This window comes from Rhinolophus sinicus, linkage group LG02, assembly GCF_036562045.2.
Source record: "Rhinolophus sinicus isolate RSC01 linkage group LG02, ASM3656204v1, whole genome shotgun sequence".
Taxonomy (NCBI): domain Eukaryota; kingdom Metazoa; phylum Chordata; class Mammalia; order Chiroptera; family Rhinolophidae; genus Rhinolophus; species Rhinolophus sinicus.
Window position 1 is genome coordinate 145,667,630 of NC_133752.1, and position 111,075 is coordinate 145,778,704.

Genomic DNA, 111,075 nt, shown 5'->3' on the forward strand with positions numbered 1-111,075 from the left:
AGAGCCCAGCGGCCCATGTGGGAATCGAACCAGCAGCCTTCAGAGTTAGGAGCATGGAGCTCAAACCGCCTGAGCCACCAGGCTGGCCCAGCAAAATTCTTAATTTCTCTGAATGTAAACTCTGTAAACTCTTAAGTCCTATGCTAATGTTATTATTAACGAGGTTTTGAAATAGAGAACTGATCATAAGATCATGGAATAACTAGGAGAGACCAGATATATACCTCCCAAGAGACCTACAAGGTATTTATTTTCTTGGTTTGCTTGCCATGGCCAGGATCTTGCAAATAGCCCTACAGGTACATATATCTGATTTTGTCAACACAGAGAGTAGATCCTGGGGCCAGACTCATATCATTCAACCTCACGGTTGATAAATAAATCAAAGTATATAAACTAGAATGTCAGCTTACCAATTTACACATACTATACCTGCCATGAAGGACAGAATAATTGGGTCAGCAAACCAGCACTCTAACTTTCCACAAATATTGTTCCTAATTTGGTTCACCAAGTTATGTCCAGCAGGTTGCCTGGTGAGCATGCATGTTTCCATGACTGCTGTAACAAAGTATCACCAACATCACTGCTTAAAACAGTAGAAATGTATTCCTTGTTCTGAACTCCAGAAGTCCAAAATCACTGGATCAAAATCAAGGTGTCAGCAAAGGTGCACCCCCCTCAGAGGCTCTAAGGAAGAATTTATTTCTGGCCTTTTCCAGCTTCTGGTAGTTGCCAGCATTTCTTAGCTTGTGACAGTATCAAGCTGATCTCTGCCTCCATCTTCACATTGTATTCTCTGTGGGTGTGAAACTCACTCTCCCTCTGCTTTATAAGGATACATGTGACTGCATTTAGGGTCCACCCAGATAATCCAAAATAATCTTCTCATCTCAAAATCCTTAATTTAATCATATCTGCAAAGATTCCCCCCATGCTTTTTTTTTTTTTTTTGCCATATAAGGTAATATTTATAGGTTCCAGGGAATAAACGGTGGATATCTTTTTTGGGAAGGCACATTTTTCAGTTTACCACAGGATGGAAATTGGGACTAGAGAGTAAATTATACTACTAGACAGATTGAAAGCATAAGGCTACATTGTGTGATGCATTTCCTTTCACAGTGGGGACGGCCTTGTCAAATGGCCTGAATACTTAAGCTCATTGCCAAGATTCATTCTCTCAATGCAGGGATTGAATGGTCATTGCCAGTGTTTACTTCTATGACTGCTTTTTGATGCTTCCATAGCTAACAAAACTCCTTTTGATTGGCCTGGTTTTCTCTCTCTCTCTCTCTCTCTCTCTCTCTCTCTCTCCCCCTCACTCCCTTCCCTTCCTCCCTCCCTTTCTTCCTTCTTTCATCTTTCTCTAGCCTGGAAGCTGTTCTATTTCTTTAATTAATGGCTTTGCATAGCTCTGTTATAATTCACTCTATATTGATGTTTATATCTCAATTCTTAATGGACAATTTTTTGACTGATAAAATAACATGGTCTAGGGGCTTCTTCTCCCAGAATAGTGAAGTAAAGTTCTAAGAGTCCTACATTTCTGCAGATAACAACTGTAAGCTCAGGACACCATACCAAAAACATCTACCTGAATGCTCTGGAGAATGAACCAAAGCAGGCATGTATTAGAGGAGAGCCAAAACTTGGAAGAAGGGATTGGCGAAGAGTGAGTTCCCCATTTTTGCAATGTTACCTGAGGGCAGACCACATTCACAGTGAGGCACGGGACAGCTAACACTTTGACAGAAAACCCACCATCTATCTGGCCTGAAGAACCTGAGTTCACTGCCCAGGGCACTCACAGCCATGGGAAAGTGAGAAGACAATCCGAGAAAAGAAAAAGGCAGAAAATTGGGCCCCCAAATCCATTTATAAACACTGTCCAAGTCTCTGGACAATCTCTGCTTGTGGCAGACTCAAAGCAGCTTGCAGTTAAGGCTGAAATAATTTAACTGAGATCTGTGCTACTACCCACTACAAGTGAGATAGAATTTACAGTTTGATTCCAACCCAGTTAATCAGCTACTCAGAAACAATTATACATTTCAGAGGAATATAACAGAAAACAATCTCCACAACATAACATTCATAATGTCTAGGATACAATCCAAAAGTCTTCAATGTACACACACACACACACACACACACACACACACAAAAGTGTGACTAATTCTCAAGGGAAAAGACAATCAATAGAAATTAGCCCCAAGAAGACATTGCTAGTTATTGAGTTATTGCCTCTCTGCTCCAGATTCATCCTTTTTGCCTGCTCTATACAAATTGATGGGGCCCTTTGAATATTTTTTTCTTTTGCCAGTGGGCACTGAAGTTTTATCAGTAGAAGGTGCTAGAAAGACAGTACAGGAGAAAAGCCTTTTGCTTCCAGGTTCTGATGTGTTCACTTAGCCGGCTCCTGCATTACACATGGCTTCACCCAGGGCATGGTAGCCAGCGGCATCCAGAGGCCAACAGCTTTCCATCGTAAGCAGCCCTTAAGAAGTTTTGTATTGAAAGGTCAGACATCTTCCTCTGCACAGCCTTCCCTGACACCCTAGAGGTCAGACTTCAGCAAATCCTGTGGGCGTGGCCCTGCAGCTTCTTGTCTGCCATTCAGCATATTAAACTTTCCTTGTTTAAATTACTGTGTGACTTCTCTTTCCTGGTTGGTCCCAGACTAATACAATGACTCATCAGAAAAGTTTAAGAAATACCGGTAGATTTAATTAGTGAAGCAATGAATGACGGATGAATACAACTTTTGCCAATATTTATTCCTTACATTTGCAAGGGTACACTCTGTCCAGTCATAAAAAGAAATAGATTTGCCTTCAATACACGACCTTAATTCAAGCTGGGTTTGGTTTCCCGTGCTCCTTCAGCTCCCCAACCTGACTGCCTTTTTCACTTCTTTTTTTGCCGCTGGCCACTGCCATTGGCCTCGTAGGAGAGGGTTAACACCCTTGTTTATCAGTTCTTTCTGATTTTATTGATCACCCTGGCTACTCTGGTCAGTGGTCAGCCTTGCTTTTTGGCCAGTGATCAACTATTCCACCTGTTCCCGCTGTTGATTTTCAAAGATCTCTCAAATCTTTTCCAGCATGCTCCTATTTCATCAATATCTGGTTTCCTTTTTGAAAGCAGGCAAACCGTTATATATCATCTCAATTTTTTATAACACACACACACACCCACACACACACATTAATGGGTCTTACAAAAATGGGCAAGAGGCAAGCACACACATCCTTAGCAATAGCTAGCTTCTGGATAAAAATATCTGAGAATATGAGAATACAGTCTTCCTTAGGATTAATGGTCTTCTCCTCAGCGATCTTCTGTTTTCCATTTCAAAAACTCCTTTCATAGCTGAGTGACAGCTTTTTGCCAAAGCTGCAAGCAGATCAAACTCAAACTGGAATTGTGCCCTGCTGGCACTTTAAAATCCTTGAGCTCTTTCTTCCTCACTATGTGCTGGATGTACTGTACACAATGTCAGCGCTTCCCCATTGTCAAACTAATGAATTCACTAAAAAACAAAACCACACTGATGAACACCCACTATCCTTCTTAAGTAAGTTAAAGGCTAACCAGGGGGTACAGAGGTGAACACTCTCCCTATACAGCTTCCCCTTTCAAGGGCAGCCTTCTCACCCAAACAGCTTTCTCTCTGCATTGCTGGCCTGGCAGAAACAGAACTGGGTCTTTTCCAGGTCTCCCTCCCCCATCTAGTTACTACCCTCTTCAAAAGGGGAAGTCAGTGCTGAATGCCCTCGCTTGCCAACCCCCTATCAAAGCTTTTTGCCAACAAAAAAGTAGCCAAAGATGGAACTTTCCAGGTCCGTGACAGTCCCCAAACATTAGGACAGATCTGTTTCCTGGGGTCACAGAGTGAGAACAGGAGGCCAAAGTGCTCCCCCACATTCTACTTCCCTTGGGAAAAACAATAAAGATCAATTCAGTTTTCGTGAAGGAAAGGGCAGGCTGCTATTCCCAGAAGGAGCAAAACTCCTTTGTGCTACACCGTTTCCCTATCATCCCAGATGCTAAAAGACACTGAAGCTCTGATTCTTTTACTCCCATCCTTGTTCCAGAGGCGAGCATTTACCCCTTCACGCATTCCTTTGGCACTCTGCCGGCTTATGGGACCACCCGCAGAAGCCTCCAGCAATCTCTAGGGGAGTCCTAGGGATAACATCTTTTTCTGTGAATTGGAGAAGGGAAGCAGATCTTGGTCTCCCTCATACTTTGACAGGAACTGATGGAACTTAAAAATTTGGGTCTGATGTCCTCCCTTGCCAAGCCCATTCAGGCCAAGGTCTGAGTAGGTGAGTGTTTGAGGGGCAGTGGGTGGGTAGGGGGGATGCCAGGAAGTGGTCTTAATGGGGGTTGAGGAAGTTGGGGCATCCTGGGAACAGAATGTGCTGGCCCAGGCCCTGAGCCATCCCCACATCCCCACACCCCTCCCACTTCCCTGGTCACTAACCAGTTCCAGCTGTGGACAATTCTGGCCATCACTCCCCATCTGGCTTCTAGGAACTCATGACTAATTAAACGAGTGTGTGTGTGTGTGTGTGTGTGTGTGTGTGTGTGTGTGTGTGTGTGTGTAGGGGGGTTCCTCTTAAAAACAGAAGTTTCCAGAGTAACAGCTTGGAGAGAACCCAATTCCATTCAGCCAGGGAAAGTTCCCGTTCTCCTGACCCCCTCAGGGCTCAGAGGGAAAAACCAGTCAGAGGCTAACACCAGGTTTCTCCTACATGTCTCTAGATCACCACAGCAGTGTCTGGGCTAGCACTGACTTGGTTACAACTTATGTTTTTTTTAAATCACCTCCTGTTTCCAGTTTTGGGCTCCACGCTTGCCCTTTATATACTAGGATGTCCAACACTTTAGGCCACCCTTTAAGGGTGGCTGTCACAGAGGCTGGGTGATGGTTTAGAAATTGGCTTCTCCTGCACTTAGAGACCTCTATAAACCTTTGCCCTCCACCCATAGCCCCATAGCCTCTGATCATTAGAAAATACTCTCAGGGTCTAACCGTATCACTCCTGCCACAGTATAACATATTTTAATTAAAAATATTTATATACAAACTCTTTGCCTCAGTCTATGGGCAGAGAGGGAAACCAGGTTGCAGGAAGGTAGCAAGCCAGCCAAAGAACTCAGGAGTTCTTTCTCTCAGAATCAAGTTCTCTTTGAGAGGCAGACAGACCACATACCCTAACCCTTCACACACATTCCCACAATTTCCACGTTAAGACATGACAAATTCAAAGGGAAAAAGAGCTGGGTCAGCCTGGCTCAGAGGGTGGGGGCGGGTGGAAGGGGAGGTTATGACACCATTATGGGAACAGTGAGTCATGCGGTCCTTGCACTGATGCCCTGCCTGCAGCTTCTGGCTCTAGGGAATTTTGTTTGGGTGCCTGTGGAAACTCTTGGGAGGCTGCAAAGATCATAGCTTAAGCCTGAGGTTCTGCTGCTTATAGCTGTGTGACTGGAAGCAACCTTTTGGAGCCTCAGTTTAGTTTCCTCTTCTGTAAAAAGGTGATAACACCTGCCCTCTGAGTTGCTGAGATTTAAATGAGGTAAACTATTTGGCAGTTTTTACTGTTTTACTCTATTCTGTCCTGGCTCCTTAGTATCTAGACTGTGGTTCCATTACCCAGGGTACCCATTCTGTCACCTTTCATGGTAACCACCATCTCTCTCAATAACACACACTCTTAAGCATTCCCACTGTCCCCCCTTTTATTTCTTTTATGAGGTGCCTAAGGGGAGGCAGTAATCTGCTATCACATTAATTTTACTTTACTCCTTTTCCACATATCCTCCTCTCCCGGCACTATCCTCAGCTCCTGTCCCTCCCCTGTCATCCTTACTGCTTCTCGTTGCTGCTTCTTCCATCCCAGCCAGTATCCAAGGGCTGAGGCTGGGCAGGCAAAGCTGGAGCTGAACTCAGAGCCACAGACAGTTGCAAGTAAATGCATCAAAATGTTACTAGTGGTTCTCTTCTGGGTAGAATTTACTGGTGGTTTTCATTCTCTTCCTTGTTTATTTTGGTATTTTCCAAATTTACTACAAGGAGTAATGAATAACTTTTATTAAAAAAAAAGAAAACTTTAATCATAAAATATATAATTTTCAATTGGCCCATGTCCTCTTCTCAAAAGAAGAGGGACTAAGGGATGGGGTATGGAAAGAAGGAGAAAGGAACAGGGTGGAGAAAAAAAAAGCCCTGCAGGGGGCTGAGCATGAGCTGGTTCCCCAACTCCATCATTTCCTGGGGACATCAGCCTTGTGGTGACCTCAGTCAGAGCCTCTGTCACTCATCCGTCAGAGGCTCTCTGTCCTTCCTTGCCAGTCACTGGCCATTTGGGACTTAGTCACCTGATTGTTACCCAGTTGAGTGCAGGGTGGGTCATGGGACCAGCACGATTAAGGGCAACAATATGAACAATATGAGTCAGGAATATCCCCCACCTCACTCCTGGGCTGTGAAAGGCTCCCCTGGAGCCTATCAGCCTTTCAGCCTGGGGTGTGGAGAAGGTCTCAAAATTGGAGTCCTACTGAGAACATGAGTTCAGTAACCCTTTCCCCCATTTATACTGCTACTTCCCTGTGATTTGAACGGTATGCAAATGTTGTGTAGTGCATAAATGGTAGTGGAACCTTCTGTGGCTCCTAACCATCTAAAGAACAAAGCGCTGAGAATCAATGTGCATGTAAAGAGCTTGGGTTATGGAGTCAGCTGAAGGATTTGAATATAGGCCAGACCAATCAGGAGCTCCATGTTCTTAGTCAAATTTCCCTCTCTGGGTCTCCATTTCCTCTTATGAAAAATGACCAGACTATTTCTTTCCTCATAAGAGGGTTGTGAGAATTAAATGAGATAATATATACATCACCTAACACAAAGTAGGTTTTTAAAATTTAAGTTTTTCTCCTTTTCCTTAAACAGCATTCAAGACCCTCTACACTCTGGTTCCCATCGGCTTTCCTACCCTGGTCATGTATTTGACAAAGGGTTGGTAAACGCTGCCTGAAGCATTGAGTTAGCCTTGGGTAGGTGCTAGGGACTCAGGGCTGAATGAGACAGCCCAGACCCTCAGCAGTTACTGAGCACAGCTGGCTTTTCTCAACTCTGCACTTTTACTCAAGATCCGCGCTGTCCCTGTCCCTCAGCACTCTTTTATCTCATCCAGCTCCTAGCCAGCCTCCAAAGCCCAGCTCAGTTTGCCTTCTCAGCGAACTGCCCCACAGTCCCCTGACCTGTAGGATGGGTATCTCCTGCCTGGATCCTGGTTTCCCTCGTTTCAGGTACTAGGGTTGGCCTCACTCTATCTGTAAGCTTCCTGCAGGCAGGCTTCAGCCTTTTACTTCTTTGTGCCCTTGTTAACCCTGACCCCTATGCCAGGCTCATTAACACTTGAAATCATGACTTTTTATTAAAGCAGACACAAGTAGGTTTCAAGAGCATTTAAATTCCCAACTTGATCTTGGGTGCAAAAAAACCAAGATCTCATCCTTTCTTCCTTCAGCTGAAACCCAAACATCTAAGCTGCTTCCTATCTCTGAGCTTTTATAATTTGTTTCTTATTCCAGAGTAGGCAGGGAGACATAAAGGTTGAAGATGAGTTTGTTGCCCACGGATCCCTGGGGCACAGGAATGTCCATCTAGAGGGCATGGCCATGGTCCTTATCTTTAGTGTGCCAAGATTCTGCTTCTCACCCTTCTAGGGTGCCCACCCCTAGGACAGTATGGCACATCTTCCTATCTCCAGCAGAGGATTCTGGGGCATGGGTTGGGGGCTCTTCTTGACTTCTCCACTCTGGCAGGGCAGGGGTTAATGGTGAATTACAACATATCTCTGGGTTGAGTCATCTCCCACTGCCACTCCCCCCAATTTCCCTCCCCTGAAGTTTTATAAAGAGGACCAGAGACAGAGAGAGAAAAGAACTGGAGGTAAGAGCCCCCCCATCCATCCCACCTAGCCCTACTCCTCCAGGCTCCCAGAAATCTCCGGGCAGAGGCCACAGACAGCCTCTGGAAGTCCTGCCTGGTGGGACCATGAACTGGCAGCCGCTGTGGCTGGGCTTCCTACTTCCCATGACAGTCTCAGGCCGGGCCCTGGGGCCTGCAGAGAAGGAGGCAGCAGTGGTGAGTCTCCTGGGTAAGAGGGACCCAGGCCGGGGGTGGGGTGGGATGGGGTGCTGCTCCACAGTCCCATCCAAGCCTCCCTCCTGACCTTCAACCTGTCTGCCTTTCCCTTCCTTCCTCTACTCCATGATCTCCCTCTGCCTGTCTCCCACTCCTTCCCCTTGATCTACCTGAGACCATTCACTCAGGTGCCTTTCCTTTAGTCCTTCTGTGTCTGTCCCCTCCCGTCCTCACGTCCCTGTTAAGTGACTTAGAAGCTTTAACCCCTATCCCCACTATAGGATTACCTTTTGCAATATGGGTACCTACAGAAGCCTCTGGAAGGACCTGATGACTTCAGGCCAGAAGATATCACAGAGGCTCTGAGGTGAGAAGTCATAAGGCACACGCCTTCAGGGTCAAGATCGCAAGGTCTTCTTTCCCTCTTCTCATCATTTCCTCTCCCCAGGCCCACCTCTGCCTGACCCAAATCCATGTTTGGGTCTTTGGAATTGGCAGCTATCACTGTTCGGGTGGTGGGCATGGGGTGGGATGGGGCTTCAAAGAGGAGGAGCACAGCGATGGGACCTTCCAAGGCTTTAAGCACTCCTTTGCAGGCTATCGCATTCAAATACTAATATTGAGTCACTTCCCACATGAAGTATAATTTATAAGTAAAACTGGGAGTTGAGTTGAGGTTGAGTTGTTGACATGATGTTGCATTTTGTAGACATTTAATTCATCATTTATTTATTTCTATTTTGAAGTTTTCTTTTTATAATATGGATCATTTTTCTTTTTGCTCTCACATACATTCACAGTCCCTTGAAAAGCCACAGTGCCTGCACTGCCTGATGGATGAAGTTGCTTCCAAGCAGGCTGGGCTGGGTGGGAGGCCCAGGCCGGAGAGCAGAAAGCTGAGGGAGGACAGGCCCTCGGGTAGGAGAGTCTCCAGAGCAGGGGGCAGGATACTTCCCAGAGCAGAAGGTTAGATTACAGTGGGGGCACCTGAGGGAAATCTTACTCGAATAAGACTGAAGATGGGGAGGTGAAATTGGAATATGGCCATTTCTGCAGAACAGAAGAGAAAGTCCCAATTATGAGGGCTGGGTACTGAAGTAACTCCATCAGCTTCAGAGATTCTGTGCCTTCTCAGCTATCGCCTTGGGCAGCAGGGAGCCAAAGAGCCATCCCTAGTTCCCTGTCATTCCAGATTCTCCTGCCTTGCTGAAACTATCCTTCTCCCTCTTTTCAGAGCTTTTCAGGAAGCATCTGAGTTGCCAGTCTCAGGTCAACTGGATGATGCCACAAGGGCCCGCATGAGGCAGCCCCGTTGTGGCCTGGAGGATCCCTTCAACCAGAAGACCTTTAAATACCTACTCCTGGGTAAGGACTGAGCCAGGGAGAGGAAGGGATAGGCATGGGTGGCATGGAATCGGGACAGTCTGGATGAGCACATTGCTGAACGATCCCCTAGTGATTACCTGATCATCCCTTGGCTGCGGGGTTGTTACATAGCTTTGCTGGGTGAATGCACAAACTCAGGGGAGCTCTCTGGGGTTGGCAGAAGGATCTGTATTTCTAACCTACTTTCTGGTCCAATAACCAGGCCGCTGGAGAAAGAAGCACCTGACCTTCCGCATCTTGAACATGCCCTCCACCCTTCCACCTCACACAGCCCGGGCAGCCCTGCTTCAAGCCTTCCAGTACTGGAGCAAAGTGGCCCCCCTGACCTTCCGGGAGGTGCAGGCTGGCTGGGCTGACATTCGCCTTTCCTTCCATGGTCGCCAAAGCCTGTACTGCTCCAAAAACTTTGATGGGCCTGGTAGGCACCAGCTCCTCGCTCCTACCAAACAGACCTCTGAGATTATCCGTCCCCTTGAGCCAGGGGCTCTGTAACCTTAGTGTTCAGGCTGTCCCCTATGCCCAACTCCACCCTACACTCTCAACCATCTTCTAACATTCCCTTGGGGAGCAGTTGGTCAACTCCCTGGGAATTTACCAGTCTTCCTCTTTGAAGGTTATGCCTTCTTCCTTGGCTTAAGTTCCCCTGCTCAGTGCATACTCCAGAGAGGGCTGGGCCCGAGCAGAGAGAGTGATTGGGAGGTCCAAGTGACAGAGTAATGGGCATCCCTGGGAGAACTGGGTGATGACAGGGGAATCTGAAAGGAAAAAGAGAGGCATCCAAGAGACAGTGACTATAGATGGGGTATTTTAAGGGAATGGAGTAATTGGAATTTATAACAGGCAGGAGAGCTCCAGACTAGGAGACCCTGACCTCCTTCCTGTCTGTCTACCTTTGCTTTTGTCCAGGGAGAGTCCTGGCACATGCCGACATTCCAGAGCTGGGCAGCGTGCACTTTGATGAAGATGAGCTTTGGACTGAGGGAACCTACCAGGGGGTAAACCTGCGCATCATTGCAGCCCATGAACTGGGCCACGCCCTGGGGCTTGGCCACTCCCGATATACCCGGGCCCTCATGGCCCCTGTCTACACTGGCTACCGACCCCACTTCAAGCTGCACCCGGATGATGTGGCTGGGATCCAGGCTCTCTATGGTCAGTCCTTCCCCCTAGTGATCGTGAGGGGCAGTCTGACCAGCATCTCTTCAGGCTGAAAGAGGCAGGTCTAACCTCTGTGGAGGGAAATGGCATGGCTATTTTCTCTTCCTCCTGCCGACTTATTCTGGCTTCTACATTCAGGAGCTATTTTTCTGACACTTCCACGTCTAATTTTCCTTCAGGGCATCTCTCCCTTCACACCCATTCTTGGGGATAAGAATGGAGATTCCAGCAAACCTCCTTCCCCATTTCTGGTGCTTCTCAAGACTAAAACATGTCTCCTGCTGATATCAACATGATCGTGCCTCCCACCAAGGAAAACTCTATGGGATTCCCTTTTCCCCTCTCTATGGGACCTCTGAGCCAAACTTACAGAGGAGTGGAGAGATCAGGTGCTATGAGTGTTCTCTTTTCTTGCAGGCAAGAAGATCCCAGAAATAAATGATGAGGAAGAGGAGACAGAACTCCCCACTATACCCCAAATGCCCAGAGAACCCGGTCCCATGCCCGATCCCTGCAGTGCTGAACTGGATGCCATGATGCTGGGTGAGGCCCTTCCCCTCCACGCTGTAGGCAAGCAGTGGGAGCAGCCTGTTAACCTTGAGACTTGGAAAATGGGAATGACATAGGACTTCAGCATGAGCAATGGAGGTTAGACACTAAGCAGGAGTTAGTATTATGGAAGGAGGCGTGTGGCATGGGGAGGGGAGGGTTCAGAGCCAAATTAAAGATGGGCCAGGCAGGCATTGACCTTTGTTGCTACCCTATAAGGGCCACTAAAACACATCTGAAAATACATCAAGATGGAGAAAACTGTATTAACTGGAATGTCTATTCGAGAGGGACATTGCATGGAAGGACAACTTGGAAGCCACTTGGAGTGGAAAGTGAGGTCCTCAAAGGGGAAGCAGTTATCAGCAGGGCTTTTGTTTTGTTGAGTATACCAGTGCTGAATTAACCTGAACAACAAAGGAGAGGCTGAACACTAGTCCTCCTTCTCTGCGCCCTTAATTTTCTTGACCGAATTTTTGAGGAATCAGCCTGTGAGAGGAGGGCAAATTATCAGCCTGCCTGAGATACCTACAAGTCTTTATTTGACCCCTGTCTTTTGAACTTGTTGACATACTTTTGCTCTCAGGACCCCGTGGGAAGACCTATGCCTTCAAGGGGAGCTATGTGTGGACTGTGACAGATTCAGGGCTGGGTCCCTTGTTCCAAGTGTCTGCTCTTTGGGAGGGGCTCCCAGGAAACCTGGATGCTGCCGTCTACTCTCCTCGAACACAATGGATTCACTTCTTTAAGGGTAAGGGGACTAGTGTACAGTGTCTAACCTGAGGAGGACCTACCATCAAAGAAGCTATAAAAGTGAAGAAGAGATGAGAAGTTTCTGAAGGGGTGGAATGGAGGAATCAAAAGCTATCACCTGAGGGCAGAGGTGACTTGTTCTTTCTTTACATGTTCTCAGGAGATAAGGTGTGGCGCTACACTAATTTCAAGATGTCTCCTGGCTTCCCCAAGAAGCTGAAGAGGGTAGAACCCAACCTGGATGCAGCTCTCTATTGGCCTGTCAACCAAAAGGTGTTCCTCTTTAAGGTATAAAGTTCAAAGCAAGGGCAAATCCCTTCTTAGAGGGGGCAGGCTACCTCACACCAAAAAGCCAAGACTTGCTCTTGAAGGGAGATTTGCAGCTGTAGTGGGCTGAGGGTAGGTTCCTGTGGTCCCTAAACTTTCTCCTCACGCTCTTCTCCCTCCCTATCTATCCCTCACCTAGGGCTCCGGGTACTGGCAGTGGGATGAGCTGGCCCGAACTGACTTCAGCCACTACCCCAAACCAATCAAGAAGTTATTTACAGGAGTGCCAGAGCAGCCCTCAGCTGCTATGAGTTGGCAGGATGGCCGCGTCTACTTCTTCAAGGGCAAACAGTACTGGCGTCTCAATCGGCAGCTTCTAGTAGAGAAAGGCTATCCCAGAGATACAGCCCACAACTGGATGCACTGTAATCCTCAGACCCCAGATACCACCCCATCAGGTGGGAACACCACTCCCTCAGCTACAGGCACTGACTATTCACCCACAGGAACAACCTTGGATACCACCTCCTCAGCCTTAGATAGCACCTTAAACATTAACCAGTCACCCAGAGACACAATTTTAGACATGGCCCCCTCAGACTTTCATTCCTTGCTAATGTCACCCTCCAAGAGGCCTAAGACCTGAACCAAATGTCGGCTCACTAGACTGCAGGTGCTACAGCAGAGGCATGGACTATAGACCTTAGGCCTCTAAATGTCCCATCTCTAGCCACCACTCCCTTGTGCTGTTTCCTTCCTTGGGCAATGACTCCCTAACTCTGGGTCAGCCCCCATCCATTTCTTTCCTGTCCTAGGTAGCTCTTCCAACTGTGTTATCTACTCTCTGGAGGACAGAGAGATCTCAATCAGGCCTTTAGCTGACAGGTGGCAGCAGCTGGGAAGCTGAACGCCTGAGTCCCATTCTTCCCAAATAAAGTACAAGAACACAGCATGGCCAGTAAAACCAAGCGCTTTGGAATCCTTGAGAATCACATTTGCTTGTTTATGACCTGAGCAAGTTAATTAACCTTGTTGAGTGTCAGAGTTCCCATCTACAAAATAAGGTTAATACCACTCCTGTAGGGTTGTTGCATTAAATGAAATACTGTATGTGAACTGCCTGGCACAGCGTCTGGAACACTTGTGCTTAATAAAGGGTTAACTCCACGTTCATGAAGGAAGACTGAACAGCTCTTACTCTGGCTATGTGTGTATAGCTCCTACAGTAGCCCAGTCTGCTAAGGGAACCCTTATCAGATCTTTAGTGGACAGACGACTTGTCAGTATGGCTACTTCTTTGTTTTGGGGTGTAAAAGAAAAGAGCAGCAACAATAGATGCCAGACTCCCTGATTCAGTGTTCAATGCCATTTTATTCACATGCTCCCATGTTCTTCCTCCCACCCATCATAGCCTTGCTGCCCAGGGGAGGGATATATCTTCCTTCATGCTGTCTGGGGAACCAGGGAACCGACTTTGGGCAGGAGAATCAGAGTGGGGAGAGTTAGAATGGGTTAGCGGCTGAGACAAAGTTCTGGTTAAGGAGGAGATTAGCATCACCTACAATGAGAGTCAGAGAAGGCACTTGATCCCACTCAGCCCGAAAGACCAGGCTCTTTTGGGCAACAGGCAAGTCTCTGGCAGGTGGGCCAATGCTCTCCTTGGAGCAAGAAGCCAACATCTGGGGGAGGTGGGGGCTGAGCCAGGCACTACGCCAGGGTCTTCCCCACATCAAGGAGGGAACGGGAAGCACCATGGAGGATAGTACCCCCAACTGAGGTAGGAAAAGGGAGCTTGAGTCTATGGGGTCAGGGAGGTAAGGCTAATCAGGAACCCAACTACCCCCTAATAAGGAGTCTGGGGATTGGGGGAATCCTGGAGCACCTCTGTGCCCTTCTCGCCATCAAAAAGCTATCAAGTGATTTAGGAGGCTTCCTGATTTTTCTATAGCTCCTATAAAAACAAGACCCTTATTTTACAATTGTGAGGCACACTGAGATGGGAATATAAAAGGCTATTTGGGTAAGGGCCCCCTTGGTTTGGAGGGAATTAGGGAATTAGTTACTTTAGGGACCGAGGCACCTCTATTATTAGGCAGAGGTAGCTAGTAGCTACTCATACTTACATTTATCTCCCCTTCCCACAAGATTCCTCTCTATCTGTCCCTGAAACCTATTCCTACAGGGCCAGTCTAGGTTGGAACACAGATTCTATCCCCAAGTCCAAGAGGTGGGGAAGTTTGTGTGTTGGTCCTGTGGGCTCAGGCCCTGCCCACCTCGTGTTCTCAGACCTTGTGTTGCTAGGGGTGGGGGCATCAGTGGAGGTTTAGGCTCAGGTCTGGGTGGAACCAGAAGGTGTGGTGAGGGGTACAGTGGAACCACAGTCAGAATCCAGGTCCAGGACGGTGTGGGGGGCTGTGGCTTGGCTGACTGGTCCCAGTTGGTGTTCTCGAAGGCTCTGGAGATAACTCTGGGGGGACACAGGGCAGAAGGGGCAAGGAAGGGCCTGGGTCAGAGTTCCCCTCCCATTCCGACCACCCCCATGTGCCCTCTGCCCCACCCCCCAGAGTGTGCCCCCCCCACCACCACTCACTGGAGCCAGACCATCAGCAGGGTTCCGGGTGTTGGGGGAAAGCTGGCGCCGGTAGCTGCCCTCGCAGAGCCCCACCCCAGGAGAGGTCCGATGCCACTTGGCCTCTTGCTGACGGATCCGAAGGAGTTGGAGATGCCTTCGCTGGTGGCTCAAGACCACTACTTGGGAGGAGGCAACACAGACTCAGGGAGGCCTCTTTAGAGCTCAAATCCCACCCCTAAACACACTCACTCTAGAGAAACCCATTTGATTTCCCTGTTTTGGCTCTATCAAACCTCATCTTCCCTCCAGTTCTTCTAAAAAAAGACCCTCTTTGGAATCTTCCTAGTCTCTCTTCCTGGAGTTCCCTGCGATCTTCTTCTTCTTCCATAACAGTTCCCAATAACTCTTCTCTGCTCCTCCTGACAATTTCTCCTCTCATTCTTACCCAGACCTTTGGCTCCTCCAACTCTAACTTCCTTTCAATACTGTGCCCCAGTCACCTTAGACACCTCTGCCTTCTTCCCTCAAGTATGTTTTCTCCCTTCCCCTCCTCAAGTCTGGGAACCAGGGACACGACAAGGCACAGGCTAGCTGCTTCTGTACCATGGCACTAACTCACCATTGGCGTGGCCTCCATGTTCCTCATCCATGAGCTTCCACTGGGCCAGAGCCCCAAGGGCCCCCAGGGCTGGCCAGGTCCCCAGCAAGACCCAGCTATACCAGCAGAGAGGAGGCAAGGCTGGAAGTGCCTGCAAACGTTGGCCCAACCGACTGCCCAGTGCCAGCCCTTCCAGGAAGTAGTCAGCACAGGCCACCAGCACCGCAGCACCCAGCAGCGCTGTGCCCAGAACTGTGAATGGACGTGGCCACCGAAGCGTGAGCAGAGCTCCCAGCAGTGCCAGCCCCACCAGTCCCCCAGCCGGCACCCAGGCTGAAGGAGGTTGGTAGATGGGCTCGGTGCTCAGCAGGGCCCCGGCGCCCAGGGTTAGGCCTAACAGGAGACCAGTCAGGAAGAGCCCAACACTGCGAACCAGCATGGTGACCAGGCCGCAGAGGAGTCCAATGCCTAGCGCAATGCCCGCGCTCACCTCCAGGCTCAGCTGTGTCTCTAGCACTCGCTCCTTGTGGCATAGCAGGAAGATCACCAGAGCTCCTGATAGTAGGCCCGAGAGAAACATCACTGCCTTGAAGCAGCGGTAGCCTGGGAAGGGAGGCAGGAGGCACTGAGAGACAGAAGAGGGGGTGGGTCTATAGGGATGGCGCTGATGAATTAGAAAGGAGAGGAATGGCTAAGCAGAGCAGCAGCACACTCAGGGACCTTAAGGCTAGGTGCAGAAAGTGATCATCTCAGGGAGGGCAGACTTTTCAGGAACGTGAGGGGACAGGGAGGAAAATCAGGAGGTAAGATGGATGCATTAAGGGAAGTAAGTATAGAAAGAAGGTCTAGTCCTTCCAGGGATGGAAGATGGGAAGAAATCAGCGTACGCTGCTTTAGGTTATTGGGGAACGGTGAAGAAGCCCGAAGCATAGATGATAATTTGGTAATAGAATTTTGAGGTAGGATGGAAGGGGAAGGCAAGTGAAAGTGCCAGGGGTCAGAGCTGGAGGGCAGAGGCGTGGATGGACAAGACGAACTGGCAGGAGCAGCATGGGCCATACTGAAGGTAGGCATCCCCTGATAGAGGAGTAGAAGTGGCCCAAGAGCAAAGGAGAAAGTGAACATCCTCCTTGAGGGTGACAGTCTTGGGCAGCTGCCCCCCAACACCCTGGCCCTGCCCTCACCGAAGCAGCAGTAGATGATTCCAAAGCAGCAGCAAAGAGCACACACCAGGGCAGGTGCCAATTCAGGATTGTCCTGGGGTTCCAAGACACATCTTGGGTCTGGAGGCTCTGGGAGTTGTTGATTAAAGGGTCTGGGGTCAGAGGTCATGGCCAGGGGCAGCAAGGATTCCTCCATGGCCGATGAGAAGGTGGTCACAGAGGGGAAGGTCAGTGTCAGCTCCTCTCATCCATCCACGAATGTCTTGAGGGGGTTGGGAAACCTGCAAGGGGGTAGGGGGCAGGAACTTAGGTGCCCATGAATCTTGGGGACTCTGTACCACTAATTTTTTTTTTTTTTTTTTTTTTGAAGAAAAGCCAATTTCAAGAGAGAGCATGGCCTTGCTGGGGTAACTGAAGAAATCTATGGGATTGGGTGAAGGGGAGTCAGCTGTCTCTTTACTACTCTCTGAAACAAGGACACTAAGTAAAACTTAAATGAAAATCTTAAAAGGTAAGGCGACTTTGTCTGTCCCCTAGCTTTCCAGGGTGGGGTGGGAGGAGTAGGAAATCCTAGGTCTGTGGAGGGAGTGGTGCAGGGCACTAGTGGGACTGGGGTGTAAGGGCCCAGCAGCCTGTTTCAGCTGAAAAGAAAGCTTGCCCTACCTGCAGCTGGGACCCAATACTACCCAATGGACCAGGAAGGGTGGGGTTAATAGAGGGGGGCGAAGGAGGAGAAAGAGAAGAGAATGAGGAGAACAAGTCATGGTGGGGTCTCCCGACAGCTGCTCCATCCCCAGGGAAGGAAAGGGGGAAAGAAGACACCAAAAGAGTTTGAGGCAAGGAATCAAGCAGGCACAGTCACCCACATTTGTCAGAGTTTTGAAGCCTCAGTTTCACGCCGGGATGGAGTTGTTGGGGGAAGGGGCATCCAGCCACAGACCTACTCCATTGACCCCTCATAATAAGCAGGCACCTTGCCCACAGACATCTCCTATCCTGGTAGTCTCTTGCTCCTCCCCTCAGGACACTGGTAGGACTTTTTCTACCCCGCCCTTTTCCCAGGGGTGTCAGGGCTGCCAGTGGGATTTGAATTCAGTTCCTGAAAGGAGGAGAACACCAAAGAAGGGCTGGCATTGAGGGCACTGTGGGAGTGGGGTAGGGCGGATGCAAGCACTTTCTTTCAGCTGTCTTCTTTTGGACATCGAGGTCCTAACAGGCTGGAAGGTTGGCTTGGAGAATCCCTGGGGATCCTCTCCTCAATCCTCTTGGAAGTCTGGGGATCCTAAACAAGGGAAGGTTGGGGAGGGGGTGTTAACTACTCACCACCCTGCCAGGGCTGAGGAGAGGAAGGGGGTAGAAGTGCTTCCCTAGACCCCCAGCTGCATCCCTGCCCGGAGGTCCTAGGAGTCGGGGTGGCTCTCCAGCGTGGGTACCCCCAGGGCCACTCTGTACGTTGCCCCTAAACTCTTGCAAGTCGTAGCCCAAGCCCCGTGAGCTAAATGCAACCAGCTTGGGGGGTGGAGGAAGGGGACAGGGTGTGTGTGTGTGGGGGTGACATCACGGGGCGGGCCCCTCCAACTCTTTCCCCTGTATGTGGGGGACCCAGTTCGCCTACTGCTCTAAGCTGGGACCAGAGACCCCCTAACCATAGGAGGGAAGGGTCCTGGAGGCACCGCAAGAGGTTTGGAGAAAGCCTCTGAATACTTAGGCGATGATTCGACAACTGGGAGGGAGCTCGCAAAGCTCCAACTGGGGTTCCAACGCCCCCCTAGGTCCGGCTTGGTTTCTTCCACTTCCCAGAGAATTGGAGTATTGTCTTCTGGAGAACCTGATGGTCGGAACTGGGGATTCGGGGAAGGGGCTCTTACTGCTCTGGGGGCGCCGGCGAGGGGTTCATGGGTGGACAAACTTGCGGAGCAAGACGGAATCTGGAAGGGGGACTAACGAGAGAGGCGTGTGCAGAGGAAGGCACCGACAGAGAGGGGGACCCGAGCCGGGTCTGCTTGGGGGCGGGGGCGCGTGTCGACGTTGACCGAACAGCTCGGTATGCAAATGAGATGTAAAGCAGCATGCAGATGAGTTCAGTGTGTGTGTTTTTTCGGCACACTGCTCAGGTCCTGAGCCTAGTGGAGCTACGCTCCCAAATCCCGGGCCCGGCTAGGTGACCGGGCCTGGGAGCTGAGTCCAGAGGGGCGGATCCGGGCCGTGGGAGCTGCAGTTAGTTAGTCCTACGGGCAGTTCGCCAGCTGGGTCAGGAGCTGGGGAGGCTGAGGGTTGCCGGGAAAGAAGGGTCTGCGTTAGGGGGGCCAGGGTGGGGGCTAGCCCGGGGCGTGCTCCCCTCGCTCCACCTCCGCATGATACAAAAGGGCCTCTGTTCTTGCTACAGCCAGCAGGAAAGGGATCAGGGAGGTGGCCCTTCTACGCTCCCTGGTTTTGTCTGCAAGGAAAACAGACTGTGGCTCGGTGGCTGTCCTCCCAGTCTCGGCAAAGCCCAAGAATCCAGCCAGAGGAACCCTGAGAATCTGTCCCCAGTCCGCAGGCACTGGTGCAGTTCCCGCTTGCTTCACTTCCAGCGATGCAAGAATCCCACTCCAGCAAACAGTGGGCGGCAGCAGAGGACCCTTTAAGGGGCGGGGCCAGTGCTCTCCAGGACCGCCTCCTCTGATTTGACTCAGCGCTCGCTACACTGGCTCGCGCCTCCGCCAACCGCTTATTTTTCCTTCCTGTCTCCTCCCTGGTGACCCCGGAAGTGGAAGTGGGCGCAGGTCGGCGGCCGCAGCGGGGACGGAAGGCGGAAGCAGAGCGTGAGCGGGAGGCGGAGCCGGGGGAGCTGCTCTCGTAGCTCCCCCTGGCCCTGGGCCGAGCTGCTCTAGGGGGAGGAGTTACCGCCGCTCTTCGGTACGTTACCTTCACCCCTTGTATCCAGCCCTGGGTGTCTGTCTCAGGGGCAACCCCAAGCTCCGCACCAGGTTTTCCTTGAGGGCCGCACGGTCCCCACCCTTATATGGCAGCGTGTGGCCCCCGTTTCCTGACGTTTCTCCGTATTTCCAAGAGTGACCCCAGGACCACACCCTTTGCCGTACCTCCCTCTTTTCCTGATTCAGGGTTGTATCTTTCTGGGGAAGAAAACCTAAGGGGATTTGGAGGAGGGGGTAGGGAGCAATGTTGTGGTTAGTGTAGTATTGGCTTATTGCTAGGGATAATAAATGCCCCCAAAGAACTTGGGAAAACAAGGGTGGATGCATTAAATATATCCCTAATTTAAGATTATTTAACCCCTTTCTTGGTCCCATCCTTGATCATCCCCACCTTGATATCTTTATTACAGGCATCTGAACTTACCATGATGGCTGTGACCTAAAATCCTCAGGAAGATCCGGGGTCATGGCCCAGAAGCACCCCGGAGAAAGAGGGTTGTGTGGAGCCCACCACAGTGGTGGTTCCTCCCTCAGGACTTTAGGACCTTCTGTGGACCCTGAAATACTTTCATTCTCAGGACTCAGGGACTCAGCGGGGCCTGCTCCTAATGGAACCCGCTGCCTCACAGATCACTCAAGTCCTAAGTACACACAACCCCCAAACCCAGCCCACTGGTCGGATCCAAGCCATGGTCCCCCAAGGGGTCCAGGACCCCCTAGAGTTGGAGAGGACCCTGATCAGAGTGAGGCATCTTCAGAAGAAGAGTCAGGAGTGGACCAAGAACTCTTAAGAGAGAATGAGGCTGGGTACCAGGAGGATGGGAACCCTTCTTTTCTTTCCATTCCATCTGCTTGCAACTGCCAGGGAACCCCTGGAATCCCTGAAGGGCCTTACTCTGAGGGAGGTGATAGCTCTTCTAGCAACTTTTGCCACCATTGTACCTCTCCAGCTTTGGGGGAAGACGAGGAGTTGGAAGAGGAATATGATGATGAGGAACCCAAATTCCCCAGTGATTTTTCACGTGTGCCCAGTGGAAAGAAACCTCCACCCCGGAGACAGCGGCACCGCATTCCAGCCAAGGAGGAAACTCGGGAGGGTGGACGCAGAGATCCCAGGTCCCCTGGTCGACATCGGCTGGGCCGGAAACGAAGTCAGGCAGATAAGCGCAAAGGCCTAGGATTGTGGGGCGCCGAAGAACTGTGTCAGCTTGGACAGGCAGGCTTCTGGTGGTTGATTGAACTGCTGGTATTGGTGGGAGAGTACGTGGAAACTTGTGGCCATCTCATCTATGCATGCAGGCAGCTGAAAGGCAGTGATCTGGACCTTTTTCGAGTCTGGGTGGGAATCTGGGCAGGGCGGCTGGGGGGCTGGGCTCAGGTGGTGTTCCAATTTCTGAGCGAGCGATTTTGCTATGGGGCAGGGCTGTTCACCCGTTTTCTTAGGCTACTGGGTGCTTTGCTGCTCCTGGCTCTGGCCCTCTTGTTGGGCTGTCTGCAGTTGGGCTGGCGGTTTCTGGTGGGACTGGGCAACCGGTTAGGCTGGAGGGGTAAAGCTACCTGGCTCTTTTCTTGGCTGGATTCTCCCTCCTTGCAGCGTTGCCTGATTCTGCTGAGAGATAGTAGGCCATGGCAGCAGCTGGTAAGAATGGTCCAGTGGGGTTGGCTGGAGTTGCCTTGGGTCAAACAGAGGACTAACAGGCAGGGTAATGCACCTGTAGCTAGTGGTCGCTACTGCCAGCCTGAAGAAGAAGTGGCTCGACTCTTGACCATGGCTGGGGTTCCTGAAGATGAGCTAAACCCTTTCCATGTGTTGGGGGTTGAAGCCACAGCATCAGATGTTGAACTGAAGAAGGCATATAGGCAGCTGGCAGTGATGGTGAGTATCCTTGCCCTCTGTCCTGTCCCTCTTTTGTTCCCATATTTTATATTTTAATTTTTAGGGCAGTAGAATAAAGAGAAGGCAGAGAAGAAAGTCAACTTGAAGCTGAAGAGAACTTTAATTCTTAGGAAAAAGTGATAAAGACTTTCCCTTCATTTTAAGTTGTCATGAGATTCTTTTTCTTAATGAAAAGAAATGAACCTGATATACCAGGCAGTGTTGGACTTACCCCAAAATATCCTGATGAAGTCCCTCTGACTAGGGTGGAGAAGAGGCCTAGTCAGAAAACCTGTCAGTTGCTCTCCCTGAACAAATGAGGGTTGTTTGAACACGGGGAAATACGACTATCTGTCTCAGAAAGGCAAGTGTGGACCTAGTGTGGGAAGGTTCAGGTAGTGCATGAGAGTAATTATTCCAGGACAAGGTGAAAGAAAATAAGCTATTTCAAGACCAGAAACCTAGAGTGGGAAAGGGAAGGAGAGTGGAACATAAATCACAGGGAGACAAGTGCATATGTTAGTCATATATGAAAATATGGTTGCTTTTATTGATAAAAAGGGAGTTACAGGTAGGAGTTGTAACATATCACATGCTTGAGGGAAATGATTTAATACAAGCATGCAATCAAATTGCTATTAGTTGATATTAGGTTGCCATTTGTAGATAATTGTTAACTGCTATTTCTGTACACATAAAACTACATTATGAATGTAAGTAATGTGTGTAAATTGCACCGGAGGCCTGTTTGACTGAATATATGGAACTGGACTGGTAAACTGTCAGTGTGCAAATTACCTCAATGGTTGTATGACACCAAAGAGGAATGGGCAACCACGGTTCCCATTAACCATTCAAGGCACAATGAAGTACCAGGCCTGTAACTTTACCAGGGGACTAAATTACTTTGGTGGGAAATGCATGCCCCTTAGTAGATAGTGTGGGATATTCTTAGAGTGGGGAACAACTGCTTACACTCAAAATTGTTACAGATAGAGCTCTTTTCTCACCTTCATGTCTATTAGCAGACATCCTCTCTTGGGGAATGTCATTCTTACAAAAATTCTCATTTTCAACTTACTTAGAATAGAGATGATACGAAGTTCCCTGATGCTCAACACACCTGCCGCATACTCTGAAGTTCAAAATTCTCTCTTGTTCTGGGCCAGACTGTGGACTGCTTTTATAGAACCTCTCATTGTCCTTATTAGGCCCCAGAGAGACCATGACTAAGAGGCTGTTCTACAAGCTTGGGAATATGCGCGATTTAGCATCATTCTGCTTATTTGGCATCAGACTAGCTTTATCTCTGTATTTTGGGGGCATGAGGATGGGAACAGTCAGGAAGCTGTAGGAAGAGAGAGTATTACTTGTCTTGGAAAGTGCTGAGTCCTAGCCACTAGACTACCAGGGAGCTATTTGTCTTGGAGAAAAGGCAGAAAAATGGATAAAAAACCTGTGAGGATTATGATATGCTATTTAATTTCTGGATCAGAAAGGCAAACTATTGTAGAAAGTTTTGAGTAGATATGAGCATTTTCTAGTTAGAAAAGAATGAATTTGAGGGTGTAGTATCTTTGGAACTCTTACTTTATGACTGACAATAAACGTGAGGGCTTAGTATGCATGTGCCAGATAGGGTGACCAACCACCTCAGTGTGCCTGCGATTGAGGGGTATCCTGACACAGGAACGTCAGTGCTAAAACTGGGACAATCCGAGGTACACTGTGGTACCAGATGCTGTGCTAAATACTTCCTATGTATTCTCATTTAATACTCCTGACAAACCTTGATAAAATACTCTAGGTCATGTACCTAATAGTGACAGAACTGGGACTTCAACTGAGATCTGTCTGCAGAGCCAGAGCAAATTAATCATTAAGCTACATTCAATCTCCAAAAGGGCGGTGAAAGAGAACCCTTTGATAGCAGGTTATTTTGACCCAAGATAGGGATAGGGTTGGAATGGATTTGTAATGAAATCTTTGTCTTGGTAGGTTCATCCTGACAAAAATCATCATCCCAGGGCTGAGGAGGCCTTCAAGGTTTTGCGGGCCGCTTGGGACATTGTCAGCAACCCTGAAAGGCGGAAGGAATATGAGATGTAAGTTGGAAATGGGAATTTGTCAGGTGGGGTCCGTGAATAATCTCCAATAGCAGAGGTTCCTGGACTTGTGTCTGGAGGCTTTCTGAGGTGAAGAGACCTGAGGTTGCTTGTCTTTGTAGCTACTAGTGGCCTCAAGAGGCCAATACATCTGTCTCCCTTTGTCCCTTGCTCAATACCCTCTGATTTACAAAGCCTTTTTTCTCTTAGGAAACGAATGGCAGAGAATGAGCTGAGCCGGTCGGTGAATGAGTTTCTGTCCAAGCTGCAGGATGACCTCAAAGAGGCAATGAATACCATGATGTGCAGCCGATGCCAGGGAAAGCATAGGTATGAAATAGGACAGGAGTGGGATAGCTGCAGCGTAGGGATCGGGTAACCAAAGCCCTTTACTGTGAGTATTGCTGGTAGTTGTGGGATTCAGATGGTGAGAGAAAAGAGCCTTTGGTTTCCAATTGTGCTATATGGTCAAGAGATTGGGGATTTGAATTAGCATAAAAAGATATTTTTAGCTTTAAGATAGAAGGTTGAGGTCAGGGTGTATGTAGGCATATATAAGAACTGAATGATTATTTTAGATGCTTCAGCCACATTTGTAATGATGCGACTACAGCAGTGCCATGGGCTTGACAAATTATTAAGGAATTGTCCTTTTGTTGGGTTGTAGGAGGTTTGAAATGGACCGGGAACCTAAGAGTGCCAGATACTGTGCTGAGTGTAATAGGCTGCATCCTGCTGAAGAAGGAGACTTTTGGGCAGAGTCTAGCATGTTGGGCCTGAAAATCACCTATTTTGCGCTGATGGATGGAAAGGTGTATGACATCACAGGTACACTTCTGTCCTCTAGAATTCCAGACTCATGTATGCTCAAAACTGTGATGTATTGGCTAATTATTTCTCGTGCTTGCAGAGTGGGCTGGATGCCAGCGTGTGGGAATCTCCCCAGATACTCATAGAGTCCCCTATCACATCTCATTTGGTTCTCGGATCCCAGGCACCAGTGGGCGACAGAGGTGGGTGATATTTTCCAATAATCTATCCACTATTCTAGTTCTGAATATGGTTTCAGATGACGTGCTTTCGGACACGCAGATGTCTCACCCTTTAAGAAGTTTGCTGACTGACTTCTGTATATCTTTAACTGACTCAGTATATCTTTAACTTAGGTATAACTAGGTAATATAGGCAACCATTTGACTCTTAATTTCTTTTGCCTCATTATTCTTTTGTTTTCCACCCAGAGCCACCCCAGATGCCCCTCCTGCTGACCTTCAGGATTTCTTGAGCCGGATCTTTCAAGTACCCCCAGGACAGATGTCCAATGGGAACTTCTTTGCAGCTCCTCAGCCTGGCCCTGGGGGCACCGCAGCCTCCAAGCCTAACAGCACAGTACCCAAGGGAGAAGCCAAACCGAAGAGGCGGAAGAAAGTGAGGAGGCCCTTCCAACGTTGACACCCCTTCTCTTCTCTCCTCAAATCAATGTCAGGGAGTCAAAAGGGCTGTGTACAGCACAGGATGGAGTTTGATTTGTTTATTTTTAAATATTTAAAAAGGAAAATTTTAAGCTCAAATTGTTCACTCAGTACTTGTAGGAAGCCCCGGAACCACTCTCCCTCCTCCACCAGCACCCAGGAACTGAATCTTGTCTTCTGACAATACCAAAGAAATAGGGGGTGGCTAGAGCAAAGAACCCAGGGCATGGACCTGGGCTGGACAATAGCTCCCATAATAGTGTGGGAACTGAGTATTTCCTTGGGGTCTGTATGCCTTTGTTGTCTGTTGCTTCTACAGCAGATGACACTTTTCCCTCTTTTTAAACTATGAGTCTCTTATTTGTTGACCCATTGAAGGAGGGAGCCCCCTCCTTTACCCCAATATACTAGTTAAAAGACAGAACAAGAAAGCATGTAGCCCTAATTATAGGCGATACAGAGTTCAGAGAGTGGGAACTCTGAAATTTCCCTCTGACTTTCACCTTGTGGGTAATTGCCCAACTTCATGCTTGTTGTTGCAGGGATGGCCAAAACTAATAATTTTTAAAAAGCAGACTCGTGCCCTTTGCCCTTGAGTGAGGGGGAAGGATAAGGGGCTCCTGGCAGCCCCCTTATGATCCAAGGGTTTGTATTTTTTTAAGTTTGTTCATATTTGTATGTACATATCTATTTAAAGCCAGGAGATTATCTTTCTATAAATATATAACTGGCAACCTGTATCTTCCCTCTCTTCTTTGCCCATATAGCTGGAATTCTTTTTCTCATTTGAGAATCTTTCTCTACTAAGTGTTAGCTGAGAGTGAAGGGAACCTCCTAATGGACTGAGGGAGAGGGGATAAAAAACATCTTAAAGTCACTATTCCATCTTTTTCCCTAGTCTTATGAGGACATCTCCCTACCCTTCCTGCTGACCAAATCATAGCCATATCTGGAAAAAAAAATGTCTTTATTATAAGGAAAACACACAGCAAAACAGAACTGGAAAGTGGTGGGGGTGGAAGATATGGAAAAACGTAATCACCAAACAAGCTTCCCAAACATGGCTTCTTGCTGTGGAGGAGAGTGATTTGTCCTTTACCTCACTGACTTCCTTGATTCAAAGAAGCCTGCTCGTAGAAGGGCTGGGCCCAGGGAGCCCCATTTCCCAACCTGTTCTTTTCCTGGGAGTTTGGGAAAAGTTGTATAGTTCTCAGGCCTTCAAGATATAGAAGACGGTATGGAGAAGGGAAGGATGTTACAGCCTTTTGTTCCACCGTCATCCCCAGCCCCATCCCTCAGTATTTATTGATGCCAAAGAGACGAACCCCATGGAATTGGGGCAACTTAGGCAACAGTACGCTGAGCAGTGAGACTGTGTTGATAAGGAAGTGAGCAGCATCATACTTGGTGTAGAAGCTGGCTAGGAGGTAGCTGGGGAGAGAAGACATAGGTAGAGTGAAGTTGGTTTTCCCAGTCCATATTCATGCCTTTCCAGTGACTTCTATTTTAAATGACCAGTTTTATTGCATGTAGTTCTAGGATATCTGAAAATACTCCAGCTATATCAACAGTATTTACTTTGGGGTTGGGGAGATAATCAGTTAGTGTGTTTTTTAATTGTTAATGACATGCAGCAAATGACAACTGAAGCAGTTTCAGCCTGTATGACTGTTAAACGAGTCCTTTTTGCTTCTGCCCCCCGGTCAGTTTTCAGAGATTTACATCAGTTCTGGCTTGATTTGTTCACTTCTTTTGAAGTGTAAAGTCATTTGGTTTTACTTGGCTTTCTCAGTTCCTTCTCCATTCTCCAACCACCAAGGAGGAAGCAAGGAATGCCTGATTACTGCCTTTTACTTTTTACTGTACTCCCTAGATTTAGACCTACTATGCCATATATTCAAAGGGTCTAAATGAGTAGTCTGCTTTTTTAAAGCTTCCCCATGGGCCTTTGTACCTGACTCTTGGAGTATTTCCCATATCTACCCCTGGACTCACAGTACAATAGGAGAGATGCTGAGGAATTTGCGGGAAGAGGTAAATTGGAGCCCATAGTCCATCTGTTCCCAGTGTGTCAGTAGCCGAGCCTTTCCTTGGTCAGGGGTCTCAAAGGGTGTACCTTTCACCGTATGTAGGAAGACATACATAGCCTGGGAGGAAGGAAGGGGGCAGTGTGAAGGGGCAGAATATAGTCCTTTAGCCCAAGAATTATGCTAAGAACCCAAAAGGAAGACATATGGCAAATAATTGGGGATTTTCTTTTGTTTTTGGTTGGGAAAGGCCTGGGGTGGGTATAAGATGTGGTTTAGTGCTCACCAGGTTATGGATGACGTTGGTCAGGGTCCAGACAACGGGAATGCTGAAGAAGGGGATGCTGAGTAGAACCACATGCAGCAGTCCTACCAAGATGATGTAGGCCAGCCAGATGCCCCTGCTATTCATCACTCGAGTGTTGGGGTTTACTTCGCTGTGTGCCACCCCCACATTCATCCTAACATAGTGAGGGATCAGGCAGGAGTCCACCTCAATTTCCTCTTAAGCCTCTTTGAGTTTGTTCCCCCATGCTGTCTCCTGAATAGCCCAAATCCCCTGAACTATATTGGGAATGAAAGAACATCCCCATCACCCACAAAGGGAAAACTGAAGACTTGCGGGGGAAAACCTTAAAAGGCAAGAAGAGGACTCTACATCTTAAAGACATATTATGCTAATCTTTATTCTGATCCTTACACTCAACTGTAACTTGAAGGAGTAAGCCTAGGCTTGGGTTACCTGCTTCAAGGAACAAGAGCAACAGAAGTATCTCACTTTACTTTCCTGAAGAAGTTAGTAAGGAATCAAGAGGTTACATACACCCAGAATTCCAGAAGAGGGTCTTGAGAAACAATCAAGGAATCACTAAGGAGGGGTGAGGGGTAAAGCTACTTCTAATGCCCACTTTTTCTCTGGGGCTTCCCTGTCCTGTCTCTCATCCCCTTGGCACGTAAGCTGCCAGCATCCTAATTCCTTCTCTGAAGCACCGGGCCATGCAAGAATTTGTCCAGGGTTTTTGGATTGAGCTAGGAAGGGATCTGCGTTGAGCGCCTGGAGAGATGGAGCCTAGCTCTGAGTCCAAGGGCAGCTCTGATTGTCTGAACTTGGCTCTATAAAATCGTGCTAGCTCTAACGTTGATGATGCCTCATTAGGAAGCAGCTTTTGCCCACCCTTTCCTCAAATTCATTAAATCTTAATATTGAACCTGCCCCATGCTCCTCCCAGCTTCCCTCTCGTTCATCGGCTCTCCACAGCGCTCCTCTCGGTATTTAACTCGCCGCCGCTCCACCCCGTCTCCCCCTTTACCTCCCACCATTTTTCCTCAGCACCCTTTTCAGTCTCTAAGCAGCCCCTACCTGCCAGCTTCAGAAGCCCGTCGGCTAAGGGGGCTGGCGCTCGCTTCTACACCCGCGGTCTCCAGGAAGCAGCCGCCCTCGCCTACCTGCACTCTTCCTATTTGTGAAGCAATTAGCGCTGCCGCCACGCATTGGTTGGCGGTCTGCAATGGGGACGCACAATTGGTCGTCGTTTCTGTCGTTCAGAAGGTGCAGAACCCGCCCCTCCCACTGCCCCACCTTTTCAGAGAGGTGGGGAAAGCTGCCTAGAGGAGTGAGAAAGACGCCAGCTATTGACTAATGGGAATAGTTGATGGTATGAGATGGTAGTAAGAGTGGCAGTGATTGGTCAGCCCTGGTTGTCTGCGCCGAGGCGGGAGCTACCGGAGGCGGAGGCAGCGGGTGGGGGCCTACTGGAGTGTAGGGGTAGCAAGATGGCGGCGGAGACGGTGGAGCTCCATAAGCTGAAGGTACCGTGAAGGGGGGAAAGGGCTGACTTGGACTGTTCTAGGGGCTGAATTCTGCCGCGTGTCCTGTGCTTTTTCTTACGTGTCCTCCTTTCAGGATTTTCCACTTTTTTTCCGGCTTCCGGCGTAGTTCTTTTCTTTTGTGTCTCCCTTCTTCCCTACTACGCCTTCCCTAATTTCCCATGCTTCTCACAGCTTTGCTGTATCTGTACTTGTTATTTCGGCTCCCTTCTTCATTGTTGTGTGGTTCGTCACTTCTTCACTGGGTTGTGTAGGAGCCTTCAACCTGCTTTCCCTCCTCGTTTCTCGTCAAACCTGCATTACGTCAGTGGTCCCCTCCTCTTTCCCCATGCCGGACCCAGGACCCCTTTTTATTCCCTGGATTGATGCTTTCCTAGCTATTGTCCCAAGCTGAGATTCCCGTTAGCAGATGTTGGCACATTTATGTATTTCTATCTAGGTCTCAAACATCATCCAGAAAATACTTTCACTCCCTTTCTTTAGCTGGGGTTAATCCCCCTGGGAGAGGGGGGGCTTTGAAAGCTGAGGAGAGGCCTCAGAAGATAGGCTTCCCCATAGGAACTTGGGGTTTGGGATACCTTGAGAGTTAGTAAAGGCACGGATAGCTCAGATGTAAGTTTTTCGAGTTCTCTCACGCGGTTCTCCGCCGACCAGCATCTACCCCCTCCTCCCAACGCCAGAGAGACAACTCATTTGTAACTAGCAGTATTTTGGAAAAACATTTATAAGGTTTTTCTAGGGTTATCTTTTCTAGGGTTACATTTCTAGGGTTATCTCCGCCCCATTTCCTATCGCGGATGGACCCTGCATCTCTTGGTATCACCACTGGGTGACGCCTTCAATCACAAGCTGTTTTGTGTCTTTTGGGAATCTTGGTAGCTTTGAAAACCATTTAGATTATTATTTTCCTGGAAGGAAAGAGTAATTTATTTTAGGGTGAATTAGGGGAATATCTTGATTAGTTGTCCATTTGTGGTTTCACAAGTAGTTTTCCATGAAATGTTTTGGTCATGTCATCCTGGGAACCTTGGACAAACCAGGCTGATTTAAGTAGCTGAAGCTGAAACTGATTCTTTAAAGCTTCTTGAATTTAAAAACAAACAAACAAACAAACAAGAAAAGTAAGGAGAGTAAGGGTAGGGAGAGGTCCTTTTAGTCACTTACTAGTTGACATCAATTAGCTTTTTTGTGAAAACTGATAGGTTTCTTACTCCTGGATTCTAAACTGTACTTGCGGGTTTTTGTGTTATCCTGGAGTTACTGTTAACTTGACGGTACTAAAATGCGTAGGTTTTATTAGTAGTCTCCTAATATCACACGTAAAAAAATTAACCACCTCCATTGTATGTACGCTTATACAAATTATGTACTACCATACTGTTGTGTAGGTTATAAAACATACACGGAAAAGGAATTTTTGAATGAATTGAGGTAAAAAAGAAATATGAATAGAGGATCAAATATTTTCTTTTCTATTAGTCCCATTTTTGAAACCCCTGGAGTAAGGCACCAGCCTTGTGATTTGCCTTTATGGATTTTGTATTGGTTTATGGAGTTCCATGTTCCATAAAATCTGTATTTGTTAGGTCTATATTAAATTTTATTTTGACTGGATAACGTACCCTGACCTGATAGTCTAAGAGAACATGAGGCACTCCTGACAGCCTAAAAAGGATTCAGTCTTTTAATCATATTTGCTTGTCTTTGCTTTTTCTCTAGAGCACTTAACCTTTTGGAGGTCACAGATATCTTTGAAACTCTGATGAAAGGTATGGACCCTCTCCCCAGAAAAAGGCATGTACACGAACTTTGCATGCGATTTGAGGGGCTTCATAAAGCTACCTTGTAGCCCTGAGGAGTCCGTGGACCTCTGGTTAAAAACCATTGCCTTTAATTCTGACTTCCAGGACAGTTAATGTTTGGTTCCACTGTTGATCTTGATGGAGTGATCCTGACTTTTGGGTTGACTTAGGGTTTTATCCTTTTTTAAAACCATCTTTCCATTTTTATAAAGAGATTTTGGACTTTTAGAATGGAATCTCAGCGGAAAGGAGCAAGCTTTGAAGTAGGAAGGAAAAATATTACCTGAATTGATACGTAAGTCCACACCAACTGCAAATTTCTCAAGATTTTGTAGAAGTACCGTTATTCTAACACAGTTGTAAAGAGAGATGAAATTGTGGGTGAAAATGCTTTGAACTGTCGTGGTACCAGATTTCTAATCAATGATGAGAAAAGGAGAGGAGAGAATGAGAAGGGGGTACTAGTGCCACAGTGTTGAAAAGCAGTGAGACGTATGTAGTATTGAAGCATAAAGTACCTATACGTTGGTGGCTGAAGATGGTTTGTAAAGGTAACTGGGTGAATTGTGTGACTATAAAGATAGAGAGTGATTTTGAAAAGGACCTTTAAGTTGTGTAAGTAAGGCATTTGTCATGAAGACAGAAAGTGGGGAGCCTTTGGAAATTTGAAAGGAGCTGATGTGATCCGTGTGTGTTCCCTTGGATGGGATCTGGAGAGGGAGAGATTTTGCCAGTTACGTTTTTATTACAGTAGTCACTCACCTGGTTCAAACCTTTTAATCTTATACTTGCCAATCTCTCCAGCTTAACGTTTCACCCACTCCAACCACAGAGTGAAGGCTCATTAATTGCTAACAACTTAAATACTATTTAGCATTTACTATGTGGCAAGCACTGGTCGAAGCTATTTATATACATTAACTGCTTTGATTCTCACAATCACCCTGTAAAGTATAATAAATGCCTCTGTTATCCCCATTTCAAAATGAGAAAAACGGAAGCTCAGAGAGATGAACTGAATAACTTGCCCTGTGTACCATTGCTAATAACTGGTAGATCAAGTCCAGGCAGTCTGTCCAAAACTCAAGTTCTTAATCGCTGTGCACTACTTCCTCGCCTTACCTCAGAACCCAGAACCTTTACCCATGCTTTGGCTGTAGTGCCCTCCCGTCGTCCACATCTTCATCTGATTAACTACTAGTTGCCCTTCAGATATCATTTACCCAAGAAATCCTTAGGTAGGATAGGTTCTCCCTATCCACATACATGGTCAGACAACTTTTTAAATGCTTTCATAGGACACTGTACCTTTTTTTTTATTAGCTAAGGATTATGTATATGATCTTTGATTGCCTTGTTTCCCTACTAGATTGTAAGCTTCATGTGAGCAAGAACTCCTGTTTCACTTATAATTACTTCCTTATATCTAAGTTAATGCTTGACATGCAGGGACTACGCAATAACTTTGTGAAGTGAATAAACCTAGTAAGAGCTGAAATAAGAGATGGCTGTTAGAAAGGGAATGAGTTTGAAAGAAATTTGGGATGTAGAATTGTAAGTATTTACCGCTCAGTTATATGTAGGAGGAATGAAAGATGACTCCAATATTTGAGTAGTGATACCTTTAGTCTTGGTTGGGAAGAGAAGAAGCCAGTTTTGTGCAGGGGAGAAGATAAGTTCTGTTTTGGTAGTCAGTTGGAAATGTGGGTCTCCTGCTCAAGAGTTTAGAGATGATAATAAAGGTGTGGGAGTTATTAAAAAATACATTTATGGAGTGCCTACCGTGTGCCAGCTACCATAGGTGCTTTCCGCGAAAATAAGATCTAGCCGGACAGTCAGCTCTAATGTGTCTTTTGGAGCAAAAATTAATATAAGACCTGGTCTTATATAAGACCCAGTATTATATTATACTATACTATTACTATAATTATACTATATTATACCGGGTCTTACATTAATTTTTGCTCCAAAAGACACATTAGAGCTGATTGTCCGGCTAGGTCTTATTTTCGGGGAAACAGTAGGAAAGCAGGATAGGGAGTGGGAAGAGGGTATTGTAATTTAAAATAGTGACTAGGGAAGGCCTAATTGAGAAGGTGATACTTAAGGCAGAGATTTGAAGGAGGTGAAGTCGTGAGCCTTGTGCAGAGTGTTACAAGAGGATTTTATAATGATCGTTAGGACTCTGATTTTTACCCTTAAAGAGATAGGAAACCAGTAGAGAATTTTTGATTAGAGGAATGACATATTCTGACTTAAATTTTCAAAAGATCACTGACTACCAGGTTGAGAATAAACTATAATAAGGCATGAGGGCTGCAGAGTTTTTACAATATGTACGAAAGAAAGACCAGAAAGGATTAGATTCTGGATCTATTTTGAAGGTATTGCTGACAGGATTTGTCAGTGATTTGATTCTGGGAAGTGAAAAAGCCTTTGATACAGTGGAATGAGAAGGCCAAAGGTGGAATCTTAGTGAATATAGTATTTATAGGGTTGAGTGGAAGAAGAGCTAGCAAAAATGTTGAGGAAGGAGAGGTAAGAAGAAAACGGAAAGAGAAAGAGAGGGAGATAGAGCATGCACATGAGAGCAGTGTCAGTATCTTGGTAGTTAAGATTAGGCTTAAATCAGAGAGACCTGAGTAGGTACACTGGCTCCACTATTTTCTAGCTGTATGATTTTTAAGCAAATTATTAAATCTCTTTAAGCCTCATTCTCTTAATTTATAAAATGAGATCATAATACCAACTACATAGGTTTGTTGTAAGGATTAAGTGAGGAAATCATATTCAAAGTCCTTTTCCTGGCATTAATTAGTACTTGAAAATAAATTTGCGTTCCTATTGTATGAGATATTATAAATTATATGAAAAGTCTCTCCCTTCAGTTTACAAGCCAAATCACGAGATAACAGATGAGAAAGATTTGAATCAAAATTCAAGATTGGTAATCAGAAGAAATCACAGGGCAATAAATGATTAATGTTAAATGTATTGTGTGGTCCCTTGATTGGTCCTTTCTCTGTAGGTTGAATAAATAGAATGGAAAATGCCTTATTGATACTGAAAAATAAAATTTTTAGAAACCAATTTACAAGTTCACAATTCTAAAGGTACAAAAGGATATATGGTAAAAAGCTTCCTTCCTTATACTTATCCTCAATAAGTTTCTTCCCAGATTTAACTAATGTTAACTTCTCTGTTTCCTGTCCAGGCATCTTCTGTATTTACATCATTTGTATTGTGGGTGTGTGTATGCTGGTGAACTAGTTTTTACATTAATATTAAAGTTAGTATCCTGTATACAATGTTTTATACATTGGTTTTTAAAAATAGCGTTATTGAGATAGTCACATACCATACGATTCACTCAATATATCTTGCTCTTTAAGTATGTTCTTTTAAAATATTTGAACGTCAAATGCATATAAAAATGGTAAGATTTGATATTATAAGTTGTTATTATTTGAGGGTTTCAAAGGTTTTTGTTCTACTCACATAATTGTACTAAAATGAAATGTGCTAAAAGAAATGACTTTTTTCAGCTTGTATGTTTTTACTTATTTATATCCCTTTTGAAATAATGTCCTGGTATATGAGCCTGAGACCTGGGGTCAGGGACTGGGAGGGGTGGGGGCTGAGATTTCAGTGACCAAAGGCAGTGGCGAGGTCAGTGATCAGCAGTGATGGATGCTATCCCTGTAAACAACCAGTTGTACCAACCTTTCAGCTCCAAGTCTAGATCAGACCATATCAGATCAGCATCCTGTGCAAAAACCATTGCTGACTGTTGGTTTCCCTGTCATCTGGAAGTTTTTGTAAACTGTTGCCTGTATCTAGGCACAATTTTAGCAAAGAAGTAGAAGGTGGGAACAACTCTATTAGAAAGCTGAACTTGGAGTTGCCTGAATATGTAACCAAAAAATGTTATTTAAACCAGGAGGGGAAGGAATTGAGGCTTCTGAGGAAGATTAGGAGTTACAGGAAATAAAGAAGCTGTATTGCTTTGTAGGCAACCAACATCCTCTACACACACAGACATACACACACACGCACACACACACACACACAGAGACACAATGATATATTTAAAAAGTTAGGTGATCTCTAAGTACTGAGGTTATGTAAGATTTATTTTCCTCTGTACTTTTCAGAATTTTCAAACATTAACGATATTTTCATATCATTTATAGCATTTCATACAATAGGATCTCAAATTTATTTTCAAGTACTATTCATGGTGAGCATCATACTTTTATAACAAACCAAAAATCTTTTAAAAGTATAACTAAATTCAAAAGACTTGTTCTCCAGGACGCTGAAAGAAAATAAAGAAATAAAGATTTCTTGCTTAGGAAATGGACTTTAGAGATCATTAGAGTCTAGATTCTAGATGTGATACTATTCAAGGTATGGCCCACAGGTCAGTACTTGTCCGTGAACTGTTTTTTACTGGTCAGTGATGAGACAAGTTAAAAAAAAAAAAATGAGTAAGGTTTTAGAAATTTTTATAGCACTGACATCACTGCTACTACATCCAAGTGTATGATCATTTTTCTAGTAATTGATTTCATTGTTTTTTACAAAAGTATCTGTCCACGACCTGGTTGGAATATTATAAAATGTTGGCAGCCCTTTCAGTCTACCTATTTAAAAATACATTGATCTGTGAAAGTCAGAAATCTGAGGAGCAATGATTCTGTCTAATATTATCTATTAATAACACTTATAAAGTGCTTACTAGCTGCCAAGCACTATTCTGAATGTTTCACGAATTTTTTTTTTTAACACACAAATTTTTTTTTTTAATTGGGGAAGATGAACAGGACTTTATTGGGGAACCGTGTGTACTTCCAGGACTTTTTCCAAGTCAAGTTGTTGTCCTTTCAATCTTAGTTGTGGAGGGCGCAGCTCAGCTCCAGGTCCAGTTGCCATTGCTAGTTGCAGGGGGCGCAGCCCACCATCCCTTGTGGGAGTCGAGGAATCGAACCGGCAGCTTTGTGGTTGAGAGCCCACTGGCCCATGTGGGAATTGAACCGGCACCCTTTGGTGTTAGGAACACAGAGCTCCAACCGCCTGAGCCACTGGACTGGCCCTGCAAATCTTTACTGGTTTAATCTTCATAACCTTTCGGTATAGGTACTGTTGCATTTATCCCCATTTCACTGGACACAGGCACAGAGAGGTGAAGTTATTCACCCAAGTTTACACAGCTGTGAGTGGTAAAGCTGGAATTTGAACCCAGGTAATCTGACTACAGAGGCCACATTAGACTCTGCAGCCACTGCAAACTTTTAATAGGTGACTGTCTACCATGTTTCTCAATAGAGGGTGCTATTGGCTTGTTGCGTAGGACAGTTCTCCACATATTATCCCTGCCTGCCTGCCCCACTCAATTGAATGTTCCATCTGCCCAGTTAACTGTGAGGGAGAGAGAGCTTCCATTCTCCGTTTCCAAATGCTCCCTTGGTTGGAAACCTAGAGATGCCCGGCATACTGCCTTAGTTGTAAAGTTCTTTATTCTGGTGGAATCTGCTTTTAACTTCTGGTTGGTATTAAATCTGTACTTCAAAACAAGTAAAGTCTTCTTTCAGGCCAAGTGTCTCTTTGTGCACTGATCTGCGTATAGGATTTCTGGAGCCTTCCTTTTCTTGCTGTTCTCCTTGGATCAGTATATCATTATGCTTCTTAAAATAAGAATCTAGAGCCCAGTAAGGCTGTTGCATCATGTAATACAGTCTGTTTTTCCGTTACCCATAACCTAGAATTACTTTGGTAGCAAATCATACTGTTAACCCTCTCTGCACTTTATCCTTTGAGTTACTGTTGAACTAAATCTTGCTCATCTGGTTTTTGAACAATTTATGTTTTAAATAGATGTGTAGTACTTTATAGGTAAATCTTATTCTTTCTAAATCGAATCTTCATTTTGGCTCATTGTTCTCCCTGAAGAGTCCCTGTTCCCCCAGCTTAATTCTGTTTGTAATGCATCAATCCTTTCTTCTTCTATTGTCTGCAGAATTGACAAGCATACCTGTTATATGTGTAGTCAAGTTACCGATTTTAAAAATCTTCAACAGAACTCTGTGGCATGCCATTAGATATATTTTCCCCCCATTTTAACATAGATCTTGTAATTGATTCATTGTTGACATTAAGCTGGCTAACACATTTATCTAATTCTGCAGTAGTTAGATTTGTGTGCTTATATATGGTAGATTGTAGTAAGGATCTGGGATAATAGTACGAAGAATCTACTTACATATATTTAGATTTTCTAGTTAAAGATTAATTCCGTGCTATCTGATACAGTAATTTTGGGGGAGGGAAAAGAATTTTTTTCCCCTCAGAAATGGCTAAAGATTTATAATGATACGTAGTTGCACGGGTAGATCAGAATTTTATTAAAGTAGGATGTTTATTCTTCATCATCTGTTAGAAAAGTCCTCTTGCATATTGAATATTGTTAGAGGGAAGTGGACCATCTTTGTGGACTTAGAGGCTCGGTGGGATTAAGGGCAATCATTTGAGATCGAACTTTCTTTTTCTTGTGAGAACTGCAGTTGACCCTTGAACAATGTGGGTTTAAACTGTGCAGGTTCACTTTTATTTGGATGTTTTTTAGTATATACATACAATACTGTAAATGTATTTTCCTTAATGATTTTCTTAATAACCTTTTCTTTATTGTAAAGAGTATAGCATATAATAGTGTAACATACAAGTGTTAATCACCTGTTTATGTTATTGGTAAGGCTTCCAGTCAACAGTAGTTTATTAGTAGTTAAGTTTTTGGGGAGTCAAAAGTTAGATGCGGATTTTTCACTGCATGGGGGGTTGGCACGCCTAACCCCCATGTTGTTCAAGAGTTAACTATACCTCTTTTTTCTCCCATCAGGTTCATTTTGTTAACTAAGAAAAAGCTTTATTCTTTTTCCCCAGCTTGCTGAACTAAAGCAGGAATGTCTTGCTCGTGGTTTGGAGACCAAGGGAATCAAACAAGATCTCATCAACAGGCTCCAGGCATATCTTGAAGAGCATGGTGAGTGCTTTGTGGAGGCAAAGCGTGATATGATTGAGGGGGTTAATTTTTAGTTTCTGCCATGTGGAAGATTTCTTTTTCTTTAGGTTGTTGGTGATGTAAGCTCTTAATTAACTATATCAAGAAAACTCTTGGTCATTCAGAACAGTGATTATAATGCAAAGAAATGCTCTGCCCCTTTTTTTAAGATGCAATTTTATTTCAGAAAAGTATTTTAAAGGAAGTATGGTAAATCAAGTCTCATTAGACTGAGAATTGGAATATTTGAATTCTAATTCCTCTTGTGCCAGAAATTTGCTAGGTAACTTTGGACAGTCACTATTTATATGGCTTACTGTTTACACTTGTCTGTTCTGATCTGTGAAATGAGACAAGTGTCTCCACCCTTGAAATCCATAAACCTAGATAATCTCTGGTTTCCACTATCTCTGACATTCTTCAATTCTGCCTTTTTAAAAACAAATAAAAAGAACTTCATGGAAGGCATAGTATCATCCCAGATTGTATGAGTTCCATCTTTAATTTTTATTTATTTATTACCCTTTATTCCCATTCCTTTCATCTCAACTCCCTTTGTCCTTGTAAATCATGAAGTGTTGTTTGGTGTACAATTTTTTTATGTAATTGGCAATGAAGTCATAGCCTTGCTTTATTTCTCACTTTTTTCTCTAAGTACTGTGTGTTTTTAAAGATGTATTCGTGTGACCTGTGGCTGTGGGTTCATCTAGTCTATTGATTACGATTCCTTCTTAGTGGACTGTGATGTATGGAATCCACCACACTTGAATTCACCCAGTGACAGACACCCATATTGCCTCCTGAACTATTTTCATGTTCCCTTATGTTCCTGTGTGATCTTTCTGAGATATATACCCAGGAATAGGTTGCTAATTAATATCTATTCATAAATGTATACTTAATATATAGGAGGACTAAACACTGCCAAATTGCTTTCCAGATTTGCTATATAAATCTATACTCTCCTCAGTGCACAAGGGATCTTGTATCTTTTCTACAAACCTAAACTTGACATTATCCTATCAAGTGGCCTGATTTTTGCTAGTCTGCTGGTTGTTTCAATTTGCATTCCTCTAATTATTAAAAAGCTGAAACATTTCTTGTGCTCATGGTTCTCCGGGTTTCTCCTTTGCTCATTTTTCTTTTGAGGTTCCCATCATTCACTTATTAGTTTGCAGGCATTTCTTTTCTATTCTAGTAACTATTCCCTTGTTGGTTTTAGACACAAATATCTTCTTTATCATTTGTTTCTGTTTCCGTGGTGTCCTTCCTTGGTTTTGAAAAATCTGCAATTTTTCTTATATTACTTTTGCTTCTGGGTTTTTTAAAGAAATCCTTCCCCACCACTAAATCTTAAATTTTTATTAATGTTATAGTTACTTTTTATTAATGTTACAGTATGACCTCATCACATTTAGTTCTTCAGTCGAGCTGGAGTTCAACTTTGTATTAATGTTAGGTGGAAAAAACAGTTTAATCTTCTCCATGGGGAGCAAAATTTATGAGCATCAGTTCTGCCTTCATTATTGTATTTTATTTTGGGAAAGCAAAATGATTACAATTTTAGCCTAAGTACAGTGATCAAGATGGTTTCGTAGCAGGGCTTGACCTGAATATTTTAATATTCTTTAGCTGAAGAGGAGGCAAATGAAGAAGATGTACTGGGAGATGAAACAGAGGTGAGTTGGAGAGAGTAAGGTTATCACTGGTCTGGCAGTGGGCCACTCACTACCTTGGCCACATTGCTTAATCTCAATCATTAGAGAACTTAAATACTAACTGATCAGGGGAGCATAGGGGGGAATGAAGATTCTGAAAGACTGGTTCATTTTGGAGTTCTTAATATTCTTCTGTTGACGGGTATTTCTCTTGATTTATGTTAACCATCTTGTTTCGTTTGGTTTTAGGAAGAAGAACCAAAGCCCATAGAACTGCCTGTCAAAGAGGAAGAACCCCCTGAAAAAACTGTTGATGTGTAAGTATCCCTTTTTTTATAATCTGAATACAGAGCAGATAGTTCTGGGTTTTGGGGGATTTAATGTTTCACTCTGTTTACCTTTTATGTGTTCCCATTGGCTTTTTCATTTCTCATTAGATCATACATTTTCAGAAGAGTCTACTGCATTTCATGTACATGGTCTCAGTGAAGCAAAATAGTGTGTCTCTGGGTTTTGTAATAAATAATTAGGCCAGGAGACTTCAAGCCCAAAGTTTAGGTCTTTTAGCCTTTGTTGTATCACTATAATAGATGATTGTCTTTTTTAAACTATTTTATTCTGTTATTAGTTTCTCAGTCTAGTTGTGTAGGACCAGCTCCTTGGCCCACGCTGGTGTTATGAGCCTTGCGCTCCCCCCAGCTGAGGCGGTTGATCACTGGTCGCTGGTCGACTGCTCACAGCAGCTCACGGCAGCTCTTGCCAGCTGCCAGCCACTCACGCTGGTTGCTGGCCACTCACGATGGCCATCGGCTGCTCCTAGCAGCACACGGTAGCACACAGCAGCCCGCAGCAGCATACTGCAGCCCACGGCAGCTCACGCCGACCTCTGGCTGCTCGCAGCCCAGCTCCCGGGAGAGCTGTTGTTCACAATCTTAGCTGTAGAGGGTGCAGCTCACTGGCCCATGTGGGAATCGAACCGGTGACCTCCTTGTTAGGCACACGGCACTCTGAGCCACCGGGCCGGCCCTGATTGTCTTTCTATATACTGTGTTTCCCCTAAAATAAGACCTAGCTGAACAATCAGCTCTAATGCATCTTTTGGAGTAAAAATTAATATAAAACCTGGTCTTATTTTACTATAAGACCAGGTATAATATAATATAATAATATAATATATATGTAATTAGTATAATTAATATAATACTGGATCTTATATTAATTTTTGCTCCAAAAGATACATTAGAGCTGATTGCCTGGCTAGGTTTTATTTTCGGGGAAATATGGTAGAGAATCAAAAAGCTTCTCTGCATATAAGGAATTTTGTAAGGGAGGAGGGTACTGAGCAGAGATTATGTCTCTCAAATAACACTATTCTCTATCCCTTTTTGATTTTACAGTGGAGAAAAGGAGAACAAAGTACTAAAGTGAAAAGTAGATCTTGATTTATTTAAACTGTCCCACAGAGTTATTAAAACATCTTTTATTTGGATCTCTTTCCATAAATGTCTCGCCATCTTATATTCTAGCACATTAAAAACAGTTGAATCTGTTTTAACATTTTTGTTCCTTATAGCTCTATTAATGCATTTAATTATAAAAGGCAATATATGGACTAGTAAAAAGTCAAACAGTACATACTAGAGTATATAAATTGAAAATTAAATACCCCTTGCTTTCATCCCATCTGGTTTCCTAGAAGTTTTCAGTATATTCTTTTGGAATATTTCATATGACACATGTACATGTGTACATACAGATACATATATACACACACTATGCATATTCTCAATTTTTTGATTTTCACTTCTGGAGATCTTTCTGTATCATATGATAATGTCTTTATTTAAATGTTAGTTACATATTAGGTAAGATTCTAAGTGTTATATATCCATTCAGTCCTCATATCAACCTATAAAATAGGGATAATTATCCTAGTAAGTGGTAGGTCTCTTTTTTAGCTTATTATGGGAAATTGTAAATATATATAAAAGTTATGAGAATAGTATAATAGACCCCCATGTGGCCATTACCCAGATTTAGATATTTAGTAGTTATCACCTTAGAACCTTTATTAGTAACAGCTAATAGTACTCCATTCTGTGGATGAACAGTAATTTCACTAGTTTCCTGTTGATGGACATTTAGGTTTTTTATAATAGCCAAAAATGTAGTGCTACATGTCCTTATGCAACTATTTTTATACTTAGGCAGTATATCCATAGGATAAATTCCTAGCAAGGGATTTGCTGCATTACAGGGGATGTGCATTTAATGTTTTATAAGATTTTGTTAAATATTACTGCTTTCTAAAGCCTTTTAGTAATCTTCCATCATAGGAGGTTTGTGTTTGGATATAATGCCTTGAGAAAATGGTTTGTGAGATAACTTTAAAAAAGAGATATTTTGGGGACTTCTGGGGCAAGATGGAAGATCAGGTAAATACAGTGATAATTGTGTGGATTAAAAATAATGAAGTTTGAAACTTGGTAGAAGTTCTTATCCTTAGAATATATGTAAAATGTGTAATTCTTTCATTTAGACGGCTTTGACTTTATTAATGAAGTTTCTAAACAGAGATAGTAATGGTTAGAGTAAAGTATATACAATAAAGATTCTGGGTCCCTGTAGTTTCGACAGTGTTTTGTATGTGACTGTGGGTAGGAGAGAAATTTCTCAGTGAAGAGAAGAAATTTCCCATGAGTCCCAGAATGTGATATGTTTTTATTTATTGTTTTAGCTTAATTGTGCCTGAGGGAGTTGGAACAGAGCAGAAGGAAGCTTCCTCTCTGGGGTTCCCTTTCTCCAATGAGGTGTGCTGCAGTGATTATGCTTCAAGATGGGAATGTGAAGGAAGTCATTAGTCTGGGGTTGGTAGAGAGGACTGCTTTCTTAATGGCATTGGACTTCAAGTAAAACATTAAACTTTAGTGTCCCTTTCTACCTGAACAAGACAGAACAGAACTTTAAAAGTCAGAATATTCAGGGATAGTTTAGATTCTTTGAGCATTCATAAGGGAATCCCCTTACTTTGTCTTTGGCTTGAAGTTCTCCAAAAATATACCTGTTTCTAGTTGGATTTTTTTTCCCTTTTTTCCCAGCTAAGGCAGTTAAATGTCGTAGGACTTAGTTATGGTCAGCAGGGGGCACCCATTGCTTATCTGTCAGTCCAGGGACCTCCAACAAAAGGATGGAGGAGAGAGTAAGTTCCTGTTCCAGAATTGCTTCCTCTGAAAATGCCATTAAACCATTACTACCTTTCAGGGCATCAAATGGGAAAAGTTTCTGGGATATTGGAACAAAAGCCGCCCATGTCTCTAAATGAGGGACCTTAATGAGACTGGCTATGACCCACAGTTTTATGGGAGTTGTTTGGTGGAGGTTAATGCTCTTCCATTTATCCTGGGTACTTCTGAACTTTGTCTCCCGCCCCTATGGTCCCCCTCTTTTGTTTTCTCTTAAGCCTTTTGACTAGTAACTTACTATGTTTTCCTAATTCAGACTCCCCTTAGCCTTTTTTCTTTCCACTCCCTTTGGCATTTTTATTTGTCCTACTTTGTTCCAGCTGGAACTACAGTCCCCATGGGAGAAATAGGAGATTTGTACAAGAAGGAAACCAGAGCTTGTAGAGCATTCATTAATTGTTTTTGTGATGAAATTGAGAGCTGGTATTTAAATGAGGGTTAGAGAAATAGTCATTAGTCCAGAAGTAAATTTAAAGTTCCTGAAAGTAAATCAAATGGTTTCTGGTATCCTTTGACTATTTCCCTTCAGCCCAATATATTCAACCAGACTTCTTTTCCAATAATTTTCTTATATTAGAGCAAAGTAGCTGAGTCTGTTATTTGAATTCTTATCAATAGATGACAGTTCAAAGACCTGAAGTTCTAAGGCGCTTCATGGTTTCTTTGGATTAAGGGGTGGCAGAGAGATATGGGACAGAGGACATGATTCACGTGAATTCTTATACAATTCTAAGGTTTTGATTTAGAATAGTAGTTTTCTAATTTGAAAAATCTCTTTTCTCTTTTCCAGGGCAGCAGAAAAGAAAGTGGTAAAAATTACATCTGAAATACCACAGACTGAGGTAGGTATTCTGCTCCCTAGTAGAAGAGCAAGCTCTTGATATATCTGTTTCTTACCCTTCATTCTATCTGAATCATCACTTTAAAAAAATATACTCATAGGCAGAAAAATCAGTATTGATACATTTTGATATTGATGTATATATTTACACTAACTACACTTGGGAAAATATTTGGGCTAGCGTAGTCACCTTTGAAGCCCTAGTCTTTTTGTATTAGTACTATGATCTTAGTGATAACTTTCTTTAAGATATTTACAAACTAGGACTAGAGTTTGGGAGGATTGTACCTTGGAAGAGATGAAAGGTAACAAGGGAAGATGTCACCCTTAAGTTATAACTTGCTGGCTGGTGAGACTGAAATTTCCCTGGATTCTGTCTTAGGATCTCTGAAACTAGGTTCCAGTTGAGATCTGTGTTCTTTTTTGTACCTTTAAAGTAAAGGTGGCCTAGGAGAACGCTGCCTCATTCCTCATTTCTAACCGAAAAAGTACCATTAGTATTGGAACCAAGCTGTTCCTTTGATCCCTTTTCAAAGGTCAACCAAACATAGCTTTTGTCTTCTTGGCTTCGTGCAGAATGTGGGTTTTATTTTATTTCTTCTCTTTTGTTTTTGAGGGCATGAATGTAATAATAGTCTTTTTGTGTTTGCTTTCTGGAAAGGGCTGTTGAGTTAAGCCCTAGGATGGATACAATCTGATATCTTCCAGGATTGTCAGTATTCTTGGTTTAGATTTTAAGAAATTACTTCTGATGTTCTAAAGACACAACCTCTGAACAGTTTTACTCTTAGAAGAAGGAAACCAGAAATTGAAATTTTCTTTTCCCCTTCTTTTGTCTGTTATCACGTAGAGAATGCAGAAGAGAGCTGAACGATTCAATGTACCTGTGAGCTTGGAGAGTAAGAAAGCTGCCCGGGCAGCTAGGTGAGTGTCCCCAGCCTTTTGGACCTCAGCTACTCGTAGTGATAGTATGAAGGTGAGGGGCTGTGATCCTAGGTTTTAAATATAATTGTTGATTTTACGTAGAATAGAAGGCTTACTGAAAAGAAACTCTGTTGGCACTATTCAGAACATCTCTTTTGATCTGGATGTAGTAACTATAGATAACTATTGTAGTAACTATTATGTTATCAAGCAGGGTTTTTGTAATAGGTGAAAATCAGGAACTGACTGCTACTCCCAGTTCTGATAAGGCTTCTTGTTAGCTTATTCTCTAGACTCTTGGTGAGAAAAAGAGTAAACGGAATTTCTCTTCATGGGGTTGTTAGAATTAGCTAATGATTGCAAGGCTTGAGATCACAAGCAAGAAGTGCCATATGTACACTTGACACGGAGACCAGGAGTGTGAACAGCTTCCTAAAATTTAGCTTGTTTTTCTTTCCACAGATTTGGTATTTCTTCAGTTCCATCCAAAGGTAAGAAATACAGAGACTCTTCTGAGAAAGTTATCTTTATATTCTTATTTTTCTGGCACAACAGATTTCATTTCTCCAAATTAAGATAAACTTATTAGCTCTATAAGCCTTTAAGAGGTTATAACTTTGCTTTAAGTAAAACTTTACTTAAGCCTTCCTGGGCAATTTAGAGAATTTACTGAAGTTTCTAGAATAGGAGGAAGTACCAGCATTTGTTTTCCTTTTCTTGGACGTCTTCAGAAAAGTTTCTAGTACCTTGCTTCTTATTCTGGTGTATCAAATCAGCACGTAATTACTATGTACCTGTCCAGTGTTATACTGCCTCATGTAGTGGTAAAGGGACAGAGTCTTCTTTACCTCAACAATCTTACTTCTAGGAATTTACAAGGAAATAATCTTGGATATGCTTAAAGACTTAGCCACAAGGATTATCACGCATTATTTATAGTGATCAGTAACTGGAAACGATGTAATATGCAATAGAGAATTCATTAAATAAATGTGTACCATAGTATAGTGGAAAACCATGCAGATGTTAAAAATGATATTGAAGAATATTTGTCAGAAAGATACTAAGTGAAAAAAAAAGTTCTAAAATTAGTAGTATGTTCCCATTTTAGTAATAAGAGTGGAAAAAAGATTAGAAGATTATATACTGGATTTTCATTAATACTTATTATCTATCTGATTAGTAGAATTTTGAATAACTTCTCTTAGCTTGTCTGTGTTTTAAAAATTTCTGCAGTGCATATGCATTTTGTAATAAATTAGGGGAAAAAAGTCCCTGTTCTTAGAGACTTAAAATTTAAATGTAGTCTCCTCATCCAATCTAGTTTTCCTAGTGACCTATCAGTAGTTTCGAGTATGTTAAGTAAATGTCCTCCAAAGATCTTGTAGTGTTTTGCTGTGCTTTTTAAAAGGCCAGCAAAATTCTGGCCACTATGACTGTGTGTTTTAGAAACAAGATATTTTCTGGCTTTTAGTTACTGCAATAGATATAATAGGATTGGTGATGGTACAACAAAAATTACTAAGACATAAAATGGTGCTATTTTAAGAACAGATGTTTAAATTAATCTGAAAAGGAAACCTGATTAATAAAATAATGTGTAGATAATATTTGCAGCTTTATTCATATAATTCTGATACCCTGGAACTATAGAGTAGCTCTTAAAAGAATAGAACATTTAAAAGGAATTAAAATTTTATGAGTGAGAACATAAAAACACCTAACAGTTCCTCCTAGCACATGGGTTATGGTGAAAGTTGAATACATATGTGAATGTTTACAGTAGGGAGTTAGGGAAGCAATTACAAGATTGAGATTACTTAAAATAAAATTCTGAAAAGTTTTAAGTAAATAATTATTGACTAGGTTACTACTTGTTTCTTAGTGGTAATTTCAGGACAGAACATTGTCTTTAAGAGGCCATTCATTTAAACTCTTTATAATAGCTCTGTTCTTTTGTCCAGATAAGATGGCTTTCTTTTTTTAACAGCTTTCAGATATAATTTATATACCATACAATTCATCCATTTAAAGTACATAATTCAGTTTATTTTTATATATTCACATGGTTGTGCAGCCATTGTAGCTTTTTTCTTCTTTTAGACAATTTTTGTCTAATTTTAGGATATATTCACTACCCCAAAAAGAAACCCTGTACTCATTAGCAGTTGTTCCCCAAGCAACCACTATTTTTTTTCTGTGTATATAAATTTGCCTTCTTATAAATGGAATCATACAATTCATGGTCTTTTGTGACTGGGTTCTTTCACTTAGCATAATGTATTCGGGGTTCATCCATGTTGTAGCATGTACCAGTACTTCATTTCTTTTTATTGTTGGATAATATTCCATTGTATAGATATGCCACATTTTATCCATTCATCAGTTGATGGACATTTGGGTTGTTTTCACTTTTTGGCTACTATGGGTAATATTGCTGTGAACATTCATATACAGGTTTTTCTATGGGTGTATGTTTTCATTTCTCTTGGGTATATACCTAGGTATGGAAGTGCTAAGTCATATGGTAAACTCTGTTTAACTTTTTGAGGAACTGCTAAACTGTTTCCAAAGCGTCTGCACCATTTTGTGTTCTCAATGAATGCAGATTTGATCTCTAGGTGCGATCTGCCTTTTCTTTCTCATCATAGCATAAAGGACATTTGTCCTATATACTATTTCTATGCTGTCTAATTTTATTTGAAGACTGTCAGCTTCCTTTATGACTTTTAAAAATACTAAATGAAACTTTTATTTGCTTTTTCAGGCCTGTCACCTGACACCAAGCCTATGGTAAGAAATCTTTTTTATACCTCGAGAGCCAAAGCTTAACTCTATACAGTTAGTTTTCAAGTTAGAGACTCCTCCTTCTCCCCAGATCAGAGGAAACTAAGATCATATGAGCTTGGTGACTTTTTGTTTTCAATACAGTGTTTTATGTCCTGAATAAAAAGAATTGTTTGAGGTACTGAGAGTCAGGAAAATTCCCACAACCTCAGAATCACTATAGACGTCTTCCTTCCCCTCATCTTGAAAAAAATGAATAGATTTTATTAGCTAGAGGACAATCATATAACTCTTTGTTTTGTGGTACTGGAATTTTAGGCCTTGTCCAATAGCTTTTAATAATGTGTGGTTCTTAATTACTACAAGAGGATCTGTGGAAGCAACTTATGAGTTCTATTTATAGATACTGGTATTTTTCAGAACTACCTAATAAATGTAAAATCAGAGAATCAAGATTAGAATAAGATGCTTCTGGGCCATTGTGACTAATAGGCATGTTTAGAAAATGGAAACAAATGCTGTGGTGAGCTATTTTCAGCTTTATGAAATCCTGCTCTTGGGGTTACAGTTTATCATTAGTAGTAGTAGTAATGAGAGTGTCTCAAATAGCCTTATGATAATAAGTCTTGATATAACAAGGCTTTCAGGAAAAAGGAAGGAAAAAAATTGAATTGGGTACTGGTGGTAGATTTGTCTTCTGAAGAAAGGAGAGCTGCAGTGATAGTTTCTCTTTGCTAGGAGACAGAGTTAAGAGCTACTAGCAGAGACTATGTATAGAAATTAATGATTTTGGACTGTGAATGGTAGACTTGCTTGGAGGTGATGATTTAGACGTTTGTTTGCTCTTTCAAGCAGTGTTTGTCCTACTTTGATCCTAAACCCTCCTTAGGCTCTTGCCACCTTTGATGAATGAAGGAGGCAGGGCTGAATCTTTCACTGCATTCCAGAAGAGGCCTTTTAATAATTAATGGCATGAATGGGTTCTGCTTAGTTTCCTAATTTGGCACATAGGGTATCTTTTATGTTGTAGGCTTATTTGAACACCTAGCTTTGGACCATAGTTTCTGCCTTGTGTATTTTTCTGTTTTGATTTTTTAGGTTTTTAAATTACATAGCTCATAGGAATTTCTGTATCCTGAAAACTTATCTAAATCTATGCCTGTAGTTTTAATCTGAAATGGTATAGTTTTAAATATGAAAAAAAAAAAGGTTTTTTTTGTCATTTTTTATTGGGCCATAACTTATTTCATGAAACAGTTGCCATTTTTTATAAATACATTTCAATATTGTTTTCCTAGAATTAGCTTCAAAGAAAATCAGTTTTCTCCTTTCATGTTATTCCTGAAAGGAAAATTTTATGAAGTTATTTTCAAAACAAGCAGTTAATAGAAATGAGAGACAAATTGTATATTCACATTGAAAACTATGTTTTTAATCAGGTACTTGACGGTAGCATGTATGTCATAGCATTCAATGTGAATGAAAATGGTGAACAATTACTAATTGTTCTTTTTCTCTCCTTTTTACCATTAAAAACTGTCATCTTCAGAGTAATGGCATATTCACATATCAGTCAATGACTTTTTCCATTGGGGAAACCTATTTCCATAAGATGACAATGTCTCTCCATTGTATAATATTAGTTTTAAAATTACTGTTACATTCACAATTATTAAATGATCTAGTTGGAAGAGGCTTTGGAGCATATCTAGTAATATCTTCTCTATAGCATGCTGACAATTGATAATCTAGCCTATGCTTGAACCGTTCTAGTGACAGCAAGTTTATTACGTTACAGCAGTGTCTTTTCACTTATGGACAACTCTAATTGCTAGGCTATTTTGATTTTTTAAAATACAGGGTTGTTTTGTTTTCCTGTGTTTTTGTAGGTTAACCTGGACAAGCTAAAAGAAAGAGCTCAAAGATTTGGTTTGAATGTCTCTTCAATCTCCAGAAAGGTAAAGTACTGTTTTTGCAACATTAGAGCAGCTTGGGGCCTACACAGGCTGAGAATATAGTACTTTGTTTCTCATAGTCCTTTGACTATCATCTCCTTGCTGAGTATTGATTACATTAGAAGAATTGCTTCAGGAAGCAAATTCCCCCCCCCCCCCCCCAGATTGTTTTCATAGCTTCTATTTAGGCTGTTAGAGCATGTTCTATATTTCTCTTGGTTAAGATGTTGAATTCAGTGTTGTTAAAACTTGTTACATCTGCTTTAACTTCTAATATAGGCATAATAGAAATTTAAAAATCAGGAGAAGATAGTCCTGTCTTTAGGTCAAAGGTACCTAGAAACAAAATTTGGAGGTTCTGTAGAGCAGAAAAGAGAAAATTATTTTGTTCTTTCTCGGCCCCTCTGCTAACTGATACTATTTAGTTTATTAAGCAAGATGACTGTTGCCACAATGCTGTGTGGGGTAATCAGTTCTACAGTGCGTTGTTGTGTTTGGGGTTTTGCTAGGTACAGTGGAGAAAATGCTAAAGATTCTATTTGTCTAGAGCAGGTAATCTTTTTTTCTTTGTATTGTGAGAATGACAGCATGTTTCTTGGTTGCTGAAGTGGTGGCAGGGTTCAGGGAAGAGTATTTCAAAGCAGAAAAACCATCATTTAAGAAAAGTCATTTCCCATTTTTGTACAGAAATATTTGACTTTCTGGAAATCCATTGGAAAAAGAATTGACCTCACAGTGGTTATGTTTTTGCTCAGGAAAAAACTAAACACTAAAAAGTAAACACTTATAGTGCCCTGTGGGACTCATAACCTTGCATAGAACTGTGCTTTGTCTTCCTTTCCTTTAGGTTACATTTTTTATATTTATCAGCAATATAACATCAGGTCTGTGTGCCGAGCTTGGTGCTGAAACCATAGGTGTTCAGTAGGAATATTTGCTGGTTTATGTGAAATTAAAATAGGAGTTGAGAGGTAGGCAAACTACGTGATTCTTAAACCACATGCAGCTTAATTGGGAAGAATTATAAACTCAAGAGTCATTTGTGTTTTTGCTAGATGGCCAAGGGAAAGGGTGCCTTGGATCTGTGGTCCTGGTTCTCATCTATCTCCTTTTGTATATAAGGGGTAGGTATCTGAGAATTGCAGCAATAATTTCACTCCTCTAGGGAGTTGTATGTGTTTGTGTGTTCCATCACAATTAACGAAAGTGAACATCCTATCTCCTACTACTTAGCTCATATGGACACATTCCAGAGAGGGGTTTGTCCCTCTGTACTGTCTACCTGAGTTATTTTGGTAGCATTTCATTACAGGGATATCATCCTTTCTCTTCCTTTCCCTAAAATCTTTCTCCATACTTGACCTCTTTTCATTTTTAGTCCATAGGAGGCTGAGTAAAACATGGAGATCCCTTAATTTTGTGACTTTGAGCAAAGTGTTATAAACTTCTTTGGTCCTCATCTATAAGAATGGAAGTAATACCTAAAAGCCATGATTGTGAAGAGTAAATAATTGTATATTCAAAATTACCTTAACACAGTGACACTTTGACCTACAATAAATATTAGTTTTCTTCCTTTCTTAGTTCAGTTCTGTTGGCCAAATGGCTTTACGACTTTAATTGAGTCAGTTAACTTCCTGTGTTTTAGTTGATCATAGGTAAGATTTCAGTTCTCATTTTAAATCTCTGAAGGATTGTAATCAGATAATGGTAATTGGCAGAACTCTGACTATATGAGCTCTGTTCTCTAATAGCATTCTTCATTGTCATACTTTGTTTTAGAATAGTGTTTCTCAAATTCTGTGGCAAAAGACTAGTTTTTTTTAAAAAAAACTAGTTTTTTAACTTTCCAATTCACTGCAGAGTGGTACTTTTGTAAAATAAAAATATCCCAGTAGTGTTAAATTACTCTGGAAGTTGCTAAACACTCTCAATCTCTGGACTTACTGCAGACTGGGAGCAGAACAGTTTGGGGACCAGCGCCAGGAGGCAGACCACATTTTGAGTGGCACTTTTCTAGAGTGTGTATGATTTCTTCCAGAGACCACTTTGATTGGAGGTTTGTGACTTTTTTGAGATGTCTTCTGTAGGTTCCATATACATTGATCATAAATCATGATTATCAGAATCATGCTCATTTTAACAGTTTGCTCTAATTTTCCCCATAAACCATTAAAATGTCCCAGAAATACTGTCATTTTGCTGTCTAAACCACCACTGTCCGGTAGAACTTCTTGTGATGGTGGAAATATTCTGTAGAATATGGTTCTATTGAATAATCTGTTATATAGTGGTGATTAGCTACATGTGGTGTGATCACTTGAGATATAGCTAGTGTAACTGAGGAACAGAACTGTGAAGGGCCTCGTGTGTATTGAACTACTCAAGTCTAGCTTATATCTCCCACACAGCTTTTCCACTTGTAGAAAGCATAGAAATCCTTTATCAGACTACATAAATTGGACCGCTGTTTTAGTAGCCCAGAATTTTTTAGTGCTCGCAGAATATAAGCAGTTTTAGACTGAATCTATAAAAGAGAAATTGGAGGAAAAGGAGTAAGATATAAAAGTCAGTGTTCTTTTTTTTTCAAGTAACTTATTTTCTAGAACTTAGTGTTCTAGATCCAAAGCCTGAAATTGCAATTGGATACACTCTCTGTGAGAGTTGCCTGGTTCAGTTTTATGTTTAACTGTTCTTTATCACTGGGGGTGATTTGTTACCTAGTAATTTGTTGGATGGCCAAGGTTAGTGACATGATTAAGTTTGTATTTATGGACCAGCCAGGTCAGCACACTTCTGTCCACCTCATTTTGGGATCCTGGGTTCTAGTATGGCATCCTCTTACGTAATTTGGTCAACTGTCTTTAAGTTACAGTTCTCTAGGCACAGATTTCATTCAGATATCCAGTTATGGAGGTTAGTCGGTAGTGCCTCTTCTTCATCCTAGTGTTCTCAAAAGGGCAATGAGAAACCTACCTCCTGTCATCTCCACTGCACAGGGTTTGTGTTTGCTTGATCCAGCTTAAGGCCCTGATTGCTTGCTGATTTCTCTTCAGTTGATTTTGCTGCAGACCAGTATACATGATAAAGAGAGAAAGGGTGGAAGAGGAAGTGAGCCGTGGATCACTAGTGTTTATGACTGATTTTTTGTTTAACTGTAACAATCTGACCATCTCTTCATATTTTAGATTTATAGCTTGAGCATATTACAGATTTGAGGATACCAAATCTGGGCTGTTCTTCCCAGGCTGACTTTTGTGTTACTGCTTATATATTTCAAGTTTTAGCTCCACCAGTATACTATACACATTAGATAGTACACAGAAATCTGACTTCTCGCCCCACCTCAGTCATCTTCCCTCTTCCCTCCCCCCCCAAGAAAGACCTGTCCGTTCATGTTTCTAGCTCACGTCCTAGTGAATAGAATCCTGTTGGTTTAGGATAATGGGAAGTGACAGAGCAAAGAATGGCACTGACATTTATAGACATTTTTTACACAAGAGGCTGTAAATTATCCCCTCCAACTCTTTGGACTATTTGAGGATAGAATGGCATGCCTTTTCTCATATGAGCCTCATGGTGACTGTGGGCTGAGAAACCTCCCACCCCTCAAACAAAACAAAACTCAGATGAATAGCCTCTGCTTGATTGGTTCTGATTGATCACCAGCTAGATTTTCAGTCTTGTGCTTGACTGGTTGTTGTGTTTTACTCTGTCAGTTAGTTCTCTATGCCTCCCAAGAGTAATGTTTGTGTTAGTCCTGTTGGTGAAAGACAGGGCTTCGCCTGGCACATAAGAAACTCATCTTTGATGTCGGCCAGTTTGCTCAGTTGGTTAGAGCGCAGTGCTCATAACACCAAGGTCGCCAGTTTGATTCCCACATGGGCCAGTGAGCTGCGCCCTCCACAACTAGATTGAAAATAACGACTTGACTTGGAGCTGATGGATCCTGGAAAAACACTATTCTCCAGTATTCTCCAATAAAATTAAAAAAAGAAGAAAAACTCATCTTTGAAAGGAATGAGATTGATAGAAGGAATAGATGGGAAGCCAGATTAGTTAATATATAATGGTCACAGGACACCAGTTTTGGTAAAAACTTAGATCTGGACCTAGAGTTATATATAGTGTTAAGTGATGTAGCTAATTTGAGTTGATTGATTTATTTTGTTTTCAAATATTGGCATATTTGGGAAAGTGAAACTTGATACTTTAGGAAGTTATAGGAAATCCAGCTAGGTGAGTATGAAAAACAAAAAGAAACAAGCCCAGCACTAAGCAGAAAACTATAGAGTGTGGTTTATATTCTTTTTCCTCCCTGGGAATGTGAGGGGTGTGTATTACTGCTTCTTGATTCTTTATTAGTAGTAGAAAATGTAAGCATCTTGTATCCCTATTGATCTTAATACATCTCTACTAGAATATTACTGGGTTTTCCCTACTTGTAGCTCTTCATGTAAGGAACTGTCCTAATGAGTTATCTTAAAGCCTATAAACCCTGAAGGCTGCTTTTCCCAGGTTTGTGATTATGGCCAGTTTTCTTCCCTGATAATTGTGGTCTTTGTTATTCAGTGTCAGAATATAAAAAGGTTGAAAACAAACTGTTTCTTCACTGACCATCATCTTTTTGAGGCTGGTAGCTAGAAAATTCTTGGGTGGCCGCAGTGATTAGTTTCATGAGCCTTTCGTATAATTATATATTTTTGCTCACCATTGGTTGGGGATGAACCACCTCAGAGTGAGAGAGATACTAGAACTACCTTGTTTTGAGGAGCTTGTTGTCACTAAAAAGTGTTGAGATATCAAAGAGGAAGCTGAGACAGTCAGTTCTAAGCACAGGAGGGCAGCAGTGTCTCCTAGCAGACAGCTTTCATTGTGCTAACTGATGGCAGGCTGCTCTCCATTCTCTCTCTTCTGGAAGGCCTGTTGGATTGTATCTAAATTCACGTCCACTATCTGAAGTAAATGAAGAAATATTTGTCCGTTTCTTCCCTTCAGGGTTTTGGTATAGAAATTAGTCCTTGGGATGTAGGGAGAAGGAAGTTCACACTATGGGTTTAGACGTTGGTTACCAGCCTTCTCAGAGAGCCTATGATTGGGGTTTGTTAGAGATTTTAGGAATGTGTGTGCGAACCTTTTCCAAAGGAAGAACCGTGGGGCCATGCAGAGGGCTTTGCCAGCACGGCACTGTAAGAACCCAAGGAACCATAAGCTGTGAAGAGGTGTTTGGTAGAATATTTTTTAAAGGGTTAGTGGTAGAAGATTCAGATTTCAGGATAAGTTGGGAAGGTAGCCTGCTGAGTAGGTCTGGGTTCTTTCGCATCCAAATATACTTAAGCAGCACCAAGGCCAAGTGCAATTCTCTATTCCCATTTCTCATAGGACCCCCATGAGACCAAGAAACATGCTAGTTAGTAGGATTGTGGATGGAAAAACTTCAGTGCGATCCTCTTAGTCATTGTATTTCATCGATCAAAGGCTTTTGGGGGAATTCTTCCCTCCCTTGCATCCTAGATTGTCATTTTTCCCAAAATGGTCACTCCATTTGAAAATTTGTATTCTCTTAACTTATATTAACCAACAAGAAAAGAAGATAAGAATTGGTTATATACCAGGGAGTAAAATGTGTACAAGTGGACACTTTGGTCAGTGTTGCTCAATCAGTAGTTCGCTGTAATCAGAAGTGTCTGGACGCTGATGGTAACCACTTTGAGCACCTCTTGTAATTGCAGGAGTCAAATGTGACTTGTATTCATCTTTTGTTATCAGTATATATTGAGCATTGCAATTTTAATACAATTTATTTCCTTTCTTAAAGTGTGCATACATTTTTTTGGCACCCTCTGTATATGGTAAGTTGAGATAGCAATTGAGGGTGGCTATCAGAGAGGGTGAATTTCAGGAAAAAGCCAAGACCCAATCCCACATAGTCTTCAGCATTTTTTGCAACATTTTCAGGCCCAACCAAAATTTAACTAGTCCTTTAAATCCCCTTCTAATTCATAATAATTTGAAAATAAATATTTGGCATTTTTTTCTGACTCCTCTTCTCCGAGATAAAAATAAACATACTGCTGTTTCTTCATCCGCTCATTGGAACAAACCTTGAGGGAGTGGTAAAGGAGCTGTTTAAAGAGGAAACAATGGGTAAAACTCTCTGACCTCAGTTTATCCCCTCATCTGGTTCTTCATTTGTCCCCGCTGAGGAACAGAACTTGTCTTTTGTCTGTAACACAAATACATCTTCACCTCCCTCCCTTCCAACTTCCCCCCCAACCCTCTCTTCTCACTCCCTTCTATTATGGTTCCAATCAATGATGTCATTATGTGTGCCATTCAATTGCTGTTGAACCACTTGGCTATAGGAATTTGGAAGAGCAAAGAGGCAGAATGGAATTTTTCTCTCTCTTGCCCAGGGCTCTTGAAAATGTATTCTAATTTTAACTAGAGAAATAGGAGTCAGGTTTTTCTTTGCTCAACAACTTCTGCTCTATCTACCACTATGCCCTAACCTTCAGACACACACTTTTTACTTAGCTGGGTATGAGGGATAATTGGATATGAAATGTTAAGAATGTAAATTGAATACTTTAAGAGGAAAAGCTTTACAAATTTGGGGAAGCAAGATGAAATTTTTGATGCTATGTCAGCATTTATGGCTGGTGTTGCCCTGTTTACTATAAATCTTTGAGAAGTTTCTGATAGAGGGTTATGCTTCCCTAAGGTACATGGTTGAGACTACTAGGAACTTGTACCTTTTCATTTTATTTTTCTCTCTCTTGATTTCATTCACTGAGCTTGAACCCAAAGAACTAGAGGTAAGAAAGTTTGTAGTCAGAAAAAAAACTCTTTTCTGTCTCCCCTTCTTGATATACCACCCCCACTAATGCCTTTGCATTCCTTCTTCTAACGTGTCAGAACTGATGACTTTGATAAAAAGCAAGTTTTATGTCTCTCTGTGTCCCCCGTATAGTCTTTGCTCCAAGAATAAACACAGCCTGGAAGAAGAGGGGAATGCTGGATTTTGTTGAGTCTGTTTTACTTTTAAATACCTTCAGCCAAGTTCTTGGGGTGAGATCATTCTTTGAGTGTCAGTTTTTTGTTTTTTTTCAAGAGCCAGTCTTTAGTACATAAGATGAATTATTTTCCAAACCCACCTGTAAATCACATTATATATGATTGTTTGTCTAGTTATATGTCCAGTTTTGAGGTGACCAATAGCCGGCTTGGCTTTTCTAAGCAGAGCAGTATCTCTTGGATCACTCCCAGATATACTCCTTGGGTGTGGTGAAATGTGAGCTAACTATCTGAATTCAGGTCTATCCATCCTTCAAAATCTGTATGGGAAGAAAAAGTGTGGGCTTTTGGTGGGGGGGATTATGATTACTTGGGGAAGGACTGGGAATTTTGGTATTCAAAGTCTCCTCATGATGAGAGAGCTGTAGCAGTACAGAAATGTTTAAGATATATTTTAATACTTGAGAACTCAAGTAACACTGTTCTTTTGTTTGACGTTGGTAAGGAGAGGTAATATTCTTTAAAAATGCATATGGGTTCAATTCCAGTGAGGTTTAATGATAGTTCATTTTCTTATGTACTCACCAAAATAGCAGAGTTGCTCTTCATGCCTGATGGTTGAAGCTGGTCAGTAAAATGCTGCAGTGTTTTGGAGCTGGAGGTGGGAATGTCGGGATGGGGACGAGGCAGGGCATCAGGTTGGGAATCATTTATAGGTCTATTCTTGGTGGTGATGTTTTCAAACAAAGGCCCTCTCTTTATTAAAATCTGAGGCCCTTGCTAAGATCTAGAAAATGTTACCTCCTTTCCTCCCCTCTCTTTCCTTTGCTACTCTTTTCTCACTTTTTTCCCCCCATTCTTCCACCTCCCCCCACCTTTGGTTCAAGCCGTTGTTTCTCAGTCTAGTTGTGTAGGACACAGCTACCTGGCCCACGCTGGTATTATGAGCTTTGCGCTGCCCCTCCCACCCCTCCGGCTGAGGTAGTCGGTCTCCAGTCGTCTGTTGGCTGCTCACAGCAGCTCTTTCTGGCTTCCAGCAACTCATGGCAGTACACAGTAGCCCACGGCAGCGGAGCAGCTCACGCCAACCTCCAGCTGTTCACCGCAGCCCAGCTCTAGGGAGAGCCGTTGTTCACAACCTTAGGTGTAGAGGGCGCAGCTCACTGGCCCATGTGGGAATCGAACCGGCGACCTCGGCGGTAAGAGCACAGCACTCCAACCACCTGAGCCACTGGGCCGGCCCCTTATTTCTCACTTTTTGAAAAATATTTTAACCAAGTCTTACCCTCTCATCTCCAGAGCAGATTTTTAGGACAGAAATAGAAATGTATTTTCAGGGTGTTCCACATTTGGAGTACATATCAAATACTGAATTTTTAAAATCCCTAGCAGTGAAGATGTGTTATTGAGAAGGAGATTGTGTTTGAAATGTTTGGTATCTGGATTTTAGCAAGTATTCATTGGGTGCGTTTATTGAGCTATGGAATAGAGAAGGCAGTTATAGAATTTTCACTGTCTTATTCATGCTTAGGTGTGAGATGGCTGAGGAGGAAAAGAAACTGGAAATGAACAGAGCTATAACATGAGAGGCTTTGTATGATGGCCCTCTTTAGTGCTCTAAATGAACAAGCAAAACACGAGCCTTAAAACAAAACATATCTGTTCTGTCTGTTCTTTATTGATATCCTCTCTCTTCCTCTTTATCAGTTCTGTAAAAATACCTTTGTGTGCTTGACCATAGTTGCCTCCCTCTTTTTCCCACATACCTGAGGTGTTCCCTGATCCTGTTTTGGCATGTTCTTCCTTTATTGAACTCTGGTTAAAAAGAGTCTTTCTGTTCCTCTGTTTAAATTCTAGGAAAGCAGCAAGACCGCTGTGCTCCTTAGAGCAGCTGTGACTCCTTCCTAACTTGCTTTTCCCCTTTACATCCCTGCAGCTGAGAGAATCCTGTTTGCAGGAATTATAAACTTTTGGGGAAGACCCCTGGTGCTTTGTGGGGGAAATTGGAATGGAGCAGCAGCCTTCTTTGGACTTGGTGAAAAGGATTTGTTTACATTTTGGTCTGTACTTTCTCAAAGCTATTTGTAGTCGTTCACACCTGCACATCAGGGTCACCAGGGGACCCTTTAAAAAATAATAGTCCCCTAAGCTCTTCCTTTTGAGATTCAGATTTATTAGGTTGATCTGCATTTTAAAATATTATAGGTGAGTGGCACTGGTTTGCTCAGTTGGTTAGAGCGCGGTGCTGGTAGCATCAAGGTTGCCAGTTTGATCCCCGCATGGTCCACTGTAAGCTGCACCCTCCTTTAAAAAATAAAAAATAAGATAAATTTAAAAATAAATAAAATAATATAGGTGAAAAGAATCTTTTCCTAGTGCTCATTCTAAATTTGTGAATGCTCCAGTAACCTGTCCTTCATTCTCCGTATATTTTAGCTAAGACAGTATTTACCTTTCCTCAAAAGTTTTTAGCTTTCATCTACTGACTTCTTGACATTTCTTCCAAGCTCTGCATTGCTTATTCTTTTTTTTTTTTTTTTTTAAAGATTTTATTGGGGAAGGGGAACAGGACTTTATTGGGGAACAGTGTATACTTCCAGGCCTTTTTTCCAAGTCAAGTTGTTGTCCTTTCAATCTTAGTTGTGGAGGGCGCCGTTCAGCTTCAAGTTGTTGTCCTTTCAGTCTTAGTTGTGGAGGGCGTAGCTCAGCTCCAGGTCCAGTTGCCATTTTCTAGTTGCAGGGGGCGCAGCCCATCATCCCTTGCGGGACTTGAGGAATTGAACTGGCAACCTTGTGGTTGAGAGGACGCGCTCCAACCAACTGAGCCATCCGGGAGCTCAGCAGCAGCTCAGCTCAAGGTGCCGTGTTCAATCTTAGTTGCAGGGGGCAGAGCCCACCATCCCTTGCAGGACTCGAGGAGTTGAACCGGCAACCTTGTGGTTGAGAGCCCACTGGCCCATGTGGGAATCGAACCGGCAGCCTTCGGAGTTAGGAGCATGGAGCTCTAACCGCCTGAGCCACCGGGCCGGCCCTGCATTGCTTATTCTTAAAAGCATCAGCTTTCTGGCTTTTAAGTGAGGGAAGTGGGGACTTTTAACAGAAACTTGGTTTCCGGGGGTCTCAAGTGTGAAGCCTTCATTCCTTCACCTGCCTTGCTTTGTCCTGCAGTCAGTTAGAGCAAGACTGAGACGACCTCCTCTGTGGGGTTGAAGAGGAGTGGAGGTTGGGGAAAGAGCTTGATTTGGACAAGAGAAAAGAAAACATGATGGGAGCTAGTGACTCAGAAGCGTGTTTGATTCTGAGCTGACTGGGTTTGGGGGCTTTAAATCCTGTGAAGATAGGAGGAGGTACAGTTTCTGGTAGTCTTTAGTCCTGGTGTAGCTTTAAAATTCTTGGCACCCTTTTGGCCCTAGAAAGTTGGTTCTGATCTCACAGCTGAAAGGTTGTTGAGAATAGGTAATATGGTTTTGGGAAGTGTATTACATGTATGTGTGTGGGAATGTTGGAGTGTCTCTATACTGTAAGTGCTAAGATGCCATACCCTTTGCTAGTCCAATCCTTCACCTTCAGTCCTTCTTTAGGCTCTGTGTGTTGGTTTCTAGGACCACCCCGTGTTCTGTGGTCTGGCTGTCATAAGGCTCAGGAGTAAACATGTACAGATGAATTTCAGAAACTGGGGCAGGGAGGTGACAGCTGTGTGTTTAAGTATTGAAGTGTTTCTGAGAGAAAAACCATCAGTTGCTGTCATTCACCCTGAGAGTGTGAAATTGGAAGCCCACTTACCCTGGAGTGTTTCATAACCTTTACCTCTGGGAAGTCAAGGCCATGTCATTATTAATCTACCATCGCCTGAAAGCCCCCAGGCTCTGCTTTTCATCTTGCCATCAGTCACGTGGCAGTAAGAGTCAGGAAAGGGAGCATAAGGCTCCCTCTTTTCCTTTTTGCTTGCCTCTTACCTTATATTCCCTTGGAAAATCAGATTGACCTGAGAACTATTAACATTTTAGTACAGTAATTCGTTTACAAAAGGGGGCAGCTTTTTTGGTTTTTTTTTGCAAAATGTGACCATCTTAGCTCACTTTTAGCCTCTCTTCCATCACTCCAGGGAAAAGACTTCTGAGAAAATAACTGTTACAGTGGGATAAGTAAAGTGGCAGGGTTTAGGTCCTGATAGGAATATATTACATGAGACTCTTACATTGAACAGTGTTGGTTGTGAACAGTAGCTCGGTCATTAAAATAGCTAACAGTAAAATGGCCAGCTCTACCTCGTAGCAAGCAGTACCTGAGCTTCCCTGAAATGCCTCTTCCTACTTGTAAGGATATCTGACTGAATTCTTTAGATTGGAATTTTTACTTCTTACCTGTGGTGTAAGGGGGAGTGATGAGTGAGTGAGCTTGTTGCACTGTCCAGGAAAAATGCTGGGCTTGGTTAATTCTTTCGGTCACCTCTAAGAATAGTGAGTATATTTCTTATTTGAATTCAGTAAATACTGTTGCTTTGTGTTTTGGGAATTACTGAGTTCAAATTCCCTAAATAAGCCTGGGTCACATTTGGGTCACTGTTTTGTTTCTTCTAGTTTCTCTTAATGATCCAGAGTGGTGTTCGTAATAAGGTTGAAGAAGGTGAATGCTTTGAAGAAACAGCCCGTGGGGTGCTAATTAAATCAAAGTGAACTCCTTGTGGCAGAGCAAATAACCCTAGAACACTAAGCTTGGAATAGTAGTATTTATTGTATTCAGGATAAAATTAGTTAAGTTTTGAAAAATGTTCTCTTGAATTTGAATCTTAAAGACACAAGTTTGGTTTGGAAGCTAACAAAAGTAGAACTCCATTTTGGGTAGAGAGCTTATCCTTGGTACTCTGCCATAAAAAGAGGCAGTCACTTTAGAAAGCATCTGTGATATTCAGGTTGCCAATTATTACAGCTGATGTTCCATTTGAGGTTTAATTCCTGGCTACAGTATATATGTATTGACAAGAGCCTTTAGTTTAAAAATTTTAGTTATAACTTGGTACCTCCTTCTGTCTTTTTCCATTCGGGCATTGAGGTATTTTTTCACAGGTTCCATTATATTTAGAGAGGAATAAGTTCTTAAGGGGACAGGAGCACCCCTGTAACTAATGGACTTCATCTTCTCTTCTAAGGTTCTACCTTAGGATCTCGGTGCTGGGTCTCCATCTCTCTGTATCTCAGGTCTCTCTTTCACCTCAATACTTCTGGCCTCTCCTTTCTAACAAACGTTTTCAAAACCACTTGCCAGAAAGAGGCCAGACATTTGGCTCCAAACTTTATAGCAGTCAATGGAAAGAGGAAAACAACAATTGTACTATTTACAGTTACTCACAGGGTTCAGAAGATATAAAGTAACAAGTTACTCAGCAAAAGCATAATTATTTTGGATCTGGGGACTGGAAAGAAAACTTCCCCATGGTACTCATAAAGCAGTAATGTGGTAAACAATGGCACACATCTTTACAGTAGCTCATTTGTGAATTCATAAACCCCATAAGGTTAAGGATCTTTGTCTTGTTCATCTCTCTATTCCCACAGTGATCAAAAATAGACGCTGAGTGGATATTTGAATGACTGGTGGATGAATGGATTAATTTTACAGTTTCAGTGTTATTGAAAATGTTGCTAGAAACTGATGTCATGTAATTCAGTGAAAGCAATTCTTCGGGGGCCTTTAGAGTACTTGGGGTTGAGCCCACAGAGTTAGAGATTGGATCCTTGCTCAATTCCCTCGGGTATTACCTTTTATAGGTATCTTTTTTTTTTGGTAATCATTCATTATTAGGGATAATGGAATCAGTACAGGCTGGCAGTGTAGATTATTTTAGGGTTCTAGAAGAAAAAAGATGGTAAATAGTACTTGATGGAGAGAGAAGACTGGTTTTGTCGGGTTACTGTTCTGCCACACTTATACCCTAAATCTAGTCATTTGTCCAGATACTCATTTGCCTTGCAGCTAAAGGGAATTTCCTTGTTGCCTTGGTAATGGGTCTGATTCCTACCAACTTTTGATGACTTTATATCTAATGTAGAAGGAGAATGAGTGGTGTTGTCAGCTTCAAAATTTTGTTGGTGGTCTCAGACTTTATTTCAAGGACCAGGAGGAATGTTGCAATAAAAACAATAGCTAATATTTATTGAACACCTATATGATAGTTCCTATGTACTGAGCACTTTCACACATGTAATTTGTATTCTTGCCTTGAATTTCTGTCTTTTCCCTCAGCAGGTATTATTTTCTTTATGTTGCTTGAGTATTTTGCTAATATGAAAGGGAAACAAGGAGAAAAGTGAATTTTGAAAAGTTGAAGATGTCTGAAGAGCCCAGTTTGGAACTATCTTATTCTATGATGGAAAATACAGTGCTAGTGATTCATGGGGGTGTTTGGCTTTATTAAATATACATCATGCTTTCTGTCCGGTGCTGCTGCTATAAGGGCTCTCTCCTCTTTTGTACAATTCTCTTTTTCATTCTTATCAATGAGCTTTTAAAACGAAAGGCAGTTATGGGGCGACATGAGGATTAGTATGTATGCTGAAATCATTGGCACCGGTCAGGTGGCTTGCTGTTTCCATCTTGAGTGACAGGGTGGGAGGAGTGAAGTGTGGGGATCAATCTGAACATCCAATGCCAGTGTTTAGTCAGTGAGGACAGGTTTCTCCTCTGATTTTGGATGCAAGTTGTATGTTTCATTTTCATTTGATAAGAAATAAGGGTGCTTCAGATTCCAGCACTATTCTTCCCACACAGGAGCATGCAGGGAAAGAAAAAAGATTTGTTTGTGGGAGGGAACTGGGGGAGGGATGAAGAAGGAAAGGAAAGGTTTGCAAATGGATCTGACACTAAGCTAAAGGGGTCAGTGCTGCCTGCAGATTCACAACCCCATTTGTGCACTTGAGCATGGCCTGGGGGAGCGTTGGCCTGATGAATGCAGAGAGAGATGCATTTTGATTGAGGTAATTTCCCTCAGATGGGTCTCCCCATCCCATGAATCAAAACCTGTCAGCAAGGAGCTAAAGATGGAGTGAAGTTTATTGTACGTTTGTTTCCATGCGACACCGTCACGCTAGAGGGGTCAAGTGAGAGAGATCATTAGAACTGTGTTGATTTACTGGGCCTGTTGTGCACTTTCCCTGCAGGGCCAGAAGGAAAGAGACTTTAGGAGGGGAGCTGAGGGGCACTGGGTGGGGAGGGAAGAGCAGGCATGTACCAGATAAATAAAACCCTCACTGGTCTCTGCGGGTGAGGGGTAGGCAGTCTGTTTGTAGGGAGTAGTGAGGACTGTATTGTCCCACCTCCCCCCCTTCCCCCAGCCCCTGGTAGATTTGGAGCAGATGCTCTGCCTAGATCTCCAGGAGAGGCACCAAAGGTCTGACTCAAAAGGAAGCTCATGGGGAAAGCTCTGATATTATCCTTAGTGGCTAGAGAAGTATATCCTCCCCCTCATCCCATTCCTTTTCCTCCCTTGTTTTTTCCTCACCTTTGAGCTCAAAAGGAAACACAAAAAATTTAATTTAGAAGTCAAAATTCCCATTTCGGGATACAGCAAAATAAGGAACCAGAGGAAAGACTGTCCTATACATTCCAAATGGACATAGGCTTTGTGATAAGATTTGTGAAGGGAGTGGCCCCCGGGTTTGTGCTAGAGAATGGCTGGGTTTCAGAAGTAGCATCTCCTTGTCTGTGATTTGAACTTGCCGAAGTACCCCTAGCACTGAATTGAATGAAAAAAAGTACATAGTGGTAGTTGAGCAAGATGTGTTCTAGTTCTTACTCTCCCGAAGAAGGGTATGGGAACCTCCTCATTCCTCCTAAAACTGTTTCCTGCTTGGCCTGAAGACTTAGTGAAATGGAGCTATTTTATCTGAATATTCTATAAAGGCTTTCATTTTGAAATTTTCACTTACATACCTTTTTCACTTTTATCCTAGTGATGATTGACAAAATCAAGAAAACTTTTCCTAGCGACTTAGGTAAGGAAAAATATAGTGAGGCCTGTGTTCATTGCAAACCCTCCTAATTCTTTTATTATAGTTCAACAGATGGAATAGCCAGTTAGTCAGAATTAGAAACAAATTTGGTTGAGAAAATCTTTAGTGTAAGATACTTGGAGTCCTTTCCCTGGATCCCTAGGTAGTTGTAAAGTAGAGGCATGTGACACGGCAGAAAGGGGTCGGATCCTAGCATTAACCTAAGTTATTTGAGTGATGTGGAGGTCGTTGAAGTAGTTCACAGCCACTTTTAGCTAAGGGTCCTAATGACCCTTATCCGTTGGGAATTAAGTATGTCTTCCTTCTGCTACTATTGTTCCAAAGAAGTGCTTATGTGAGGTACCTAAAGAGATGGTAAAGTTAGGAAAGCGGTTGTTTTTTTGTTTGTTTGTTTGTTTAAAGCTGCAAATTTGATATCTTTTTTAAAAAAATTTTATTAGGGAAGGGGAACAGGACTTTATTGGGGAACAGTGTGTACTTCCAGGACTTTTTTCCAAGTCAAGTTGTTGTCCTTTCAATCTTAGTTGTGGAGGGCGCAGCTCAGCTCCAGGTCCAGTTGCCATTGCTAGTTGCAGGGGGCGCTGCCCACCATCCCTTACGGGAGTGGAACTGGCAACCTTGTGGTTGAGAGGATGCGCTCCACTGACTGAGCCATCCGGGAGCTCAGCGGCAGCTCAGCTCAAGGTGCTGTGTTCAATCTTAGTTGCAGGGGGCGCTGCCCACCATCCCTTGTAGGACTTGAGGAATTGAACTGGCAACCTTGTGGTTGAGAGTCCACTGGCCCATGGAATCGAACTGGCAGCCTTCGTAGTTAGGAGCATGGAGCTCTAACCGCCTGAGCCACTGGGCTGGCCCCCCCTTTTTTTTTTTTTTTTTTTTTAAAGGAAAGTGGATTCTTAAGTAAAGTGTCCTGGGTTCCATCCCTGGCTCTGCCACTTGGTATGTGAGACTGTCCGTGAGACTTTGGGCAAGTTACTTAGTCTCTCTCTAAGCCTCAGTTTTTTTATCTGTAAAATGAATGTCATAATACTTATTATGTATGTCATAGGACCTACTATTTTTAAGATTGTTATAAGAAGTAAATGAGATAGTGTATGCAAAGAACATACAGTACCTGGCACATAGTAAGCACTCAGATGTGAATGACTATAATATCATTATTTTAATTTATGATCTTTAAAGACGGGATGCTTCTTCTTGGAAACTGGCTCAATGTTTTAGAGTTTAGATTACATTAATTATACACCCACTGTGGATTTGCTGATGGTTATAATGGGCAGTATTCTGGGCAGTATTCTAGTTATATGCTATAATTAATTAAGTGATAACTTGTGTAGGATTTTTTTTTCCTTTTTTCCCCCCCTTCTTCCACCTGTCTACCCCCCACACTCCAGCTCAAGCCATTGTTTCTCAGTCTAGTTGTGTAGGACACAGCTCCCTGGCCCATGCTGGTATTAAGAGCCTTGCTCTCCCCGCCAGCTGAGGCAATCCCAGGCTAGGCAGTCCGCGGGAGGTTGCCAACCTCCGGCTGCTCATTGCAGCCCAGCTCCAGGGAGAGCCATTGTTCACAATCTTAGCTGTAGAGGGCGCTGCTCACTGGCAGCTCACTGGCCCATGTGGGAATTGAACCGGTGACTTCAGCATTAGTAGTATGGTGCTCCAACCACCTGGGCCACCGGGCCGCCGGGCCGGCCTTGTGTAGGATTCTTCAATCCTTCATAGCCACCAACCTTTCTTAGCTCCTTTTTTACTCACTAGAAGGCAGGTGCAGCAAAAGGGAGAAAAAATGAACAAGTTTCTCAGCTGAAAGACTCAAAGTAACACCAAGAAAGTACTCCTGCCTAGTGTTCAGGGAGCTAGGCTGGTGAAACAAATTGAACACAGAAAGCTGTGTAGCTGCCCTGCTTTTGACTGAAGAGGTGGCTCCTGTGATCATAGGAACAAAGACAACCAACTCCTTGTTTGGGGTTGACAGTAGAGGTATTAAACAATTCCTGTGTTTCTGTAAGTCTCTTGATTGCCTTTCCTTTTGACTCTGTGGCAGGAATATGAACTCCTTGGGGTTTTTTTGTTTTTCTTTAATTCAGCTCCAGAGCACCACACAAAAGCTTGCTCAAAAGTTTGCTTGAATTCTTTTGACCTGACCTTATGTTGGTTACCAAAGAAACTGTCCTTGCCCATGGTGAGGGTGTGTGTGTCTGTGTGTATGTATGTATGGAGTAGAGCATCCCTTGAGGTGTATGAGAGGACAGTCTAGATGTGCCAAGTTCTAGAAAATTATCCTGGGGTGGGAAACGCTCAGGGAGTCCACCTGAGTTTAGATGTTTCTAATCCTAGGGCTGGGCTTTTGATTACTGGACTGGGTGTGAGGGGAAGGTGGAAAAGGAGAAAGTATCTGTTAAAGTGGGGTGAAGTGGTAGGGTTTAGATCCTGATGGGAATATATATGAGACTCTTACAGTGAACAGTAGTAGATGTGAAGAGTTAGCTCAGTCTTTAAAACAGAAGGAGAATGGCCACCTTTAGTTCATAGTAAAGTGAAACATTCTCTCCAGTTACCGAGTAGGCATCATGAGTCTCTTGGATGCTTGAAAAAGGTCCAGAGCATTTCTCTCTTAGAGAGATGACTGCAGCTGTTACCTTCACTCGCTTTATTTTAAAATCATTTCTAACTGTTCAGAGCTTTCTGTGACTTTGCTGGGTGTTCATAATGCTTGGTGTTCTTTGTAAGCTCTTACCACTCTGACCCCCTTCTACTTCCTTTCCTTGGTAAGTCAGTGGAACTTGTAGACAGTGTTTAACAAATAGTTTGGGTGCCTTCTACCAACCTGCTCTCTGCAGTTGTTATTCATGAAGCCTCCATTTTCCATGTCTCTGAACTACAAAAATTTCTTCAGCACAGAAATTTTCTTTATGGATATTTCTTGCATTTTTTTTACTTGTCTTATGAGTATTGAGGCCCTACTTAACATTTTAAAAATCGTTCTAGGGACAGGACAATATGCTAGCTTACTCAGTTTCCTATCTGTTTTTTCTGTTTGTGAGATGTAGTTCTTGTCACAAGGTTGGCTGACATATTGTGACTAATAAATTATAATTTCATTCCCATTTATTAATATCTTGTGAATGGAGGCTAGCTTGTTTCAACCCTTTTCTTTGTACCTGAACAGTCTGAAGACGACGAGAAGCTGAAAAAGAGGAAGGAGCGATTTGGAATTGTCACAAGTTCAGCTGGAACAGGAACCACAGAGGATACAGAGGTAAAATTTACCTAGAATGCTTCATAGAGCCCTTGAAGGGAAATGAGAGGGAACAAACTGAGTGGGGAAACACTAATATTTCCCCAGCCTACTTTTATTTATTTATTTATTTTTTTATTGGGGAATATTGGGGAACAGTGTGTTTTTCCAGGACCCATCAACTCCAAGTCACGTCGTCGTTTTCAATCTAGTTGCTCACTGGGCGCAGCTCACTGGCCCATGTAGGGATCAAACCGGTGACCTTGGTGTTATGAGCACTGCGCTCTAACCACTGACCCAACCGGCCACCCCCAGCCTACTTCTTAAGTGCCCACATGACAAGATCTTTTGTCCTTTGCTTGATTATCTGTTTTCTGGATTGAGTGGCCACACTGAATTCCATCGATATACTTAATTCAGTGTTAGAGCCGGTTAGCATAGTAAGAAAGAGCACAAGATTTGGAATCAGATAAGGTCAGATTTGAAAATTGGCTCTGCTACTTAGTGTTACAGTATTATTTATAAGTTGCGATATTTTTCTGAGCCTCAGTTTCATCATCTGGGAAGTAGAGATAATTTCTACTTTTAAGTGGTATTTTTAGCATGAAATGATTCTATGTAAAAAGAGATAATTCTATGTGGAATGCTTGACACAACACCTGTCATTCTGTAAATATTCAATAAGTTTCAATGTCTGATAATCTGCCAGGCTTATTTCTTTGATCATTTAATGAAGGCCATGTCTGACCCAGACACAAGTATAGTTGTGCCTAACTCCCCTCTGAAGTAGGACAATGGACTTGACTGAGGCGTCTCATTCATATCACTTTATTCACAAATAGTTTCTCAAAATGAGAGAGTGGCTTTTTTTTTAAGACTTGTGTTCATCTGTTAGGTTGGTGCAAAAGTAATTGCTGTTTAAATGGTTAAAACTAATTGCAAAAACTGCAGTTACTTTTGCAACCTATATATCCCAGCTTCCCTCACATTCACTGAGACTCTTGAGCATTGGAAGACTGCTCAGAACATTGACAGACAATATTGATTTGCTGATTTGAGAGTGTAATGGAGACCAAGTGTCACCCAAAGTGTACATAAAGAACAGTTGAAATAATTAGTTTACACTTGATCTTAGCCAAAAGGCCGAGAAGCGATAATTATTAGTTTAGAATTACAGAAATTTCTTGGGTGGTGAGGAATTTGGAATGTTCTTTCTCCCATTTAATCCAAATTACTTCTTTCCATTACCTCTGGAGATAGCCTCTGAAAATCTGTTACCCCTCACACTCAAAATCTTACGTGTTTCTTTATGAATAATTATCAGTCATGTAAGTAAATTCGGAAAATTTTAGAATCTGATCAGTTTACATTCTCCACTAGGAAGAAAATAGAGGAGTTATAGTGTTCTTTGTGCTACTAATTCAGAATAAAGCATTACCTATTGAAAGTAAGTATCTGCTTGCTTACTGACTTGCCAGGAGGAACTAGAAGTAAACCTAGGCTTGTTTTAATTCTAGTTAGAATTACTCCCTCTTTGCCAAGGAAACAGTTAAAGCAGGCATGCTCGCTAAGCTGGTACATTTGGCCTCTCCAAAATAAGGCAGATGAGGATTTTGTTGGGAGAGGCAGTATATGTAAGGAGGAAGTAACTTCTGAGGCTCATGGAGTTTATATGAACTTGATGACTTTTATTTAATTCCAAAGAATTGTGTCAGTAATCCAGGTGAAGTGGGCTGGGCTTGTATGTATTCGGCTTTTGTTTTTAATCTAAATTAAACCTCCTTTGTGAATGGAATGAAAAAGAAGCCCTCTCTTTGCTGGAGGCAGAGGTTGGAGTGAGAGTGAAGGATTCAGCGCTGTTTTGTGAGCCACTCTTAGAATTAAAAGGGCTTTCTTTCCTTCTCCCCATTTTGTGCCCTCCTCAGTGCTTCCTCCCTTAAGGAATCCATGTTGGGGACTCCCTCCTCTCCCCATTTATTATGTTGGCATTGAAGATTTATATGCCTCTCTGTGGATTCGGAGGCCTAAGGAATTGCTATGTTGGCCTGACTGCCCAGAAGGGCATTTGTTCTCCTCACCTCCTCAAAAGAGCATTGGTCAACCCTTGTCTGCTGAACTCGCCCATTTCCCCACTGACTAGAGGACTTTCCCCAGCCTATTAAGCGTTCTTTGTTTCTAGGCTAACTGGCCGAGTGGTCCTCTTTCCTTTAGGAATCTTTCCCTTTTCTACCACTGTTTCCCGCCTCTTCTTCCCTCTGGTCCCAAATTCCCCACAATCTTTTCCCTTCACCCTCCTTTTCCACCAGACCTCCCCAACTCTAACTGGATAACTAGAAAGATTCAGGAATGATATCTTTGACTGCCAAGCTTAAGCCTGAACCTTTCCTCCTCCTTGGACCTTGTGACAATCCATGTGAGCTTGGATTAAAGCAGCCAGTAACCCAGGCCACTATTGTCTTACAGTCTAATTTTTTTCTTCTTGATTCTTTCTTATAGGCAAAGAAGAGGAAAAGAGCAGAGCGCTTTGGGATTGCCTGATGAGAAACTCTTGATGCTTTTCTGTTGTTCCACGGTTTCCATCTCTGACTCTTCTTGGTCACATATATACCTAAATGCACAGTCATGAATGTGCCTAGGTCCTGCCTCGCAATGAGGGAGCATGTACCCCAGGTACATCTGTGAACTCCAGCAGTAATTTGACTTATTGCTGTTCCAACTTTAAGATTGTTGTTGTGTTGGTTTTTTAATTATTATTTTGCTTGTTAATAAAAAAATAGAAAAGAGAACGATGTGTTTTATTAGGTGCTCCTTTGAGTTCTTAGAGCCCGATTAGACCATATACAGGGAGTTTCAGGGACAGACATTATAGGGAGTTAGCCCTATGCTTTTACCCTTTAGGAAAGAGGACACGGAGAAGGATTGAGTCCATCCCTTTAAGCCTGTTTATTCCCTTCTCTCACAAGCGTCCTTTTAGCTCTTTATCTTCCATGAAAGTTTTACCCTGAATCTGCTTCAGCAGGTTCACATGACCCATTGGGATAAAATAGGGAGAATACTGGGTTTTAGGAGGTGCAAAGGATGTGAATACAGGGCTAATGATTAGTAGGTAATCTGTTATGGAAAGGAGTCTAGAGTCCCTATTCTGGAGTCCAGAAGGGCCCTGTTTTCAAGAGTGACCTGGTGTGATACTGTCTGGTTTCAGCCAAAGCCAGTATGTGGGACCCTGTTGGTTATGCACTTCAGGAAAGGAGATGGTCTGGGTGCCCCTCAGCTAGGAGAAAGTGTAAGGATTCAAAGCGTAATAGGATGTGGAGGTGTTAAGCACTGTAGGGAACACAGCAGTGGACTGGAGGCTTCTACTTTCTAATCAAGACCTGTGCTGGTTTGTCTTCTGTTGCAGAACTACACACTATTACAGTTTTGGTGGTTTTAAGTTTCTTAAATCTTACTAAAATCTATTTTCCTTGTTGGGCCTCCTACTTAGAAAGGTTTGGCTCTCCCTAACCAGGATGCTTGTTTGCATTTAAAGTTTCACATAGATCTGAGACCTGCTACTTAGTCTTTTTGGATGTTTTGGTGTAAGGTTCCTCCTCTTTAATCTTTATTTCTGGACATCTATATAAGGTTGGGTTTTGTTTGATAATAAAACTTAAGAGCCTGGCACCTTTATCTGAAGACTTTGGTACCATAATCGATCCCGTGTTGCTGTAATGTAATTCCTTGTTCCCATTTCTGCTAAAACCTTCTACCTGGTTTTGTGATAATACAAAGGTAATGGTTTGATCCCCTTCCTAACAAAAATCTCTTCCCACCGTCTCTGGTTGCTGAGGAAGGCAGAGACCTAAGTTTAGCTATTTTAGGAAGACTGCCTTTGAGAGCAGATCCAGAGATTGCCCGCTTGTCGTGAATTTTGCTCCATTCTGAGATGTGGGAGAAATGAACAAAAGGGAGTGCTGGTTAGACTTTTCCTTCCCTCCAGCCTCTTCTATCTGCCTCCCTTCTTTTCTCCAGGCCCTGATCTTGAGGCTAGCTTTTTCTCTCTCTACTGTCTCTATCTGTAAACAGAACCAGAGAGAATTAGTTCTGTTTTGTAACTTGAGACAGATTATAGGTTCCGTAAGGGTTTTCTACCCAAGGATGGTAAAAAATAAAAAATAAGTAAAGGAATAAAGCAGATGCTGATAATGGAGTGGACCACTGGGTCCTTTAAGTTTTCTTCATTTTGTCTCCTTATCCTCTGTAACCTTCCAGAAAAGTATTTAGCCTTCCCCCCAGGATTCTCTTCCTGAAGCCTAATCATTCCCCCGACTCAACTCAACTCTCCCCATATCCTTGATGCTGTGTTCTGAATTTGTGTGGATCTTTTACTAACCTTTTTCATCTCATTCCAGCAGCTGTTCTTATGTTGGTCAGAAGTCTCTCACCTCCAAGCCTCATCACCAGATCTCTTCCTGTCTTGTAGTCATTCCACACATACTTTTTGAGTATGAGTAGTTCAGGATGCCTATGTCTTTTTTTTTTTTTTTTTTTAACTAATTCAGTCTTAAAATAGTAAGCCCCTTTAAAGGCATTAACAGGCATCCAGCCTTCCAGTTCTTTATCTGGGATCCAAGTACCTTTCCTTCCTATCCCCCAGACTCCCTAGTGTAGCTGATTCAGGATCCAGATGTGGTAGCTGTCTTTTTTGTCTTGAAGCTGTGACATTCTCTGCATACCTGGAAGCTCTTAATGAGGGTGTCTTTAAAAGATGTGGAGGGAACTAGCTTCCTCGGCTATAAATCTGTACCCTTTTTATGGTTCTCTAGGATCACTCCTTTTCTCCATCACTCTAAGCGGCCCTCCCTCCCAACCCAACTCCTGGGAACTTCTGAAGATACAAGGCTAGAAGCTTCTGTGAGGGTGAGGGCCATAGGAAGGAAGATGTGAAGAAGAACACGACTTCTTGGTGTTGAGGCTTGCTGCCATGTCTGACATGAGGAATAGATGAAGGGGAAGGAAGGCATTTAACTGTTTTCCCCCTGTTCTCCTATGAGGGCCTCTGACAGGCAGCGTCACTCACCTCTGATTGTTGAAATCCTTCAAAAACTAACTTTACCCCCTTTCCTGCTATATGTATGTCCATACTTGTTTTTAACCTCCCAAGGGATTAGAAAATAATGGCAGGGGTGGCTGGTTAGTTCACTTGGTTAGAGCGTGGTACTGATAACACCAAGGTTGCCGGTTCAATCCCCGCATGGGCCACTGTGAGCTGTGCCATCTTTAAAAAATAATAAATAAAAATAAAGCATCTTTTTAATCTTTAAAAAAATAATAATGGCAGTTTTCACACCTTTGCAGACCGGTTGAGCCCAAGGTGTTCCTCTCTCAGTTGTCCCTGCCTTTAGTTTTTCCACCTCTCAAATCACCATTAATACAATATGTTAGACTGGAATATTGTGTAGCAACTACTTTGGTATAATTCCTTGTTCTGCCACACTAGCTCTACTAGGTCTGAAACCCTGGGCAAATTAATTATTCTGTGACTTTCCAGACTGTACCAGTAGCAACCCTATTGTGAAGGTTGCTGTGAGACTTAACTATATACTCAGCACAATTTGCTTACTATAGTTTGCATAGTAATTGTCCAATAAATATTAGTTCTTAATTTTATTAGGTGATTTACAGTGGATTTTCTTTTCCCTGAGTAGGTTCCAGCTAGAGGGTAAGGGGCTAAGTGATTTAGTTTGAGCGTGTGTGTATGTGTGTGTACAGCGTATGCAGGTGCATTTAAGGGTTCAGAGTGGGAAGAGGTGGGAGGAATTCTAATTACTCCCTTAACCCCAGCTCACTGGCAGAAAAGCTGACATTGTGGCCTGGGCCATTGACTTCCCTGCTTCTCCCTTACTACAGACCGGAAGCTATAAATGCTACTGCCTGCTGGCGCTTAGCTTGGAGCCCCTGACATCCAAAAAAATGGGCAAAGATACAGCTATCCATACATTGGTTTGGAGGATGTTTGGGGATAAAAGTCATTTTGCAGTCTCTTCTGGGTGTCCTCTCAAAAGTAGGAAACAATGCACAGTCGGGGGAGAAAACCTGTTTTTAGCTCAGGCCAAAAGCTAGGGGTAGGTGTGGCCAATACAGTTCCTTGGGAAGATACAATATGTAGCACTTTTGTCTTCTCTTATCCTCAGTCTTGTAGTTTGGTCAATCTATTGACAGAATTGACAGGACAGGGAAAGCATGAAGGCACATTGAACCCTCAGTGGTCCTGTCCCTCACTCTGGATCAGGTTGATGTCACAGGAGCTTTCTCTTTTTAAAATATGAGGCAAGATTCCTTCGCTACACCCAGTCTTATGTCTTGGGAAGTGTGCCCTAGGTCCATGAGACACTGAATCACTCTTGGTATAATAGCGAGGTGGGATGGTGATGTTGGTTGGGGTTTGGGCTTTTGGTAAAACTGTTGGACACCTAGGATCAGGGAACTGGATAGACGTTAGCTGGATCATCTCGAGAACTTTGACATCTGTTCTCTGGAGGCTAAAAGAGGGTTTTGTAATCTTTGGGGCTGTTCTGGATCAAGCTCCAGAGAAGAGTTGTTCTAGGTCCCCTCCCTTGGGCTGCAGGTCCCAGCCCTCATCCCAGCTGCCCCTCATGTTTTCCCCTTGCTCCAAACCCCCATCTTCTTAATTCTTGAACAAGTTCTCATCCTCGCTCAGATCCTCTTCTGTTCCTGGTCTCCAAGGTGGAAATGTGGCGCTTGGTTAGGGAGAAGAGCTCATCACTGAATTCTAAACTCTTTGACTGCTTTTATTTTTCTTTTTTCAGGTTCAAGTGCTGGATTGTGTCATGTGACCATCCCAAAACTCAGAGCATCCTATGGCCATCTTTGCCCTCTGTCACATAACTTGAAAACTGCCTGATGGCCTGTTTGCAATAGTTCCCTCCTGGAATCCTTGCTCTCAGTGAAGAAGTCCTTTCCCGGCATTCCAGCGCCCCTGTCAGCCCACACTCCTCAGACACCCTTAACAAACAAAGGCAATCACGCACAGTGTAACAAATACACAAAGTAAATAATAATTACACTAATTATGATCGGAGGGCACTGGCGAGGTCCACACACATCTTAAGGTTGGAGAGGGGAGTGCTAGTGCCCACTAGGTCGCTGGGCTATGCCCCCGTATCTCGGGGGGTGGGGAGGACCAGGGGAAGGAGACTTTAACTCACAGACTTATGCTCATAAGAGAAAGACCCTCCCCCAGAGGTCTTTATTTGGTGATATTAAAGGGGCATATTCTAAGTGTCCCCAACTCTAATGCCCCAGCTCTCTAGAATTTGTAGAGGGAAGTTACCTGATGTCTATTGCCCAATCCCCACCCTGTGCCAAGATCAAAAGACATGGGCATTTGACCTTGGAGAAGGCATCTTCTGTTCTTCACTTCTGTTCCTTTCCTTCCACCATGAAAATTTGAATGGTGTTGACGGTTCTCCAAGATTGGGGCAGAAGGAAGGATGAAGAACAGGTCAGAGAGGAGAGGCTGGGGTTTAACATAGCTACTATATGGGAAGAGGCAAGTTGAAATGCTTAATCGCCCCTGCCCAATATGTACCAAAACACCTTATCTCACTTTCTCACTGTGGCAACGGGAATAAGATGCTAAAGATAACCAACATCACCTTCCCAAGGGTGGTCACATACCTTTGCCCCTTCCACTGGCTGGGCCAGGCAGGAGAGTCATGCTCTTGGGAACAACAAGCCTTGCTGGTCAGCTCTCCGGCTCGGGCTTTAGTTCAATACTGTTTGCATTAGACCCATAACTGCTGGCTTTACTTAGAGTAACAATTTTGCTGAAGGTTTTTTCCCCCTCTCCTCTCCTGACCCCCTAGGCTCTTGCCTGGAGCCAAGAGGTCTGGTGGTGAGGTATGGGTAGGGTGTGGGTCAGGAGATTCTCAGCTCCTGGGCTTCAGGCACTGTCCGGCAGGGAGGCAGAGGGAAACTCGTACTCTGAAGCCTGCAGCTCCTCTAAGCCTCACATCTCTTCACCACTACTCTGGTGCCCTGGTTATGTGTCCCACAGCGAGAGGTATTTTATGTCCATAAAGTGCCCGTGGTAAGTGCTCAGAATTCATCTCTTGGCTGTGGCGGGTGCTGCTATTTCTCATTCCATCGAGGGGAAGAAACTGAGGCACAGTGAGTCCAGAGGAGGGTGGGCCAGGATTGTGGGAGGAATGAATAGGCCCAGCTTGTGACTTGGAGTGGCAACCAGTCCCTGCCTGCTTCCTAGCCTTCCAAACCAGGGAGTCTCCATCCTTCCCATCCTCTGCTCTAACTGGCCTTGTCAGATGCTTTTCCCCACTGTATTGTCCCCTCCTTGCTGCCAGGTACTGCTAGATTCCAAAAATAAAACATAAAAATAATTATAGACACTCTGCTCCCTTGTTCTCCCTGCTTCCACCCTGAGCTTTGGGGTTGGGGGACTAAAATGTTCCCCCTCCAGAATCCCTTCCACCTTGATCTGCTGGCTCTATTCCCTAGCCCAGAGCAGTGATTTGGATTCAAACGCCCTATAACCTTCAGCCTCCTTACTACTTGCTTGACCTCTCCTAACCCTTCCCAGACCCAGGGACTCTGGGACCTCTATACTCTTTACTGACCTGAAGATAGAGGCTGGGAGCAGGGTCATTCCACAGGCTCTTTGGTCTCTTGGCTGGGTGAATTTGGGCATAAGCAGGCCACTCCCTCTTGCTAAACAACTCTACACTACGAGAGTGGACCTGAGGGTTAGTTTAGTGGCTCACAGATCCTGGATGTTGAGGGCTCTCCCCTCCACCACCACCCCCAGCTCCTAAACCCGAACTTCTTACTGTTTCTAAGACCACCGGAATTCAGTTCAACCCCTTTGGCTCAGGAAGGTTAAGTAGGATGATTATGGATTGGAAACCACCATGTCAGCCCTCTTGCCCTCTGCTCCCATGCCAACCCTGGAGGCTTTATACAAGTGCTTAAATAGGTGGGTATTGAGGGAGAACAGGGTTTGGGGAATGAGGGACAAATGGGGCACAGTGGGCAGGGGCCCTTCTATTTCCGTAAAGCCAAATACCAAAAAATGAAAAGTCACAATAAATAAATAAATAAAATTCCAAAATCCTCACGTTGCCCCTGCCCTCACTGCCCTTCCCCCACCCACTGCTGGAGAGAGAAAGGGAAGAAGCTAAGCATGGATTTTTAATTTCCTCTCCTACTGAGAATGGTAGTCAGGGGGTTTCCCCAAACCATACCAAGCCCCTCACCTTGCCGGTGGAAGAAAGGAGGCTTGGTGTAGGGCTTTCTCTTCCTACTCCATTTCGGTCTCTTTCTCACTGTTTATCTCTGCCTAGTCTCTGTCTCTTCTGCCTTTCTATCCTTTTGCCTTCTCACTGCTGCTCTTAGTGTTCCTCTGTCTCTAACCCTCTGCTCTACCTCTGTCTCTACGCCTCTGTCTTCTTGCCAAACCTTCTCACCTGCAAACCTCAAACACTCCCCACTTGACCATGCCCCCTCGGCCCCCTTTCCCCCAAACCCGTCACCCCTCAATCCCCACCTGCCTCCCTCTGTTGTATTGCACGCTGCTTGGGCAGGGAACAAGGTACGATGTTCATGGGAAGCGGTGGAGGGAGCTCCAGGGCCTGGGGGCTGGGGGCCAGGGCTGGGGGTCGAGGGGTGGGGTCTGTGGGGGAGGTATCCTCAGACCCCCACCTTAGGAGCAGCCACAGCGATCCACCACCATGCCAGGGATCTTGCCGTAGATAATCTGCTGCTTGTCATTGAAGTAGAGCATGTTGATGGGGGACATCTTGGTGGGGGTACAGCAGGGCCCAGCAGAGCCTCTTGGGTTAGCCTGTTGCACCAAGTGGGTGTGTGGATACTTTTGCATGAACATGTACTCGCACTGGCCGGAGCAGTAGTTGGCCTTGTAGCGTTTAGGCGCGATGATCCAGTCCCAGCCGAAAGCCTCAAAGTCCACGGTGAGGGGGTACCGGCAGCAGCGGGACTCACTGGAGTGCTCATCACAGTCCAGGCCCAGGTTCCGCCGGGACCGCTTTGTGTTCTCTAGGACCCGAAGCTCCATGAAAGGGTGCTGGGACGGGAGAGGAGAAAGAGGTGTGACAGAGCCCCGAAGGGGTCCTACGCCCTGTTCCTTTCTCACTTGCCCCTCGACAGAGGCGTGAGAACAGAGACCACTGATTTCTCAGCTTGTCCGCTGCTCCCGTCTGCAGCCTCTATCTTCTGCCCACGTTTCCTGCCAGCTAAGCAAGTCTCCTTCAGCTCACCTTCCCTAATTCCTCTCCTGGCAACCTGCCCCTCGACACCCCCTTGGCCCAAGGCCTCACCAACAAACAACCCATTTTTGTGTTCCCAGGGATCTCCCATTAACTCACACCTTCACCCGGAATACAGTCTTCAGCTGTTGCCTGCCTTGGATCTCTGAAAAGTGATAGCTGCCACTCCCCTTCCCCCTCCAACTCCTCTGGAATCAGCGCCTGGCCCCAGAGAAATAATGCTGGTCCCCACCCCTCTTCACACTCCTGGAGGCTACACATATCTGCCACCATCTCAGGCTCCCTGCTCACCAGCCCCTCAGCTCCGGGCCCCAGGGAGGTGACCGCCAGGTCTGTGCCACTGGGGTCGAAGGCGTTGATCTCCACACCCCAGTTGCTCTGTGGCTGGCGGAACCAGCTGTGCAGCACTTGCTTGAAGTCAATGCTCTGCCAGTGGCCTGAGCGTGAATGCAGCTCAATCTTGAGTGAGCGGATGCGGATGTGACGCCGGCCTGCGCCCCCTCCCCCAGCAGTCCCTTCCCCAGTCAGGGGTTTCAGCCGCAAGATCTGCAGGTACACCGTGGCTGGGCGGGGCACAGGCCGCAGATACACCCACAGCTGGGCTTTCAGTACCTTTGTGAACATCACCTTGGGGCTGAAGTGGAAATGGCAGCACAGAGGGCTGCCATCGGTCTGCACCGCAGGGTCCGCTGATAAAGAGACAAGGGGGTACAGCGTCAGCAAAGGGCGTTGGTGGAGGGGGTCAGCAGCACTGGGGGACCCTGGCAACCTGAACTCCTCAGCCTGAGTTTTCTCCTTCACCCTTCTCCTGTGCCTGTCTAGTTGATTACCATGTCGCTGGTACCCAGAACAGTGCCTCCTCTTTCCCTGTAGGATGATGGCTCTATCAGGCCTCACTGATCTGCACCCATTCATTCGCTAATCCGTCTGCCCTAATGCATAGTTTCTCCTCTACCAGGTAACCTGCAAAGATCGTTTATTAGGGAATTCTTCCACCTGCAGCCTTCCCTTTCCCCAACTTACCCCAGTATGTAGGGCTCCAACTTTTCCGGAACCTTTGATGATGTCCATAGAAGCCAAACCTCATATCACACTTGCTGTCCTCAGGTCACCTTGCCCTATATCTCCTGTTTTGTCTAGAGGCCAGGAGGAGCCTGGCACAGCCACCCCCCCAAAATAAACAAACAAACAAACAAACAAACAGATGGCCTCAGAAAGTGGATAGCCCAGGGTCCAGATAGGGAGCACGAACTATATTTATTCCATGAAGTAAACCAGAATTCAGATCTAGGCTACTTGCATCGTTCTCATTAGAAATAACCCCAGAAGAATGGAACGATTCATTCTGTGCATTTGACTCCCTAGTCCATTGACCTGAGAACCAGTTTCCTCAGCTGCTTCCTCCTCCTCATCACCATTGCTGCCTCAGCTTTTGAGGAAAGGAAAAACGACCTCCATGTTGTTTCTTCCTACTTGCCCAAAGCATCAGAAATAATATTCAATACCTCAGATCAACTGTAATGTCTTCTTTTCTCCCCTGAGCTTCCTATGGTTTTTCAGCCCAGTGCCAGTAAGTCTTCACAAATGTTATTTAACATCCCAACCTTACATTTTGGCCTATTTCCCCTGGTTCTGGACCATAAATTGACCCTTCTTCGGTCTAAAGGATGATGATTCTCATGCGCCTCTGCCTCCATTGCAGCTCCTCTCAGTTCCCTTTCTAATCTTTTAAATCAGTTGGGGATGCCTTAAATCATGTTTCCATTGGACAGGAATATCCATTTTCACTCTAAATGGACTGAGAGAAGAAGAATCAAGAATGAACTGCCAGAGCTATGTGACTGTGATCAGGAAGTCCAAGTCCTTATGCATCATGCCCAGGTGTCCGAGTTCTGTATAATCATGGAGGACATAGCATCTGTGGTCTCCCATCAGCACTCCCACCCACACTCCAGAAGGAGGATCCTCTGAGTGAGATGGGGAGGAAAGTGCTTAATGATCTTCGTATATTCAGGACATGAGACACAAAGTTCCTCAGCAGCTTCCTTTCCCTTGGTTCTTCTCTGAGATCCCAGGGCACTGGTCATCCTCTCAGTTATCCTCCTGCTGGAGCTGCAGTGATGATGCGATGGGGTAGGGTTCATGGAGTGGAGATTCAGAGATCAGGAGAGTAGCTGGGGCAGGGACGCTGCTGGTGAGATGGGGAGTGACAAACAACAATCCAAATAGCATACTATGCCTAATTTCAGCATAGGGATTGTCTGATTTTCCTGCCTGTCTTTCCTATTAGGTACTACTCTCCACAAGTGTGGACACTGTTGATACTGTGTGTTTTGTCACCGTTGTAGCTTTAGTGCCTCCCATTGTACCAGGCACTGCTCAATAACGCATGCTAAATGAACTTCCCTAAACTCCCAATCTTAAATTGTACAGCCCAGTTCTTGAAAGTTCTTCCTGGCGTATAAACACTGTTCTTTGACTACAATTGAAATGGGTTTAATCACTGCCTGACTCCTCATGAATCATCAATCTGACCTTACCCACCAACTTAATGAAACAGATAATAATCCTTGCTTCGTAGGAGTGCTGAGCATTAAATAAAGAATGTGAAAATTGTAGTAGCTTCTCAAACGTTGGTTTATTGTTAGTTTTCTAAACTCTAAACATACTCCTCTACCTAAGCTGACCCAAGACTTAAAGATGGGGGACTGGGACCAGGGCCCCATCCCTCTAAGTCTTTGGTTCCTTTAGGTAAAGTCCCCCATCCCCAACCCAGGGAATCCCCATACACTTCTCCTCCAGTGGGTGTGGGGACAGTCAGGTACTACAAGGGGACAGGACAAACATAATATATGGAGCAAGAAAAGGGAAAAGGGAGAAGACGGAAAGACTGGAGATGGTGAGGGAGATGACAGGAAAGAGACTGTTGGGGATGAGGCAGGTTAGAAGAGATAGGCAGGGAAATGAAGGGAAGGAAGAGGGGAAGATCATGGTAGGGGGAGAAGAAATACGTTTGGAATTTGGAGAATACTGGGAGAGAAGGGAGGATTCAAAAGGAGTTGGGTGGAAGTTAAGCAAAAGGAGGGTGGTAGCTAAGCCTAGTGGGATGAAGAGAAAGGACAGAAGGATACAGAGGGAGGAACAAAGGAGAAGCAGGTAGAGGCACAGAGGGAAACAAGGGGCTTGAAAGAGTCCCCAACACACACATAGGCCCAGCTCCCAAGGGGAGGGGAAGAAGCCACATCTGTGTTGGATTGATTGGGTTGGTGGCAGGCAGCAGGTCAGGTTTAGTAGGCGGCGCTGGTCTGGAGAGAGGTCATTGCACTATTTTCAGCAAAAGCCCAACCCCCTCCCTGCTCACTGCCTCCCCCTCCCCCCCCACCCCATGCACACTCTCCATACCCTGGCTGGAAGGCCTAGGGGCAGGAGGTTGGGCTGAGAGGACAGGGGCCTCTTGGTGTAGGGAGGAGAGAGAAACTGAGGGGCTGGGCTTGGCTCCCAGAAGGGCAAGGGGGCTGGGTTCCCAGGATGAAGGCTGGGGTGGGAGAGCCTGAGAGGGTGGAGGGAACTAGGGCAGGCACAGCAGCCTAGAAGAGGTGGGGGCTGGGGTCCAGGGTTGAGGGCTGGGGGGAAGGGAGGAAGGGGGAGGGGAGCGGAGGCCATCTCTGCTGACAAACACCTCCCCCGATTAGCAGAGCACAAGTCTCTTATTAAAGCGGGTCCCTGGGGATTAGACTATAAAAGTCTCTTTTTCCTTTTCCCCTCTCTCCCTCCCCTCCCCTCCTCTCCCCCTCCCTCTCTTAAGAGCTCAGCTTGGCTCTTAAAGGGGACGTACAATACCTGGCCAGAGACCCAGTCCCTAGTTAGCCAAGTCCTAGGGTGGCATGAGGGAGAAGTTGGGGCAGAACCCCACCTGCTGGTGTCCTTCCCCTGGCCCCCCCCTCCAGCCTAACCTGCACTTCCCAATCCAGGCATGCAGAGTCTGTTCACTTCCCTCATCCCCATTACCAGGGCTAACTCTGGGCTCATGCCCATTGGGTAAGGGATGCTGGGGCTAGGAAGGGGCAAGAGGAAGCCCATAGCTCTATCACCCAACTGGAAATTCTCATGCACACTACACCACAGAGACCACAGGATCTTTTCCCACTGTACCCTTCATCTTCTTCCAGCAAACTCTTCTTCAGAATTCCTCTACAACTGTTTCACAAATCCCCACCCTCATCCCTGCCACAGTCAATCTCAGACTGACCCTAACTTCTCTAAAGCAGAAGCCTTAAGAACTGGAGGGAGACTGAGGAACCCAAGACCAGATCCTAGGCCTTCACCCCCAAATTAGTTTCCTAGTCCTTTGAGTTTTCTTTTCTTTTCAGCCCTGACCAAGTACTGTCGAGTTAGGGTCTACAGGAAAACTGGCGGCAGTATGAGCACTGGCCTCCCAGATGCACACCTGGGTTCCTGTGCCTCTCCCAAGGGGGTGGGCCACGAGGACTCCCCTCAGCCCCCAGCTTTTTATGACCCATCTGCCAATAAACCAGTTTTCCCCCCTCTTCTGTTCAGAGTCATAAAACCGAACAGTTGTGTGTGTGTGTGTGTGGGGGGGTGACTTTGCCAAACCACTAGGGAATAAGAGAAGGCTTGGTTTCCTGGAGTTGCAGGGGGGGAGACTTCAGTGGGGGAGGGGAAATGGGAGTCATCTGACCCTTGGGAGAGCTGGGGAGTTTGGGGGAGTTGTGGGGGGAGTGTTGGCCTGGATTTCCCAGGCCATAAAATTTCAAAGCAGCTCAAGTCTATTAACATGTTCATCTTCCGTTTGGCCAGGGGCTTGGATGCCTGGGTTCCTCCTCCCTCCCCATCTCTTTCTTTATTTTTCTCCCTAGGTCTTCCTCTGTCTCCTCAAGTCCGGGTGAGGGTAGGGGCGGGAGAATAAGGGATGGAACACTAAGGTTTGAGCAGCCAAACGGGTGCCCTTAGCCACAGCGCAATAGAGTTGAGTTCTCTGAGCTCGGTCTGGACCGAGAAGGCACAGCCCTTAGGGAGACCAGGTGTCAGAAGGGCTCCGGGTGAAATGGGTGCCAGCTGGGCTGCCTGCCGGGAGAGAAACAGGGCTCTGAGACCTCATTCCTGGGAGAGGGATAGGGGCACTCTGCAGCCCGGTGGGTGCGTTGCGGAGCCCAGGGTAGAAGGGGTGGAGAACTGGTGCCACGAGTATTGGGAGGCAGAGAGCACTGCAGCCGGCCGGGACTGAGGGGGTCCCGAAGCCTCCCGATTCTGTTCTCCAGCCTCTCCTCCACTGCCCTTCAGGACTCAGTGGCTGCCCCTGCCCCTCCACCGCTGGCGGGTTCCAGCTTCCCCAGACTCCAACACGGGTCTTTTTCGCACACCCGGGGTGGGAGGAGGCATTTCTCAACCCTCTCTGTTTGCCCCACCACCACCTCCCGGGACGGGTCGTGCACACAACTCCGCAGCCCATCTCCACCGCTCGAAAAACTTCCAGGGATCAGCCCCCGCCCCTCAATCCGTCAAGTTTTCGCAGTAAAGGCTTCCGGGCCAGAGCATCCGGGAGCGCTCGGCTTCCGAGCGGGAGGCGCTCACTTTCCCGGAGCCCGAGCCAGCATCCCACAGCTCGCGCCCAGCGGTCCACTTACTCTCCTGGGCCATGCTAATGACAGTTTCGGTGGTGGCGTGGTACTCGTCCTCCTCCAGGAAGTCCTCGGGCTGCAGCGCATCGCCCTGGAAGTCGTGCAGGTCCAGGATCTGCTGCAGCGGCGGCGCCTTGGGCAGCAGCTGCTTCACCACCTCGCGGCTAATGTTGGGCGCCTCCTTGAGCCTCAGTTTGCTCAGGATCTGCGACTTGATGCTCTCCAGGCGCAGCTCGCGGCTGTGCTGCCGCCACACGCACACTGGGCAGCCGTCGGGCTCGGGCACCACGGACGGGGCCGGCCGGCTCGAGCGCTCCCCCCCGGCCCCCGCTGCCGCCGCCGCCGCCGCCGCCGCCGCCGCGGGGCCCTCGGCCGCCTCCCCCCGGGGCCGCAGCTCCAGGGCGAGGAGCAGGAAGCCCAGCAGCAGCGGGGCCGCGAGCACCATGCTGGAGGGGAGGGGAGGGAGGACTGGGGGGCGGGGACGCCGGAGTCCCGCGGGGAGGGGGCGGAGGGAGGAGGGAGGGAAGAGGAGGGGGTCCCGGCGGCGCGGGATTGGGGGCTGCCCGGCCGAGGGGGGGTCGGGGGGGCCGGGGGCGGCGGGCGCGCGGGCGGGGCGGGCGGGCGGCCGGGGCGGGCGGCTGGGGGGGCCCGAGCCCGGGCCAGGCCCTTTATAGCCCCGGCCCCCGTGTCGTCAGCGGCCGCGATTGGCTGCGGAGCCAACAAAAGAGGCAGCGCTGTCATCCGAGGCGAGAGAGGGAGCCGGAGAGAGCCGAGGAAAAGAGAGAGAGGGAGGGAGCGAGGGCCCAGAGAGAGATGGAGAGACAGAGATATTGGGGTGGGGGAGAGGTGGGGGAAGAGAGCGAGAGAGAGAGTCAGAGAGACCAAGGAGAGACAGATAGAAAGAGCGAAGAGACAGATCAGAGACAGAGATAGAAAGAGCAGGAGGAAAAGGAGAGACAAAGGGGGGTAAGATAAGGGAGAGTAAGGTGAGGGGGAAGACGCAGGGAGGAGAGATTTAGCTAGAGAGACAGAGATAGAGAAGGAAAGAGAGGCACAACTAGTGGGGGAGTTAGAGTGGGGAGAGCCAGAGATAAAGATTAGGGGAGAGAGACTAACGGGAGAAGTATGGCTAGACCGTGAGAGATGGAGGTCTACAGAGCCAGACCAGGAGAGGTCAGGCGTGCAGAGAGATGGGAGCAGGGGCAGAGGGACTGATGGGACAGAGACCAGAACCTTGGGAAAGAGAGCGGGGAGAAGGGAGAGGAGCAGAGACGGAGATCCCCAGGGAGCCCCTGAGGGGGCCGACACAGAGGATGGGGGAAGGCAGAGGTGGGAAGACTGACTCCTGAGGGAAAGAGACAGCACAGTAACAGGAGTCAACCTTAATGGGAGCATACAGAGCCTGAGGGGAGGAGGTGGAGAATTTGAGTCCAAGGGAGCCCTAGTTACCAGAGGCAGCCGGAAGAAAATTTTTCAAGAAACCATGGAGGAGAGCCTCGGGCTGAGCTCATCAGGGGACCAGGGAGAGCGACATGGAAGGATTGAACGTGGGGGTTAGCCAGGGAGACACGGAGCAAAGAGGCCAGGGACAATCTGAGAAGGTGGAGAGGTGGTTGGGAAACCAAGACAAGAGGAAGACTTAGAGCTGAAAAGACTTTGTGAGCTTGCAATTGAGGCTTGAAAGGGATAAGGTAATCAGCAGACTGGAAAAGGCAGGAACTTGGGGCCACTGGGGGAGGAATGGGAGGAAGCAGAGGCGAAGACCACTATGCTTATGCTTACAGAGGAGTCTGGATCTGTGGGTTTCGCCATACTTTTGTATGGGGTCTGCAGAGTCTTAGAAGTATGGGAAGGGTCTACTAGTTTTAGGGGTGTGGATGAGAGAGAGGTCTGCCCTCAGATGCCTGAGTTAGAGACGGCAAGTTGCAAAGGGAGAAACCCAGATAAGGGACCAGCCTTAGTCTTCAGGTGTGACACTGGGTACAGCCAGAGGGCAGAGGAGTGCCAAGGTATTAAAATGCTCCTGAAGTGCTTAACTTCTGGCCCTGGAAATCTCTTTCAAGACCTCAGTTTCTCCAGACTTATTTCTTGAGTCTAAAACCTTGGCGGTCAACAGACAAATAACTAATAGATTGAAAATGTTTGAGGGGCACACAATGTTTATTGAATCAGTGGAAGAACATTACTAGTCTTAGGCAGAATAGAGGGACATTGGTTTCCTCTCTGGATTAGAGCCCAAACAATGTCTTAAAGTTAGCTTGATGGAGCACTAGGTGTAAGGGCAGAGTTGGGCTGGGCAGCTGGAATGGAATGAGGGAAGAAACAGGGTTCAGGTGTGAGGAAGGAAGATTGGGTAGGGATTAGGACCATACTGGGGAGCTTTGAAGAAATGATCCATTTCTGTGGAGGATAGGAACTAAGACCGGAGGAGAATGGACAGCTCAAACATCGTAGGTTGAATAGGATAAATAGAGAACTTCTCTCCCCCTAAAATGTGCCCCTATCCTGATGTTTTTCATTTTAGTGAATGACAATCATCCAGGCCAGAAACTTAGACGTAACCTTCATTCTCTTTCTCTTGATCATCTCTGAGTCTTCGTATAAGTTGTTTCCTCTTCCTAGAACAACTCCTCCTACCTCCACTCCCCCCACCCCAGTATCTTGGCCAAATTTACTCTTCATTCAGTTCTCAGTATAGATGAAATTTTAGACATGTTTTCTAGGAGTCCAGTCTTGACTCCCAAGTCTACAGTAGATGCTCCTTCTAGCTCTATCTGCACCATTCTGTGTGGTATGGAGGTTAGTCACATAGCTTCAAGACTAGAACTAGGCTGGTGACAAGTAGCTGCTGTTCCCCTTTTCTGTGTGAACTTGGCTCTATTTCTCCGATTCCTCATCTGTAAGATGGGGGATAACAACATTATACCTATTCCATAAGGTTATGAGGATGAACTGCCTGACACACAGTTCTAAATGAATTAATTAGTCATTACTATTATTCTAATTTACCACCCTCTCACACTGTGAGACCCAAGAAAACAGGAACTTTTTTCACCAAAATATTATTTAGCTGCTTTGAATAAAGAATGAATGAAGCCTGCTGACTGGATCTGGTCAGAGCTGGGTTGGGGAGAGAAAACTGTATTTATGACCCTGAGGAGTTACCTGTATCTGCCAAATACCAGAGAGCAAGAGTCAGGTACGACTTCTACGAGAGAAAGGATGTTCGCCTCCTGGTTTCCTCCCCTTTGAGGAACTTAATCCAATGAGTAGGCAAGACTGCCATCTGGTGGTAGAATCTGAAATTTTCGCTTTTTGGCGGTGGGACTAAAACCCCCTTTTTTGTTTTCTTTTTGTTTTACATCGCATATTTTCACTTTAGCTTTCTAATCCAAGAAGTTCTATAGCATAATGCATTAAGCCTTGTTCCTCTCTCCAACCTCTCCTAGATCTTGCCTCCTTCCTAGAGTTCCCTCAGGCTTGGAAACTGTTGGGTTTCCCTGAGTTGCAGGAACTAATCCCTGGGAAGTCTCTTTCAGGAACTTCAGACATCCAGCTGCCCTAGACTCAGTCCCGAGGAGGGGGGCCGCGCTCGCTTTATGAAAAAGGAGTTGGGAGAGATCCGAGCATGTCGATTTTTCCTCATCCCCATACACGCTAACCAGGGTTTGGGGCCCCGCCCACTGTCCTGGTCTCCCTGGCAACTTCTTGCCGAGGTGCCCCTCTCCCTGAGTTACCCAAGCAACCTTCAGGCCCGCCTCCTTCAAGGTCCTGACTGATTCACAGCAAATGTGGGTAGGCGCCTAGGCGAGTCATTGAGGTTTGAAGGGCGTGAGCTGCCGGGAAGAGAAGCAGGAGTGTTTCAGCGGGAGGAAATGAAGTTTCAGGAGCTGCTGGAGGAAAGAGGGGCTTGTGTAGTCTCCGGTAAAGGGTCCGTTACATCCTCAGGAAGAGGAACTGCAGGTCCTGCGAGCCAGTTACCAGAGATCAGGCCAGAGACGCCTGGGCCACTCTCAGAGCCGACCGCAGAACGGGGAACCACTGTGAGGAGAAGCGACTCCTGCTGTCCTGCACCCCTACCACACGGGTCACCCCCTACACCCAAACTGCTTTGTTCATCAGAGCTCGGCTCAATGGGGAGTAATTCAGGATCCCTACTTCTATCTCTTCTCGATTTTTCCTCCTAAAGTCCCCATTTTTAGGGTCAGTGGACTCATTCTCAGACTAGGCAGGAAGGGATGGGCTGGGTCACTGAGAAGCAGCTGAGGGGAGGAGGCCTTCCCTGTAAGGCTTGCTTCTCCCTGCCAGCATGAACCTCTGGGAATGTGGTGTGTGGGGAAGCTATTCTGGGCTGGAGGTGGTCTGTTGGTGGATGGACCCCTCCCAGATCTCTGCCCACAAACCCTAACACCCCCTCTCCCTGAGAGGACCTCACTGTGTAATTACCATCCTCTCCCAGTCAAGTTCTAAACCCTATAATCATCCTGCCTGGATCCACCCTGTTTAACCTCTTTAACCCCAAGGCCCACTAAGAGAAGTTGGAGGTTTGGAGGAGAGAGCCAGTTTGTGTTTGGGGGAGACGGTGTAGAGTGGGGTACTCTGATAATTGTTTGGAGTCACACCTTTCTTTGCCTCTGATCTTCCGGAAGACACTCCCCACCCCATCACTTTCCCCTTATCCTCTTAGGGCAGGCCCAGCCCTCCAACTCTTTCCCACCTTCACTCTCCATCTCCCCAGGCCTCCCTACCTCTACCTGTCTTTCTCACCTATTACTCCCTCTCCAGGCCCCTGCTGGGTGCTGAGGGCAGCTGGTCAAAACTGTCCCCATTGCCCAGCTATGTTGGCAGGAGGCACCACTATTCCATCTGCTGGTCAAGAAAGGGAGGGTTGTGAGAGCAATGTCTGCTTCTGCAGGGACTTCAAAATGCTGTCAGATGAGCTGACCCCACAGGTGACAAAGCATGACCTAGGCTGCCAGGTGAGGGGAGCTGGTGGATAGCAGAGGGCAACTGGAGGCAGGAATGTTCAGAGGGAATCTAATCTCCAGGAGAGAGCACAGGGCAGTGAAGGTCAAGGTTGTGTCAGATGAGGGTGTGTGTGTGTGTGTGTGTGTGTGTGTGTGTGTAGCAATGGTGTGTGAACAAACCAGAATATCTGGCTGGGGTCTGGGAATGGGAATGGGAACCAGAAATTAGAAATGTGAGGGCAGGACAATCTGGTCTGGGCTTTGCCTGGGGGTGCCAGTGACCCCCCACCCATTCAAACCCTGCTTCATCTCCTCAGCCCTAGTTCCTGGAGCTGCAAGATCATATTCACGGGGAGGAGTCCCACAGCTGAGAAGAGCTTGAGTGAATGCCCCCAAGGCAGTGCCCTGCTGCACACCCTCCCTGAGTCTGTGCTGCATGGCTCCCAGCTCCAGGGCTTCTCTGTGTCATAGCCCCCACCACGCTGCATTTTTCTGTCTGTGCCTACAGATTGTAATCACCTCAAAGGCAGGGCCGTGTCTTACTCATCTCCATATATAGTCCCGGTATCTGGCATGTTTAGGCTTTCAGTAAATGGATGGATGGATGGATGAATGAATGAATGAACAAGTGAATGAATTCTTCCTCAGCCCCTGCCTAGGCCTCTTGGCCTCTCAGTCCCAAGGAACAGAAACCCGAGGTAACTACCCTGCCCCAGCATTGCCTCTCTCATTTCTCCCATGTTTATCTGTGCTCCATCTCAGGAGAAACCTTAGTTGTGCGGGTCTGGGGCTCTCAGTGGAGACCGTTGCACTCATCAACCACTCCTGGACCAGAACTGCACAACAGCCAAGCTCCTGGTGCAGGTGGTACACTAGGACGCTACAGGCTGTAGATGCCTGCCCTGCCCACCCACCAGCTGGGCATCTGGATTGATCCCACTGGTAATTAGTGACACTGGCTGGGAGGAGGCTGGGCTAGGAGCCAGGCAAGGGTGGTGAGAAAGAGCGGCCAGAAGTCAATGGCTGGAGGCACAAGGAGTAGAGAAAGGAACAGGGCAAGAAGGGAGGCGGAGCACTGAGGATGGAGCCTGGCAGTGGGGGGCGGGACAGGGTAGGGCTGGAATAGGAGCTCAGCGTTGGGGCTTGAACTGGGACTCTCAGCTCAGGCAGAGGTGGGAAGCAGGGAACAAAGGAGGCTGGATTGTCCTTCTCAGCCCTTTTCTCGGCCACCTTTAGTGGGGTGGAATCCAGGTTTTTCTCAAAGCAAAGTCACTTTAACGTCCATAAACTTAAAAACGGGATATGAGAAAGCCTTGATTATTCTCAAGGTAACAAAACTGATCCCCTTCATTTCTTCTGTTATCTTCACAACCGTCCTGTGAGGTGAGGAAGGGAGTAGCTGTCCTCCTGCCTGCCTGCCTGCCTGCCTGGGAGGCAGCTGAGGCTCAGGGACAGTGAGAGTTTACCAAAGTCACCCCACTTACACATGTGTGCATGAGGAGCAGAGCCTGTCTCGCACCAGGGCTTCTGACGTCAGGGTGCTTCTTGCTGGTGGTGGGTATGGTGCACCCAGCACTAAAGTTTGTGTGTCAAGACCCTCGTTCTTACCTGCAGGTTGCCCCTGAGTGAGTGGCTTCATTATTTCAAGTCTGACTTTCTTTGAAGCAAGGATGTAAGGTGACTTTGGCAATGCTGATGTTCTCTTGGGTACCATGGTGCGGTGACCTAGCCTTGCCCCGACAGCTGGGGGAATCAGAGCTGCTGTTACAGTGACTATATCAACCAGTAGCTGAGTGCTGCTGTCTCCACAGAGCCAATGTGTGGTATCTTCTTGGGGCTGCGCTCAGCCCTGGTGCTCATTGGGTCTATCACTGGCCGTCTGAGGAGCCCATGCTGGGGTGGTCCCTGAGCCTTTCTACCAGTAGGACCCATAGAACCACAGATTTTGATGTAAACCTGCTGTCTGGGGGCTACCATCAAGCACCCATGCTCCCTCATATCCAAAACGGGACTCTAGATTTAAACTTCAGGCCCCCAATTCAGACCCAACTTTTTGACATTAAGTTCCAGCCACCACCCTTCCTCCCCTCCCCAGTGAGATGGCTGCAATGCTGATGCATCCTTCGTTTCCTTTCTCCCATCCCCGTCTCTTCTTCCTTCTCCCCACCCCTCTCCCTTATGTGTGGTTTCCCCTCTCATATCCCCCAACCTTTTCCCTGTATTGCACCCTCCTTTATTCTCTCCTCTACCTCCTCACATCTCTCCCAACTTTCCTCAACCCTCCTCTTTCTTTCTCTTTTCTCCTCTGCTTCTCCATGTCTTATTTCTTTTCCATGCTCCTGCCTCTGCAGGTGGCAGTTCTGAGTTCCCCTGGGCCTCTCCTACCAGGGCATCTGCTTCTCATCTCTGAGTTGGCCTCCTCCCAGTGGGACCCAGGCAGAGGACCCAAGGGCCCTGCTGAGTGGAGGGGAGAAGGCGTCTGGGCTCCCTGTATGGTTGTGGGCTTTAGGAGGTCTCGGGCACTGGTTGCAAGCTGCTGTGCATTGCATTGGGTCAGGCCGATGCCTATGTGCTCTCCGATGGCACTACCTCACCGCCTTCACTTGGGACACCAGTGGCCACCATGTCCTGCTTCTGGCCCTGGGTGAAGTTATGGTGGAGCTGGGGCAGCCTGGCTTTGCTTTGTGGGGAGGGGCAAGGGTACCCCTCTGTGTCATCTGGGTCTCTTCCCACTTCCTCTCCTCCTCCCACAGGTAAGCAGTCACCCAGTCAGTCCTTTGATTTGCCTCTGAAATGCCGCTCAGAGTTCTCTCCTTTCAGTGGTTCCAGCCTTCACTAGCTCTTTGATGGACGTTGGCAGTGATGTCCCAGCTATTTTCCTTTCCAGGCCACCTGACACCCATTCCTACTCATTTCTTTTTTTTCTTTTCTTTTTTCTTTTTTTTACGACAGACGGGTAATGTGCCCATGTCCTAACAAGGTTTGAGGGAGGCACATCTCACACAAAAGTGTGAACATGCAATCATCACACTTATGAACTACCAGAGGATCCTACTCATTTCAAAGTTGGCCCAGTACTACTTTCGAGAGAGATAATTCACTCTCTCGAAACTTCCCAACACTCCCATTGCCTTTAGAACATTCCTAACACAGCCTTCTACGTTCCTAACAGTTCTGTCCCCTAAACTGTCTTCCTTGTGTTTTCATCTAGTGTTTTGTGAAGTACTCCAAAACAAATAAGATGTATTTCTCCCTTTAACATTTTAGTATGAATCGTTAAAAAATAGAGTAATTTTCTTACATATTCATACCATCATCATAGCTAACAAAAATATTTTCTCATGTCTAATTCTCAGTCCATATTCAAATTTGCCCAGTTGTTCCCAAAATATCTTTCAGGTGGTTTGATTGAATCAAAGACCAAGCATTATACTTGGTTGTTACGTGTCTAAAGTTTCTTAATCTTGACTTTAGACCACCTTCCCTCCCGTCTATCTTTTACCACCACATCCTTCCTGAGCCTTTTGAACCACCCACTCCTATCCTGCCATGGACTTTAAAACTACTCCTTTTTTACACTTGGCCCTTTCCTTGTCCTTGGAACTGAGAGCTTGCCCCTTTATTCTCTAAAGTCACCTCAGAGAGCACCACCCACTTCCGTGAAATCCTTTCTTTTCTTTTTTCCTCCCTGGGCTGAGGTACCACTTGTCCCTCCCTCTGGGTTCATCCAGCTGCCACCAGATGTTTCTGTCTGTTCACAGTGTGGACTTGGTTCTGCCTGCTGGCGGAGGGTAGGGCCACTGACTTCCCTGCTTTGCTGCCCCCTGCCCTGTGCCTACCACATGCCTGGTATCTAGAGGCAATACAATAAAGAAACCTTTGAATACGCCTTTCTCCAGCATCTTCGCTCCTCCTCCACAGCATGCCTCCTAGAATAACTGGGAAGCAAGGTCCGGAATGGGCTTGGTGTGTCTTGCTGGAAGGCTGTGACCCTGGAAATTGGTGCTCAGCACAGCCCAGATCTCCTTCCTTTTGCTCACACAGTTTCTTTCCTTTGTGTACACACACTGAGACTCAGGAAGTGATTCTTGAGGCAGGATTGTAGGAATCTAAAGGGTGGGGCGCAGGCTGGGGGAGGGAGAATGTGCTGGCTGCTTCTGTCCTTGGCCTATGCACACAGCAACTTCTGGGGACCACCACCGCACACAAGGGAGGGAGGCAGCTTGAACCTCTCACCTCCACTTCCAGCCCTCACCTGGCTTTGCACTCTGGGATGAGAAGGGCTGTCTGCTAGGATGGGGTGGAGAAATCCAGGGAGTATATGTCATGTCTCTCTTAGTGCCCATCCACCACAACAGGCTGATCAAGGAGTGGTGGGAGCACAGACCTTGTCAATCTTCCCACAGAGGGAGGGACCTGACTCTGCTGGATCATAATTGACTGGATGGGATGGCCTGGTGAAGGGTTTTCTCCCCTTCTCAGCCTGCTACTCAGAAGCCCTAGAAAATGGAGAAGAGACTTAACAGAGGGGGACAGAAACACCCCTGTAGAATGTTGGGGGACTCCCAGGGTATGAGGCTGGGAACTTTCTCTGTTTACTCTGGCCACACCCGATCCCAGGGAGCCAACAGCGCCCTCTGCTGTCGGGGAAGGAGAGGGCCTTGAAAAGAGATGGAGCCCGAGGAAGGGAGGGGGGGAGGTCTCTGGCCGACCATCTTGTCACCTTGCCTCAGCTCCGCCACCCGGCCCGGGCACTCATCCCTGCTTTGGCTCTCACACGCCTCCTCCGCTTCCCTGAACCAGAGAGAACCCAGCAGCGCTCCGTCCCACTCTTCTACCCTAGTTGGCACAGGATTGGAGGCGCCATAAGAGACCCAGGCACCCAGAGGTCCTGCTCCTAGTGCTCTCACTCGGCCGGGGTGGGTGCTATCTCCCGGGTCGGGGCCACGTGGCCCTAACCCAGCGCGGGTTCGGCCCTCCCCTCCGCTGGCTGGGTGACTCAGGCCGCAGCTGTTCCCGCGTCACATGAGGGAGGCCGGCGGCCACTCGGCGGGGGAGGGGGCTGGAGGCCTGGGCGGGGCCGCGCGGCGGGCGGGGTCGGAGCCGGGGGGCGCAGCTAGAGAACCCCTGACCGGCGGCGGGAGAGGAGCGCACAGCCTCGAGGAGCCCAGGTGAGGCGCAGGGTTAGGTCCGCTGCGTCGTCGTCGTCGTCGGATCGCCGGCAGCCCCCTCCTCCAGGCTGGCCCCGGCCTCCGAAGACGTGCGGCGCCCCGGGCAGCTCCCAGGCCCTCGCAACTTTGAAAAGTTCCAGAGGCCCGAGTGGGTTGGGGTGCCGGCCGCACCTATTTTTTTGGGGTGGTCAGAGCGTAGGGGAAAGTGACGGGCGGTCGGGCTTGGGCTGAGGACCGTTTTCGGGACTGGTCTGCCGGGGAGGGGTGCTTAACTCTTGGGGCTGGCGGCCGAGAGTCCGCGCCCTCCGATCTGTCCTGGGCCGCGGGGCCGACGAGCTGGTGCGGGCTGCTCGGCGGTCGCCCCCACCCCTTTCGGGCCGAGGAGAAGAGGGGGCTGGGAGACGTAGATCCGGGTGGGCGGGGCCGGGAATGGGGGCCGAGTAGGGAAGGCCTCGAGGGCCGGCAGGGAGCCCGGAAACCGAGAGCCCCCTCGGCGAGTTCTAATCCCCCTCCCCTCCCCTCTGCCCCAGGCCCGTCAGCCATGGCGGTGGAAGGAGGAATGAAATGTGTCAAGATCTTGCACTACGTTTTTCTGCTGGCCTTTTGCGTGAGTGGGGAGTGGGGACGATGGGGGCGTGCTGGCAGGGTGTGGGAAGACTTGGCTTCCGATAGCTGAGGGCTGAGGGACCAAGAATGAAGGCAGCTGGAGACCAGATGTGGAAGGAAACCCCGGGGAACAGCTGAAAACTGCACGGCCACCCCCTCCTCCAGCCTTCTGGGACCTCTGAAGCTGATTTGGATGAGAATGGTCAGCCTGAGTGCGCAGCACCCTCAAGCTCCAACCCCTCCTGGCCCTTCCTGTCTGGTGACCCAATCACTTGTGATAGGGGCAGTGGGGCAACCAGCCAACGGCTGATGTTATCTCCGGGCTACAGGGCTACTCTGCCCTCCCCAGCCTCCTTCCTCCTTTGGGGCTCTCCACCTCCTCTTTACTGGCTCTCCACCTCCTCATTCCTCTTCATTCAATCCCTCTTCACCCCTCCCAGCTGCTTGTGGGTGGGGAAGGGCTCTGCGCACCTCAATTTGCTCCTTCCCTGAGAGGCTACCATTCGTCCAGGGAGGGGCACACTATACTTGTCCCCTTTTCCCTGGCCTAGCTGGCTGGAGGAACCCTAATCACAGCTGATGGGGATGGGTTGGGCATGGAAGATGATGAGAGGGCACTTCTGGGAACCCATGAGGCCCACAGGAAGCACTACTCTTGGTTAGGAATATGTGCCCTGGGGTTAAGGCGTTATGGGAACTTCTTTAGGGCAAGGATGGGTCATCCTCCTCCCCCACAGTCAAAAGTTTCCTGGAGGGGTGAGAATCTGTCCTTCCTTGATGGGGTTAAGTCTGTGTCCTGGATGCACCCCAGGGGTGTGGATTGTGGGTCTGGGCTAACCCTGACCCGCCATTCTTGCAGGCCTGTGCAGTGGGACTGATCGCTGTGGGTATAGGGGCCCAGCTCTTCCTGAGTCAGACTATCAACCAGTGGGTCATGTTGCCTGTGGTCATCATCGCAGTGGGTGCCTTCCTCTTCCTGGTAGCCATTGTGGGCTGCTGTGGGGCCTGCAAGGAGAACTACTGTCTTATGATCACGGTGAGTAGGGTGTGGGGCCAGTGTGGGTGCTTGGGACTTCTGGAAAGTCACTTCTGTGGGGGCTCACGAGGGTGGGTGAAGTGAGGAAAATCTGTGTGAGTGTTCCAGAGACTGGCTGGGCCACAGCTGGCCCACCCTTACCCAGACTCCAAACCTGACTCCTGTCCTTTGCTCCTGCAGTTTGTCATCTTCCTATCTCTTATTGTGCTGGTGGAGGTGGCTGCAGCCATTGCTGGCTATGTGTTTAGAGACAAGGTAAGCAGGGAATAAGGGGAGGGCCCTGTGTCAGAGGCCTGGCTGCTCTGGCACCCAGGTGCCCTGAATTCTGACCTCAACAGTGTTCCTCCCTACTCCCAGGTGATGTCAGAATTTAATAAGGGTGTCCGGCAGCAGATGAAGAATTACCCAAAACAGAACCAGACCGATTCGTTCCTGGACAAGATGCAGAAAAAAGTGAGTGGGGTTGCTGGGAGCAGGGGTAATGGGAGGAGATTCTTATCTCTAGATTGAAGGTGGAGGTTCACTTCACAACCTCCCCCAAATCTCCTCTCTCCTAGTACGAATGCTGTGGGGCAGCTAACTACACAGACTGGGAGACCATCCCTCTGGAGCCCAAGGGCCGAGTCCCTGATTCCTGCTGCGTCAATGTCACCCAGGGCTGTGGGATTAATTTCAGTGTGAAAGAGATCCATACTGAGGTAGGCAGGAGGCTGAGATGAGGTAGGAGGGGACTTAGGAAAATTGGGAAATGTTTTAAGAGGTGAGAGGAACCAGGAATGGAGGTGGACAGGGTTGGGGCTCTGGGAAGTTGGGGATCAGGGATGGGGAGGGGATATGGAAATGTTAGGGGTGGTGGGGTGAGAGGAACAGAGGGTGGGGGAGAGACAGATGGACCAGGGGAGATGGGTGGGAGGCTCCTGATTGTGTTCTTACCCTTGGTGCCTGCTACCGTTCAGGGCTGTGTGGAGAAGATTGGGGTCTGGCTGAGGCGCAACATTCTGGTGGTGGCTGCAGCAGCCCTGGGCATTGCCTTTATTGAGGTGAGAGGTGCCCTTGGGACTCATTCCAAGGCATCTGGGAAGTAGGGGCAGTGGGCAGGAGGGTGCTGAGCAGGAGGTACGTTCTGGGGTGGGGAGCCCCAGGTATATTTAAGGTCTCTTGGATGGGTTGGGGGTACCTCGCCCTTCTGACTCCTCTCCATACCTCCTCCCTATCTTTCCTTCTAGGTCCTGGGAATTGTCTTTGGCTGCTGCCTTGTGAAAAGTATCCAAAGTGGCTATGAAGTGATGTAGGGGGTCTGGTCTCTTCAGCCCCTCATCTAGAAGAGTGGGGTAGTATATTCCACATTTTTCAATTAAACGGATTATTTTTTCAGACTGAAAAGACAGTCTCAGTTTATCTTAAAGAGTGATACTTTATCCCTTCCCTCCCCTCCATGTTCCTGCCTTCTGGGACTGTGTTCCATTTGCACCTCCGGGACAGGCAGGCCTATTTTGGGGGGTGTTGGCAAAAGGGGATTTTGCTGAAGGCCTTGGTTGGGCTGACAGTGGAAGCAGGGATTGGGAAGAGGTTGTGGCCCTCTGCCCTCCCTGCCTCCTACTCCTGTGCTGCCAGGCTCAGTGCTGCAACATTCATGAAGCCATCTGCAAAAGTCAAAAGGATTCCCCACAAAGGTTCTACTTGGGAGAGACCAGCCCACTGTGTACCATCTGCTCCCTGGCCTTCTGTTCACCTCTGAGAGCCCAGCAACTCCCTCCCCCACCCAGGGGCCTAGCTCCTTTCTGGATGGTGATAAGTTGCTTTGACACCTATGTGGCCAGTGTCCATCCTTCTTGACTAAGATTAGATAACAGAATGTAAGTGGGTACTGCCTTTTTCCCCATGGAAACCACTAAGCCTGGCTCTGACCCTTCCTCACCACCTCCCCTCACCCCCCCAAGAAAAATATATAACTGCTATTCCCACTCCAGACAATGAATTGCAGCATTACTCCATGTAGAAAATAAAGATGTCCAGTAATGCCCTCTGGTGGCCATTCCTTTAGGTGCAGCTTCAAAGATCACCTGGATATGCAAGACGGCCACCTTGTGCCCCGCAGTGGGTGCTAGTTTAGCAGGCACTAAACAGGCCAGAGACCCTGGGCAATAAGGCAGCCTAGGGTAGTTAGCACTCAAATCGAGCACCTTCATCTTTGCCCACCTGTTTGTTTTTTCTAAACAGTACACATTTATTGATTGTCTATTTTATGCCAGGTACCAGGCAGTACCAGGGTGGGGATACATAAAGTTCTTGCACTTGAACAATCTCTTGCTGGAAGGCTGGATTCAATAGACTGCCTGAGCAGGCTTGGGGAGGACCCAGGTGAGCACAGCATCCACCAAGCTGGCTGGCAGGTAGGAGGCTGGCAGCCAGAGCAGCTTGGCATCCCAGCCTGGGCTGTAGCGGGTTCTGGGGTGACGAGCAGTCAGGGCATGCTCCAGGCACCTGCTCACCTTGGTTAGGTCCGGGTCACAGAGCAGGTTCATGACACGCTGCTGTACTTTTAGGTCTGCAGCCCAGTGGGTGGTTATAATTAGCGTCCCTGTCCCACTCCAGCCCATCTCAGGCCCTCTTGTGGGTCCTGGGGCTTGTTCCCCAGTGGAGATGAGAGGAATCCTTAGTCCCATGCCCAGTTTGGAGAGTGGGCAGGCTCCACATGGCCTGGGTGGCATCCCATTCATCCTTACCCCCTTCCTGACTTCCCTGCCCACCTCCTCCCAGCAGGCTGGTGCAGGACTGACCCTTCTGGCATATGGGCCCAGCTACTTACACTTGGTGAGGAAGTCCTCCCCATAGTGGGCCTGAGTGGCTGGAGGCAGCCGTGCCCAGCAGGCCTGCAGGGCATCCTCTAAACTCTCCAGATTTGTCACAGGGGTTTGGAAGAAGCCAGGCTCCACGATGGAGACTCGTATCCCAAAAGGAGCCACATCCCGCCTGGAGGGAGGCAGAGAGAAGTTCCTGGGTTCTTGCCCTCATAAGGAGGGGACGTTCAGGCACATGGATGGGGGCTAAGATGGGAAAGTAATCACAGACCAGGGACTGGGGTCCTGACAGTAAGGGATATCCCTGCTGTCCTGGAATGAGCGGCAAGTGAAAGACAGGAATGGAGGTATTTTTGACATTTGTTTTCCTTTGTATTTTTTTCTATGACCTAGAACAGGTCAGCGAACTTCTTAAAAGGCCAGACAGTAAATATTTTTGGTACTGCAGGCCTAAAAATTAGTGATATATAGATACTTCTATAACAATAAAAAAATGTAAAAACCATTATTACCTAGTAGGCAGCTGGCCCATCTGGCCTGAGAACCAGTTTGCCAACTCCATTCCCTAGCTCCCAAGTGGAAGAACCCCATTCCCTAGCTCCCAAACACAAGGAGTCCTGAGTGCTGGATATGAAGGGTGTAGATTGGTATTTGTTGGAGGAAAGTGGGGATACATCTAACCACCCCGGCACAGATGCAGAAATCCAAGTATAAAGTATGTGTTCCATGTTGCCGATTGGAAAATTAAAAGACTGAGAGATAGGGACAAAAGTCAATATTGAAATTATTTGCTGAGTGATGGTGACAAAGGCAGGCTTCCTTCAGAAGGTTGGCTTAGCTTAGAGGACTCATAATTCTGCTCAAAATTCAGGCCCTGCTTCTGTGTCATCCTCATCAAGTCTCCACTGTGCTCTCAAGGGACTTCAAGTGTTCTTGTCTAAAGATAAGGGGCAGAAGGACAGAGTGACCAGGCTCTGTAGGAGAGCAGACAGTCCTACTGTGGCCTTGGGTAAGTTATGTTACTCTAAGGGTATTAATACCTCCCCTTAGAGGGTTGCTGGGAGAATTAATGAGAAAATATTATGTAAAGGTACCAGCTCATCATAATAGTTAATAACAACACTAATAATAATGATAGGTTTTTGGGGGCATTTTCTACATGCCAGGCACTGTTGAGGCCTTACCTGTACCTCATTTCACTCACAACACCCATGAGGCAGGTCTTCTCATCTTGATTTAACAGACAAGGAACAAATGGGGGTAAAAAGAACTAACTTTTAAGGTCACAAATCTCGCATGAGAGGCTTGTATTTGAGCCCATGAAGTCGAGCTCTAAACTGTCACCTCTGAAGAATGCCACTCCTTGTGTTTTAATCATCTCTGCAGGGCAGACACTAATCCCAGACCTTTGGGCTGGGAGCCAGGGCCCTGCCCCTCACCTCAGGCTGTCTGAGAAGGCCTCCAGGCCAAATTTAGAGACACAGTAGCCACCACCATTGGCTGCTAGGCGACCCAGCACGCTGGTGATGTTGATCACCCGGCCCCGGGCCTGCTGCAGTAGGGGTAGCAAAGCAAGGGTGACCCCGATGGGACCCAGTGTGTTCACATTCAGCACCCGATGGAAGTCATCCCGGGTCAGCCATGGCGTGGGCCCAATGATGCCAGCCACACCAGCATTATTCACCAGACCAAAAAGCCCTGTGGGGAGGTGAGACAGACACTGAGTGTAGTGGGGCATTCCCATGGCCCCTCTCCTTCCTGGGGGGACCTGAGCACTGCTCCTCCCCCTCAGAGTCCCTCTGGCTTCCCACAGCACCTGCGAGTGAACACCCTACACCATGTCCCCCGTGGCCCCAGCCATACTCACCCATTTCCCCAACACGTGCTTCCACCCACTTGGCTGCCCGCTGAATACTCTGGGGATCAGTGACATCCAGCAGGGTGGTATGGAGGCGGGAGGAGGCCACCCGCTGTAGGTCCTCTGCCCCTGAGGGGGTCAGGCAGCTGGCCAGGACTTGGAAACCTCTCTGGTCCAGTCTCAGTGCCAGAAGCCGCCCGAAGCCTGAGTCACAGCCGGTGATGAAGACGAAGGCCTCACTTGGGGGCAGGCTCTGACGGTTCCTGAGCAACCACAGCGCTGCCCAGAGCAAGGCTCCGAGCAGCAGAGGCAGCCACATGGCCTCAGCCCAAGTGACCTGCAGGTGGCAGCCGAGGCTGGGCAGCAAAACTTGTCTAGTTTATTCCAGTCCCCAAGACCTTGCCCCTAATATCCTCCCCATCTGAAAGTCTCTGGTCCCAGCATTTTGAGAAATTATCTGCTTGGCAGACAAATGGCAAATTATGCCTCATCTAGGCAAAGCAAGGATCGGGGCTGGCCATGTATTTGCGGCTAACTTAACGAAAACCAGCTGAGCTGGGTCCCGTGTGCAGCCCTGCTGCACAGCAGCAGGAGGACCTTATTTGTTGTCACCTCTTCTCTCCTGCTAAACCAGGGACATCTGAACTCTGAACTCTGGGCCTTGTTTTAGGAAACACATACATGCAGAGTCCTGCATTTCATTCCTGGTGGCCCCAAACTTACTGTGTAATGGTGACCATCTCACTGAGTCTCTGAACCTGTTTTTTCATCTGCCAAGTAGAACTAACACCCACCATGCCCACGGGGGAATTGTGGAGGATCAAAGGGGGAGACTGTGTGAGGAAGCACCTTAAAAGCTTAAAGCTTTGAGTTATCAATACATGTAATATCTTGCAAGTCTTCTGCACCCCAGCTCCCAGTACCCTGCTTACCTCCTCTAGGGAAAGTTAGCAGGTATTACAACGCCAGAAGCTTCTTCTTTTGCTTTGTTTGAGAGACTTTGCTCCCAGTCTTCCCAGGCTACAGCTAAGGCCGAAGTCCGCAGCGGTGGACTGGGTGCCAGAAGTATTAAGTGCACGTGGGCTGTACTGGGGAGGGCGAGGAGGAGGGGCCAGGGAAGCTGGAGCCCGCCAGCTCAAGCCAGGGCTTGGCACAGGCCAGGCATGCCCAGACCCCCTTCTGGGCTAACTTTTCCAGTCAATGTTTCTGACCACCTCTGTCATGGATTCCCAGGAGGAGGGATATGTCAAGGATGACAGCTGCCCCTCTCTGTTGGTGACCTTGTACCTGCCATTCCTCCCCCTTCCCAGCCCCGAAGTGTCCCCACATGCGAGTTAATCTCCCACCTGGCCCAGACTCATGACACTGCTTAGCACCAGGCCGGGAGAGGCCATAAGCACGTGGAGAGGCAGATTGCCAGAACCGGGATCAGACCCACTCCCTGTCTTATTTCTCTGCAGGAAACTGAAGTCCTGAGTTAGGAAGCTTGGGGCAGGGCCCACGGGGACCTTCTCTGGGGCTGTGTGGGAACTTTCCCCCTCTGGTTACCCAACAGACACCTGCACCAGGCCAGAGGAGGAAAAGAGAGTTGGGATGTAAGAGGAAGCTAGTTTCACCCTCTACCCAAAAGGTGCCCGTCCATTAGGGAAACAGTTTTTGACCTTTCCACTCCCCTCCCACCCCATCAGGCTGAGCTAGTAGCTCCTGAAAAGGTACCACAGAGAAATGGAAGCTTGTGTTTTATTCGTGGGCTGTCAGCCCCACTTCTGCCCCATGGGGAGGTAGGAAGAGCAGGGTAGAGGGGGATGGAAGAGGGGCTAAGATGGGGCCGACTGCAGCTGTCCTTTGTAGACGTATTCCAGGGCGGTGGCAATGGTGCGCATGTCCAGCTCGATGCTGCGAGCCCAGTTCTCCACATCCCCGATTTCCTAGGAAGGGGCGGGGGTGGGAATCCACAAATCAGGGTGGGTAGAGTGTGGCTTGGGGAATGAATGGGGGCACTTTCCACCTGTCTCCTACAAAGGCCTGTACTTGGACCCACCAACTACCTTTACCTTTTTCTAGCTTTTCTGACACTGGGGCCATAGATGGGGCTTCTGGGATCACCCCTACTTCCTCCTTTACCCCAGGCCTGAGGTGACTCACTGGAGGTATTCAGTGGGGGCCCAGGACGGGGCTGGTGATGTAGGGAGTGTGGCCCACCTTGAGTGCCTGGTTGAAGTTCTCCACCATCCCGATCCATTGGCCAGTCTGCTTGGCGAACTGGGCGGCCTGCACCTGCAGGGTCTTCACCTCATGGTCCAGTTTTCTCTGGTTCATGTAGGCTTGGGCCACACTAAAGGTTGGAGGAAGGAGGAGAGCAACTCATCCACCTGGTAGGAGTGGTCTCTAGGACTAATATACCACTGCAAGAGTAGGGGGCCGGCCAGGAGTCAGGCTGGGCAAAACCTCATGATTTTGGCCATTCTGGGATAGGATACAAAGGACACTAGTATGTGCAAATGAAGCCAGCTCCTTTTTCCCATTCCCAGGATTCCCAGGAAAGCCTCGCTGGGAGCTGACTAGAAACATACCATCCCCTACCCCCAAAAGGAGTTCCTGAAGCTGGGTGGGGGCAGGGAGGGCTAACCTGGGTGGGGGGATATGCCTGAAGAAGCTGGGAAGGAAAAGAGGGCACAGGGAAGCTGGGAAAATCCAGCAACAGGGAGGGACACATCTGGCAGTGATTGGAAGCCCAGAGATCTGTGCAAGTAGTTGGGAAGGGAACTTGGGCCACTCCCTGAATCTGGGGTGGGATGGGAGAGCAACCCCCTCCCCAGGAACTCAGGGTAGAGAGAAGATCTCCCAGGGGCTGCTTCTTGGCTCTCAGTCTCTCTTCCAACCCTTCTCCTTTCGCCCACACAGATGAATGAAAACACATGCACACTTTCTACTTTTCTTCTGCTCTATGTAATAGCTTTTCTCCTCAACCAAGGTGCTGGCTGCAGTTACCATTACTGCCAAGATGTTGGTATCACCAACTCTCTGCCTGCCCTCGTTCCCCCACAACCCTCCTGCAATAACTGCATAATAATTGTGCAATAACTGTTTTCTCTTATTGGCTGGTGAATCTTTCACTTCCCACCCCAAAGCTCTAGGTCAGCTGGGATACTCCACATCCGGTGCCCCCACCCACTGGAATCTGTGGGGGCTGGAGGGGGCACGGGGTTGGTGGGGTGGAGAGAGTGGGAAGGACACCTGACAGGGGCTGGGATAGACGAAGCCTTTGTGTTCCTTTCCGGGGAATGAGAGGAGCCGTAGGCAGCAACACAAAACCCTTTCTAATCTGGCTTTGGCTTAGCTGCCCTCTAGACTGAAAGTGAGGGTGGCCCTTAGCAAAGGAAGAGGAGAGGGAGAAGCCAGGGCTAACCTCACAGCAGAGCCCAGGAGGCACCAATGTGGGAAGGAGGAAAGGGGGTAGACCCTGTCCCTTCTCTTTAGGGACAGCTGGGCCACACTAAGAGGTGGTGTAGAAGCTGAAACAGAGCAGGGGGCTCCCAATGCTTCAAGATTTCCCTTTGAGTTCTTAAAAATCTCAGTTTTTCTTGTTGACCTCCTGCTTTCTCTTATTCACACTGAGTAAAGGGAGAGGTCTGGGGCAGTGGTGGGGGGTAGGGGGAGATCAGAGGCTCCAACATAGCCTTGTCTTCCCCTAATCTTCCCCAGAAATGAGTAATGAAGATGACAGCCCCTGCCTGGCTCAGTTGGGTGACTCAGTCTCTGCCTTCACAACCAAGCTATTCTACTTGCTCTGGGATGAAAGGCATCATACTGCCTCCTTTCTTTCAACAGACGGCCTATCAAATCATCACCTCTGCACTCTTCTGGGTCACTCAGGGTCAAGAGACAATATTCTTTGCTCCTTTTCAAGTCTTTAGTTATTATTGGCATTCTCTTTTAGGACTGGAACAGGGGGTGGTCCCTGGAAACCCAGAAGGAAGGGCAGAGACAGCCTGGCTCTGCTGTAGCTCCTGGCATAGGTTCTGCTTTCACCTCACCAGCTGTGCCATCTCCTTCCTGACAGCTGCTCCCCAGGCCTGCCAGAGGGTGGGAGGTAGAGAAGGAGAGGGTGGTAAGCTGTGGTGAAGGAGGGTGCCCTCCCTCCCACCAAAGTGACAGCTGGACTTGGAGGGGTAAAGGGAAATGGGCAGATGGCATCAAGTTGTGAGCACTAGGGGTTATTGTGGGGAGGGGAAAATCTGGCTGCTTCTCCAACCACTGTGGCTGCTCCTCCCTGCCCAATTTAGGGGTCAGAGCTGACTCAAGCCTCGCTCCATAAACTTAGACTGGGTAGGGAATGAGTGGAACGCCTCACCCCTTCAAGAGCACTCTGCCCTTCGCTAGACCTTGCCAATTCCTAAACTTGGGCAGGGGCAGCTGATGTCCATGGAAAGAGGTTCATACCCCACATTGAGGTGATCCACCAAAGCTTCTGTCAGGCAGGTCGCTGCAGTGATAGCCTCTCGCCTCCTCTTCTCTGGGGGGAGAGGAAAGGAACCGGAATGGCGACTTGGTTTGTTGAGGGGTGGTGCTGAAGGTTCCCAGCCCATTCATTACTATTCTGCTAGTTGCGGGGACACCTCAACTAATCTCAGAGTGCCAGACCTGAAAAGGACTTTGCCAAACACAAAGCAAGCCTCTTCATTTTAGAGGTGAGGAAACTGGTACCCTGAGAGGGGAAGCGACTCGCCAAGGGACGCTAACGAGTTAGTGGCAGTGTCCAGGACTCCAGACTCCCAGGCACTCTTTTCTCACTTTTTTGGCCTAAGGATTGGTAACTTCGGATTCCCAGGCCGGGTTCAGGAAACAAGGGCCCCACGCCTGTTTCGATGATTTCAGGCCTCCAAGAATCCAATCTCTGTAGGGTCCCACACACCCTCCCCCCTTCAGGAACGTCCTTTCCCACTTCCAGGATGAGAGGCTGCCTGGACCAATCGGCACAGTGTTCCGTGAGCGGTGGGCGTTACTAGGGGGCGGCCGAGACCGAGAGTAGGAGGCGTTTGCAGAGGGAGCCGGAGAGCTGCTAAAGGGAGTGGAGCCCGTTGGCACGGGAACGGAATTTCCAAAAAAGCCACCTCCCGTCCCCTCCATGCCCGTGCAACTAGCCCTCGCCCTTCCCGGGATCTGGGCCGTTACTCGAGGTCCAGGCTCGGGGTGAGGCTAGGCCGCGGCGCGAGAGAGACCCGATGTTCGGCTCACCCTGCAGCTCCTTGCGTTCATTCTGCTTGGCCTGGTGTTCCTTCAGCAGGCGGGACAACATGGTCGCGTCAGGCTGGGGGCTGGGGTGGGGCGAGCACTCCCGGCCCCCTCGGATTCCGGGAGCTGGGACGCACGCCTCCGCTCCAGCCAGGCCCAGGTCACGTGACTGCAATGTCACGTGAGGCCGAGAACCTCCCCTTTTTGAGACGGTTGGCAGGTAGTGAACATCTTGGCTGGGAAGGGAGAGAATAGTACAGGTTTGGGGACCGGTGAGTTCTTGTCTTTATCGAGGGCTCACTTTTTGGTGAGTGTTGGAAGAAGTTTTCTTTAGCACCCATATTGCAGAGCCCGTTTTTAACATCTCCTTTGGGTCTCAGGCTCCCGGGGCGTGGTGGTAGTGGTGAAGAGGGTTGGTTGCCAGGCTGTCCATCACAGTTTGGTTGTTGAGGGAGCAGAGGCCCCCTGGACTCATTGAAATTCTTTTCCTTCCTCGCCTTTCCCTCCTGGCAGCACCGGCCGGTTCTCAGTTGATTCTCAGCTCCCTCCCTCTAGGAGGGACCTCTTTCCTTTTTTCTCCAGCCGGCTGAGGTCCCTCAGCGCTGGGTGATCATTGTAGAGAAGCAGCATTTTCGGCCCTTTAAGCGGCCTCCTAGGGAGCTTTGCTAACTTGGCTGGCTATCTGCGGTGTATGTGCAATTCAGTCTCTGTCCTTTTGTGGTCAGGGAATGCGAACCCATTTCAGTCTCAGTAGGAGAGTAAGTGCTGCTGTCAAAGTAAAAGGTAAATTATTTAACACCTCTTTGAACTAAGAAAAATGCTTCTGGGATTAACTCCAGTAAGAAAAAATTATAAACATTATCAACATATTCTTGCCACTGCCACAGTCTCTCTTGGTGCATGTGGGGACAGAGCCAGGAGTGCAGTTTCCAGGCTCTCGCCCTCACGTGGAAAGGTGCTCACTCGGGTAGTAAATGGCCATCAGCCGTGATTGGATGGCCATCAGCTATGGCTAGTTGGCCATCAGCTGTAACGAGTGAGCCATTGGCCACTAATATAATTGCTGTGGCTACGCTAGCAGCAAATGGAGGGCTAGCAAGAAGATGGTGGCTGAGCTAGTAAGAGCCGATTGCAGTTAACACTGCGGATTGTAGCTAGCAAGTGAGGTTGGTTGGCAGAGAGAAGTGGATGGCAGGTTGCAGATAGTGTGGCTCTTGCTTCCTGTGTCTCTAACCCAGCCGCCAGCGAGACTATAGTGATATGACTCCCCTATCTATAGCTCTGTGGGTGTTCCTTTTTGGTCTCACCATGTCCTGCGTTCTTATGTGGGGAGCAGGAGCAGAGACCCCGCCTGACACCCTGCATGTCTGCACCATGCACTAACATGCTGGGTGGCTTTGGGTAAGTTGCTTACCCACTCTGGATTTGGGTTTTCTGAGTAAAATTAGGGGGTTGGACTAAATCAGTGATTCTCAACCCTGGCTAAACATTAGAATCACCTGTGACATTTTAAAAAAATGCTCTGGCTCTCAACTAATTAACTAGCTCTCTGAGGGGTACAGCCCAGGCATTAAGTATTTTTTAAAACAGTTGTTCAGGTGATTCTAATTGCATTGAAGGTTGCGAATCCCTGGACTAAACCATATCTAAAGTTCTTTCCAACATTGACATCCTCTCATTTTGTGATTCAGTTACATAGTTAAATTGACTGCATCACATCAACTTGCAGGGGGAGGAGAAATGGGTGCTTGACTGAGTTAGAATAAAACATTTTTGAATTTCCTAAGAAAGAGTTGAGGATTGCTGATTGCTTGATTCATTCAGCTATTTGCAGGGTAACATCTTAAATCCTGGGAGGTGTGCGACCACTAAAGGATTAGTGAGTGAAATGGTGAAGTGGTAGTATAAAGCAGAATGTTAAGCGCCAAAATAAAAATTCTGAATAAAAATGCTGGATACTTCGTATGCGTCTATGCTTATATGTGTACTATAATTTCTTTTTCCAACATTTCCTGAGTACTCACCCTGGGTCAAGCACTTTACATGTATTCATTCATTTACTCCCTAGAACTATCCTATGAAGTGTTATTATTGTCATCCCCAATTTGCAGATGAAAACTCTCAGGTACAGAGCAGTGAAATAACTCACAAGCGGTAGAGCTAGGATACAAATCCAGGCTATCTGACTGTAGAGCCTGAGTGTAACCACTGCACTTTACTCCTCCATGGGAGAGACCCCAGGGGAGGAGGCCCTGTCTTTCGTCACTGTGCCCTTCCAGCTTGTGGGGCATCAGTTGAAGAGAATCCTGGCAAGGGAGGAGTGTTTGGGAAGAGGTTCCTTTCCAGAGAAGGACTGATCAATAGAAGCGGGAAGAGTGAGAGCATTACAGGGCAGCCTGGCCCAATCCTCCCCCAACTCTGGCTCCAGCTTCTAACTCAGTGAGCCAGCAAAATAGAAGCAGATTGGAAGATGCCTGGTGCCTCACTCCCAGACCTGTGGGGCCTGGGAGAGAAGGGCAGGGGTTGGAAGGGGTGCCAGACAATGGTGATATGGGAGATGTGAAACAGAGGGCAGGGGCTAATAACGGGGGTTCGTGTTGGGGGTTTCAGAGGTCAGTCTGTGAATGTTAAGATCAGGCTGACTCAGGGAGAGTGCCAGGCTCATCCTGTATTACCGTCACCCCACTTGGCACGACTGTCTGACATTTTTCACAGTAAGTATAGAGACTGCCAGGATTCTGTAGACATCAGCCCTGCCCTCCTCTCCTGCACACTGGCTGTTCCTTTGCCTTAGAGCTGGGGAGAGGACATGGATACCTGTATCTATATCTGGTCTGTATCTGTATTTGGGGGCTGCAGCTGATCTCCCTAGGGTCATCCTCCAGCTGCTCTTTTTCTGGGCCCTTCTTGCTCACTGTTTAACCTCAGTTTCTGCTGTGGTTGAAGCTCTGCTCCACCTGCCTTTTGTAGAAATGGACGCAAGCTGCATGCATATCAGGAGAATGACTTTTGAAATTTGAAATCTCTTCTGACCACCTCTCTTTACAATTTCCCACCCAGATTACTTTCCCTTAGAATAAATGAATGCAATTCCATGCTCTTTTCCTCCGCCCGTTTCCCTGTTCTTTTGTGGTCTCTTTCAGATTTAGCTTTAATCAGCAAGCTCCAAGCTGACTGGCTGGTCTTAAACATTAGGGCCGGAAGCTGCTGAGTTGTTAGGGGTTGGGTGAGGGCTGAGGGAGGACATGGAGAGAGTGGAGAAGGCTTCTCATACTGGGAAATCTGGCTGGGCTTCAACAGTGGGGTCACTGGTGGTGTGGCCAAGTTCCAAGTGTTGGCCTGAAGCCAGTGCTCAAAGAAAAGGGGCCCTCAAAACAGTTTGAATGGTTCCCTGTGGGAAGTGACTGCCCAGTTCTCCCTAAGATGCAAGGGTTTCCCTTGGATTCTCAAAGACCAGAGTGGTCAAGTCATGTCCCTACTGACTCCCCTCAGTCACATTTATATTCTTTCTCTCCCAGCCACTCCCATAATTCAAGCTTTGGCTACAGCCAGAATCCAGAGGCAGGCAGAAAGCTTCCAGTGCTGGAGAGGCGCGTGGGGTGAGAAAGGACTCATGTTGTGTATGGTGGGGAGGAAAAGGCTGACCCTGGGACATATGCTCCAAGGCTCTGCTGCCAGTGTGTGTTCTGGAAGTGTTTGCTTGAAAGCTGGAGACAGAAGCCAGAAAATAAGGATCTCAGATGGAGGGGAAAGAAAGCTGTTAGAGGGGGAAGGGTCTGGAGAAAGCTTCAGATTCTACTCATAAAGGGGCCAAAGTCTTTTCTGAGCTTGGGCATTTATAAATTTTTAAAATTATTTTGAAATAGTTATAGACTCAGAGGAAGTTGCAAAAATAGTACATGAAGTCCTGTGTACCCTTCCCCCAGCTTCCCGCAGTGGTGACATATTATATAGCTGTAGCACAATATCAAAGCCAGGAGGCTGACATAGCTACAACACTGTTAACTAGCCTACAGGCCTTATCTAATTTTCATTAGTGCTTTCAATTGTGTGTGTGTGTTGCATGTACGTGTATTTCTGTGCTTTTTTAGCCCACGTATACACTCAAATAACCACCACCAAAATCAAGATACAGAATTCGTCATCAACATGAAGGAATTCTGAGCTATCCTTTTATATTTAACCCTCTGTACCCTGGCAATCACTAATCTGTTCTTCATCTCTATAGTTTTGCTGTTTTGAGAATGTTATATGAGTGAAATCATATAGCATCAGCATTGGGTTTTTTTTTTTTTTAATACATTTTTATTGGGGAATATTGGGGAAAAGTGTGTTTCTCCAGGGCCCATCAGCTCCAAGTCGTTGTCCTTCAATCTAGTTGTGGATTGCCCATCAGCTCACTGGCCCAGCCCTTGTTGAATAATTGAACCAGCAACCGTGTAGTTCAGAGCTTGCGCTCTAACCAACTGAGCCATCTGGCCACCCCAGCATTGGTTTTAATTTAATGAATTCCCAAACTCTTGACTCAAATACAAGTTCTCTGGCAGGTTGTTTATTCTAATGTTCAACTTCCTCCATTCTCAGGATCCCTCTAGTGTTTTCATTCCCTCCGTCACCTATAATATTCCTACAATATTTTGCTCTCCACTCCAACAATCTGGTCTCACTTCTCCTTTAGGGAAGATCTGCATGTCTACACTTACTAGGCTGCTGTAGGGCTCTTGCATGTTCCCGCCTTCTCTTGCCCCACTATTTATAGCCAGGCTAATTTTGGGTTGCCTTTCTCTCTCTTCTTTGCTGCTACTTCCTCCTGTGGCGATGAGGTGACTTTTCAAATATTTGGGCAGAGGAGGTCAGAAGCAGATTCTTGGCATCTGATTTCAGCCTTGGATTTAGCAGGAGCCAGTGTAGTGGAGCTGGAGGGAGGCAGAAGCTGCAGGTGCAGAGAGGGAGGCAGCTGGGGTTCTAAAGACATTCTGATCCTGGTCTGGGCTGAGTTGAGAGTCCCGAGTTCTATCCTGATTTTACTATTCTGTGTTTTCATATCAGTTCTTCTCTACTGTCTGTGGCTCTGAAATCGAAAAGGGATGGAGAAGGCATATCTGGGGGATAACAGTGGGATCCTAGTGCTAGGATCCCACCTGTGTAGGGGCGTGGTAGTTCCCTGGAGGGGATGTCCACAAGTGTAGTGTTGCAAAAATGGAGGCCAAAACCTTCAAATGCATAGTAATTCACCCAGGGCAAGGATTGTCCCAGGGCCAGCAGAGTGACAGCCTACCTGTTTGTTTGTTTTAAAACAGTATAACCGTGGACAAAGAAGTAAGAGAGGCAAAGGGAACATGCACAGAGGAGCTATGTAGGATATATATGGGGACTTTTGAGAAAGGGATGGAAAAGAGAGAATCTTAAGAATATGATAATGTCTGAGGGGCAAAGAAAACATTAGAGACATTGAGAAGTAGTCTGAGAAACATTCCAAGTGACAGAAACAAGAAGGCAGACAGAAATAGAGTTTGGGATGAGACAAAACCAGATGGTGAGAGAGAGAGACGGGAAAGATGGACAGATAGATATACACAAGACAAACAACCACTAAGAAAGACAACTAGGAAGGGGAGGTGGGAGCAAGTGAGGTTCCAGTTGTGCCAAATTATTTCCTATCTCTCTTCCTGGCCCCATTTCAGGATTAGAGTTATAAATAGAAGAGAGTTGGAAAATGTCCCCCCTCCCTTTGCTTCTTTTTCAGCCTGAGGGGAAGGGAAAGGAAAAGGGACAGGCCATTGGTCCCTGTGGGATCCCTGCAAAGCCCCACCCAGCTCCTGCCTGGGCCAGCCTAGGACTCTGCCCCCTCCCCTTTGGAGGGTGGGAAATATACAGTCCTGGGAAGGGTCTGGGACCAGGAGACATCCTTCCCATCCCTCAGCCCCTTGGGTCCAATCTCTTTCATCTTTGCCCTTCCTTGGCACCTTCCTTTTTTCCCAGCTTATCTTCCTCTTCCTCTATCACCTTCAGTCTTGTGTGTGTGTGTGTGTGTGTGTGTGTGTGTGTGTGTTCTCTCTTCATCCCATCCCTTGTTGATAAACCTCTTGCCTT

The 111,075-nt window shown here is 46.2% G+C and overlaps 9 protein-coding genes, 1 non-coding gene and 1 pseudogene across 18 annotated transcripts; 4 read left to right on the forward strand and 7 right to left on the reverse strand.

Moving 5' to 3' along the window:
* Positions 1-7,936: 7,936 nt before the first annotated feature.
* Positions 7,937-13,458, forward strand: MMP19 (matrix metallopeptidase 19). The gene is made up of 9 exons (XM_019742358.2): positions 7,937-8,164; positions 8,446-8,531; positions 9,399-9,529; positions 9,753-9,968; positions 10,457-10,702; positions 11,126-11,251; positions 11,844-12,008; positions 12,171-12,298; positions 12,477-13,458. Exons 1-9 carry the CDS (start codon positions 8,075-8,077, stop codon positions 12,921-12,923), a joined length of 1,635 nt encoding a protein of 544 aa, XP_019597917.2. The 5' UTR covers positions 7,937-8,074; the 3' UTR covers positions 12,924-13,458.
* Positions 13,459-13,628: 170 nt separating this feature from the next.
* On the reverse strand, positions 13,629-18,153 carry LOC109452980 (transmembrane protein 198). 5 transcript variants are annotated; one of them, XM_074325591.1, is made up of 5 exons: positions 17,934-18,151; positions 16,632-16,891; positions 15,469-16,050; positions 14,868-15,028; positions 13,629-14,744 (listed from the first exon to the last, which is right to left on the reverse strand). In XM_074325591.1, exons 2-5 carry the CDS (start codon positions 16,804-16,806, stop codon positions 14,607-14,609), a joined length of 1,056 nt encoding a protein of 351 aa, XP_074181692.1. In that variant the 5' UTR covers positions 16,807-16,891; positions 17,934-18,151; the 3' UTR covers positions 13,629-14,606. The 5 variants fall into 5 exon arrangements, with proteins under 5 accessions (XP_074181692.1, XP_019597919.1, XP_074181693.1 ...); XM_019742360.2 differs by having other exon boundaries at positions 14,868-15,025; positions 17,934-18,150; XM_074325592.1 differs by lacking the exon at positions 17,934-18,151 and adding an exon at positions 17,477-17,839.
* A 322-nt stretch (positions 18,154-18,475) lies between these two features.
* DNAJC14 (DnaJ heat shock protein family (Hsp40) member C14) lies at positions 18,476-25,721 on the forward strand. The gene is made up of 8 exons (XM_074325590.1): positions 18,476-18,654; positions 18,997-19,508; positions 19,939-21,404; positions 23,403-23,509; positions 23,720-23,839; positions 24,177-24,337; positions 24,420-24,522; positions 24,751-25,721. Exons 3-8 carry the CDS (start codon positions 19,995-19,997, stop codon positions 24,959-24,961), a joined length of 2,112 nt encoding a protein of 703 aa, XP_074181691.1. The 5' UTR covers positions 18,476-18,654; positions 18,997-19,508; positions 19,939-19,994; the 3' UTR covers positions 24,962-25,721.
* A 210-nt stretch (positions 25,722-25,931) lies between these two features.
* ORMDL2 (ORMDL sphingolipid biosynthesis regulator 2) lies at positions 25,932-28,496 on the reverse strand. The gene is made up of 4 exons (XM_019742362.2): positions 28,369-28,496; positions 27,295-27,469; positions 26,977-27,128; positions 25,932-26,412 (listed from the first exon to the last, which is right to left on the reverse strand). The coding sequence occupies exons 2-4, from the start codon at positions 27,466-27,468 to the stop codon at positions 26,277-26,279; spliced, it is 462 nt and encodes a 153-aa protein (XP_019597921.1). The 5' UTR covers position 27,469; positions 28,369-28,496; the 3' UTR covers positions 25,932-26,276.
* Positions 28,497-28,665: 169 nt separating this feature from the next.
* On the forward strand, positions 28,666-75,772 carry SARNP (SAP domain containing ribonucleoprotein). Of its 2 annotated transcripts, none has more exons than XM_019742373.2 (11): positions 28,666-28,817; positions 37,580-37,679; positions 39,330-39,376; positions 39,605-39,672; positions 43,388-43,439; positions 44,289-44,362; positions 44,825-44,853; positions 47,130-47,155; positions 49,039-49,107; positions 67,300-67,389; positions 74,178-75,772. In XM_019742373.2, the coding sequence occupies exons 1-11, from the start codon at positions 28,671-28,673 to the stop codon at positions 74,202-74,204; spliced, it is 729 nt and encodes a 242-aa protein (XP_019597932.2). In that variant the 5' UTR covers positions 28,666-28,670; the 3' UTR covers positions 74,205-75,772. The 2 variants fall into 2 exon arrangements, with proteins under 2 accessions (XP_019597932.2, XP_019597931.2); XM_019742372.2 differs by lacking the exon at positions 74,178-75,772 and adding an exon at positions 69,865-70,154.
* On the reverse strand, positions 68,382-68,523 carry LOC141570320 (U2 spliceosomal RNA; annotated as a pseudogene).
* On the reverse strand, positions 74,402-83,836 carry GDF11 (growth differentiation factor 11). The gene is made up of 3 exons (XM_019742225.2): positions 83,315-83,836; positions 77,961-78,358; positions 74,402-77,467 (listed from the first exon to the last, which is right to left on the reverse strand). Exons 1-3 carry the CDS (start codon positions 83,751-83,753, stop codon positions 77,087-77,089), a joined length of 1,218 nt encoding a protein of 405 aa, XP_019597784.2. The 5' UTR covers positions 83,754-83,836; the 3' UTR covers positions 74,402-77,086.
* Positions 83,837-91,221: 7,385 nt separating this feature from the next.
* On the reverse strand, positions 91,222-91,325 carry LOC141570306 (small nucleolar RNA U13). The gene has a single exon (XR_012494311.1). It is a non-coding gene; the product is annotated as a small nucleolar RNA U13 (small nucleolar RNA).
* A 1,688-nt stretch (positions 91,326-93,013) lies between these two features.
* Positions 93,014-96,475, forward strand: CD63 (CD63 molecule). Of its 3 annotated transcripts, none has more exons than XM_074325596.1 (8): positions 93,014-93,194; positions 93,977-94,053; positions 94,912-95,088; positions 95,269-95,343; positions 95,446-95,541; positions 95,646-95,786; positions 96,045-96,128; positions 96,315-96,475. In XM_074325596.1, exons 2-8 carry the CDS (start codon positions 93,988-93,990, stop codon positions 96,378-96,380), a joined length of 705 nt encoding a protein of 234 aa, XP_074181697.1. In that variant the 5' UTR covers positions 93,014-93,194; positions 93,977-93,987; the 3' UTR covers positions 96,381-96,475. The 3 variants fall into 3 exon arrangements, with proteins under 3 accessions (XP_074181697.1, XP_019597950.2, XP_019597951.2); XM_019742391.2 differs by lacking the exon at positions 93,014-93,194 and adding an exon at positions 93,298-93,446; XM_019742392.2 differs by lacking the exon at positions 93,014-93,194 and adding an exon at positions 93,400-93,594.
* Positions 96,476-97,290: 815 nt separating this feature from the next.
* Positions 97,291-100,935, reverse strand: RDH5 (retinol dehydrogenase 5). 2 transcript variants are annotated; one of them, XM_019742390.2, is made up of 5 exons: positions 100,680-100,935; positions 99,757-100,084; positions 99,329-99,587; positions 97,898-98,061; positions 97,291-97,636 (listed from the first exon to the last, which is right to left on the reverse strand). In XM_019742390.2, exons 2-5 carry the CDS (start codon positions 100,064-100,066, stop codon positions 97,413-97,415), a joined length of 957 nt encoding a protein of 318 aa, XP_019597949.2. In that variant the 5' UTR covers positions 100,067-100,084; positions 100,680-100,935; the 3' UTR covers positions 97,291-97,412. The 2 variants fall into 2 exon arrangements, with proteins under 2 accessions (XP_019597949.2, XP_019597948.2); XM_019742389.2 differs by having other exon boundaries at positions 99,757-100,103.
* A 538-nt stretch (positions 100,936-101,473) lies between these two features.
* Positions 101,474-105,069, reverse strand: BLOC1S1 (biogenesis of lysosomal organelles complex 1 subunit 1). Its single transcript, XM_019742394.2, has 4 exons — positions 104,986-105,069; positions 104,191-104,263; positions 101,950-102,082; positions 101,474-101,675 (listed from the first exon to the last, which is right to left on the reverse strand). The coding sequence occupies exons 1-4, from the start codon at positions 105,044-105,046 to the stop codon at positions 101,565-101,567; spliced, it is 378 nt and encodes a 125-aa protein (XP_019597953.1). The 5' UTR covers positions 105,047-105,069; the 3' UTR covers positions 101,474-101,564.
* Positions 105,070-111,075: the final 6,006 nt, after the last annotated feature.

Bases quoted from the DNA above. Each gene is read 5' to 3' on its own strand.
- MMP19 (XM_019742358.2), top strand. From the start codon at position 8,075: ATGAACTGGCAGCCGCTGTGGCTGGGCTTCCTACTTCCCATGACAGTC. The intron at 9,969-10,456 runs GTAGGCACCAGC...GCTTTTGTCCAG, and splicing joins CAAAAACTTTGATGGGCCTG to GGAGAGTCCTGGCACATGCC. The intron at 12,009-12,170 runs GTAAGGGGACTA...ACATGTTCTCAG, and splicing joins ATGGATTCACTTCTTTAAGG to GAGATAAGGTGTGGCGCTAC.
- LOC109452980 (XM_074325591.1), bottom strand. From the start codon at position 16,806: ATGGAGGAATCCTTGCTGCCCCTGGCCATGACCTCTGACCCCAGACCC. The intron at 15,029-15,468 runs GTGAGTTAGTGC...CCTCCTCCCAAG, and splicing joins ACATGGAGGCCACGCCAATG to TAGTGGTCTTGAGCCACCAG. The intron at 14,745-14,867 runs GTGAGTGGTGGT...GTGTCCCCCCAG, and splicing joins CTGCTGATGGTCTGGCTCCA to AGTTATCTCCAGAGCCTTCG.
- DNAJC14 (XM_074325590.1), top strand. From the start codon at position 19,995: ATGGCCCAGAAGCACCCCGGAGAAAGAGGGTTGTGTGGAGCCCACCAC. The intron at 23,510-23,719 runs GTAAGTTGGAAA...TTTTTCTCTTAG, and splicing joins AGGCGGAAGGAATATGAGAT to GAAACGAATGGCAGAGAATG. The intron at 24,338-24,419 runs GTACACTTCTGT...TCGTGCTTGCAG, and splicing joins AAAGGTGTATGACATCACAG to AGTGGGCTGGATGCCAGCGT.
- ORMDL2 (XM_019742362.2), bottom strand. From the start codon at position 27,468: ATGAATGTGGGGGTGGCACACAGCGAAGTAAACCCCAACACTCGAGTG. The intron at 27,129-27,294 runs GTGAGCACTAAA...CCTTCCTCCCAG, and splicing joins CCAACGTCATCCATAACCTG to GCTATGTATGTCTTCCTACA. The intron at 26,413-26,976 runs GTGAGTCCAGGG...TTCTCTCCCCAG, and splicing joins AGCATCTCTCCTATTGTACT to CTACCTCCTAGCCAGCTTCT.
- SARNP (XM_019742372.2), top strand. From the start codon at position 28,671: ATGGTAGTAAGAGTGGCAGTGATTGGTCAGCCCTGGTTGTCTGCGCCG. The intron at 44,363-44,824 runs GTGAGTGTCCCC...TTCTTTCCACAG, and splicing joins AAAGCTGCCCGGGCAGCTAG to ATTTGGTATTTCTTCAGTTC. The intron at 67,390-69,864 runs GTAAAATTTACC...TCTTTCTTATAG, and splicing joins GAACCACAGAGGATACAGAG to GCAAAGAAGAGGAAAAGAGC.
- GDF11 (XM_019742225.2), bottom strand. From the start codon at position 83,753: ATGGTGCTCGCGGCCCCGCTGCTGCTGGGCTTCCTGCTCCTCGCCCTG. The intron at 78,359-83,314 runs GTAAGTGGACCG...TCTCTTTATCAG, and splicing joins CATTAGCATGGCCCAGGAGA to CGGACCCTGCGGTGCAGACC. The intron at 77,468-77,960 runs GTGAGCAGGGAG...CTCCCGTCCCAG, and splicing joins GGCCCGGAGCTGAGGGGCTG to CACCCTTTCATGGAGCTTCG.
- CD63 (XM_074325596.1), top strand. From the start codon at position 93,988: ATGGCGGTGGAAGGAGGAATGAAATGTGTCAAGATCTTGCACTACGTT. The intron at 94,054-94,911 runs GTGAGTGGGGAG...CCATTCTTGCAG, and splicing joins TTTTTCTGCTGGCCTTTTGC to GCCTGTGCAGTGGGACTGAT. The intron at 96,129-96,314 runs GTGAGAGGTGCC...CTTTCCTTCTAG, and splicing joins TGGGCATTGCCTTTATTGAG to GTCCTGGGAATTGTCTTTGG.
- RDH5 (XM_019742390.2), bottom strand. From the start codon at position 100,066: ATGTGGCTGCCTCTGCTGCTCGGAGCCTTGCTCTGGGCAGCGCTGTGG. The intron at 98,062-99,328 runs GTGAGGGGCAGG...GCCTCCCTCCAG, and splicing joins GCCTTCTCAGACAGCCTGAG to GCGGGATGTGGCTCCTTTTG. The intron at 97,637-97,897 runs GTAAGTAGCTGG...ACTGGGCTGCAG, and splicing joins GGAGGACTTCCTCACCAAGT to ACCTAAAAGTACAGCAGCGT.
- BLOC1S1 (XM_019742394.2), bottom strand. From the start codon at position 105,046: ATGTTGTCCCGCCTGCTGAAGGAACACCAGGCCAAGCAGAATGAACGC. The intron at 102,083-104,190 runs GTATGAACCTCT...TCCAACCTTTAG, and splicing joins GTGGATCACCTCAATGTGGG to TGTGGCCCAAGCCTACATGA. The intron at 101,676-101,949 runs GTGGGCCACACT...GCCCCTTCCTAG, and splicing joins ACTTCAACCAGGCACTCAAG to GAAATCGGGGATGTGGAGAA.